The sequence below is a fragment of the Dysidea avara genome, chromosome 5, assembly GCF_963678975.1.
Source record: "Dysidea avara chromosome 5, odDysAvar1.4, whole genome shotgun sequence".
Taxonomy (NCBI): Eukaryota; Metazoa; Porifera; class Demospongiae; order Dictyoceratida; family Dysideidae; genus Dysidea; species Dysidea avara.
The window spans coordinates 4,768,908-4,888,815 of NC_089276.1; the positions used below are offsets into that span (position 1 = coordinate 4,768,908).

The following is a 119,908-nucleotide window of genomic DNA, read 5'->3' on the forward strand; positions in this document are numbered from 1 at the left end:
GTATTAGTTAACTAAAACTATAACTAAAAGCAAATCCGTGTTATAACTAAAGCTAAATCTATAACTAAAAAACAGCAGAATAATTTACTAAAACTAAATCTAAAAAAAAGAATTAAGAAAGATAACTAAAACTATAACTAAAACCAAAAGGTATGATTAAGCACAACTAAAACTACAACTAATTTATAAAACTAAAAGATTTTCATGTTTTTAACTATAGCTAAAACTAAAACAACAAAGGCAATATAACCATAACTAAATCAATAACTAAAATGAATTAAGAAGGATTACTATAACTGAAACTAAAACTAAAATTATTGAAGAAACTAGCTATGATTATAACTATAACTAAAACTAAATCTCTTTACTAAAACAACACTATGTTGCTCAGACCACTGCACATATAAGTTCACGTATGTTCTACAGGTGGAACAAAACACAGAATGAAATTGTGCTGCTATATGTAACATCCAAACATCAATATATGCTATAGTTTGTAACTTGATGGTGGTTTAGTTAGCTAGAACTAAAACTAAAAGTACTTTTAGTAAGACAAATATATATTAGTTAACTAAAACTATAACTAAAAGCAAATCCGTGTTATAACTAAAACTAAATCTATAACTAAAATACAACAGAATATTTTACCAAAACTAAATCTAAAACTAAAAGAATTGGAAAAGATTACTAAAACTATAACTAAAACTAAAATAACACAGAGAATATAACCATAACTAAATCAATAACTAAAATAAACTAAAATTATTGACGAAACTGACTATGACTATAACTAAAACTAAAAGTCCTTACTAAAACAACACTAATAGTCACAACAATCTTATTTATAAGCTGGGTTTTTATCCATCTTGACAGAAGAAGTGCCATATGCAGGATTGGGAGTCATGTTAACATCTTTTGATCCTGTTGTAGTATCAATAAAGTCATAGGTTGGTTCTTTAGACTCATCAAGTTGACTAAGCTTTATAGAGGTAGGTGAGCGGGTATTTTCATAATCGTTATGTTTTGAACCCTGTTGCTCCAACCTGTATACATGCCATATACAATGTAATAATGTATGCATGTGTATTCACAACCCTATACACTCTCCCTTATCAAAACTGCAGATGTTATGCACCATACAGATTTTTGAATACAGGCTTGCACATGCACTCCTTGGGTGCTTAGCTGTCAACTCCAGGTATAAATATTGTTTCTTCTGCTCCAACCCCAACAAGATTTACTCCCTTGCTTTGAATAAATGCCAATGCCTGTCCTACTTGGGCCACCTTGTGGATACGCATCTTGCCCTTTTTCTCAACTGGTGGCAGCTTGTCCCCTGAAATAATTTCGAACAGTTATTTCCCTACCCACAATTTTGCATTTAAAATCTGAAAGTTGCAATGTTTATGACAAACTGCTTGGAATCATTTTATTGTGTAGTTATTCAGATCATTGCACAGAATTGGTCAAATAGAATAATATCCTAGTTGCAATGTAGGATGTCTGTTTAATTATTGTATTATAATTAACTTATCAAAGATAGCTACAGTAATTTAGCATTTAATATACCTTGCTTTTTTTCTTTGGATACACAATATCACATTAACTGTTAAGGAAATCACAAATCCAATCAGCGATATTACCAGTGGTGCACCCATAGCAGCTGCTATTCCAGTACAGCTCTCATCACAAGACCCAGCATGAGTTGAGGTTGAATTTGCTGTGATGAAACATAATTTAAATTGTGAAAGATAGCTAACTAGTGGTCTACTGAGCAAATGATCTACATATAATATCTTTACACAGGAAAATGGATATTAATCTAATAATTTGTTCTGTGATCATAAACAGATAAAAGACAGCAGATTAATAGTTAACAAGAGCTTGAATTAAGGATTTACGGGAATATACTTTGTATACCTTGTTAATTTTTTTTCCAGATATGGTGTACTTTGTTAGCTGCTTGGCAAGTTGGTCCCAGATTGACTTACTCTAATAGGACTGCAGTCATATACATACATTTATAGAGCAGTTAAGTAAAGTGCTTACTATTATAGAATAGTATAATATTTTCAAGATAGTCTGTTGTCATAGTCTGTTGTCATATTGTCTACTAACCTCTAGCATCCAAGAGCTAGAAGTAAGACTGTTATTCATGGCCAAAACACTGACTTTGGGCATAGGGAATATTTATATATATATATCTTTGCTTTGGGCTTGTAAGGTACTGAGACAAATACCATACATATGTACTTTATATTGCAAACTGGTGACTTAAAACTATGATGGTTAAAATTACAATCCTGCCTGAAGTGTTAGCTAACTTACCCCCCCATCCCACACCCCCTCCAGTCTTCATAATGAGAAATTAGTATATATGCCTTCATGCTATTTTACAATTCGAGCACTGGAATAGTAAGTAGCACTAAATATAGTTAGTAGGTAGCACATTAGTTAGTAATAGCAGTATTAAAAACTAATCACTCAATGTCATGTAGTGTGAAGATGACAAAGTACATCAAAGCAATGTATTAATCTGAGATATACGCAAACTAAACCGTGCATTTACTTACAGTTAAATAAAGTTAACATTCCAGAACCAGTGTATGTGACATACACAACGACTTTTCCCTTTGATGTAAGGTGTAAAAACAATATGTGTGCATGTGTGTGTGTGTATGTGTGTGCGCATGTGAGCTTTGTAGTATAAAAAATAATCCTTAAACAACTCTATAAGATACACATCATAGAGTGGTACACTTACCCAATGTAACACTATCATTAACCATTACTAGTGGACTAGTGTTGATCACTACCTCACATTGGTAAACATCCTGATCAAACGAATACAGACACAATTGTGGAATGATATAATTGACTGTGAAGACCAGTGAGCTGCCCATCATAGTTGGTGATATATTGTTTGTCCTCATCAGCACCTCACAATCCCTACTCCATATGATATCCACTCTACTGGTGATACCTCTCACAGTAGTTGCACTACATGTTAGTGTTAATGATTGACCAACCGTTTGAGGAGAGGGAACAGGAATACTCAAAGTTGGAAGAGGTACTGTAAAGGAATAAATCCTATTCATTACAACACATACACAAGGAAGGGTGTAGCTACTGAAGGTAGAATTAAATGGCCAAATATAAGCAATAATGTGCACTTTCATGGTACCTTGCATATCAACTTTAAAAATTCCTAGGCCACTTAGCTTCAAAATTCATTCATTACTAACTTCATTTGACATTTCAAACAATATTATCTACATGTCTTGCATAAGTGTCCTACAGACCTTCACCATTTGTGCTGTAAAACATTAATAAATAAAAATAAAAGCATGTTGTGCATAATTAATCTAACATTTGGTGCATAATGAATTCACTGGTGAACTTGATTTAATTCAGAGTAATATTAATAATGTTGATTGGCCTTTGTATCGTATATAAGATGCTTTGCAGCAATAAAAGCATTGTCATACATTTTAATGTATAGAATATGTCATATGACAAACCAGATGAAATTGTGTATATAGCTAAGTATGTCCATGTCCAAGAGTGTTTTCTATTCATATTATTACTATTTGTGCTAAAGTTGAGTAAAATTCCTGAGGTACGTACAACTCTATAATAATACTATTTTGTCCTTGGCCATGCATGCATACACTTGAAAATAATTCATACATCTGTAATAGAATCTAAACAGCTGAAAACAAGCTCCATACCGAAAGCTTGCAATATACTCATAACATAATATGATCATGAATTAATACAAAACAGCCTGTGCAACTGTGGAAAAGGGGTTTGATTTTAAATATGGCAAACAATTGAAAACCATTACAGCCCTTGCAATGGCAACTTTTGTTTCACATTTCCTTACCTGTAAGAGTCTCAATTACAACTGATTCTGCTCTTCTGGTTCCAGTTGATGACATCACAATACATGTGTATGTACCCTCATCTCCTTCCATCAGGTAGGCAAAATTTAGGGTACTAATTGAACCAGTACCACTGATGGTCACTCTACTACCACTTGTAATAGTGTCTCCTCTAGGTCCCATCCAACTGATCATTACTGATCCAGACTCAACATCATGATCACTAACTGTACACTGAACCATTAGAGGACTACCAACCATGGTTCCTTGTATGGGACCAGGTGGTGATATGCTGAATGGTGGTACTGTTACAGAAGAAACACAAAAGTGCAATTCCATACATGTTGAATCATTGTTGATTATACATTGCTACTCTATAGAGGCTTTGTATTGGTACCAAACATAGGTCAGACTAATTATTACAGATAATTGCACTTGATGGAACAAATGCCTATATTTAATGAAGTATGATGAGATAATCTGCCATAAAATTTGTCATAAAATTGTATTGTCAAACATTGCTGTGGTACAGCTAAATGTGTAGGAAAATTTTACAAAATTAAAACTGAGTATATAGTAAAGAATGATTATTGCAGCAATATAAAATTTTAAACATTTGGTTACCAGCAACAACCACATAATTTTTATGCAATAAAAATATATGTTTGATTTTAGCAAATTAAATAATTAGCAGTATAGAGACAAAAACTTCTTAGAACGTAGACTTCAACAGTTGAACCTTAACTTTGACTGCCAAAAAATGCTGTAATAGAGATCATATAATATATAGACACTATCTCATGTTGATTTTAATCTTCCAATTATCCAAACATTAGATGGTGTCAGCATTTGAGCAATGCTATACACCAAGTACATTATGTATGTGAATGTCTATCAAACACTATGATAATTTTTATTGCAGCTACTTTTCCAAATAAATAGCATAGTTAGGTATTGTGGATCCCCTTACCAGTGTTTACAGCTACTGTACTTTCAAATGACATAATAGTGGTATAAGTTACGCTAGAATTATTAGCCATGTACACTTGCCGCCTACTTAGCATAACCATGCATCCCTATGTTCTCTATTCATTAATCTTAATAGGCCTATTATAAGCCGTAAACATACCCTGTGGAGAGTAACAAAATAATGATAATGAAAACTGTATGGGGTAGTACTGTTTGGTAGGACCTCCCCCTCAATGTAGGGTGCGCCTGCCAAAATGCTTCATTATAAACCACCATAGAAGTATCATATGCCTTTTTTATGAAAGAGCCTTAGTCTAACTAACATCAAAATAATATGGTGTTAAAACTAGAAAACCATTACAGGAAAACAAATATAGAACCTATAAAAAATCCATCAAAACCTGATGTTTGGTCTGTCTGCCTGCATCACTTGCCTGCATCAGATTCACTACCTGCTTGCCTGCATCACTGCCTGATTGATCACATTTGCAAGGCTAGAGACTAAATTTTGCATTGTACAGCCACAATTTTAAAGCCATAATACATATCTTATATCTGGGACATGTGTCTTTTGGGGTTTCAGTTAGTGTCTACCCTCTTTACCATGTCTTTTCTTTTATCTTCAATTATGCTGCTTGTCATCTTTTCTTAGGCACTAAGTTTTTGTACCGACACTTTCCTTGAGATGTGTATTAATATGCCATAAAATTATCTGAAGCACTTAAGCTACTGAAAAAGGTTATTACACAACAGTTCATAGCACCTGTAGCTATGTGATAGGACTGCATGACAACCACACACATCAATACTTAGCTGCATTTATAGTTGAACACAATGACCACACCATAACTCCATTAATAACAATGGAGGCATTATGAACACACTCCTGGCTACCATGCTCCATTATTGTTCTGGCTGCACTTAAACTGATTAGCATAGTAAATACAAGGCATACTGAGATCACACTCATTGAAATATTATGTAGGCCATCGGCTCATTCGAGATACTCTAATAAAGCACTCACCAAATACAACAGCCATCTACCATATTCTAATAGAACAGTCGCAAGTATGTATAACAAAAACTAAAATATATCAATTCAGTAGTAATGAAATAAAGATCTAAGTAAAAAATGTAGAGATATGAATGATGGTATTATATGATATAGCTCGATGAAAATGCAGAAATTTCTTTTGAGCATTAATCACAAGTACACAGGAATTTTCAACTAGAGTAGGGACCATAGCACATCGATAGAAAGTACTGAAACAAGCTGGAGTAGTGCACGATATTAAATCACAGTAAAACAATAAGAAGTGTTATATCCCTACTTGCATTTCCATTATGGTATCTTGAGCACAGTAGAGATATAACACTTCTTATTGTCTTATGTAATATCATGGACTACTCCAACTTGTTTCAGTACTTTCATCGATGTGCTATGGTCCCTACTCTAGTTGAAAACTCCAAATTTTTCTATGCAATTGTTTGTTAACTTTTTTTTGTAAATAATTATTATGACTGGTGAACCCACGCATACAGCATCTGAAATGGCACTGTGTGCCCCAGCTATATCAATTATCATCTGAAAAGTGAAGTATCCATTACACTTCATTGTCAGTTATGTTCAACCCATTACACAGCATTTCGGATCAAGAACTGTTCGATAAACACCTTTGCAATCCATGCATGCCGAAAGAAAGAAATGGTGCTGTGCGCTGCAGTTATTTAAATTATTGTCTGAAAAGTGAAGTATCCATTATGCTTCATTGTTGGCTATGTTCAATCCGTTACACAGCGGCATCAATCAAGAACTATTGGAAAAGCAACTCTGCAATCAAAATAGCCACTTTGAAAAATACGGACGATTTCCATTATGAAGGGAAGCCATCACGTGCTACTACCAAATTGACACTTTTCACTGTCAGCAAAGATGAATGGGACACAAAGGAGGACACTGGTGAGTCTATGAAGAATGCATTGTATGTACTGCAGTATGCCAAAAGCCAAAAGGCACCTGTCGGGCTGAAATGACATCAAACAGTGAAAAATGAAGCCCATAGCCTTAGCTGTTATTGAGTTACGTTTGTCTGAAGTTACTTACTTTGTCAGTTACTCAGTTAGTAGAAAATTCTGTTAAATATTTTTTAAATTCCGTAGCATCTTGTTGAAAGTGTTTCGGGTCAATCTGAAGGCTTGTATACCTAACTAATACTGCCTCATCATCATCAGGGAAAATTGAGACTGGTTTTTGAGTGATGTTATTTTGTGGGCCATGCCTATTCCTTTGTAGTCCCTACTATCTCTGACTTCAATGCTTTTTCACTTAGATTCCTACTTTATTATTACTTAGTGATTGTAGTTAGTTTATTGCATCAGTCAGATACTAGTGCCAAAGTTGACTAATACAAACAAACAAAAGATTTTTCTCACATAATATTTGTCTATGTTTAAAAATGGATTGGTGAGGGCATGCTGAATCCTCTATATCAAGTTGTGTGCATGGTGTAACAGAATTACATACCAACATTAACAATGATGGTCCCACTATCACTTCCAATAGGATTAGTCACAGTACATGTGTATGTTCCACTGTCACTTGTAGTAACATTATTAATGGGGTAATCAACTTGGAACACTGCCTCACTATTAGTATGAGTCACTGTAGTAACACTAGGAGATGGTGTTATTGGAGTACCATCCTTCCTCCATGTGAATGTGTCTGGGGGAGAATCTCGTGAGGTACAGGACAATGTGAGGGGAGAACCAATATCAACTGTTACAGTATATGATGATGGAGGGTCTATCATTGGAGCAGCTGTGTAGAGAGATGAAAGATGGTTAACAATGAGGTGATGGGGTACATATCAAGTGACTCACTTCTTCCACTAAGGTACACACCCACCCTCATGGTCTGTTCCATCATTGAACTGTTCATCATGATACATGAGTAAACACCTTCTTCAGTAATAGTGAATGTTCCACACTGAAATAAGTCAATTCCTCCCGGAAATAAAATATCATTTGTTGCACGTACTTGAAATACAGAATGACCACAGTTGGCATCAACAGGTAATTGAGCTCCGTTAAGGTACCATCCACCCAGTTCAGTACTGCTGTCAGCACCAGAAGGTCCAAGTCCAGTAGCACAACGAAAAAATGTATTACGGTCATGACTATTAATTGTAAATGGTTGAGTAACAAATGAGTAGTCTGTTATTTGATCGCTAGCAATTAACATAAAAGGACTAAATATTGCAGTACCTAAAATGGACACAAGACATGCCACTATTATACAATGATGAACTATATAAATACTTACGTATATATGTATCTATACTTCAATGGTAAAAACATACACCAAGCTTAGCATTATTTAACCATAGATACTATACTAATAACACAGGATTGGAAGCTCCGTTTGCAGACTCAATATAATGTGATAAGCACTCCTTGTAGTTTCGTGGGTTTACCTTTCAGTTGTGAAGGGCTACAAAAGTGGTTATTTTGATATTAACTTTGCTAAGGGTAGTGAAGAACCAAGGTAAGTGTATAAGGCAGTGGCTAAAATATAAGTTTTTTACAACTAGCCTAAACCTGAGACCAGGGGGGTGGTAGTAGTACATATAATATGAACAAAAAATTTTTATGCTTGAATTACATATTTTGTATTTTGTATTCTATATTGTCACGATTGTTGTATAGCAAAAAAATGTCAGTAAATGTAACGATCAAGGGATTTCAGGGAAGTGTGGGAGCATATTTACCTAGTTGAAACATAATTGTGGCAAGATTAAATCTGGAAACAATTTGAGATAAGTGACTGAGACCTGGAACTAGGAAATAGCAACAAACTTACAGAGACATACATACAAGCCAATTCTTTAGATCAAACTATTGACAATTATTTTTATAAGTATCAATAGTGGACTGTGAAAATGACCATAACTATAAGTTGCAATTCTAGTGGACTACAAGTGGAAACTTTTTGGAAATGGCAATCTCAAGACTGGATCTTGAGGTACTTTTAGTGTAAACATGCACAACACATGTATGTAATTTTTGACTTTATTCTTTACTGTGGTGCAGCTTATGACTTTTACAACTAGCCAAAAGTCATTTACAACTAGCTTTTTGGTCACAACTAGACCCCGTTTTAGCCCCTGGTATAAGATGATATATGAGCAATCCAATTCAGCTCAAATTGTCTTGTCACACAGTGTAAATTGGGCAACACCATGGAACGGTATTTTGTAAGCTTTGCCAAGTCTTTGAAGATACACAGTAAAAACTAATGGAATTGAATTAAAGTAGAGACAATTCCAAATGGCTTGTGCCACACATTGGTACGGTTCATGATGCTTATTCCAGAAGATTTTTAGTGCTAACCAAATGAGAAGTCACATAGTTTGTGTACCTATTTCGAATATTTCTAAGCATCTTCCAGAATATTGCTGAAATTATGACAAAGCTAAGTGATTTGAGTGTTGGTTCACACCACCCGTCTGAATAACCACCTACCCAAATAAATCCTGTAAACTAGCAAATTAAATCAGCACACTTTTTGCCTCTGCTACAATTTGTGGCTTAGTGTAATCGTTACAGTTCTTTGTTTTATACGGACAAACTTACAGCACATGGAACAAGTGCCAAATCTCGTCCTGTGATAATAGAGCATAGCAACTGAGATAGCAATGTAACTAATGACATGACGCAACCATCAAATTAATTACTTCCGGTACAATGAGGAGTGCTAGCGTGTGAAATGGAGCTTCTAATCTCGTGTTGTTAGTATCTAATCAAAAACAGCCAAGCTGTAAAAAAAGGTGCGGCCCCCAAAAAGGCCATGGTGAAAAAAGATGTGAAATCCAAGGTGGCGGCCAAGAAATGGCTGTGATGGTAGGTTAATGGTTACATTTTAATAACAACAATTCAGGTGAATTTGGTGCCAAGACCAAGCGGCACAAAATTCACCTGAATTGTTGTTATTAAAATGTAACTATTAACCTACCATCACAGCCATTTCTTGGCCGCCACCTTGGATTTCACATCTTTTCACCATGGCCTTTTTGGGGGCCGCACCTTTTTTACAGCTTGGCTGTTTTTGATTAGATATCACTTCTTTTTGTATTTGTATACTGCTAAGCCGGCCTATGGCTGGCTTTGGGGCTTTTTTAACCCATGTGTTTTTTTCTTTACTACAGGAAAAAGAAAAGAACTTAAAGAAGAATTGTAGTACTTTAATTATTTTTGATTTTATTAGTAATTATACAAATTATATACATATATTTATTACATGCCCATTATGCCCCACAGGATATTTTTTTTGCAGCTGATCTCTCTACTGGGTGACTTGAAATGTAGCTGAACTATATACAGGATGGTTTCTTTGTAGCTGAACTCACTACAAGGTAACCTCTTCTAGCTGGTCTCTCTACAGGGTATTTTGTTTCTAGCTGAACTCTCTACAGGTGATTTGTTTGCAGCTAAACTCTCTACATGGTGGTGTCTTTGTAGCCGAACTCTCTACATGATGGTTTCTTTGTAGCTGAACTCTCTATAAGGTGACTTCGTCTAGCTGAACTCTCTACAGGGTGATTTTTTTGTAGCTGAACTCTCTGCAGGGTGATTTGTTTGCAACTGAGCTGTCTACATGATGGTTTCTTTGTAGCTGAACTCTCTACAAGGTGACTTCGTCCAGCTGATCTCTCTACGGGGTGATTTGTTTCTAGCTGAACTCTCTACAGGTGATTTGTTTGCAGCTAAACTCTCTACATGGTGGTTTCTTTGTAGCTGAACTCCCTACATGATGGTTTCTTTGTAGCTGAACTCTCTACAAGGTAACTTCTTCTCTACAGGGTGATTTGTTGTAGTTGAATTCTCTACAAGGTGGTTTGTATGAGGCTGAACTCTCTACATGGCGGTTTCTTTGTAGCTGAACTCTCTACAGAGTGATTTGTTTGCAGCTGAACTCTCTACATGATGGTTTCTTTGTAACTGAACACTCTACAAGGTGACTTCTTCTAGCTGACCTTTCTACAGGGTGAATTGTTGTAGCTGAACTATCTACAAGGTAACTTCTTCTAGCTGATCTCTATACAGGGTGATTTGTTTGTAGTTGAATTCTGTACAGGTGGTTTCTTTGTAGCTGAACTCTCTACATGATGGTTTCTTTGTGGCTGAACTCTTTACAAGGTGACTTCTTCTAGCTTAACTCTCTACGGGGTAATTTCTTTGTAGCTGAACTCTCTATATGATGGTTTTTTTGTAACTGAACTCTCTACAAGGTAACTTCTTCTAGCTGATCTTTCTACTGGGTGATTTGTTTGCAGCTGAACTCTCTACATGTTGGTTTCTTTGTTGCTGAACTCTCTACAAGGTGAATTCTTCTACCTGATCTCTCTACAGGGTAATTTGTTTGTAACTGAACTCTGTACAAGTGCGTTTTTGTGGGTGATCTCACTGCAGGTTGATTTGTTTGTAGCTGAACTCACTAAAAGGTGATTTTGCTTGTAGCTGAATTCCTTGCATTGTATCTAGTTTCTAGCTGATCTCTCTATAGGGTGATTTGTTTGTAGCTGATCTCTCTACAAGTTGAATTGTGTGTAGCTGATCTCTCTGCAGGTTGATTAATTTGCAGCCGATCTCTCTACAAGGTAATTTGTTTGTAGCTGAACTGTCTATAAAGTGATTTATTTGTAGCTGATCTCTCTGCAGGTTGATTTGTTTTAGCTGAACTCTCTACAGGGTGATTTACTTGTAACTGAACTCCTTACATTGTGTGTAGTTTCTAGCTGATCTCTCTACAGGGTGATTTGTTTGTAGCTGATCTCTCTACAAGTTGATTTGTGTGTAGCTGATCTTTCTACAGGTTGATTTGTTTGTAGCCGATCTCTCTACAGGGTAATTTGTTTGTAGCTGAACTCTGTACAAGGTGCTTTTTTGTAGGTGATCTCACTGCAGGTTGATTTGTTTTAGCTGAACTCACTAAAGAGTGATTTGCTTGTAGCTGAACTCCTTACATTGTGTCTAGTTTCTAGCTGATCTCTCTACAGGGTGATTTGTTTGTAGCTGAACTCTCTATAAGGTGATTTGTTTGCAGCTGAACTCTCTACATGGTGGTTTCTTTGTTGCTAAACTCTCTGCAGGGTGTTTTGCTTGTAGCTGAACTCTCTACAAGGTGATTTTTTTCTAGCTTATCTCTCTACAGGTTGATTTGTGTGTAACTGATCTCTCTACAAGCTGATTTGTTTGTAGCTGAATTCTCTGCAAAGTGTTTTGTTTGTAGCTGACCTCTCTTCAGGATGATTTGTTTCTAGCTGATCTCTCTACAGGGTGATTTTTTTGTAGCTGACCTCTCTTCAGGGTGATTTGTTTCTAGCTGATTGCTCTGCAGGTTGATTTGCTTGTAGATGAACTCTCTACAGGGTAACTTGCTTGTAGCTGAACTCCTTACTTTGTGTCTAGTTTGTAGCTCATCTCTCCACAGGGTGATTTGTTTGTAGCTGAACTCCTTACATTGTGTGTAGTTTCTAACTGATCTCTCTACAGGGTGATTTGTTTGTAGTTGATCTCTATACAAGTTGATTTGTGTGTAGCTGATCTCTCTGCAGGGTGATTTGTTTGTAGCCGATCTCTCTACAAGGTAATTTGTTTGTAGCTGAACTATCTATAAGGTGATTTGTATGTAGCTAATCTCTCTGCAGATTGATTTGTTTTAGCTGAACTCTGATTTGTTTTTAGCTTATCTCTGTACAGGTTGATTTGTGTGTAACTGATCTCTCTACAAGCTGATTTGTTTGTAGCTGATCACTCTGCAGGTTGATTTGTTTCTAGATGATCTCTCTACAGGTTGATTTGTTTGTTGCTGATCGCTCTAAAGGTTGATTTGTTTGTAGCAGAACTCTCTGCAAAATGTTTTGTTTGTAGTTGATCTCTCTACAAGGTGATTTTTTGTAGCTGACCTCTCTTCAGGGTGATTTGTTTCTAGCTGATATCTCTACAGGGTGATTTTTTGTAGCTGACCTCTCTTCAGGGTGATTTGTTTCTAGCTGATCGCTCTACACGGTGATTTGCTTGTAGCTGAACTCCTTACATTGTGTGTAGTTTCTAGCTGATCTCTCTACAGGGTGATTTGTTTGTAGCTGATCTCTCTACAAGTTGAATTGTGTGTAGCTGATCTCTCTGCAGGTTGATTTGTTTGTAGCCGATCTCTCTACAAGGTAATTTGTTTGTAGTTGAACTGTCTAAAAGGTGATTTGTTTGTAGCTGATCTCTCTGCAGGTTGATTTGTTTTAGCTGAACTCTCTACAGGGTGATTTGTTTGTAGCCGATCTCTCTACAGGGTAATTTGTTTGTAGCTGAACTCTCTACAAGTTGATTTGTGTGTAGCTGATCTCTCTGCAGGTTGATTTGTTTGTAGCCGATCTCTCTACAGGGCAATTTGTTTGTAGCTGATCTCTCTACAGAGTGATTTTTTTGTAGCTGACCTCTCTTCAGGGTGATTTGTTTCTAGCTGATCTCTCTACAGGGTGATTTTTTGTAGCTGACCTCTCTTCAGGGTGATTTGTTTCTAGCTGATTGCTCTACAGGTTGATTTGTCTGTAGATGAACTCTCTACAGGCTAATTTGCTTGTAGCTTAACTCCTTACTTTGTGCCTAGTTTGTAGCTGATCTCTATACAAGTTGATATGTGTGTAGCTGTTCTCTCTTCAGGGTGATTTGTTTGTAGCCGATCTCTCTACAAGGTAATTTGTTTGTAGCTGAACTATCTATAAGGTGATTTGTACATAGCTGATCTCTCTGCAGATTGATTTGTTTTAGCTGAACTCTCTACAGGGTGATTTGTTTCTAGCTTATCTCTCTACAGGTTGATTTGTTTGTTGCTGATCGCTCTAAAGGTTGATTTGTTTGTAGCTGAACTCTCTGCAAAGTGTTTTGTTTGTAGTTGATTTCTCTACAAGGTGATTTTTTGTAGCTGACCTCTCTTCAGGGTGATTTGTTTCTAGCTGATATCTCTACAGGGTGATTTTTTGTAGCTGACCTCTCTTCAGGGTAATTTGTTTCTAGCTGATCGCTCTACAGGGTGATTTGCTTGTAGCTAAACTCCTTACATTGTGTCTAGTTTCTAGCTGATTTCTCTACAGGGTGATTTGTTTGTAGCTGATCTCTCTACAAGTTGAATTGTGTGTAGCTGATCTCTCTGCAGGTTGATTTGTTTGTAGCCGATCTCTCTACAAGGTAATTTGTTTGTAGCTGAACTGTCTATAAGGTGATTTGTTTGTAGCTGATCTCTCTGCAGGTTGATTTGTTTTAGCTGAACTCTCTACAGGGTGATTTGTTTGTAGCTGAACTCCTTACATTGTGTGTAGTTTCTAGCTGATCTCCCTACAGGGTGATTTGTTTGTAGCTGATCTCTCTGCAAGTTGATTTGTGTGTAGCTGATCTCTCTGCAGGTTGATTTGTTTGTAGCCGATCTCTCTACAGGTAATCTGTTTGTAGCTGAACTCTCTAGAAGGTGATTTGTTTGTAGCTGATCTCTCTGCAGGTTTATTTGTTTTAGCTGAACTCTCTACAGCGTGATTGCTTGTAGCCGAACTCCTTACATTGTGTCTAGTTTCTAGCTGATGTCTCTACAGGGTGATTTTTTGTAGCTGAACTCTCTACAGGGTGATTTGTTTCTAGCTTATCTCTCTACAGGTAGATTTGTGTTGATTTGTTCATTGCTGATCGCTCTAAAGGTTGATTTGTTGCAGCTGAACACCCTGCAAAGTGTTTTGTTTGTAGCTGATCACTCTAAAGGGTAATTTGTTTGTAGCTGAACTCTCTCCACAGTGACTTGTGTGTAGCTGAATTCTGTGTAACCGAATTCTCTAGAGAGTGACTTAAATGTAGTTGAATTCTCTACACAGTGCATGACTTGTTTATAGCTGAACTTTCTTCAGTGTGACTTGTAATGTTCTGAATCTCTATAGTGATATATTTGCTTAACTCTCCACATGGTGACTGTCTTCTTGCTGAACTGTCTATAAGATTAACTGTTTGCAGCTGAACTCCCTACAGAATAACTTGTGATGTAATAAAATTCTATAATGGAATAAATAAACTAGCCGAATGCTCTATTAGGGTGACTGTTCTATTAGAGTATCTCGATCTCGCATTTGCTACACGGAGTTGGCTTTCGAATCATAACTCAGTGATTTGTAATCCGATTCTTCTGTACTACTGCAAGGACTTTCTATGAAGATTATTCCAGCTATACACCGATTTTCAGCTCATTGCTCTAAGCGGTTTGCCTAGTAGGCGTGAAAACTAATACTTTTTTATTCATAAAAATCGATCGCGTAATTGTGACACAGGTTGGATTTTGTGTCATATCTCCGTGGTCTTTATCTCGATTCCTTTCAAACCACCAAAAGGCACTCCTACGATGGTTACTCCATCTACATAGCAATTTTCAACTCATTCCATGAAGCGGTTTACCCTGTAGGCGTGACAACAAATCGATCTTGTTTTACGCGAATAATCGGTCATAACTCCTGAACCATTCATCGGATTTGTACCAAATTTGATGCTAGGATTCGCCGTTGGACTCCCTTTCTGTGTGCCAAATTTCAAGGTGATCGGAGTACGTGTTTGCTTGTTATAGCAATTTTTGCAAGTGTGCGAAAAGACGAAGAAGAAAAAAAAACGAAGAAAAAAAAACGAAACTTTGGCAACTCGTATCTCGGAAATGGCTGGAGCGATTTCCTTCAAATTTGGAATGTAGACTCCCTTGGCTGGCGGGCAACTGTGTAGCAAATTTGGTTCCAATCAGATAAGTGATCACTGAGATACAAAGGTGTGAAAATGACGTTTTCTTTCTTCCTGTCAATATACTCACGGGTGTGGCGCGCCGGCTTCTTGGGCCGCACGACACACTACCGTGTGTCTTGATAGTATCTATGATTTAACAAGCTTAATTAGATACTATACATGTATACCTGATATACGAAGTGTCAATGATCCACTGGTATAGTCAACACCACCAATGGTTACAGTACAAGTGATGGTACCAGCATCCTCTGCAAGTAGATTATTACCAGCTACATTTTGTGTTGTCTGACCATTAGGAAAACATGTTGGAGTATTATGAGCATTGTTAGTAAAACATCCTCCAGTGTTCCACTGATATCTGGTTACTGTAAATGTTGACCCATCACTTGATGTCACCATACATGTCAGAGTGACACTACTCAATATGGGATAGTCAAATGTGTTAGTAGATCCACTAACTGGTGTACCAGCTGGATTACTGACTATGGTGACTACAGGAACTATTGCAATGCAAACCATTCAATACAGTGGGAATATGAAAATAATACAACATGGAGACATGCCTACACTGTACTTGTTAATAAGACCACCTCATTATAAAGGCCATGTCAAGTAGGACTCAAATATACTACTTCCCATTCACTTTCAAGGTGGGGCTCTTTGGGCTGTGGCTATGTATGTATGATACAATACAAAGTATACAGAAAAGTTGTATATACCAGTTATATCAAAGGTAAATGTAGAGGGGGAACACCTCCCACTGCAATCCCCTCTCAAGCTTAATTAGGTAACTACAAAAGTAAACAATTGCTAACTCTAATAGTACAGTCTTGCTACTCAGAAAGATCTTTAAAGACACTGATGTACACAACACTATGCCCATTGAGTGTGGTGTGTGGGCAGATTAAAGGCTGCTGCCAATGTTACAAATCAGTTGTAACCTGATATACAAATGGTCATTAGGCACTTGCTTTAAGATGCACAGTCTGGCTACATATTAGTTCAAAGGTATCAAAGTATTGCCATATATGATAGCTAAACCGTGCAACCACAGGTAGTCATAATACAAAGCAAATAGGTTTACCAATACTTTAGCTATTATATTGCTGTATTACTCAGCAATGAATATCCGCAATACTTACATTCTGAATGGGAAAGTAGCTAAATCAACAATTTGGCATTGAAGCATTATGCACTTCTTGATGTGCTAACCACCAAGACAGTAATGTTAACCTTAGCTTGTTCTCACGTTCTGTAATCACTACAACATATCTAATAACCATATAATTTATATACATCCTTGAAAAGTGTATAGTTGTAGTGATAGAGCTAATTAGCAAATAACAACAGAGCTTGGTGTTTGGTGAATTGGCAATTTGTCACCAAACTGCCAAATTTAAAATTTGTCAGTATTATTTCCATACCTTGTGTCCAAGCTTTTGATAGCATTTGTTGAGGTAGGTTTCAACAAACTAAGTGTGGCTCTGTGGATACACCTTACCGGTAAATTAGCATGGGTCAATGCATGCAAATGGGTGTGGCTCGTGACAGAAGCTGCCTGCTGTAAAACTAGACTATAACTTGTACTTGATTAGTGAGCAGGGCTCCACGTAAGCTTTGCAAAAGACATAGATTCGTGCACAGCCATTGATAAATGGATGAGGCTCTATGTATGTATGCCTACAGACAGAAACGCATGATCCTGATAAGTCGGCATGACCCACAAAAGAAACTAGGTTGCGGCAGGACCTATAAAGCTGGTCAGACCGGGACATGAAAGTGAACTAGCCAGACTGATGCATGCAGTGACCGAATCCATATGATAAACATTTCAGCACAATTGAGCAAAAATCTGATACAATCTCAGTAAAGAGAACACTTTATTAAGGTTATGAAAATACTTTAGTTCTACTTGACATGATCACTACAACAACAAGGCGATCTCTTTAAACAGGTGGTCACTCAGTGAGGTGTCCTTGTGAAAGCTTTGATTGTTACACTTTCATTTCATTTTGGATTCTCATCAAATCACCTGATTATAGCACAAAGTCACAGTAGTAGTTCATACTAGTAAAAGACCCAGGCTGTGAAAAGTGTGTGACCTTCAAAACAGCCAGGGGAGTCAATAACATCAAAAGTTGTTGCTAAAAAAGGCTGCATGGGTTTAAATCCATGTAATTTTTTGTCAAAATATTCTTGTGTACATGCTTTTTGTTCTGAGTGACCATTCTACTAGACTATCATACAGTACAGTAGTAGGAATTAAGGGCAGTGGATCAAGCCAATGAATGGAGGGGGAAAAAGTGCCTTCAGTGTGGCCAAAAATGCTTCTGATAAGATTTAATAGGATTTTCTACTGACTTACTAACTGCCTGCCTACCTGATTCCTTCAGACAAGCATAACCCATTAACGGCTAAGGCTACAGATTTGATTTTTCACTGCTAGACATTGCTTCAGCTGACAGGTGCCTTTTGGCATACCACACAATGTCTCACTATTCAGTTGTCCTCCTTTGTGTCCCATTTCTTCTTGTTGACAGTGCAAGGGGTTGATTCGCAGTAGCTAGTACATGATCATCTCTATACATTTGCATCCTCCGTATTTTTTTGTAGTGACTGGATTGATTGCAGAGGCACTACTCATAATGCCCTCCGTTTGTATAACAGACTGAACATAGCTGAAAACGAAGTGTAATGGCCATTTCACCTTTTCAGTATTTGATAGTTGGGTGTGCATTTGGTGCCATTCTTTCTTTTGATGTAGTATGCATGGGTTCACCAACCATAATTATGTTACAAAAAAAGTAAACGAACAAGCAAAAGGAAAATCAGGAAGTTTAGGGATCACAGCCATACAAGGTGGTGAAACAAGGAAGGTCACCTACACCTGCAGATATGCTAGTGGGCACTGATTCAGTCATGGATATAGACTGAAATAGGGATTAAATATATATCCACTGGTATGCTGCACCTTCTTTGATCCCTAATCAAATGTAAAATTCCTAATTTGCAAAATTTAGTTGCAATGTTTAGCTGTTCTGCAGATTGATTATTAACTTTGTGTTTTGTAAGCAGGTTATCGGTCATCTTGCATGGATGGCAAAATCAAACATGAAATTTTAGAAATTGCAACCTCAGCAAAAGATTTAATGCTCTTTCTACCCTCTATATTAAATTAATATCTTTATAAAACATGCGGGATTTAAAACAGTTTTCTCAAAAAGTGCAAGAAGAAAAGAAAAAGGGTCATGTGGTCATACAGGAAAAAATTGAAGGTTATGCCCAGGTAGGAGCAAGCTACAGATGTGTGAAATAGTTTTAATACACACTTGCTGCACCAACTTTCCTTGGCTACACAACACACAGTATTTGGCGACTTAATCTCTCAACTATTAAAATAGATACAAGTACCATATTTACTTGATTAAATGCTGCACCTTCAATACAGTAGCCACATTTGAGTGGCATCATGATCAATTTTGAAAATAAAATCTTCAACATTGTTTTCAAGTATCCAGCAGTGGTCAAATTCAAATAGTCGCCACATCAATTTTATGAACTAAGGTAATAAATTCCACGGTATTTAACCAAGTAAATACAGGTCACTAGTTATACAAGTAAACTGGATGCCATGCAGTTTAAAAACTACTAACCTATGCTTTTGACTAATAAAATAGTCTCGCATCATCTCCCCCTACTGGTGAAGCTTTGTACAAAATGTTGAGTGTTATCATGTTATTGTGTACTATCTAAATGTTGTGTAAATGCCAAGATCCTAAATTCGTGCAGCAGTTTGTAATACCATGATCTTTTGCAGCAGATATAACCACTGGAAGTAATATAACATGAACCATAAATCCTATGAATAAATTCATTACATAGTCAATATGAAAGGGAGCAATCTGATTGAAGTAACATTCCACAAACATCAAACTTTATGTACAAAATTTTACCAGACTTGTTGTCAAGGACAAGTAGCATAAGAACATTTCAGCTAGTTCATTGTCTACTATAAGAACTGCAAGTTCTAGATGTCACAGTGACTGGATACCTCTTGCCCATATAACATTTCCTATCGATTGAATGTTATTATGGTGGGTAGTTATTGGTAGTAAACTTGAGTGAAAAGATTCATAGAGCAATCTAAATTCTTTATTATATTAATGCTATTGGATTTATTCTACAGTAACTGAGCATTTGTGTACCTCATCATGATCAGCTGTTAGATTTATGGGTATGCCTGTTTATACCAATAATGTCAATCTAGTTACTATTTAGTTACTATTTACAACACCAATTACAATTCATATAGACTATAAACCACTTACCAACAACATTAACAATGATGGTCTCACTATCACTTCCAATAGGATTAGTCACAGTACATGTGTATGTTCCATTATCACTTGTAGTAACATTATTAATGGTAACATTAATTTGGAACACTGCCTCACTATCAGTGTGGTTCACTGCAGTAATACTAGGAGATAGTGTTACTGGCATGCCATCTTTTGTCAGTGTGAATGTGTCTGGGGGAGAACCTCGTGAGGTACAGGACAATGTGAGTGAAGACTCAATAATAACCCTTACAGGTGACAATGGAGGGTCTATCATTGGAGCAGCTGTGTAGAGAGATGAAAGATGGTTAACAATGAGGTGATGGGGTACATATCAAGTGACTCACTTCTTCCACTAAGGTACACACCCACCCTCATGGTCTGTTCCATCATTGAACTGTTCATCATGATACATGAGTAAACACCTTCTTCAGTAATAGTGAATGTTCCACACTGAAATAAGTCAATTCCTCCCGGAAATATATTATCATTTGTTGCACGTACTTGAAATACAGAATGACCACAGTTGGCATCAACAGGTAGTTGAGCTCCGTTAAGGTACCATCCACCCAGTTCAGTACTGCTGTCAGCACCAGAAGGTCCAAGTCCAGTAGCACAACGAAAAAATGTATTACGGTCATGACTATTAATTGTAAATGGTTGAGTAACAAATGTGTAGTCTGTTATTTGATCGCTAGCAATTAACATAAAAGGACTAAATATTGCAGTACCTAAAATGGACACAAGACATGCCACTATTATACAACGATGAACTATATCAAGATTCACGGTAGTGAGTCGCGCGGCCAAGAAACTACAAAGCGCACGCCCAATTAAAAGACGCGCGGCCACTACTGTGAGTTATTTACGTGTAGGGCCGGTTTCGCAATATTAGTCCTAAATTACGCAACATCTCTCAATAGATTTGTATTGCGTTACGTGATAAAAAATCTTTAGAAGTCGTTATAGTTTTCTTGCGACCTCGCTAAAATAAAAAAGTAACCATCGCAAAATAAAAAATAGGCGTATTTCACTTTATTTCTCTACCTTATGTTACAACTACTGTCACGTTATACCAGTCAACATAGTCGTGTTTGTATAGTCCATCTAGCACTGACATTATCCAATCCTGGTTTGCCTATACGCGTATTTTCTTCAATCAATCTCTAATCCCTACAATAACTTTTAAAGACACGACGTGGACACAAACTCTAATGCCTGATAAACAAGTTGTGACAGCGTGCTGAACCGTAAGTTCCCTAGGGATGGCGTTTTAAGCAGAAATCTTTTAAATTCCATTTAGTACCACACCCCATGCGAGCGTTTATAAATCGCCAGTTGTCTTATGGTTTTAAGAACAAAATCACTAGCGAAGGTGCTTTAAGCATACTCTTCAATTCTCTATTTACATGTAATTTTTAATAGATTAACCACAAAGGCCGGTAAGGTGAATACAAAAGGTAACAAGCCTTTAGGGGTTACCACCTCTATGTAGTATGTACCATGTAGCTTGTGTTGTGGCTTTCATTAAGTATTATGCACACACAAATGGTGCAACAAAATTTTGTAATGGATTGCTTGAATGTGGTTGGTGGTGTTGTGGCTCGAATGTGGTTCGTGGTTTGCCAGTGACCATGTATGAGTTGGGGTTGGTCCACACAACTTACACAATATTCAAATTTCATGATGGCCATGATAATTTCTTGCCATATGGTAAACATACAACAATGTGTAACAACGTTAATTAACATCACATCAAGACTTGACTAAAAATAGTTCCAACAATAGTGATGATTTCTTGTATGTCAGCATGACGATACTGAGACCTGTAAAAGAATAAGCAGGCACTGAAGTTAACCTTAAATTAAACACTCATGCAACTGACCTGGAACATCGGTCGCAACACCAAAAACACTTGTTTCGATATCTGATGACACAATCTAGCAGGCACTGAATTAAAAGAGAATGTACAAAAAATCAATATGCCGGGCTGTGTCAATAATAGCATGGATAATCAAAATGAACAAAAATTATATCCCAGGCTAAGTGAATGAATAACATAACTGTTGGGTAAGCATGTTAAACCAGAACATTAGGACATTAGTCAAACCAGAACATTAGGACATTAGTCAAACAAAAGTACGCTATCACAACTTGGTCATAATACAATGTTTGTACCACTGGACTTCACACTGGTTGCCCAAAAATTGTGCCATTCTGGGACAACAGTATAATATTATGAAACAAATAGTTACTACAACACAGAAGGCTTACTGTTGCACTGTCTACACTGATATACCATAATTTAAAAACATAACAGGTGGGCATTAAATACAATACACTTAATATCTGGGTACTAGGAAAAAATCACTAACATCACAACATGTAAACTGACCTGGAAATTAACACCCTTGATGCCACTACAGTCTACACTGGATACTTGTTCGAACCCATCAACACTATGCCTGATACATCTGAGTAGATTGACCTGCAAATTCACATCACTAGTATACAGTGATAATTGATAACTGCAAAAACAACAATTGCAATAATACAATTCTTCTGCACGTCAACTGACCTGAAATTCATGACACTCAATACCGAGACCTGTAAAAGAATAAGCAGGCACTGAAGTCAACCTTAAATTAAACACACATGCAAACTGACCTGGAACATCGGTCGCAACACCAAAGACATCTGTTTCGATATCTGACAAAACAATCCAGCAGGCACTGAATTAAAAAAGAGAATGTGCAAAAAATCAATATGCCGGGCTGTACCAATAAAGGATGAATAATCAAAATGAACTAAAAATATATATCCCATATGCAGGTTAAGTGAGTAACATAACTGTTGGGTAAGCATGTAAACCAGAACATTTGGTCATTAATCAAACAAAAGTACGCTATCACAAACTGGTCACTGATAATTGATAACTACAAAAAGAACAATTGCAATAATACAATTCCTCTGAATGTCAACTGACCTGAAATTCATGACACCTGTATCTTTGTTCCTGCATGGTCTCAACTTACATATGTACTATGATCACATTCAACTGCTAGTGGATAAACCAGTATGACCAGATGGCCTGCAAAAACCAACAAGCAGGTGTTCAATACAATACACATACCTAAAGCCTGGAATATGAAAAATATTATATAAGCATTATTCCACACTGATATAGTAATAGATTATAGGATGTTGTGGAACTTGCCTAAACGTGTAAACTTGAACATGAGGACAACCGCATAATCTGGACACTTGGAATTGTCCAATACCTGATGAACCGCAAGTAGGTACTAATGACATTCACTTCAACATTTTATCCCAGCTGGGTGAATCTCTTGTAACTGAGTAAAAAGGTGTTTATTTTCCACCTGCAACCAAAGTTCTACATTTCTGTGGTTGGGTGTACATAAACTGACCTGGAAAATCAGTATGCCATAGGGGTATGGAAATGGTTCCTTTCCTTCTGATGTGACATTACTTACAGCTGACTGGTAAATGATCATCGATGTCCCCATGGACCCCAACAATGAGTATACCAACAACTTCACAAGTTGGAATGAATTTCCTTTCAACATCTGGTGGACAGGTCCAAAAACCCTATCGCACAAACACGGTGAATCAGTGTGTGGTGATGTGACACGTTGCACAAACTTCACTCCTCGTTTTGTTAGCATTCAAGACCGGCATATATCATAGAGTCCCTCAGTATTCTTGACTCTTACTTTTTCAAGCGTTGCTCAAGCGATGTAGTTTCTCACGAGGGGCTCGAGTTTCTCAGTAAAGTCGAGCCGATTAAAGTACGCCTCACCATCCAGTTACATTCTTAAACCATTCAATTTAAAACCACGTATCATGAGTGTCCGCTTAAGGTAATTAGGGACTTTCCACGAGATTTCCCCTAAATAGATCACGTGTTAGTTGTCAATCTGGTGGATTCTGGTGGTATACATGGTTCAACAATGCGGTAAGTGTAGTATAAGCTGTCAATGAATAATTGTTTGTACACTACTAAACTAAGTGTGATAAGCATGCTTGAGGAAGGGTCTGGGGGACGAGACTAATGTTTTGACAGCAGTTGATGGACAGCAGTTGATGATGGCCAGGCAAAGAACTGCGAGAAGAACTACTATGATAGTATGATAGTAGGGAAAAATTCCCACCCCTATAGCTCTGCCTAGGGGCATTAACTAGCATTATCTACAGCTACTGTATTATGTTGCTGTCTACAGCTACTGTATTATGTTGCTGATATGTACATTCAGGCCAAGAATAAAGGTGAAAGTGGTAGTAAGGCTCAATCCTATTATTCTGCTGAACAGGCAAGGGAGTCTGGGACTCTGGGGACATGTTCCCTCAGGAAAGTATAAGTACTACAACTTTTTTGTTTTAAGATTGGAGCAGCAGAGAAAAGAATGAAGGACTCAATCATCAAGACTCGGGGAGATGGAATAGTATTGCCATGGACAATGCCAGCACTAACCCCTCAAGGATGTCACAGTGCAGTATCGTGATGATAACAATTACAAATGTATTTATAGCTGTGTAGCAACTGTGAACTAATTAGGCACTTGCAAGTTTAATTAGGTGTCTGAAGCATTTAACATGCACAGATATGAGATATATTTATCATGTGCAGGCAGTAAAGATAAATTTACTCTAATAGAACAGTCATACTACACCGTAAATTCATACTTCCGAATTTACGGTGTTATGAAACAATCATTATTATGTATGGATTTTACTGACTCTCCAAGATAATATTCTGCATTAATGTTAATTGCTCATTTCCAAAAAAATTACCTTTTAAACCAAATATAGAGTCTATCACTGACAAAAATGAGTGATATCCACCCCAAAAACACCTTCGCTGTAAAAAAGGCGCGCCCAAGAAACTACAAGTACCTGGAACCCAATGTAAAAAACAAAAAGAAAAATCAGCTTAGCTGAAGTGAAAAGTAACTGGTAACTTAAAGAGCTGATATCTGAAGCAGCCAAGAATACAATTACTAAAGTTTAATCCATGCAAGAACACCTTGGCTATAAAACAGGTGTATACATGAAAGTAACTGGCAACTGAAATGGCTGATATCTGAAGCGGCCAAGAATGAATGGTCATATACAACTAATTCAAAAATTTAACACTGAACTTTATAATTCAGCTGTGTTCTATATTCACTCTTGCTGCATCGTAAAGTAATTTCTTTTAACTCTAATTGGCTGGTAATTTGGCCGCCTTTTTTTACTCTATTATACTGACTATTAAAAAAGGCGGCCAAATTACCAGCCAATTAGAGTTAAAAGAAATTACTTTACGATGCAGCAAGAGTGAATATAGAACACAGCTGAATTATAAAGGTTCAGTGTTAAATTTTTGAATTAGTTGTATATGACCATTTATTCTTGGCCGCTTCAGATATCAGCCATTTCAGTTCCCAGTTACTTTCATGTATACACCTGTTTTATAGCCAAGGTGTTCTTGCATGGATTAAACTTTAGTAATTGTATTCTTGGCTGCTTCAGATATCAGCTCTTTAAGTTACCAGTTACTTTTCACTTCAGCTAAGCTGATTTTTCTTTTTGTTTTTTACATTGGGTTCCAGGTACTTGTAGTTTCTTGGGCGCGCCTTTTTTACAGCGAAGGTGTTTTTGGGGTGGATAAATACTTACGTATATACGTATCTATATTTCAATGTAAAAACATACACCAAGCTTAGCATTATTTAACCATAGATACTATACTAATAACACAGGATTGGAAGCTCCATTTGCAGACTCAATATAATGTGATAAGCACTCCTTGTAGTTTCGTGGGTTTACCTTTCAGTTGTGAAGGGCTACAAAAGTGGTTATTTTGATATTAACTTTGCTAAGGGTAGTGAAGAACCAAGGTAAGTGTATAAGGCAGTGGCTAAAATATAAGTTTTTTACAACTAGCCTAAACCTGAGACCAGGGGGGTGGTAGTAGTACATATAATATGAACAAAAAATTTTATGCTTGAATTACATATTTTGTATTTTGTATTCTACATTGTCACGATTGTTGTATAGCAAAAAAAATGTCAGTAAAGGTAACGATCAAGAGATTTCAGGGAAGTGTGGGAGCATATTTACCTAGTTGAAACATAATTGTGGCAAGATTAAATCTGGAAACAATTTGAGATAAGTGACTGAGACCTGGAACTAGGAAATAGCAACAAACTTACAGAGACATACATACAAGCCAATTCTTTAGATCAAACTATTGACAATTATTTTTATAAGTATCAATAGTGGACTGTGAAAATGACCATAACTATAAGTTGCAATTCTAGTGGACTACAAGTGGAAAATTTTTGGAAATGGCAATCTCAAGACTGGATCTTGAGGTACTTTTAGTGTAAACATGCACAACACATGTATGTAATTTTTGACTTTATTCTTTACTGTGGTGCAGCTTATGACTTTTACAACTAGCCAAAAGTCATTTATAACTAGCTTTTTGGTCACAACTAGACCCCGTTTTAGCCCCTGGTATAAGATGATATATGAGCAATCCAATTCAGCTCAAATTGTCTTGTCGCACAGTGTAAATTGGGCAACACCATGGAACGGTATTTTGTAAGCTTTGCCAAGTCTTTGAAGATACACAGTAAAAACTAGACAATTCCAAATGGCTTGTGCCACACATTGGTACGGTTCATGATGCTTATTCCAGAAGATTTTTAGTGCTAACCAAATGAGAAGTCACATAGTTTGTGTACCTATTTCGAATATTTCTAAGCATCTTCCAGAATATTGCTGAAATTATGACAAAGCTAAGTGATTTGAGTGTTGGCTCACACCACCCGTCTGAATAATCACCTACCCAAATAAATCCTGTAAACTAGCAAATTAAATCAGCACACTTTTTGCCTCTGCTACAATTTGTGGCTTAGTGTAATCGTTACAGTTCTTTGTTTCATACGGACAAACTTACAGCACATGGAACAAGTGCCAAATCCTGTCCTGTGATAATAGAGCATAGCAATTGAGATAGCAATGTAACTAATGACATGACGCAACCATCAAATTAATTACTTCCGGTACAATGAGGAGTGCTAGTGTGTGAAATGGAGCTTAGAAGTAACTGACTTATTGCAACATATTCGATTGTTGTATCTTAATCTCTCTGTGATAGCTTTGATCTGCTGGACCCACCACCTCTGGGACAACCCACCTGAATATCTAAATAAGTTCTATCAATGTAATATGTAAAGTATGGACTGCTGTTCTTATATACACAAATGCAATCAATCTGACTGTAATGACAAGCCTGATATTTTCTGATATGTACACTTGTATAACCATATGATCATCCATATCACAATTGTTACATGTAACTGTTAGATGCACATTATTAGTGTACCTGATATACGAAGTGTCAATGGTCCACTGGTATAGTCAACACCACCAATGGTTACAGTACAAGTGATGGTACCAGCATCCTCTGCAAGTAGATTATTACCAGTTACACTTTGTGTTGTCTGACCAGTAGGAAAACATGTTAGAGTATTATGAGCATAGTTAGTAAAACATCCTCCAGTGTTCCACTGGTAGTTGGTCACTGGAAATATTGTTGGTCCACCATCACTTGGTGTCACCACACATGTCAGAGTGACATTACTCAATATGGGATAGTCAAATGTGTTAGTAGATCCACTAACTGGTGTACCAGCTGGATTACTGACTATGGTGACTGTGTACAGTTGACCATCAACACCTGGATAAAATAACATGAAAATCCATCTGCATAATAACTTGCAGTTTTTGAGCATTATATAGCCAGCGTGTATATTAATTAAAATAAAGCATGTGGAACTATAGAACATAAAATGGAGTGAATAAATAAATTTTTAAAAAAGCAAAAAAACATGTGAGGTTACTGAAAGGAGTTGATGTTTCACCATAAATACAGTATATTGATAAAAATGCGAAATTCTAAGTTTGGACTGCAGTGCTACCTGAGAAGAAACAAGCCAACTATTCCTCACAGCATAAGAATGTTCACTCAGTCTGTATTGCAAGTTTGAAATTAACCCAAGATTGTTTGTGGTGGCGATAACACTGCTGAGACTATCACTGGAGTGACTGAAAATAGACACTAGTGAGGTAGCTTAGCAAAGTTTACGGGGTGGATAAAAGCACCATTTTTGGTACAAAAGTTGCTTATCAAATTTAAAAGGGGGTGCCCACCAAACCTAATTATGCATGGGCTGAAAACAAAATGGTCAACAAGTAGCCCCAGTATAGTACATTGGTGGTATATCATACATTTAGTGAAATACACTTACGTAGTTTTCCTATTGTAATTGAATTATATTCAATATGTATATACAGACTTGTCAATTGAATTAATGAATGATACTGTGAGATAACTTTTGCATGAGTGTAGTCTTCTTAGTGGCAGTTACTACCAACGTTTAAGATGCACGTTCACAACCGTGCTTCGGTTCCTGCATCAGCAGTCATTTGGACTAGTTAATAATACACACATTTTGGCTGAAGCTGCAGCTCATGCACGCCATGCAGTTTCACCATAAAGAAGACCCCACATGCAAAAGTTAATTTACAGTATCACAACATTATTGATTCATTTCACAAGTTTGTACATACTGAATGCCAAATATAGGAAAACTACGTAAGTGCATTCCATTCCATATTCAAGTGTATGATATACTGGGGCCATTTTGTTTTCAGCCCACACATAATTAGGTTTTATACATCTTTCCCAGTACCTTTTAAAGTTTCCACCAATCTGAAAGATTTTAGCATTGTCTTTCATGACAGGCAATGCAAGGGTAGGTTGTTCAGCAAATGAGCTGCGTCTGCTGAACAACCTACCCTTGCGGGGCAAACAGGTCAAATGACTTTTCTAACAATTTTTACTTGCTATTCTAACATTTTTTTTGCAGCATTAATTGTGTTATGTCAGTGGCAGCTACTGATAAGCAGTTACTGTAAATGATGTTCTCTGGTTTAGTACAAATGATAACCATATACTTATTAGCAGCATTTTGGGTATTGATCTCACTTTTAATCTTGGAGATATTTGTAACTCCAACAGTATACGTATGAGCACAAAATGGTAATACTGGAAAGTATCCTAATTTTATCAGACCAAGTTTGATTCACCGAGATAGAAAATTATACCATTATTTTGAAGCTGCATCCATCCATGCAAAGTTTGATAGCAATAGGAACAGATGCACTGTAAAATTGGAAGTATGAATGCCATACAAAATTTTCACAGGGGTCATACAAATCGCCATTTTGTATGATCTTCATACTTCTGAATTTACGGTGTGGAAAGGAAGCATTATCATCAGGATTTATCCAAGGAGCTCTCATTTGCAGTACAACCTTCATAAGCAAGACAACATTGCATAAAAGCTAGTGAGCTGAAGGGTGACAAAAATACAGCTAACCAGAAATTAGCTGATGTATTCAGAAGTACAGTAAATGGCACTCATTTTGAAGGTCTAGTGATTCAACTGATTGTATAGATTTCATGGAAAAGGTTTTAATCGTTGAAGGTCAAGTAGGAGTCATTATGCCCAGGTTTTATGAAATGATTGTTGAGCATGAAGCTTGTGTTATGTGCACTTCAATGATAGCGTCCGTCTGTAGTCATGTTGGTCTTGGTAGTCTACTCAGATCTTTTATGACTAATAGCAACAAAACTCTCAATAACCTCCTAAAATGGAAAGCTGATTTTTAAAATAAAGTGAATTGCCACAATTTATTAAAACATGCTGTTCAAGAGCAGCAAACTGAGTTTGAAAAGGCCTTACTTGGCCAAGGAGAATATGAATTGGTCACTGAATTAAGCATCTAAAAGTCCCACATTGCAGATAGTTACAAATAAATGCATAACTGAGGGTTTATGGAAAATATGAAACAAGTTTAATCATTTCATTTTGCCAAATAATTAAATTTTTTACAGCTAATTAAACATTCCACCCATGCTAATGGAGCACCCGATGGCTAGTGATCTTATATTGCTAGTCCAGAGTGCTCCCAAGAACTTATTCAGCTCTTTGTTAAACCAGGTGCATGCCCACAGCCAGCCACTTACATTGCTAACACACCAGGAAGAGCTGTATCTACAAGTACCGTAGCAAATGCTGCAGCGTCACCATGCAGCAAGCCAGAGAGTGTGGGATGGGGTAACTTTGGAAATGAAATTACAGTGAATTTTAAATAATACAGCAGATTTGGATGCCATTCTGGTATCTGGAGTCATACTTGACCGTCACCTTTGATTTCATAACTTTTTTCACCTAGGCTTTCTTAGACCGCATCACAGCTTGGCTGTTTTTTTTTTTTTTTGTGTAGATATATATAGATGCAACATAGTTTTGATCACAGTACAAGTACATTTATGAAGTGCGAAAAGACAGGTTGCTACAAGGAACAATAAAGCTCTACACGCTAGTAACCATTGGCTTCCAGAGTTACTGCCACACAAACCTCATTTATTTAGAAGTTTCATGTAATAATATTATTGTATCATGGAAGGAGGGCATCAGATAGAGCAACAGGATTGAAGTTTCCTGAGTAAGGAAATGACAGTATCAGTGATACACTGCCTGGGCATTGAGCTTGGCACCTTGTAAATACCAGGCCACTATTCACATTCGCTAGATTTTTGTGTGAGAATCCAAACTTATTCCCTATACATAGATACGGTGTATGCATATTTACTGCTGGTATATTATCAATGCAAAAAACAGCTAAGCTGTGAAAAGGATGTTACCTTTAAAGGTGATTAAGTTGTGAAATTAAAAGTGGCAACCAAGAATGATGTTAGTGTTTATAAATACAGTAGCACATTTATCGGTATTACTGGCCAATTGGCTGCCACCTTTGAATTTAAAACTTTATTCACCCAAGGTTTGGAGGTTGAATTTTTTTATGGCTAGGCTATTTGTAAGCTTTTTTGCATTATAAATAACTCAAAAATTGGCTTTGGGGTTTGTTTTCACTCAATATCTTCTTATCTACAGATACAGTGATGTTTGTGAAAGATAGAAGTTAGCTAAGTAATCTGAGAATGACAATTAATTGTAGAGAAGATTGGATAAGGTACTGCTGACTTCAATCACTCTTACTGACATGTTTAGATCAGGTGTAACGATATCAGTAAGAATATCATGACTGTATATGCTTGTGCCTCATCCTTGTCATTCACCAAGCATAATGTTAGTATGAGACAGCATAGCCAACTCACAATGAATTTTATCTATACACTGCTTAAATACTGCAGTATTATTGTCAATGATCCAATCTAACTGTAATGAGCAAATAATAATAATAACAGTTCCCTAAAGCACGATTCTAGCATACACAAATAGCAAGATATACGTTTGCTACAGTTGTACATCAAGTGTGTCGCATGGCCAAAGAAAGTCAGTGTGTTTAGGCATGTGACAGACAAGTGCACATTTTACGGGAACCAAGAAAACACAATAGTATTTTTATGCATTTGTACCACAGTAACATCTAAATAGAAATAGCCTTTTTTTTCTGTGAAATATTCCTCTGGGTGCATGTGGGACATCTCTTCCATACCAAATTTGAACTGAATTGGTCCAGCTGTCTTTAAGATATGCTCTTTTAAAGTTTGTCTTTTTTTTTCTTCATATTTTTTTCTCATCTTCTGTTAACTTTTCTTTTTGCACCTCTTACAAAATTACCGAAACTCACACATACTGTATTGGATTCTTTTCAAATTTGGAGGGTATAAAGAACTTATTATAGCACATTTATCTTTCAATTGGTGTACAGATTGGCAAAAGTGGTGAAAAGTTACAAGCAACTTTCAAAAAATACAAGTGCAATTTTTTGTTATATCTGCAGGGTAAATCTACTAACAGAAACAAGCTAAAAATTATATGCAAATAGGCTGATCATTGTAGCATGGACCTTTGTGATTTGAAACTTCTTAGGGTATTAGATAAAGAGATATAAAGCCAAAACCAAACATGTGAAACAGGCATGATCAAGATACTCTAATAGTACGGTCACAAAGAAATAAAAACAAAAAAAATTGAAAAATAGTTTAGGGTTCAAACCAGGGATCTCCACACCTATATGCCTAAACCCTTTCTTTACCACTCTACCACTGCTGTCAGTTGCTTGATTTCTATCTTATAAATGGAAGTTGTAGTTTGCTACACCAGAATGTAATTTCATAGATCTAAAGATAGTTCCATCAATCATCAAGTTGCAAGTTGCTACTATTAAGTAATTAATCATCTGGCAGCTAATCATCAGGACTATTGAATTAAACCAAAATTAACAAACTATTAGGTGTATTGTCTCCTTGCAATGGGCTGCTCTGCACTTTGCACCCTTAAGTATAGGCAGTATCATACGGTACAGTAGAACTGTATATTAGGGATCATGAAGGTTTGGGTTTTTCTGGTCAAAAATATCACCCAAAAAACAGCTTTACAATACCATCCTGGTGGCTTACAGTATTGGTTAGGTATAACCAAGCCCAAAAGTGCCTTCTAAATGCTTCCAATAGATTGGTACAAAAACTTATTCAATGGAATTTTCTACTCTCTAACTGCCTGCCTATACCTTCAGCCAAGCGTAACTCAGTAACGGCTAAGGCTAGGGACTTGATTTTTCACTGTTTGTGCCTTTTGGGCAAACAACAGTATGTACAATGCATGTGGTATGGACTTACCTTTGTCCGTCTTTGTGTCCCATTTCTTTTTGCTGACAGCCCAAGGTGTCGATTTGTGGTAGCATGATGGCTTCCTTACATTTGTAAATGAGAATCGTCAATGTGACTTAATTGATTGCAGAGGTACTTCTCTACTGTTCCTTGTTTGTAATGCTGAGAAACAGGCTGAACATAGCTGAAAGCAAAGCATAATGGCCACTTCACTTTGAAGTCAATACTTAATAGTTGCGGTGTGCATTCAAACAAAACATTACCTCTGGTACCATTCTTTCTTTTGGTGTGGCATGCACGGGTTCATCAGTCATAATAGCTAATGTTACAAAATGTAACAAACAAGTATAAGGAAAAAATTAAGAATTTTAAGTTTGATTAGGGGTCATAGAAAAAAGTAGGGAAAAATGGAGGTCACTTACAGCTGCAGATATACTAGTGGACATTTAATCCCTATGGGTATAGACTAAAGTGGGAATAAATGTCCATGCACTAGTACGTATATCAAGACACACGGTAGTGTGTCGTGCGGCCCAAGAAACCGGCGCGCCACACCGTGAGTATATTGACAGGAAGAAAGAAAACGTCATTTTCACACCTTTGTATCTCGGTGATCCCTTATCCGATTGGAACCACATTTGCTACAGAGTTGCCCGCCAGCCAGGGGAGTCTACTTTCCAAATTTGAAGGAAATCGCTCCAGCTATTTCCGAGATACGAGCTGCCAAAGTTTTGATTTTTTTCTTCGTTTTTTTTTTCTTCTTCGTGTTTTCGTACACTTGCAAAAATTGCTATAAAACGCAAACGCGTACTCTGATCACCTTGAAATTTGGCACACAGAAAGGGAGTCCAAAGGCGAATCCTAGTGTCAACTGTGGTGCAAATCCGATGAATGGTTCAGGAGTTATGACCGATTATTCGCGTAAAACAAGATTGATTTGTTGTCACGCCTACAGGGTAAACCGCTTCATGGAATGAGTTGAAAATTGCTATGTAGATGGAGTAACCATCGTAGGAGTGCCTTTTGGTGGTTTGAAAGAAATCGAGATAAAGACCATGGAGATATGACACAAAACCTAACCTGTGTCACAATTACGTGATCGGTTTTTAGTAATAAAAAAGTGTTAGTTTTTACGCCTACTAGGCAAACCGCTTAGAGCAATGAGCTGAAAATCGGTGTATAGCTGGAATAATCTTCATAGAAAGTCCTTGCAGTAGTACAAAAGAATTGGATTACAAACCACTGAGTTATGATTCGAAAGCCAAATCCGTGTAGCAAATGCTAGATCGAGATACTCTAATAGAACAGTCACCCTAATAGAGCATTCGGCTAATATATTTACTCCATTATAGAATTCTATTACATTACAACTGCAAGTTATTCTGTAGGGAGTTCAGCTGCAAACAGTTAATCTTATAGACAGTTCAGCAAGAAGCAAGTCACCCTGTGGAGAGTTAAGCTACAAATATATCACTGTTAGTAGGGTCAAAAATTGTGGTTTCGTGACCAACCTCTGGCTAACAAAGTTTGATGGTTTAATATTGTACTTTAGGGTATTTTAAACAAAATGGGCTCCCACGCCGCTTTTTAAAGTCCGGGGAAAGTTCGGTAGAACCAAAAGTCCAAAATGGCTACTAACTGACATGCGCAAAAATAAAAATAATGATAAAAATTCAAATAAAGGTTCTTTTAAAACTAATTTGGGGTCAAGCAATCCATTTCTGATGTTATTTTTGTGATTGGATGTTCTGTTAATGTAAATTTTAAGAATTTTGCTCAATAATATGTAATATAAACAGTGTGTTAAGTCTAATTCAAGGTTCATCCAATGACTCCAACTCATTTGATGATTCAGGTTCAGTATCAAAATCAGATTCAGATTCAGATGCAGCTTCAGATTCAGCTCTGAATTGGCAAAGTCATAGCCATCCTGTCACACTGATGGGACTGGAAGTGAAATTGGAAGGGCAGGTTTGTGTGGCGCACTGGCCATTCACCAATTCCCAAACATGACCTATAGGAGAGGGATGTCTTCTCAGGTCAGGGTGGCACTGAACATAGGCTAAAAAGTTGGCACATTTGATATGCTGCTCAAGATTGTCGTCATCAGGAAGCAAACGCACCGAAGATTTTTTCTTTAGGCTTTTCCATTTGGTTGCACAGGCTAGATTCAGAGAGGAATTTTGTGTGTCTCCATAGATGTAGCGGATAACAAAGGACTTAAGGTCATTCAAGACATTATCACTCAGCAGAAGGCCTTCTCTACACTTTGAGATGAGGCTACCGGCCTCAGTACTTTTTGACAATTTCTCATAGAGGGATATCTTGCTGTGCCCAGAAAAACAGCTGTTGGCATCACAGCCAGACAAGACACAAAAAGGTATAAGAGATTTGGCAAAATATTCAGTACACATGCCTCTGCAGAAAAAAAATTGCTTCTTAGAGGTATTATAATACCTGGAATGTCATGTGAAATGGCTGCAGCCTGAATGTACACATCTGTGTCTTCTGCATCGATTACTATGAGATTGCTATAACCAGGTGATATCAATCTTAGAGCTGCATAAACAGATAGCATAATTGTGTCAGTCCCACCCTGGCTAAAACTCAGGCTTTCTTTGGTGTCACCAGTTGACAGACTCACTCAGTCCTCACCCACTGAGTAGACTAGTTCCTGACTGATAGACTTAGACAGTTCTGAGAGCTGATGAGTTTTGATTAGAGCCTGGAGGCATTTCTTGTTGCCAGCAGTGCAGAAAATTGTCTTGAATTGCAGACCATGGGAAATAGATCAGCTGGCTTCATATATACATTGGGTATGGGACCTTGACCCTGAATGCGCAATTCACGCTTATCTTTGATCAGTGGACTCAGCATAGTCATGGGGATCATTGATGCAGATGATGGTGGTAATACTGACATGCTGTGCCAGGATCACAGACCCTATTTTGTTGGTGTAGTCACCCCAAGTGTGTGGAGGCCCATCACTCTTGACACATAGGTGATGCTAGGCACTACATCTTGTCCACTAATGCTGTGTAAGAGTTGACATCAAGAGGCAGTAATGCTAACTTCTGCAGAAGTTTGCTCTTTTGAGTCTTTCTGAAAGTACCATTGGAATTGGACAGTGTTAGGTATTCTTCAGATATACGATGTTTCATGAGCTCAGGTAGAAACAGTAGACCATTGACATCAACACGGATGCTAGTATCCTGCTATCCATTTCTCCTTGTTTTATTTTTAGTGTGTTTTCAGAGACTTTTCTTGATGGAATCCCTGCAAAGGTGGGATGTGAATTACGTTTTATGCTATCATGGATGGATTTTTCTTTAGAATAGATGCGCTCATCCATGAAAATTTTTATCGGCTGGGTCTCCCCATCTTGCTTGGCCTTCTTGAAGTCTGAAATGAGCTCAGGTGTAGCTGGAATAGCTAATTGTGAGGTTCTTAGAGCAGGCAATGCTGGATCAAATGGAAAGCAATATTAAAGCATGATGTTAGATCTTGTACAGCTTGCCCATCTCTGTGCATACGTGCTGGAGTATATTCCTCATGCTTTTGAGAGAGTTACTTTCTATTCACCTGAGCAGCTTGAATTCAACCAATGTTGTTGACAATTTTTTGGCATCAGCCATTAATTGCTTCTCATTGCAAAGAATTGACAGTCAGCTAGTTTTAGTCAGCTAACTCTGTCAAGGGGGCCGTGTACTGTCAAGAGGGATACTATTGACTGTGGAGCTGAAAGAACAAGGCTTAATCACTGTAAACAGCTAGCTAATTGTTTGTTCCGGTAGCTACCAAACTTAAATTTCTAGGTTATAGGAACATCCAATCACAAAAATAACATCAGAAATGGATTCTTTGACCCCAAATTAGTCTAAAAGGAACCTTTATTTGAATTTTTATTATTATTTTATTTTTGCGCATGTCAGCTAGTAGCCATTTTAGACTTTTGGCTCTACTGAACTTTCCCCGGACTTTAAAAAGCGGCGTGGGAGCTCATTTTGTTTAAAATACCCTAAAGTACAATATTAAACCATCAAACTTTGTTAGCCAGAGGTTGGTCACGAAACCACAGTTTTTGACCCTACTATGTAGAGATTCAGAACATTACAAGTCACACTGAAGAGAGTTCAGCTATAAACAAGTCATGCATCCTGTAGAGAATTCAGCTACAATTAAGTCACTCTCTAGAGAATTCAGCTACACACAAGTCACTGTGGAGAGAGTTCAGCTACAAACAAAGTACCCTGTAGAGAGATCAGCTACAAACAAAACATTTTGCAGAGAGTTCAGCTACAAACAAATCAACCTTTAGAGCAATCAGCAACAAACAAATCAACTTGTAGAGAGATCAACTACAAACAAATCAGCTTGTAGAGAGATCAGTTACACACAAATCAACCTGTAGAGAGATAAGCTAGAAACAAATCACCCTGTAGAGAGTTCAGCTACAAAAAATCACCCTGTAGAGACATCAGCTAGAAACTAGACACAATGTAAGGAGTTCAGCTACAAGCATCACCCTGTAGAGAGTTCAGCTAAAACAAATCAACCTGCACAGAGGTCAGCAACAAGCAAATCACCTTATAGACAGTTCAGCTACAAACAAATTACCTTGTAGAGAGATCGGCTACAAACAAATCAACCTGCAGAGAGATCAGCTACAAGGAAATCACCCTGTAGAGAGATCAGCTACACACAAATCACCCTGTAGAGAGTTCAGCTACTAACAAATCAACCTGTAGAGCGATCAGTTAGAAACAAATCACCCTGAAGAGAGGTCAGCTACAAAAAATCACCTTGTAGAGAGATCAACTACAAACAAAACATTTTGCAGAGAGTTCAGCTACAAACATTACAAATCAACCTTTAGAGCGATCAGCAACAAACAAATCAACTTGTAGAGAGATCAGCTAGAAACAAATCAACCTGCAGAGAGATCAGCTACAAATAAATCACCTTATAGATAGTTCAGCTACAAACAAATCACCCTGTAGAGAGATCAGCTACAAATAAATCAACCTGCAGAGAGATCAGCTACACACAAATCAAGTTGTAGAGAGATCAGCTACAAACAAATCACCCTGTAGAGAGATCAGCTACAAACTAGACACAGTGTAAGGAGTTCAGCTACAAGCAAATCACCTTTTAGTGAGTTCAGCTAGACACAAATCAACCTGCAGTGAGATCACCTACAAAAAAGCACCTTGTACAGAGCTCAGTTACAAACAAATTACCCTGTAGAGAGATCAAGTAGAAGAATTCACCTTGTAGAGAGTTCAGCAACAAAGAAACCACCATGTAGAGAGTTCAGCTGCAAACAAATTACCCTGTAGAAAATTCAGTTACAAACAAATTGCCCAGTAGAAAGATCAGCTAGAAGAAGTTACCTTGTAGAGAGTTTAGCTACAAACAAACCATTTTGTAATGAGTTCAGCTGCAAACAAATCACCTGTACAGAATTCAGCTACAAACAAATCACCCTGTAGAGAGATCAGCTAGAAGAAGTTATGTTGTAGACAGTTCAGCCACAAACAATTCACCCTGTACAGAGATCAGTTAGAAGCAGTTTCCTTGTAGAGAGTTTAGCTGCAAACAAATCACCCTGTAGAAAATTCAGTTACAAACAAATCGCCCAATAGAAAGATCAGCTAGAAGAAGTTACCTTGTAGAGAGTTCAGCTACAAAGAAACCATTTTGTAATGAGTTCAGCTGCAAACAAATCACCTGTACAGAATTCAGCTACAAACAAATCACCCTGTAGAGAGATCAGCTAGAAGAAGTTATGTTGTAGACAGTTCAGCTACAAACAATTCACCCTGTACAGAGATCAGTTTGAAGCAGTTTCATTGTAGAGAGTTCAATTACAAACAAATCACCCTGTAGAAAGATCAGCTAGATTAATTCACCTTGTAGAAATTTCAACTACAAAGAAACCACCATGTAGAGAGTTCAGCTGCAAACAAGTCACCCTGTAGAAAATTCAGCTACAAACATATCATCCAGTAGAAAGATCAGCTAGAAGAAGTTACCTTGTAGAGAGTTCAGCTACAAAGAACTATTCTGTAAAGAGCTCAGCTGCAAACAAATCACTTGTACAGAATTCAGCTACAAACAAATCACCCTGTAGAGAGATCAGCTAAAAGAAGTTACCTTGTAGACAGTTCAGCTACAAACAATTCACTCTGTACAGAGATCAGTTAGAAGAAGTTTCCTTGTAGAAAGTTCAGCTACAAATAAATCACCCTGTAGAAAGACCAGCTAAAAGAATTCACCTTGTAGAGATTTCAGCTACAAGAAACCACCATGTAGAGAGTTCAGCTGCAAACAAGTCACCTGTACAGAATTCAGCTACAAACAAATCACCCTGTAAAGAGATCAGCTAGAAGAATAGTTACCAGTTACCTTGTAGATAGTTCAGCTGCAAACAATTCACCCTGTAGAGAGATCAGCTAGAAGAAGTCACCTTGTAGATAGTTCAGTTACAAACAAATCACCCTGTAGAGAGATCAACTAGAAGAAGTCACCTTGTAGAGTGTTAAGTTACAAAGAAACCACCATGCAGAGAGTTCTGTAATAAATATATGTATTATATATAACTTGTACATTTACTGATAAATTCAGAAATGCGACCGAATTTTGGAAAATCACCCATATGGTCGCATTTGACAACTAAAATATTTAATGTTGAAATTGCAAACTTTATAGTGCAAATCTACTTCTTAATGGTTGACACCCATTCTCAATACCTTAAATTACAAGAGCTTTCTTGAAATATTTTTAAAACTGTGCCCTACTCTTATTAGCAACCCACTAAACATGAAAATTCTAATTATTTCATGCGCGCCCATAAGGGTGATTTTCCAAATTTCAGTCACAAATATTTAAAGTGTTTAACATCTGTTTCATCTTTTCTTCTTCCTGTGGTAAAGAAAAAACGATAGGTTAAAAAGCCCCAAAGCCGGCCATAGGCCGGCATTGGGTTATACAAATACAAAAAGAAGTGAAATCTAATCCAAGCTGTACAAAAAGTGTGCGGCCCTCAAAAAGGCTATGGTGAAAAAAGATGTGAAATCCAAAGTGGCGGCCAAGAAATGGCTGTGATGGTAGGTTAATGGCAAAAGTTTTAATTATGACAATTCAGGTGAATTTGGTGCCGCTTGGTCAATTGGCAGCACAAAATTCACCTGAATTGTCGTTATTAAAATTTTAGCCATTAACCTACCATCACAGCCATTTCTTGGCCGCCACCTTGGATTTCACATTTTATTCACCATAGCCTTTTTGAGGGTCACACACTTTATTTTACAGTTGGCTGTTTTGGAGTAGATATATCAAGACACACTGTAGTGTGTCGTGCGGCCCAAGAAGCCGGCGCGTAACACCCGTGAGTATATTTACAGGAAGAAAGAAAATGCAATTTTCGCACCTCCGTAGCTCTGTGTTTCCTTGATGAAACAAGACGATTTTTGCTGTGGACATGCCCTCCAACTGCAGCACTCCACATTCCAAATTTGAGCGAAATCGCTTCAAGCGTTCCCGAGATATGCGACTTCACAAATTGGCTCAGTTTCTTCGTTTTTTCTTCTTATTTTTCTTTTTCTTGTCGCACACTTACAAAAACTGCTATAAAACTCGAACGCCATATCCGACTGCCTTGAAAGTTGGCACACAGAAGGGGATATAAAGGCGCATCTCGGTACCAACTTTGGCTGGAATACGATAAACAGGCAAAGAGTTATGAGCGATTATTCACGAAAAATAACACCAATATGTTGTTACGCCTACAGGGTAAACCGCGTATGGGAAGAAGCTCAAAATCGGTGGGTGAATAGGTTAACTATTGAACCTCAAACCTTTTGTGGTTTGAAAGAAATCGAGCTAAAAAACAGGAAGATACAACGAAAAAACCAACAGTGTGTAACAATTACGCAATCGAGATTAGCTAATAAAAAAAAACGACTGCTTGCCACGCCTACCAGATAAACCGCTTGGGGTAATGCTTTGAAAATCGTTGTACAGATGGAGTAATCATCTTATAAAGGCTCATCGATGGTGTAGAAGAATCAGACTTAAAGCCACGGAGTTATAACACGAAATCCAACTTGGTGCAGCAAGTGCGAGATCGAGATATTCTAATAGAGCAGTCATCCTAATAGAGCAGTCACCCGAAGAGAATTCAAGAGATCAGCTAGAAACAAGAAACCTGTATAGAGATCAGCTACACACAAGTCACCCTGTAGAGAGATCAGCTAGAAGAAGATACCTTGTAGGGAGTTCATGCAACTATGGAGAGGGATAGTTCAGCTAGAAAAAATCACCTTGTATAGTTCAGCTACAAAGAAACCACCATGTAGAGAGTTCAGCTACAAACAAATCGCCCTGTGGAGAGATCAATAGAAGAAGTTACCTTGCAGAGAGTTCAGCTACAAAGAAACCATCATGTAGAGAGTTCAGCTACAAACAAATCTCCCTGTAGAGTGATTAGCTAGAAGAAGTTACCTTGTAGAGAGTTCAGCTACAAAGAAACCATCATGTAGAGAGTTCAGCTACAAACAAATCTCCCTGTAGAGAGATCAGCTAGAAGAAGTTACCTTGTAGAGAGTTCAGCTTCAAACAAATCACCCTGTAGAAAGATCAGCTAGAAGGGGTCACCTTGTAGAGAGTTCAGTTACAAAGAAACCACCATGTAGAGAGCTCAGCTACAAACTAGTGACTTTGTAGAGACATCAGCTAGAAGAAGTTACCTTGTAGAGAGTTCAGCTACAAAGAAACCATTCTTTAAAGAGCTCAGCTGCAAACAAATCACCTGTACAGAATTCAGCTACAAATAAATCACCATGTAGAGAGATCAGCTAGAAGAAGTTATCTTGTAGATAGTTCATCTACAAGCAAATCACCCTGTAGAGAGATCAGCTAGAAGTTTACTTGTAGAGAGTTCAGCTACAAAGAAACCATCATTTAGAGAGTTCAGCTTCAAACAAATCACCTGTAGAGAGTTCAGCTACAAACAAATCTCCCTGTAGAGAGATCAGCTAGAAGAAGTTACCTTGTAGAGAGTTCAGCTACACTCCCTGTAGAGAGATCAGCTAGAAGAAGTTACCTTGTAGAGAGTTCAGCTACAAACAAATCACCCTGTAGAAAGATCAGCTAGAAGAAGTCACCTTGTAGAAAGTTCAGTTACAAAGAAACCACCATGTAGAGAGTTCAGCTACAAACTAGTCACCTTGTAGAGACATCAGCTAGAAGAAGTTACCTTGTAGAGAGTTCAGCTACAAAGAAACCATCTTGTAGAGAATTCAGCTGCAAAGAAATCACCCTGTATAAAATTCTGCCACAAACAAATTGCCCTGTAGAAAGATCAGTTAGAAGAAGTTACCTTTTAGAGAGTTCAGCTACAAAGAAACCATTTTGTAAAGAGCTCAGCTGCAAACAAATCACCTGTACAGAATTCAGCTACAAACAAATCACCCTGTAGAGAGGTCAGCTAGAAGAAATTACCTTGTACATAGTTCAGCTACAAAGAAATCACCAAGTAGAGAGTTCAGCTGCAAAGAAATCACCCTGTATAAAATTCTGTCACAAACAAATTGCCCTGTAGAAAGATCAGTTAGAAGAAGTTACCTTTTAGAGAGTTCAGCTACAAAGAAACCATTCTGTAAAGAGCTCAGCTGCAAACAAATCACCTGTACAGAATTCAGCTACAAACAAATCACCCTGTAGAGAGATCAGCTAGAAGAAGTTACCTTGTAGATCGTTCAGCTACAAACAAATCACCCTGTAGAGAGATCAGCTAGAAGAAGTTACCTTGTAGAGAGTTCAGCTACAAAGAAACCACCATGTAGAGAGTTCAGCTGCAAAGAAATCACCTTGTATAAAATTCTGCCACGAACAAATTGCCCTGTAGAAAGATCAGTTAGAAGAAGTTACCTTGTAGATAGTTCAGCTACAAACAGATCTCCCTGTAGAGAGATCAGCTAGAAGAAATTACCTTGTAGAGAGTTCAGCTACAAAGAAACCACCATGTAGAGAGTTCAGCTGCAAAGAAATCACCCTGTAGAAAATGCAGCCACAAACAAATTGCCCTGTAGAAAGATCAGTTAGAAGAAGTTACCTTTTAGAGAGTTCAGCTACAAAGAAACTACCCTGTAGAGAGATCAGCTAGAAGAAGTCACCTTGTAGAGAGTTCAGCTACAAAGAAACCATCATGTAGAGAGTTCAGCTACAAACAAATCTCCCTGTAGAGAGATTAGCTAGAAGAAGTCACCTTGTAGAGAGTTCAGCTACAAAGAAACCATCATTTAGAGAGTTCAGCTTCAAACAAATCACCTGTAGAGAGTTCAGCTACAAACAAATCTCCCTGTAGAGAGATCAGCTAGAAGAAGTTACCTTGTAGAGAGTGAAGCTACAAACAAATCACCCTATTGAAAGATCAGCTAGAAGAAGTCACCTTGTAGAAAGTTCAGTTACAAAAAGAAACCACCATGTAGAGAGTTTAGCTACAAACTAGTGACCTTGTAGAGACATCAGCTAGAAAAGTTACCTTGTAGAGAGTTCAGCTACAAAGAAACCATTCTGTAAAGAGCTCAGCTGCAAACAAATCACCTGTACAGAATTCATGCTACAAACAAATCACCCTGTAGAGAGATCAGCTAGAAGAAATTACCTTGTAAATAGTTCAGCTACAAACAAATCACCCTGTAAAAAGATCAGTTAGAAGAAGTTACTTTGTAGAGAGTTCAGCTACAAAGAAACCATAAAGAGCTCAGCTGCAAACAAATCACCTGTACAGAATTCAGCTACAAACAAATCACCCTGTAGAGAGATCAGCTAGAAGAAGTTACCTTATAGATAGTTCAGCTACAAACAAATCTCCCTGTAGAGAGATCAGCTAGAAGAAATTACCTTGTAGAGAGTTCAGCTACAAAGAAACCATCATGTAGAGAGTTCAGCTGCAAAGAAATCACCACTGCCCAATTTTCAAGGCAATAGCTCTTTCCAATCTGAAGTTATCAATTGTCAAAGTTGGCAAATTGGATGTGTGGAAGGCCCCTTTTCGCAAATCCGGTCACATATGTATTATATGTGACCGGATTTACGAAAAAGGGTCTTCCACACACATCCAATTCTATGAACTTGAATGACCAAACCTTTGTGCTCAAATAAGATACTAACCTGAAATTTTGTTTATGTATTAACCTATGTTGTTACTCATCGCTGCCCAAATTTCAAGGCAATACTATATTCCTATCTGACATTTATGAACTGCCAAAGTTCGTAAATTGGATGTGTGTGGAAGACCCCTTTTCGCAAATCCGGTCACATATATATAATTTGTACATTTACTGATAAAATATTTAAAGTACATCTACTTCATCTTTTTTTCTTCCTGTAGTAAAGAAAAAAAACAGGTTAAAAAAGTCCCAAAGCAAAGCTGGCCATAGGCCGGCTTTGGGGTATACAAATACAAAAAGAAATGAAATCTAACCCAAAACAGTCAAGCTGTAAAAAAAGTGTGCGGCCCTCAGAAAGGCTATGGTGAAAAAAGATGTGAAATCCAAGGTGGCGGCCAAGAAATGGCTGTGATGGTAGGTTAATGGTAAAAATTTTAATAACGACAATTCAGGTGAATTTTTGTGCCGCTTCACAAAATTTACCTGAATTGTCATTATTAAAATTTTTACCATTAACCTACCATCACAGCCATTTCTTGGCCGCCACCTTGAATTTCACATCTTTTTTCGCCATAGCCTTTCTGAGGGCCGCACACTTTTTTTACAGCTTGGCTGTTTTGGATTAGATATATATATCCCTTGTTTCCCTACTTTTCAATGATCCCTAACCAAACTTAAAATTCAGTATGCAGTGGTCAGCAACAGATTCTATGTATCAAGACACATGGTAGTGTGTCGTGCGGCCCAAGAAGCCGGCGCGTAACACCCGTGAGTATATTGACAGGAAGAAAGAAAATGCAATTTTCGCACCTCCGTAGCTCTGTGCTTCCTTGATGAAACAAGACGATTTTTGCTGTGGACATGCCCTCCAACTGCAGCACTCCACATTCCAAATTTGAGCGAAATCGCTTCAAGCGTTCTCGAGATATGCGACTTCACAAATTGGCTCAGTTTCTTCATTTTTTTCTTCTTTTTCTTTTTCTTGTCGCACACTTACAAAAACTGCTATAAAACGCGAATGCCAAATCCGATTGCCTTGAAATTTGGCACACAGAAGGGGGTATAAAGGCGCATCTCTGTACCAACTTTGGCAGGAATACGATAAACAGGCAAAGCGTTATGAGCGATTATTCACGAAAAATAACACCAATATGTTGTCACGCCTACAGGGTAAACCGCGTACGGAAAGAAGCTGAAAATCGGTGGGTGAATAGGTTAACTATTGAACCTCAAACCTTTTGTGGTTTGAAAGAAATCGAGCTAAAAAACAGGAAGATACAACGAAAAAACCAACAGTGTGTAACAATTATGCAATCGAGATTAGCTAATAAAAAAACGACTGCTTGCCACGCCTACCAGATAAACCGCTTGGGGTAATGCTTTGAAAATCGTTGTACAGATGGAGTAAATCATCTTAGAAAGGCTCATCCATGGTGTAGAAGAATCAAACTTAAAGCCACGGAGTTATAACACGAAATCCAACTTGGTGCAGCAAGTGCGAGATCGAGATACTCTAATAGAGCAGTTATCCTAATAGAGCAGTCACCCTGAAAAGAATTCAAGAGATCAGCTAGAAACAAGAGACCTGTATAGAGATCAGCTACACACAAGTCACCCTGTAGAGAGATCAGCTAGAAGAAGTTACCTTGTAGGGAGTTGGTGGGGACTATTCTACGGAATGGAACGGAACGGAACGGAACGGAACGGAATGATGGACTAAACCACGGAACGGAACGCTTTCTCAAACTGAAGCTTGCAACTTACCATTGCTGAAACTTCCCTTATAAGTTAGCAGTGGCATGGTTAAACATAAGATAAAAAGAATTAACGGATCGATTGTGGGTTTTTGTTGGTTGTCATTAGTAACGAAGTATTATTGTGGGATGAGCTGTATCAGTGATGTTCATCCATACGGAAGGGAACTTTATGTGAGCTGTTTTTCTTATTTAGACTTTACAAAACAGTCTGGGCCGGTCTTTCAAGTCATAAGTCAGTGTATAAATAAAGCAAGCAGGAAGATACTGGTAACAGGAAAGAGCCAGCTGAATTAAAACTTGAAGAATTTTGTGCAGTGTGTGAGGAGCAAATATTTTGGCAGACCGCAAGGAGGGTATATTCTGCAAACATCACTGAAGTGTATGCATGGAGTTATTTATATAATAACAGCTGGTGCAGTGGACTAATGCCGTATTCAATAGTGAGCTGATTTTATCTGTTGCACAATTCAAGGATGTGTCTGACTGCTAGCCTTGAATCAGGCTAAATGTCAAAACTCCAAGATCAGCCAAATCTCTATTATAAGCCGCATGTGAAACCATGCCCGTAGCCACCAGGCAAACGTGATTTGGACCAGGATGTGTGTGTAATTTCAATGTATCTAGTCAGACCTGAAATGGAACACTTACATTAATTACATACCACCTAAGAATCCTAGGATTTCTTAAGTGTAACATTTCACATGCTTCACTTCAAACAAAACAGGTTAAATTTGTTCGTCTATTTTCAAGTGATTCCCAGTCCAGCTGGTCCATGAAATTACAATGGGATCACATGTATTTGTTACAGTGCGGGCTGTCCTGTGTTGGATCTACTCTAGAGTTGAGATTTCAAGGTAGACTCACTGCCAATTTACTGACACTAGTACTGTTGTAGCATGTTTAAGTGGAGGACAAATGAAATAGTAATGCTAGATTATTTATGTGTACAAATTTTTCATAATGAAATTGATATCCCATTTTGATTTTTACTTCCACTTTGCAACATATTCAAGAGCAAGAAGCTACCACACTTAATCTCCAACCACTGTCATTAATTAACCAAGATCTCACTAGTCTGTAATTCACCTTACTGTAGTGATTTTATTGATCCATCTGTATGCTTTCTTCATTTCCTTTGAAGTTGTACCAAGAGTTCATAATAAGGTGGGGAGTGTCTAACTTGAATGCATTCACCAAACACCCTGCTTAAAGTAACACCTCGGCCTTATTTCAGAACAAAGGCTTTACCTTCTTCAGCAACTCTAATCAACAGTTTTCTATCCCCCAGTAAAGGTGTTGATTTGATGAAAGGTGAACTTTACACAGGGTGTTTGTACAGGCCATACTGAGAGTTAGACACTCTCCACCATACAAATCAGTATTACGAACTCTTGGTTGTACAGTATAGGTAAACAAAGATAAGTTTCTCTCCCATCTTATTCTAGGATTTCTATTGACAAGGAAAATTCAATTATTTGTATACAGGCTCAAAATTGAGAAAATATAAAGAAAGTGAATTAATATTATACAGTCAGTTTGCTTTTGGATATTTAATGTCTCCAACCACAACAAAAATTCGATGAATCCATGCATCTCATCACTGGTCGTCTGAACATTCTGAAAGTGATACCTCACTCAATCAACCATATATTCTGTTTATTAGACTGAATAAAGTCATGATTACCTAATCAATCACTTAATTAATGTTTTATAATTATCCTATTCCATTTACCTAGAGGTTCCACTGATAAAATGCAATTTCAGCAATGATAGCAGCTAGCCAAGCTGCAAGTTGATTCAGAAAGCACTCCATTCTGTAAAATAGACCCCATCCAGAATTCAACTCAGTACTCAGGCTGAGATATCTGACAATAGTCCACTACTCTGTTAATGAATCATTGATGTTCACACAATATAGCCTCCTTGAGGTATCTGAATGTTTGCTCCTCACACACTGCACAAAATTCCTTTAGATTCTACTTAGACTGAGTTGATTCAGCTTGTCACCATACTTGTTTCCTTTGTAGTGTAGCTATACACATACTGATTTATGCCGATTAGAAATGCTGGGCCTCAGACTGTACATTCTAAAGCCAAGTAAGTAAAAATAACTCACATACTAGTAAAAAAAGTCATACATTAAGTTCCCTACTTGATATATCCGAAGATGAAATCACTGAGTCAGCTATTCCCACAATTAGTACTTCGTTACTAATGACAACCAACAAGAACCCACAATCGATCCTTAAATTCGTTTTATCTTTCTTGGGGTACGTTTGATTACCTGCTGGAAGTGCCACTGATAACTTGTACAGCAATGGTAAGCTGCAAGCTTCAATCTGAGAAAGCATTCCGTTCCGCAGTTTAGTCCATCATTCCGTTCTGTTCCGTTCCGTTCCGTAGAATAGTCCCCACCTAGGGAGTTCATGCAACTATGGAAATGGATAGTTCAGCTAGAAGAAATCACCTCGTAGAGTTCAGCTACAAAGAAACCACCATGTAGAGAGTTCAGCTACAAACAAATCGCCCTGTGGAGAGATCAATAGAAGAAGTTACCTTGTAGAGAGTTCAGCTACAAAGAAACCATCATGTAGAGAGTTCAGCTACAAACAAATCTCCCTGTAGAGAGATTAGCTAGAAGAAGTCACCTTGTAGAGAGTTCAGCTACAAAGAAACCATCATTTAGAGAGTTCAGCTTCAAACAAATCACCTGTAGAGAGTTCAGCTACAAACAAATCTCCCTGTAGAGAGATCAGCTAGAAGAAGTTACCTTGTAGAGAGTGAAGCTACAAACAAATCACCCTGTAGAAAGATCAGCTAGAAGAAGTCACCTTGTAGAAAGTTCAGTTACAAAGAAACCACCATGTAGAGAGTTCAGCTACAAACTAGTGACCTTGTAGAGACATCAGCTAGAAAAGTTACCTTGTAGAGAGTTCAGCTACAAAGAAACCATTCTGTAAAGAGCTCAGCTGCAAACAAATCACCTGCACAGAATTCAGCTACAAACAAATCACCCTGTAGAGAGGTCAGCTAGAAGAAATTACCTTGTAGATAGTTCAGCTACAAAGAAACCACCATGTAGAGAGTTCAGCTGCAAAGAAATCACCCTGTAGAAAATTCAGCCACAAACAAATTGCCCTGTAGAAAGATCAGTTAGAAGAAGTTGCCGTGTAGAGAGTTCAGCTAGAAGAAGTTACCCTGTAGATCATTCAGCGACAAATAATTCACCCTGTAGAGAGAGCATCTAGAAGAAGTCACCTTGTAGAGTGTTCAGTTACAAAGAAACCACCATGGAGATTTCTGTAATCAATATATGTATTATATATATAATTTGTACATTTACTGATAAAATATTTAAAGTACATCTACTTCATCTTTTCTTCTTCCTTTGGTAAAAAAAAAGATAGGTTAAAAAAGTCCCAAAGCTGGCCATAGGCCGGCTTTGGGGTATACAAATACAAAAAGAAATGAAATCTAATCCAAAACAGCCAAGCTGTAAAAAAAGTGTGCGGCCCTCAAAAACGCTATGGTGAAAAAAGATGTGAAATCCAAGGTGGCGGCCAAGAAATGGCTGTGATGGTAGGTTAATGGTAAAAATTTTAATAATGACAATTCAGGTGAATTTTGTGCCAAGACCAAGCGGCACAAAAATTCACCTGAATTGTCGTTATTAAAACTTTTACCTTTAACCTACCATCACAGCCATGTCTTGGCCGCCACCTTGGATTTCACATCTTTTTTCACCATAGCCTTTTTGAGGGCCGCACACTTTTTTTACAGCATGGCTGTTTTGGATTAGGTATAATTACTTATGGTAGCACACACTGATAAATGTCAAACAGGCAGCGGTAGGCAACAAAATTGGTTCTCTGGCATAAGCTTAAACTATGATAGAGTTTCCAAATGAACATGCAAATTTGATAAATCACGTAGTACTGTACATTAGGGATCATGGAGGATTGCGCTTTTTCACAAATATACTGACCAAGAAATCAGCCTTATAATACCTTCATGGTGCCTTGGCACGTAGTATATGTTAGGTGTGAACAGTGTCTTCAGTGTGACCTATAATGCTTCCAAAGGTTTGCTACAATTTTAAAACCAGGTGTGCACCCACAGCCGGCCAAAGGCCGGCTGTGGGCGCGTGCATGCCTGGTTTACTGAAATTGTTTTCATAAAAGTGTGTGTGTTTGTGTGTGTGTGTGTGTGTTTGTGTGTGTGTATGTGTGTTTGTGTTTGTGTTTGTGTGTGTGTGTGTGTGTTTGTGTGTGTGTGTGTGTGTGTGTGTGTGTGTGTGTGTGTGTGTGTGTGTGTGTGTGTGTGTGTGTGTGTGTGTGTGTGTGTGTGTGTGTGTGTACCTATCTACCTATGTTTGTCCGTATGCACCCAAGTGAGCAAAATCGTTAAATAATGGCAAAAGCAGATTTTACATAAGAAGTAAAAGCGAAATAAAGTCTGTATTAAACTTCTGCACAGGTAAACTTTGCTCTGAGGTGGTTTCATTTCAGTGGTCTGAAATATGGGTGTGGCAACTCTCCACAGACTTTGTGAATTTCCTTCCCTTCGGCAGGCATTTAACAACTGAAAACAATGGTGTAGGCCTCATAGATTACTATATAGGAATAGTTTATCCCTTTGAGTTGAAGGGGCATATCCCTTACATGTGCGAACAAAAATAAAGAGCAGCCTTGAGGCTTTGTTGAGAGAATTTGTGGGAAAAACATGACAGTAAAACAGTTTAGAAGATACTTTTGTGCGTAATAATATTATGTTGGTAAAGGAAGTTTGTTTAACAAGTGTTTCCTCAACAGTGCATAGCAACGTCATTAAAAGAATTAGGAAAATTTCATGAATTACGAAATATGAGAATTACACACTAATAATAATGTATTATTGCACAACCAAAAATCCTATTGGCTATAGCAATAAAAATAGTAATACATAGTTGGTTAATTCCAGATGAGTTAGCTAGCTGCATGGCGCCTGGTTTTTAGAAGTAGCACAACATCATCAACTTCTTTACAAAGGCTTTGGAATTTTTAACTGACTGACTTACTAATACAAGCACAGCTAAGGCTACATAATAGGAAATTTTATTCTCTCTTAGGCGTTGCTTAGCCTGACAGGTGCTTTTTGGAATATTGCAGTTTGTACAATGCATGCATCATGGACTTACCTTTGTGTCCATTTTTTGCTGACAGTACAAGGCATTAATTTTCATGCAGAGGTGCTTCTTGCATTGTTTTTCATTAAATTTTGTTGCCATGTAACAAACTGAACATAGCTGAAAATGAGGCATGTAATAGCCACTTCACGTTTATGCACTTGACAGTTGGGTGTGCATTCAGATGCAAATTAATTTGTGACCCAGTCTGAGAAAACCGGTCTTATTGCCCATGTCAGCAGATTTGATTTTTCACCCAGGACACAAAGTTACATGAATAAACTATCTATTTCCACAATAAAAATCAGCTAGACTTGAGTGGTCTGGTTTTACTGGCTGCTTTTTCCAAGACCAGTGGCGATCTGTATGTGTGGTGTGGGGCCTTAATGGAGCTCTGGTCAGCCTGGGGATGACTGCATGTGGCTGTACAGCTCTGTGGTGTTGAACAAGTACCTCTGCTGTGAATTTCCTTTCATTTTAGCCAACTTTGAGACTTCAATAGCTCAAAACTTGGCCTAATTCATCCCTACGCCTTCCTTTTCAATTTATGAACACCATCTTGCCCGTCTTCCAGGGCCCCCGCTCCCCACCCATTGTGCAGCTCGCCTGATACAGTCAACCTCGGTTTAAAAACTATCTAAAATGGTGGGAAACTTAGTTGTTGGCTACTTGCACAGTGGATGCTGCGGAAGGTAAGGAATTAGTGTAAAACATTTGAAAATTTGGTGCACATTGCTTCAACCATTGGCGAGCTACAACACACTAAACACTTAAAACCGGCGTTTCTCAATGCTTTTAAATAGGAGATAAGCCCGGTTTTCCCAGAGTGGGTCACATTTTATGATATCTTTAGCACCATTCTTTCTTTTGATGCAGTATGCGTGGGTTCACCAGCCAAAACTATGTTACAACAAAAGTAAACAAACAAGTATAAATTAAAAATTTTAAGTTCAAGATTAAGGATCATATAGAAATAAAAAGTAGTGAAGCATAGGAGGTCACCATACGTACATATGTATGCATGTAAACTATTGGAGATTAGTAATTAAATTATACACTAGTATATCTGTTGATGTAGGTGACTGAGTTATGAGGCTTTAAAAATATCCCATACATTTAATATAAACAATTCAGGTGCACAAACATGTTTGCAACATGTAAACATGCTTGTTCCAGTACAAAACCATTGGAAGTGAACATATGTTCACCTCTTTGATAATATATTTGGCAAGGGCTCAGGTGAACATGAACTGACTGCTTGAATGTTGAAAATAGCTAGCTAAGTTACAATAGTTGTGCATCACCTTGCCGCATGCATTTTGAGGTCAACGGAAACAATGAATCTGATTGGAGTGTCCCATTGCACCTATCTATCATTTGTAGTGAGGGTTCGACACATACTAAATAGCGTACGAGATTTCGTACGAGTGATATGATTTCTGATTTCAAAGGACGATTTCAAGTGATTTCTGATTTCTAAGTGATTTCTGCTTTCTTCGTGATTTCAGGCATGAAATTGATTTCATAGTTGATTTCTGTGATTTCACGACTGTTTTCTGCAGAATCAGTCACGTGAGTGTTGATATCCGCATGTAGCTTGGTGTGTAAAGAAGCTGGGGAAGGTACCAGGAAGGAGATTTTAGGATCAGTAAGGGCATTGATAGAGTTGGAGTTCTTGGAGTGGTCAGCCCTCGTGCCAATGGTAAGCGTCAAGATGTTGTGTCTCGCATTGTACATGCATTATAGCCGGGGGGTATGACACCTCTACAAATCACATCTGCCATTCAGCCACTAAATCACAAATCAACAAATCTCAAGTGATTAGCCCACGCAAATAATTAACGCTGCTTGAAAGCTAGTCTCGAAAATACATTTATACACAATACAAGCTCACAGTGATACAATATTAGTTCTTAATCATGAACTAATGTCCTTCAGAAACCAGTAATAACTTTACAAATCACACTACAACAATCACGCGTGACGTTTCAAATCACAAATCCAATTTCAAATTACAAATCAAGTTTCAAACCACAAAATGATTTCCAATCATGTACAGATTTGCGAAGGTGTCGCACTCCTCGATTGTAGCTAATGGCAATTCAGAGAATTTGGTAAGAGAGTGGAGAGGAATACATTGGGAAAGTAAATTTCAACAAGAGACAAATGAAAAAGGGTTGACCTTTACAATAGTTTTTATCACCAGTAAATGTGTTAATTTCTTGATTAGTCACTATCCTATTAAAACCTGCATACAAAGAAAGCTACAGAAATTATGTGTAGCAGGGAGTCGGAAATGTGACACCAACTTGATTGAAAGCAGACTAGACCAGCAGGATCCATGTGTAGCTTGCAGTCTTGGCAAATGCCTATGGACCCACACAGCTTGGGACCCTGGATCTTTTCTGCATTGAAACAGTACTTAAACATTGTGACTCCCCGTGGCTGATTATTATGTAGCTACCATCCCACTGGGGACTCACAAAGAAGGTTACTAAAAGCCTATGAACAGAGAAATGTCAGAAACTTGACCTTAACTCTGTTGAATGCATAATCTCCATGAGCAAAGAGATAGTCATTTTTGCACTGTCTGTTGAAACATGATGGGGATCTAGATTCATTTAATCAAATGATGAGGCTCTATTTTACAGTGAATCAAGCTAATCAAGATATCTATTAAAATAGTAGCACTTTTGAGAATATATATTTTAAATATAATCAGGACTCTAGTAAAGGGAAAATAAATGATGAAAGTTTCTTGATTGTAGTCCTACCTGATGGTATGAAAATGACTAGCCCTTGAAGAGAGACTTGATTATGTATTGTACAGCCACTCTCTTTCTGACAGTGTATGTTAAATCTAGACTGTGCCACTACACTAGTAGCTAACTTACCCATGAAAGTACTCTATAAAGTTACCCATGGTTTCTCTACTAATGTAAATTCCTATGAATCAATTGTGTATTCATATGATCTATGAGTTTTATTAATTTTATTTTCACTGATATGCCATGGAAGTACCATTGGTAAGATTTATGGGGGCATTTTTACTTCATTTCATTGTCAATTCATAATGATCCCTATGAAACAAACCTATAAATGCTTCATAGGGTACAATCACGGTAAATTCATGGCAAAATAAATCACTAGCCGTAGACCATAATACAGCAACTATTTGTTGTGGCAAAACATGCATGCAGAAGATATACAGTGATTAACTTATTATCTAATTATCATTCCATGGCTTTATAAGTTCGCTGGAAGTTGTGTGATATGGTACCTTATTGTGAGCCATACATTCACTCAATGCAAAATTGTTTGATGACATGTTGACAGTTTCTTCTTAAGTAATGCCTTAATGACTAACTACATTTTTAATTTCCATCTATTAATACAGTTCTTTGTTTGAAGTAAAGAGCTATGGATGATAATTCAATTGAACTTAACACTGAAGAGCTGGTAGTGGTATTGAAAGAAGAAGCTCATCTTGCATTGAAGAAGGAGTTGCCCGATTATGTTGTTGATAGTTTTATGACTACTGGATATGACACATTGCAAGTAATTTCCAGAATGGATACTAGAAACCCTGGAAATGCCTTGGAGGAAGTTGAACAATACATTTCAACAGAATTCATTGAAGACCCTTGCTTTCAACGTGGTGTTACACACTGTGGCACTTTCAAGTTTTTACCTGGCTACTGACAAAGAATTATTGATTTTGTGGACAAAATTAGAAAGAGCGTAGATCAAGAGGAAAAGGCTAAGCAGTTAAGCCTCAAACAGTCGGTTAGTAATGAATCTTCTTTTAAACTGAAGAAGACTAAGCTCAGTACAAATTTGATGGATAGCAGTACAAAACCTGATGATCTAACTCAGGCCAAAGCGGTGGCAGTGGTACGACAGCAGATTTACAAGTGGCAAAAAAATGAAAAAATCCTCATCATTCAATAATAAAGGATTTAAATGAAAAGAAAGATTTTGAGGTCAAATCTGAGGCTTTGGAAGGTAGTACTAGTTCCGGTCATCAATTCCGTGTGTATATTTACTACAAGCTATGTCAAAAAATCATACGCTTGGATTTAAAGATGGAAGTTCAATTTTATCCAATTACAGTCGACATGTATTGAAAAAAGCAAATCAATGTCCAGAGATAGTAAATTACATAACTTTTTTCCACCAAAGGTGATCACTAAAGCTAATTCTACACAAATAAAAGTGACCAGTAGTAGTCCTTTATCCAGTATTTCACAGGCTATGATGTTTTCCCCACAGAATTCAAAAGTTCACTAACAAAATCACTTGAATCATACATTTCTAATCATTCTAGGCAACCTTCAAATCTTTTACCAGACACTAGTCCTCCAACATTGATAGAAACACTTGAAGACGGCACTATTCCAGAATCTGCAACATCCACAGAAGCCACCCAAAAGCAGTCCATAAATGATGAATCTAATGTCCGGGTGTTTCCAGATATACCCTCCTGTTCACAAATGAATAATGAGGCAGGAGGGGGAATATCAGTTGATTGTCAAAGAATCATTAAACAGAATAAACCCCATATTGATTGGGGTAGAGATACTCGAAAAAAGCTTTCATTATTGAAAGCAGGAAGTGACCCAGCTCAAAACAAAATTACAGATTTTTGTGATATTGTACAGAATGTAAAATCCGATAGAATGCAATCCAGGTGTGATGCAAGAATATCCATCTACAGAAAAGTTTAGTGTAGTATTTCAAAGGTTGATTGCCAATGCAGAAAGGAACTTGAACAAACAACCACAGCAAAATAAAACATGACATTATACTTAAAAAATTTGCAACATCACTGTTTATTTACTGTGGGTCAAGAGCATATAACTTTATGCACAGCAATATGCCACAAGCACTACCTAGTCTGTGGACAGTTCAAAGGTTTGTAGCTAAGGATTACCAACCAATTTATGAGGGAGTTTTCCAATTTGATGAGTTAGTAAGTCATTTGAATGCTTTTAGATGTCCCAAGATTGTAAACATTGGTGAAGATGCTACTCGAGTTATCAAAAAGTGCAGCATGACGTGGAGTCTGATAAACTTGTTGGTTTTGTTTTACCCTGTACTGAAAATGGTTTGCCTCAAAGTGATAGTTTCATTGCTACGGACTTTAAGTCTATGCAAGATTTCTTTAGCAGTGCAAGTGTAGCGAATTATGCATTTGTGTATATGGTGCAGCCTCGTGGGGACAAAGCTTCAGTATTTTGTTTGTCCTGTACTGGAACAGATAATACATTTAGTGCTGAACTTGTGCTAAAACGCTGGAATTACATTTACAGTGAGCTTAACAAATGAGGCATTCACCTTCTTGGCACTGGAGCAGATGGAGATTCAAGAGAATTGAAGGCAATGCAAGTGTCAACTCAATTGCTATCATCATCCCCAGGACCTCTGTCCACATTATCTCCACCTAGTAACAAGATTGACATACCATCAAACTGGAGGTTTTGGTTTGTTATGAAAAGGCCAACATTTATAGCATTCATACAGGACCTATTTCATGTAGCTGTTAAGCTTAAATCTAGATTGTTAAGGCCATCAATTGTTTTGTCATTTGGTAAGTATGCTGCTGGCAATCACCATTTGAGAATAGTCCATAACACTTTTGCAAAGTATCAGCATGGTTTGAGAGAAAGAGATATTAGCCACAAAGACAAACAAAATTATGAAGCTGTCATACGAATGACTAGTGATTCTGTTATGGAAATATTGATGAGTATGCCAACTGTTGTGTATCTGAAACTGATGAAGTCAATTACCGAAACTTTCTTAGACAAGAGCCTCGATTGTTTGGTAAGAATTGAGAAAGCATGGCATTCCATATTCATATTATGATACTGGTGCCAGTGGGTGATATTGTGCCCTGAATATAATCTCGCTGATCATTTCATTACTTGCAATACTTACACATGTGTGGAACTCAATGCTCACTCACTTATTGCTGCAAGGAGCATGACTAGCGTCTTTTCCACAGTCATTAACTTTGGGATGCTGGGACTGTTACAGAGACTGCACTGCTTACAAGTCCAAGGAATTCTTGAATCAGAGGCTGAGGAAACTAAAATCAGATATTCACAAACACACAAGAAAGAAGTTTTTTCATATAGTGCTGATAATAACATTGATTCCATCACGCTTGAAGATATTTCGAAAACAGTTGAAAAGGCTTGTAAAGAGGCAAAGAAGATTAACGATGAAATATGAATGTTGGAACTATTGAAAGCTCATAACAAGTGAGGCAATCCACCAGTACATTTTTTGAAGGAGGACGAATTAGTAAAAGAGGAAGATGATGGTCATGAAGATGAAGTTTCTGAATTAGCTGTACCAGAGGAAGAGTCATCTGCTGAAGGTTCAAAAGAAGTAGTGTCTGGAATTCTCAAACTTTTGCAAGCCAAACTCGTTGATAGCAATGCAGCTGATCATTTGAATGCATTGCATTCTGCATCATTTTAACAAAATGGAAAACAGTGGATTGCCAATGTATGAGATACAGTTTGAGTCATCTGCTAAACAAGCATCCAAAGTAAACACTCTCGTTTTGTGGAAATGTGTAATGGTGATAAGAGTGTATATATTCATAAGACTATATATTCATAAGACTACAGCAGTGTGGCTACATCAAGAAACAGAGCGTGTTTCTTCTGACCGTCTGATTTGTGTGAGAAGCAAACAGCCATTCTCTACAGATTCAAAAACAGCTAAGACACAACTCCCTTCTGTCATGCATCCGTAGTGAGGTCATCCATTACCGTTGGTGACATGTGTGTTTTCAGAACAACCAACAACGGATGGAAGATTGGATGAGTGTTACAGTTTTCACACTATCTGGAAAAAAGGTTGGTGCCAAACAATACAGTGGCTTAACTGCTGATGTTTCAAACACAAATTGGTATACTGTGTGGTTGGGAACTGCCGTAAATGATGAAGTACCCCGTAAGTTCATAATATCTCATGAAACTACTCCACATACACATACTTCCATGGAATTGTATTTGTGCACTCTGCCTAATACAGAATGCTTTGGGAATTTGAGTAATCCTCCTAGATCAAAATGAATACCATAAGCCAAATAAATACAGACAATATCAAACTAATGACATCAGAAGAGTTCTCTCTTAATTCAAGCACCCTTTTAACCATCCAAAATAATTTCCGGGATGAAGTAAAGGGATACATGTACTAACAGTAGAAACAATCCAATACCCGTTAATGATGACAACAGATTGGAGGCTGAAGCACAACTCCAGTGGACAATATGTGGTAGAATTATATTGACCAGCAAAGACAAGCAGTTGATACTCAATGGAAGTAAACTAAAGGATAACCACATTAACGTATTTCACAACATAGCAAAGGTGCAATTTCCTCTCATTGGAGGGTTTCACAACAGTTTGTTACTCAATAAAACATTATTGAACTTGGAAGATTATGAGCAATCTTTGCACATGCTGTTCATTCCTGATAGATCACACTGGGCAGTGTTACAAGTGGTGAAATGTGATGTTTACCTATATGACTCAATGTTTACATCACCTAGTGAGGATATTCAAAGAATTATTGCACAACTAATGCAGTCAAAAGACAAATATTTTAACATCACTGTATAGTTATGAATGTACAAAGGCAGACAAATTCTGTGGACTGTGGTCTGTATGCTACAGCTATGCTTGCCAGTTTGCCGTTAGGGCAAGATCCAACAATGATAGTGTATAATCAAGAAGCGCTACGCCTACATTTAACGAAAGTCCTAGAAGAAGAAAAAAAGATAACTTTGTTTCCAACAAGAAAGCGTGCCATAAGGGTTGCTCGTGTTGAGAAATGTAATGTTTATTGTATATGTAGACTACCAGATAGTGGTGGTGAGGATATGATCTGCTGTGATAATTGTGATGAATGGTTTCATTCTACATGTTTAAACATTAATGTTTCTTTAGTTGATGATAAGTGGTATTGTAATGATTGTGAAACAAAAACTAGAAAATGCTGATTTTAGATTTTTTTGGAATTGTGTCATTCACATGCACCTGTATCAAGAGTTCATACCATATTACCGTGTGTAAATATTTAGCATGCATCTGTAAAATATTATCTGAATTTAATGACAACATGTACAATTTGAGCAGTACAAGTAGATGCATACTTAATTATATGAGTATGTCACAAGTAATCTGGTAATAAGCAGCTATCAATCTGTTTGATATTCATCATTATATAACTTACAGCTGGGTGGGCTGCTTCTCCAGTTGACACCAGGTCTCCATTTAACAGCTGGGTAGAATGGAGCAACACGCACACACACACATTGTACACATGAACAATGAGGTGAGGTTAAATGAAGTAGCCAGCTCATGATCAGATCTAGAGCTAGCTATGAATTTCTCTGACTTTCTCAAAGTAACTTAATCACATTGAAGTTGTGTGAAAGCTAAGGGAAATATATTGTAACTACACTTCCAACATAGCTAATAGTAGCCAACACGTTTCTGTCAGAACCTTCAGTGCTAGTCACTGTAAAGTGTTAATAATAGTATGCATGAAGACCACCCATGTATGGGCTGATCACAACATAGATTAGATAGTGACAACCGGGCATGATAAGGTGGCAGCACGCCGGCATGGTATAGTGGCTGAGATAGTAACTCATGTAGTCAGGATGCATGCAGCAGGTGCAGTAGCTAGCTCTGCACACAAAGACTGAATTGCGAGCTGAATTGGACTCTGAAACACTCGCTCATGAGTTAGAGATCACCTAGCTCATAGTGTCACAACAAAATTAGCAAGCTATCAGTATAGCTAGTATCAAACTGCATTAGTACATCAGCTAAAACGACAGAAAGTAGTTTGGATGCCTATTGTGATGGCTACTGTAGCAAAACCATGCTTGAGTAACTCTGAACTTTATTTTCATGAAGATTTCACATTAGATTTCAGTGACATGTCGAGATTTCACCATGATTTCAAGACAATTGTGTGATTTCAGTGATTTCTGATTTCATTTGGTCATTTCTGATTTCGTTCAGTGATTTCTGATTTCATGCTGTGATTTCAGTTGATTTCAGCCATGGGTATATGTGATTTCAGCATGTGTCGGACCCCTCAATTTGTAGCCCCCAGTACGGGATAAGTAGGGGCATTATAGGAGACTGTAGGGACAAATTTCCCTGTGTAGTGGGGCTTTTTACTTCAACCTTTGAATTGATTAATGAGTACAGGCTCTTGTGCAGGCCACAGCCCACACATGCTGGTATGCATGAGGTGAATTGCTAGTAAATTGCAGTGGGGAATAATAGGGGATCGGTACGGGATTAGACAACTGGCTATGCCCCAATAAAGGGGTGGCTTTTGCAATGCTGGCCTTAGCATACTTGAGGCCCTAAATTTGGAGGCCCCTCCTTAATTGGCAAATATGCATGGATATTCTAGCTAAGTAGATGGTATAATATCTTAAGATGCAATTGGCTCTATGTAACACAAAGATTCATAGTCAGGCTAAAATTTTGAGGCCCTTTTAATTGGAGCTTGGAGGCCCCTGCTCACTGCAGTGGCCTAATGGTAAGGCCAACTCTATGCTTTAGCTCTTGCAGAATGTCAAATCCCCACAAATCCCCACCTATAAATTCCCAAACACTCGGCCCGTACTGGGGGGATAGGGGCTTAACATTGATAGGTGCATAGCTTATCACTTTGCCAGTTGATCCGGCAATACTCCCCATATGCACACCACTGTGGACAGTGTTGGGACATTTACCTTTTAAAAGTAACTAGTTACATATTACTTGCAACAGGACTATTTACACATGTAAGTACTCCCAGAATCGAAACTATAATGTAGAGGATCATTTCGGGGCTGGACTTCTCTATGGTTTTATTTAGTTAGAGGGAGTGGTCACCTTACATAATGTTAATTATACAGTATGCCATTTTTGTAGGTACGCCATTTTTGTAGGCAAAAACATGAAGCTTGACTGGACACGAGTGAATGAGTGTTCACAGTGCTGTCCAGTTGTTGTGTAACGCAGCAAGAACGTAAACAACATGGAATTACTCCCTATAAAAGACCCCAACATTCACCCTTAGCTAGATAGACTCAAGGATCTATTGCTGGAAAGAGTGGCCCGCAGGCGAAATTGCCAGTTCGTATCTGGCCCCACCAATTACTGACATCTGTGACTCAGCAACATCTTTTGGCTGCTATAGAGCTCGGAAGAAAGATCGATATAGCTGTTTACAACATGACTTTCACCTTTCTAGCTTAGGCCATACCTGTTTGAAAAATTGTTGCTTGGATTTTTTAAGGAAAAGTTAGGGTCGGTAGGTCAAAAAAAAAAGGAAAAAAATGATCATATTTTAAAAAACCATTCCAAACGTATCATTCCATTGTTGACAACTAATTGTACGAGGGTACACAACAGCTCCTTTCTTCGCTATAACAGATAACCATGCATTAGCCACCATTTCGGCTACAAGTCTGCCAACATCACGTGATTGTTAATCACGTTAGTTTTTATTTTGATCTTTTATAAAAGAGGGTCGGTCGGGCCCGAGCAACAACTTTTCAAATAGGTATGGCCTTATCTATTAATGATCTCACAAGGGAGTGGCACTTCAATATATTCAGCTGTACTCTGATCTTCACCCTCGGTCAAAATGAAAGCCAAAAGTCAAGCTAGAAGTTTGTAGTCGGTCAAAGGACAAGCACAGCTTAAAAGGTGTACCACTATCAACACTTTCAGATTAGCCGGGGGGTAGCCAGCGCCCATGCAAAAACCCAACACGGTGTACGAGAGTGCAATATTTAAGTAGTTCAAAACGTATTTCTGTATTATTTTAATAAATATTTCTATGTATTTATAATTGGATTTCTCAGATAGTGTACAAGAATCCCAAGACGTTAGCTACCCCTCGAGATTAGCAATTTAGGCCAAGCAAAGTTGATTGTTAGTTTCCTGTTTCCGCTCGCATGGTTTAATAGAAATGCCACAAAATTTTCATTATATGGCTATTTCCACTGCATGGATTTCAAATATTCACATTAATTTCATTATTGTAATAGTGGGTTTATTTTAATGTTTTCTTCAAGGTTTTAGCTTATTTTAGTGTTTTCTTCAAGGTTTTAGCCATAATGAATAATGAATAATGACCGCCCGCCCGCGTGAAAATCTTGAAACGGAAACTAGGGAAACTAACAATCAATTTTGCCTGGCCTTATAAAATGTAGCTAAAGTTTGTCAAGTGTGGTTTTTAGTGAAAGTCATAAGTCAAAGTTTATTTTTCGAGTTTGACCACTTTGACTGAGGATGAAGACCAGAGTATATATTGGAGTGCCACCACCTTGATCTCATTTTCATTGAGATTGGTTAGACCAATTTATGCTGGACACTGCATGAATGCCCAATTCACTTAGGGGGTGCACTCCAATGTATCCTGTACTCTGATCTTCGTCGTCGGTCAAAGCGAAATTCAAGCTAGAAATTTGCAGTCAGTCAAAGGAGAAGCACAGCTTGAAAGGTGCATACCACTCAGCTATCAATACTTTCAGATTAGCAATATAAACATAAATTTACTAAAATTTGGTCAAGATCAGAGTCAAGTGCAATTTTTAGTCAAAGCTTATTTTTCAAGTTTGGCCACTTTGACTGAGGATGAAGGTTGGAGTACAGTATATAGCTATTGGAGTACCACCCCTTGCAATTCAAGTGGCTGATGCTTTTGAAGTGACAATAAGACTATAAGATCCCTGTTTGAGCAGGCTGCTCATATTGCTGTCTCCTACTCATACAGGATTTTTAATCGTAGAACCTGGGACCTATTGGTGCCTATTGAGCTGAACTTTTCTACATGCTATCATAGTATTTTTGTATTGTAAATTAGCAGTGTAAGTCAGTCTTGCCAGCCCTTCTGTACTGTCCACCCTGTGGGTATCAGTGCATGGTACCCTGTACTTTGTGTTAACAAAATAAGACGTCTCTCCTTGGGAGCCAATTGCAACTCAAGCCAAACTCAGTGATTCACTAGATTCTGTAGCCCGAGGGAATCAGCTAGATTCTCTCCACACAGCAATCGATTCCGGATAATCTGTTTGAGATTAAATTATTATTAGCTAATATATTGCTAAAAATGGTCAGATGAGCCGAGCTTGTTTAGAGTGCAGTGATAGACGGATCTACTGTATAGGATATAGTTATCAATTCCAGGTTACTCATTCAGTCAAGGAGAATTACAGTATTTTACTCTAGAACACTCTTTTATCAGCAGAGAATGTTAAGAACTATCATGTTCTCTTCACCATAATTATAAGAATTGAAGAGAAAAAGAAGGTTAACTGCATCAGATTCACGAAGTATATACGAGCAGACAAACTCAGCGACTATTTGCCAGACATCAGTCATATACAATGAGTTATGACAATGTATAGCTAGCTATATCTATCTATCAATAAGTTGTCATCGCACATTAATATTAAATTCAAGACTGATGATGCACACTCACCTTGGTTGCTTGGTTTCAACCCAGTAGTTTGTCCAGTGTAGATAAATTACTATAAAATAAATGTCTATTTGCAGCCAAAGCTTATATAATGTGAGACACAATTCCTGACCATGCTGAAGTGTATACTTCTGCATGCATATATATATATATATATATATGTACCACTTTCACACCTCAGTTCAAAGGAAAGCCAGTGCATATATATCACATATCGCACTGACTCAAAATGTTAACGAGATATATACACACTGCTACCAGTACATATATCTTGTTAAGGCAGTGCATATATCTCGTTACATCCCAGTGCGTGGGAGTATCAAAGCGCCGCGCTGGGTTATAACTACCATACAGCTAGACAGAGCGGCACTGCTACTGTACGATATATTAGTTATCACCCAGCTAGTGATAACTAACTTATCACCCTGTTGCGGAGCCACTCAGTCTCTTTCGTGACATCATAATAACCACAAATGGCATTGTTTACCAATGGAACAAAGAGCCAAATAAGGAAATATTGATACAAAACAGGGGCGAATCTAGGATTTATAAAAGGGGGGGGCTAACTCAAGGTACTAATCTCTTGGGTAGAGGTGTGTGAAGCACACTTCCCAGCATGCTTCGCATGCTGGAACTAGGGGGGTCTGGGGGCATGCCCCCCCCAGGAAAAATTTGAAAAATAGATGCTAAAACACTGCAATTTGGAGACATTTCCACATAAAATTTATAATATTTTCTGCCTGTAGATATTTTATATACTGCCTTTAGATTATAGGTATGGCTCTCTGAAGCATTTTGCTAATGGAAAAGTTTGGGTAGGTACAGACAATCAAGTACATGATGCACCCTCTCACAATTGCACAACACTGAATAGGTGCATGTTAGAATAATAATGTTAAAAGTGGAAAATTTTGAAATTTGAACAATACAAGATTGAATCTGAGAGCATTTTCAATGGAAATTGTGAATCTGAATTAAGTATTGCCATATATATTAACTACACAAGTAGATGAATGAAGCCCTTTAAACAGACCAATTCACTTCATTGTATGTATAGGTGCAGGAAGATTTGGAAAATTCCACAAAAGAACCAACTACATGCTTCCAGTGAATGTTCTATTAGAGTAGTTAGCTGACTGCTCTATTAGAGTATCTCGATCTTGTACACCTCAAATGCTGATCCGGGTCCTTGCTGCATAAACTTTAGCATAAATCCACTGATAATACCTTGGAAAGATGTTTATAAGGTGAGTTTATGAGCATTTGTATTATTAGTGATCATATAATTATGCTAAGACAGAATTTCATTATAATACTCAGCATATTGATCAAGTAAAGCCTAAATATGAAGGGGGGCTTCAGCCCTCAAAGCCCTCCCTCCTGGATCCGCCCCTGCAAAACACACCAATACAGCACTTAAAACTAGCTAAATCTTACAATAAAACTGTTAATCCTTTACACAACACTACAAGTTACCAATACGCCGGATAGTTTAACAAATGTCAAGAATAGTCCGTGACGATTTTCGCTCCAGCAATCACTCCCAACGGCCACTATGGTTAAGAACTAACTTCCTCTAACTTCATCGTTCTATCTCGGACTATGGTAGCCACTTGTTGGTCTTTATTTTCTCTTGCACACCACGCGACACCACCATACCAACTTCTGACGAAGGCGAATCGTACCTGGAACCGCTGCTTCATAACACTGCCCTTCATTACAGTTTGTAGACAGTATGTAAGGTCTCTCTTGCAGCTACGAAGTAGAATCTCCACACAATTCGGACGAAATCTTGAGCACAGTGACAGGAACTCAAACCGGAACTTAATTTACTATCCGTAAACTTCTGCGCACTCCCGCGCACTGGGATATAAAATAGTCATATCCTGTATACTCGGATGATATCATTGTTATTACACTCGTCCTCGGCTCCGCCTTGGACTCGTGTAATAACAATGATATCACCCTCGTACCCGGATATAACTATAACTTACACACTGCCTTAATGAGATATACGCACTGACACCAGTTCGTATATCTTGTTAACTTGAGACATTGCATACCTAATAGGTATGCACACTATATCCAGAAATCATCAGATTTGTTTGATGTTTTACTGTTATCCTCTTCTCTTATATAGGGAATCAAGCAAGCTGTAATTGTGGGATTGAATTCTGCCAAACAATCTGTGATTGTGAGATTCAATTTTAATACATTAACAGTAGTTTGTCTTTTACTTTTGTAAATGTAGCAATTAAAGTAGCTAACATTATTAACACTAGTCTCTTAAAATTGCTATATTAGCAATAATAAAATCAAACTACTGTTTGATGTATTAAAATTGAACCCCACAATCACAGTTTGTTTGGCAAAATTCAGTCCCACAATCACAGCTTACTTGGTTCCCTATATAAGAGAAGGGTATAGCAACTACAGACTTTGCCAATTAGGTGGGTCTACATGCTAAAGTAGAACATATTAGTTATACCATGGGCACTTGTGCTTTGCCTGCATACACGCACTCGCCCTTGGGCCTGCGGCCCTCAGGCTTGTGCATATATATCAGGCAAAGCACTCTTGCCCATGGTATAACTATTACATATATCACATAAATACTGCTTGCTTTGCAGACAGGCAATGCTGTAACCCGGAGTCTGCATGGTTACATACTGTCTGTGTAACAGATCATTTACTTATAAAAGAGGAGTCTGGAAAATATTCTTGTAGTTAAGGTATTAGCTATGCATACGTGGTTCAACTTTGTGTTGTGATCATTTTGCTCTGGCTCTAAAAATATAGTTAGTATAAAAAGTTAACATTATGTAATGAAATTCACACAAAATTAATGTGTTTTGCAATTTTTTGTAGTATGCAAGTGCAACTTGCATCCCATCAACATTTGACATTGAACTTCACTCATCTGACTCGGGATACATAACTTGATTAGTAAAACTCAATGATGTACTACTGCATAGCTAGTCATTAAGCAGTACCATCCTTCCAACACTTTGCATGATACTGGACTGTTTTCTCTAGATAGAATGTAGCTAGCTAATCTGGATTAATTTAGCCAGAATAAATAGTGTGATGGCACATCATGCCTGCCAGTGCAGAGGATGCCAAACAGATATGCCAGTATTTATTTAGCTACCTTGAAATTTAAAAAATCTAGCTGTCTAGAATAGAAATGAGTCTTGAAAGCTCACAACACCTCACCCAACACAGTCCCAAAGCTCTCTCAAGTTACAGCAAGTGGTTGAAACTGCACTGCTAAGACGTCTGATCTTGGGGTCTTTGGAGAAATCACAAAGTTAATTTCTTATTTCTTCATTGCATGTATACAACAGCACAACAACTGGAAGCAATCTGAATGCTCAAACGCATGGGTGTAAATACTTAAACTTTAAAATTAATTGCTGTAGTAATTATTTTCACTCATTGAGATACAAGTAATGTACATGTTTAGTGGAGCCCTTCTCCTGCGCAAGACCATGATAAAATGTTTTTGTAATAATGCAGTCATACATGTACTGTAGTATGGAGTGGCCGTGGGATTTGAAGCTTTGAAATGAAAGTAAAACACTTACATCATGTTTCCACATGTTGGCTCTATTTTGAAGTCCACCTGTCTAATCAGGACCATTTTTGGATCTGCTAGACAGGGTGGAGCTATAACATTAATGTCCAACTAAAGTATCAGGACACATGATAGCGTATGCTAGCTGATTGTTCAGAGGTTAAATATATAGCTAGATCAAATTGAATCAATTAGTTGCACCAAGCTTGCTCATGTGTATCTACAATCTACACAGCTACTGCCTTGCCCAGAAACCATGTCACAAGTACATACACTTGCACATATAGTTACAACAAAGGTTACAAAGCAAACAAGAACAATACGCATAGCTACAAAATCATTGAAGTGAATGACAACACTGCTTACTTTGAATGGCATCCACAATAAATCACAGATGATTTTGCATTGAAAAGATAAATAATATTATGTTTTCCAAAATTCCTGATTTTAAATATTTATAAGGCCGAAAAGAATAGTACGAATATTCATTATTCGTTTGTTAAGAAATATTTGTTATTCGTTTAATATTCATTAGTCAGACAATTACACATTTAACACTGTTTAAAGACAAACACTTGCATGTAAAGGACTTTTTATAGTAAGTTGTAGTAGTAATCAAAGTGATTTTGTCCTTTTTTACCACCTAGTTATATATACAGAAAATTATTAAACAATAATTTGTTCGTTAGCTATAACATTAATGTCCAACTAATAACTTGCAGCTTTCAAGCTGGTGTGTATATTATGTGAGGTTACAGAACATAAACTGGAGCAAATAAATAATAGAAAATGTAACACATGTGAGGTTATTGAAAGGAGTTGATGTTTCACCATACACTGCTGAGGAGTGACTGAAAATATGCACAGACTGTTTCTCAACATTTGTTTAAATCATTGCAATAGTATAGTGCCACTGTATAAAGAATTAATCATTTTATTGTAAGATTTAACAGGTGTAAGTGCTGTACTGGTCAGCGGTGGAGGAAGTAGTTGATATGAGGGGGGCTGGGCTGACCCAGACTTATTTCTATAGTTTGGTAAGGTGAGACCAAAAAAAAAAAAAAAGGTCACAACCAACTGACAAGAGCTTTCCACCTCACCAGCTACCATTTCTAGCTGATAAACAACATAAAAATCCTTACATAGCCCACTACACACTGACTACTTTATTAGAGTGACTGCTCTATTAGAGTATCTCAATCTTCATCACGGTTTTCAGCCCCACTCCAAGAAAGATAATTTCGGTGTGATATCATTCTGAGGGGGGGCTAAGCCCCCCCCCCTTTCCGCCGCCTATGGTACTGGTGTATTAGTAAACAATACCATTCATGGGTTGTTATGCAGACTTTGATTCTGCAAGGCCATAGAGAATAGACATCAAGAAGACAAAAGTTCTTGGCAGCAGGAAGACCCCTTGATTTAGTTATGTGTTAGTGTACAAATTACCCGTTTTGTCGTGTAACACTATTTTGTTAGCAAGGCATATTTTGCCATCTCATTTCAACTTTATATGGAAGTGTTACGCAGCATCAAATCAATTTATTGCATGGCCAAGGGGTCGGGTCAGCAATGGTATAACTCGCATACAAGATTTTAATCTTGAGATTTACAGGGATTTATAAAGATTTACAGAGATTTATAAATATTTTCAGATTTACCTCAAGATTTACTGATTTTTACAGATTTGTCAAGATTTACTCAAATTTATAAAGACTTACTCTACAGATTTATCAAGATTTTCAAGAGTTTTGTTGACAGTATGTTTATATAATAATAATAATGCTTTACAGAATAGTAATTCTGAGGGTCTACCAGTGATATCATCACATAATTTCATATGTAAGAAATAGTCTTGTAGAACCATTTGCGACCAGGATCCTTGCTGCAACTAGAATTAAATCAAGCAATCAAAAGGTAAATTTACACTAAATCAAGCAATCAAGAGGTTCTAAAATTGGGCGATCAAGCACCTTAGCCAGCCAATATGTTCATGATAGTTTACAAGACTTTGCTAAATCTAAATTGCCAAGCAATCAAGGCACCTTTTTGGATGAAAACAAGTGATCAATTTCACCAATCAAAAATCTTTATCCCAGTTGCAAATGGTTCTACAAGACTGTGGGTAATGACTAATAACCCTTGTATCATGAAAATTTATTCCACATGTTCTATTTATTAAAATTAATGAAGTCTGAAAAGTACTTTAACAATAACAATAAGCCACAAACTCTTTTGACAGTTACTACAATGCCACTTCTTTCTTTTCTTAACTGTACTGCTAATGCAGCTCAGATAATACCACTCTTTATATTTGTTCCACAATACCATCTTGGTTCCATCATCTCCCTTTCTACAGCAGCAAAATACATCTATCGTGATTGCATTAGGACAATTCTCTTCTGTATTATCACAGGAAACAGCTGGACAGCACCATTTTCTAAACACTTAGTAAGTGATTTCTCATAATCTTTTGCTTGTACACAAAAGTGCTGGGATTTTCACCATGAGCAAGTGCTGCACAGTATGCAGTAGCAAACACACCAGTCATTTTCTCTAGCTTGCTTGTTAGTATTAGCAAATCTTACTGTAATGTGCTTCTTTGGTGTTTTTATCGATTGTGCTAGAAGTGATTTTGTGTTTTGGTGCAATGTAAAGTCCAATATATAGTTATATCAGAACCTGGATCCATTGTAGATATCCTTATACAGTGGTTTCCATTTACATGCAATATTTGCACACTTTCAGGCATTAAAACATTTTCTTCGCACAATACAAAAGTGCACTCTTCAAGCCCTTTCAAATCTGGAAACTGCTTCTTTAGAATGAACTGAACAGCATGTGTGCCCCGTCCATTCGACATTATTTGCTTGTCTGTATTGTACAATGAAATCCCTTCAATACGTAGCCACAATTCAGAAAATTCGGTACCACCTGCATCATCATTACTCTATATGGAGCTCTACGTTAATGCTTCTCTCAAGGGTTAGTTCTATAAAGTTAACCAAAAGTTTAGCTATCGTTTCAAATATTACCTTGAGTTTGACTGGTCATGGTAGTTGGGATTGTGTCTGAGATGAGGTCTGAGATGCTCCTTGTGCAGCTCGTCCTTGTGATCCAATTCTGTCCCTTCATCACCTTGTTCATCATTCTTTAAATCTTTGTCTACTATTGGATCTCTCAGAAATACTTCGCGGATTTTTGCGATCTGTTATGCACCTATCAATGTAATCCCCGACTACCACTAATACGGGCTGAGGTGGGGGAAGGTGGGGATTTGCAAAACTGAAAATTACAATTCTCCGCCTACTGGGGAAATACTGGCGATGCAAACCCCACCAAGTCTCGACCAGCAAACCCCGGGAATACAGGGATTTGTACGGTCGTGTGGCATTGGTCTATTGATGAGTTAGTTCGAGTGGATTCTAGTACGAACGTAATAGAGGATATGCACTGCCGAATACATTCTAATGAACATGTGATTTTTTCATACGTCATGATGGTGAACGGAATGTGAATTGATTCATTACATGGACGGTAGATCAGTTACGAGGAATTCTTACTAAGTGACATATCCTTCTGCCTAAGAAGTAGTACATCCGGCGAGAAGAAGCTGGCCCGTGGCTTTAGTGGCGAGTTCCAGTTCGAACATTCATTCACTGCCCATACTTTCATATGAATTTTTCGTGACCTTGTGGTAATCGTTCACGACAACAGAAAGCCTGCTTGTAGCTTAAAAGGCGAGTTATACTTCGAGCCGCATTCACTACCCAGTACTTTTATATGGAATTTTCGTGAATCTTCGATAGTCGTTCACCATCAACTTTTTTTTGGAAGCGCCGCGCCGCTGATCATTTTTCGTTTGAATAATATAGCATGCATATCCTCTATAGCTAGCACCCGAGACACTCCTTCCTAAACTGAAAGCACACACCTTTGCTGTCTGAGTGAATTTCTTTAGTGAAGACAAATCCCCACTATGTCGGGGAAATATAGCGATCAATTCCCCCACCATCCCCGACCTTTCCGGCTTTCCCCACCCACAGCCCGTATTAGTGGTAGTCAGGCATTACATTGATAGGTACATTAAATCCAAGACTACATCAGCGCGGAAGTAGCTGCAAGCTCGGCTGAGTGTCTCAGTGTTACTCGTGGGATCACTCGAGGTGTCACTTTCATTGCAATTCTTGCTGTTTCTATCGAATTGTCCCTCGGATTGTCCACGCCTTCACCCCCAGATGATCGAGCAGGCTTGTTGAATTCATACATTCACTTGATGCCTCGCTTGATGCTACTACTCGCTACTACTTGTAAATCTTGACATAAATCTTTATTCTCCATTTCATAGACAACTGCAACTGAATACAAAGTGAAAGTGCAATTACAAAAGCGACTAAAACACGAGGTACAAATCTTCTACTGCTTCTATCAATCTTACACTTACAGTTGCAGCTAGCATGCGGTAACACCTTCGAAAATGTGCCGCGACTGTGACGCATTAATCATGTGCGATGCGTTTATGTAAATTTACTGAAGATTGCGGATAATTTTCATTCGAAGATTTAAGATTTACAAAGATTTTTACTTAAGATTTTTACTGCAGCGTACGAGATTTACTGCTGATTGCACGAATCTTTAAAAATTGCATGACGCATGTGTGCATGTATGCGCATGCACACAAGAATTAAAATGTTTTGTTTCACGGAACAATTTGCTTACGTTGGGAATCTTAGCCCTCGGAATCAGCAACCTGCTCCGTGAAAAGAAATGTTTTTAAATCTTGTGTGCGCACACACGCATGCATCAAGCAATTTTTAAAGATTTGTGCAATCAGCAGTACTGCGGTTTTCCAAGTCCTTAGCGTAACTCATTGGTTATCGACCACTACCTATTATTGACCAGGATACCACACCTATTATCGACCAGTCAGTATACGAATAAATACGCAATTATACGGGAAGGTTATCTAGAGACCAACTTTGAGACCTTTGTTGCTGTCTGGTCTGGCGTAATCCAATGCCTAAATGGAAGCGAACATCTACCGCTAAGAAAGGATGGAAGACAAGAAATAAAATATCGGAAGTACAGCATCTTGACGCTGTTAAACGCCGCAAACTGTGGGACCCTGAATCTATGACTAGAGCAATGAACGCGGTTATTTCAAAGGAGATGGGGGTGAATAAAGCTGCAGAACAATTTGACGTGCCACGAACTACACTAAAGGACAGAATTTCTGGACGAGTGAAGCATGGAGCGAAGCCTAGTCCACCATGGCTTCCTAACACCAGAGGAAGACCAAGAATTGGTTGATTTCCTAGTAGAGTGCTGCAAAATGGGGAATGGAAAAACAAAGAGGGAAGTAATAGACTGTGTGAAGAGGTTGATGGAGAAGAAAAGAGCAAAAGAGGGTTTGCAAATGATAAAATTTAATGGAGAAGGATGGTGGTATAAATTTATGAAAAGACATTCCGAATTGTCCCTACGAACCTCAGATCCACTATCACATTGCAGGTTCAATGCAGTAAGCCAGTCAGCACTAGACCACTATTTTGTATTGCTAAGGAATACCTTGGAGGTGAATGGCTTGATGGATAAACCCAGTTACATTTATAATATGGATGAGTCGGGCATGCCACTTGACCATAAGCAGCTGAAACGTGTTGCACTTAAAGGGATCAAAAAAGTTCATGGACCATCTTCGGGGAACAAGGCACAAATAACAATCTTAGCCTGTGCTAATTCTGTAGGCACTATGATACCACCAATGGTGATTTTTAAGGGGGAACGCTTGAACTATGAATGGACTAGAGGTGAGGTACCAGATACAAAATACGCAATGTCACCCCAAGGGTGGACAGACCACAAGCTGTTTTCTGAGTGGCTGAGTAAACAGTTCACAAAAAGTATTCCACCTTCTTGACCTGTGTTGTTACTTTTAGATGGCCATTCCTCCCATTTTACTTTGGAGGCTATAAAGTTTGCAGCTGAAAATGAAATTATTCTTTTTTGCTTGCCACCCCATACCACTCATGTCGTTCAGCCTCTTGATGTGAGCTTTTTTGGCCCTTTAAAAAAGCATTGGTCTAGAGTTTGTCATGAGTACATGGCCGACAACCTTGGTAAAGTGGTCACCAGATTTCAGGTCTCATCACTTTTCAACAAGGCTTGGTTTTTGTCTATACAACCACATACAATTGTATCCGGATTTCGAAAGGTGGGTGTTTATCCATTCAATTCCACTGCTATCAAGCCATATGATAATTCTTCAATATCTAATAAGATACCAGAAGCAACACCAGTAATGATGCCAGCAGTGACACAGCCCAATGAACGTTCAAGTGTTTCACAAGATGGGTTTAGTGAACACAATCTAGAAGAAAGTGGTCCGGGACTATCACCTGTTTCATATAGTGAGGAGCAAATTGAATTGTTTCAAAGAAGGTATGATAATGGCTACAACATTTATGACGATCAAATGTATGTGTCATGGCTACAGCAACAACATCCAGATGACCTTCCAGAGAATTTGTCATCGAGCACCACCATAGAGACACAGGTAAATGGGGAGCAAGTTGAACCACTGAACTGTAATACTAGTACCGAAGATGACAGTACTGTAGACAAGGAAAATGTAGTGCCATCACCAGAACAGCCTATGGACAGTACAGTAGACAAGGAAAATGCAGTGCCATCACCAGAACAGCCTACGTACAGTCTTTCAGCTAGTCTAGCAAATACCAGAGTGTTTGTGTCAGAGCTTCGGGAAATTTTGGGTGAAAGAAGAGTAGTATCGAAAGCATCCACCAAATCTAAATCAACTGCTAGAGTGCTCACAAGTGCTGAGTCTTTAGCACTTCTAATTGAAAAGGAAAAGAAGAAAAAGGAAGAAGAGGAACAGAAAGCAAAGAGAAAAGAGGAGCGAGATAGAAAACGACAAGAGAAAGAAAAAGAAAAGAAAAGTTGAATTGAGAAGAAAGAAGGATGAAGAGAGAGCAAAGCAAAGAGGACAGAAACACAAGAGGTCTGCAAACAAGACACAGAAGGCACCAGTGGTAGCTGAGCTATCTTCTGACTCAGAAGTAGAAGACGAAGATCAATATGGTGTACAAGACAAAGAAATTTCTAGCAATGAATGTGCCGTATGCTTTGGGTTATACCAGGATGATTTGTCAAGTGCTGGGAAGCTGATGAGGGAGTGGGTTGAGTGTACTAATGAACGGTGCAAGAAGTGGATGCACAGCCAGTGCTTACAAGTTAACAATGACTTGTATATATGTGGAATCTGTAAATATAAATTTAGCTAATTTGTGTGTGCATAACTCTTGAACTATAGGTTCAAATGGATTCATTTTTTAGGTGTAGACCCTTCTCGTAATAGTGGTTAGACTGTTTGCATAGTTGTATTGCTTCATGAAATTCATAGCGATCTATTACCAGTTTCTTGGAAAAAGTCGATAATAGGTAATTGGAATATACACGTAGCTAAGTCGATAATAGATAGAGACGGTCGATAATAGATGAACGTACGCCCTTAGCTATAATCACCACTGTATTTGCGTAGTTTTAATTGTGAGAATGATATTTAGCAGATGTATTAGGCGTTACTTTATCTAGTTGTGTTGAAATTTTCACTGTTCTACGACGTTGTATGGCTGATTTATGACGCGAGAAACGTTAACTGGTCGATAACCGGTGAGTTACGCTACAATGCAAAGGTCATGCGCTAATAATGTGTCAGTATGCGCAGTTCTTTAAATACACCCGTAATATTCTGTGGCTGTCGAGTTGTATGCGTACGCATGCTTGAAGTCCTGTGAGTCAGTAGTTGTCACTGAAAATCCACTGTTGAACAGCTGCGCACGTACATGCTTGTATATAGCGCCGGAATGACACTTTGCATTACAAGAACTTGGAAAACCGCAGTACGCTTGGTTGCGGACCCCTCGCGCATGGCTAATTAACAAATATAAAACTGTTTGTCGCTGCTAAACTCTACCGATAATACAAATTCGTCAAAAGGATAGTTTATTGCTTTCTAAAAGATAAAAAATTATTAAAACTTGAGCAAACTAGCTGAATCAGCAGTGAGGTACACATACAATGGTTATACTTACAAAGCGCAGTGGTCAGGAACAGCACGGCTATAATCACTACTCGAGACATCTTCCCCGTCGAAGTGACCTCCATTGTGTGCGATTCCAGCCGCTAAAACACGCCTACTTTGTCCACCTGCACGTGCAGAGGAGGGTGGACATGCGCACGTGAGCGCATACCTTTGTATGAAAAGCATAACCAAGCCTTCAACGAAGTTTAAATTAACCCCATTCGAAAGTGTGTTTCACGTTTAGTATATTTAGCCTGGCCGGTCGTAAATCGCTAATTTATAGAGGATCACGTGTGCTGTAAGTTTGTTGGTAGAATCGATGCGTTGCACTCTAGAGACACCTTATAAGCTTGTTTGTATTCGAGCCTGAAAAAGGTATTATGATATACAATAAGCCTCCTATATGGGGTGCCGTTTGTACCAAAATTGTGCAAAAATGCTTTATTTATAAACTATAACCATACTTTATAAATCAATGCGCTACTTTATAAATCACGGACATATACTTTATAAATCATATGCATGATTTATAACGTGCATTCATATGCATGATTTATAAACCATATACCTGATTTATAAATCATTGACATATTATAAACTATTTATATAAATTATACAACACTTATTTGTAAAGTATAAACACTGATTATTAATTTATATAACAATGTACTACTTTATAAATCATGTGTATAGTTTATAAATCATAGCTACACATGATTTATGAATCAATAACATACTTTATGAACCATGCATGCATGCATAATTTATAAATCATCATTATGATTTATAAATTGCACACGTCAGATTAATAAATCATAAGTATATTTTACAAACTACCATCACGAGTGACTTAGTTTGGTTATTGCTGTATTTTATAAATCATTGTCGTACTTTATAAACTTAACACACTTTACAAATCACATGTACAATTTACTTTTGTAAACTAGTACTATGATATATAAATCAATAGTGTAATTTAGTATGGGGTGCCGTTTGTACCAAAATTGTACAAAAATGCCTTATTTATAAACTATAACCATACTTTATAAATCAATGCACTACTTTATAAATCATGAACATATACTTTATAAATCATATGCATGATTTATAAACCATATACCTGATTTATAAACCATATACCTGATTTATAAATCATTGACATACTTTATAAACTATAACATTGATTTATATAAATTATACATGTGATTTGTAAACTATAACACTTATTTGTAAATTATAAACACTGATTTATAAATTATAATATTAATTTATATATCAATGTACTACTTTATAAATCATGTGTATAGTTTATAAATCATACACATGATTTATAAATCAATAACATACTTTATGAGCCATACATGCATAATTTATAAATCATCATTATGATTTATAAATTGTACATGTCAGATTAATAAATCATAAGTATATTTTACAAACCATCATCACGAGTGACTTAGTTTGGTTATTGTTGTATTTTATAAATCATTGTCCTACTTTATAAATTTAACACATACTTTACAAATCACATGTACAATTTACTTTTGTAAACTAATACATGATATATAAATCAATAGTGTAATTTAGTAGCCATATGTTGTTGTTTAGTATCGATAGTTAGAATTCATATCTATATTGCTTAGATGTGCATCAAATGGAAAGCATTTGTGGCATGTGATCCAGCACAGGATTTAGCACACTTAGTAGCTACAAGCTTTGGCAGCTGTTGTGAGCACTTGCACTAATGAGAGCAACCTGGCAAAGTGGAGTATCACCATTACCAATGTCCCTGTCATCGTCGTGGGTAACTCCCTGCCAGTAATTCCACTAATTATGCCACTCTTGCTGGCTACTCTTACATGATGTAGGATTTGGGCTCAAGCCGGTCAGTGACAACAGTGGCATAATTGGTGACAACAGTGGCATAGTTGGTGGAACCACTGGCAGGGGCATTGGTAATGGTAATATACTCCACTTTGCCGGGTTGCTCTCATTAGTGCAAGTGCTCACAACAGCTTCCAAAGCTTGTAGCTACTAAGTGTGCTGAATCCTGTGCTGGATCACATGCCACAAATGTCTTACATTTGATACAGATCTAAGCAATATTGATATGAATTCTAACTATCGATACTAAACAACAACATACACCTGTATGGCTACTAAATTACACTATTGATTTATATATCATAGTATTAGTTTACAAAAGTAAATTGTACATGTGATTTGTAAAGTATGTGTTAAATTTATAAAGTAGGAAAATGATTTATAAAATACAACAATAACCAAACTATGTCACTCGTGATGATGGTTTGTAAAATATACTTATGATTTATTAATCTGACATGTACAATTTATAAATCATAATGATGATTTATAAATTATGCATGTATGGTTCATAAAGTATGTTATTGATTTATAAATCATGTGTATGACTTATAAACTATACACATGATTTATAAACTATACACATGATTTATAAAGTAGTACATTGATATATAAATTAATATTATAATTTATAAATCAGTGTTTATACTTTACAAATAAGTGTTATAGTTTACAAATCACTTGTATAATTTATATAAATCAATGTTATAGTTTATAAAGTATGTCAATGATTTATAAATCAGGTATATGGTTTATAAATCATGCATATGATTTATAAAGTATATGTTCATGATTTATAAAGTAGTGCATTGATTTATAAAGTATGGTTATAGTTTATAAATAAGGCATTTTTGTACAATTTTGGCACAAACGGCACCCCATAATTTGGTAACCATACGTTGTTGTTTAGTATCGATAGTTAGAATTCATATCAATATTAGCTACTTAGATGTGCATCAAATAGAAAGCATTTGTGGCATGCAATCCAGCACAGGATTCAGCAAACTTAGTACAAGCTTTAACAGCTGTTGTAAGCACTTGCACTAATGAGAGCAACCTGGCAAAGTGGAGTATCACCATTACCAATGCCCCTGTCATTGTTGTGGGTAACTCCCCTGCCAGTAATTCCACTAATTATGCCACTCTTGCTAGCTGGCTACTCTTACACAGTGTAGGATTTGGGTTCAAGCCGGTCAGTGACAACAGTGGCATAATTGGTGACAACAGTGGCATAGTTGGTGGAACCACTGGCAGGGGCATTGGTAATGGTGATACTCCACTTTGCTGGGTTGCTCTCATTAGTGTAAGTACTCATAACAGCTGCCAAAGCTTGTACTAAGTTTGCTGAATCCTGTGCTGGATCACATGCCACAAATGCTCTCCATTTGATGTACATCTAAGTAATATTGATATGAATTCTAACTATCAATACTAAACAACAACGTAAGGCTACTAAATTACACTATTGATTTATATATCATAGTACTAGTTTACAAAAGTAAATTGTACATGTGATTTATAAAGTATGTGTTAAATTTATAAAGTACGACAATGATTTATAAAATACAACAATAACCAAACTAAGTCACTCGTGATGATGGTTTGTAAAATATACTTATGATTCATTAATAAATTATGGATGTATGGTTCATAAAGTATGTTATTGATTTATAAATCATGTGTGTGATTTATAAACTATACACATGATTTATAAAGTAGTACATTGATGTATAAATTAATATTATAATTTATAAACCAGTGTTTACTTTACAAATAAGTGTTATGGTTTACAAATCATATGTATAACTTATAAATCAATGTTATAGTTTATAAAGTAGCTATGTCAATGATTTATAAATCAGGTATATGATTTATAAATCAGGTATATGATTTATAAATCACGCATATGATTTATAAAGTATATGTCCATGATTTATAAAGTAGTGCATTCATTGATTTATAAAGTATGGTTATAGTTTATAAATAAGGCATTTTGCACAATTTTGGTACAAACGGCACCCCATACTCCTATGCTCACTCCCACGGAATTTAAAAAAAGGAAAGCGGACGCCGCTAGTATCCTCATGGAGAATCAAGCAGGAAATAGGACACCTTCGTACTTATTTTCTTCCGTTTGTCACAAGAAGCACAAGATAAATTAGTGTGGCTGTTGCTAAACAGGTTTTATCACTTCATTTTAGTCTTGGCATTACAAACATTCAATTAATGATAATAATTTTCAGTAGCGCTTATATCGTGTCCATCCTCTAGTCTCGTACCTAGCCGGGCTCGCACTGATGCGCAAACACCGTCTGGTGACAATGCTCGAGTTTCTTGGGCCCAGAAGTGCGATCCAACATAAATACTGTATTTTCCAAGATCTTGCTGTGTACAATGCACGCAGGGCAGTGCTGATTCGGTTTTGCACGTAGTTTTATTCAGTTTAGTACTGATTAATGAACAGTAGAAGACTAACACAAGTATTCAACAGTAAACGTTATCTCCTCTGGTTGTTGTTATCCTGTTCCTCCAATTCTTAGAAATGAGTCGTTGTTGATCTCTGATTCAGACAAGGCTCATCACTTCAATGAATAGCTATTTTAGTTCAGTGTTTACTGTTGAAGATGTTTAATCTCTTGATCAAGACACACGGTAGTGTGTCGTGCAGCCCAAGAAGCCGGCGCGCAACACCCGTAAGTATATTGACAGGAAGAAAGAAAACGCAATTTTCGCACCTCCGTAGCTCTGTACTGCCTTAATGAAACAAGACGATTTTTGCTGTGGACACTCCCTCCACCTTCAGCACTCCACATTCCAAATGTGAGCGAAATCGCTTCAAGCGTTCCCGAGATATGCGACTTCAACAATTGGCTTAGTTTCTTGGTTTTTTTTTCTTCTTATTTTTCTTCCTCTTTTCGCACACTTACAAAAACTGCTATAAAACGCGAACGCAATATCCGATTGCCTTGAAATTTGGCACACTGAAGGGAGGTATAAAGGCGCATCTCTGTACCAACGTTGGCTAGAATACGATAAACAGGAAAGGAGTTATGAGCGATTATTCACGAAAAATAACACCAATATGTTGTCACGCCTACAGGGTAAACCGCGTATGGGAAGAAGCTGAAAATCGGTGGGTGAATAGGTTAACTATTGAACCTCAAATCTGTTGTGGTTTGAAAGAAATCGAGCTAAAAACCAGGAAGATACAACGAAAAAACCAACAGTGTGTAACAATTACGCAATCGAAATTAGCTAATAAAAAAACTACTACTTGCCATGCCTACCAGATAAACCGCTTGGGGTAATGCTTTGAAAATCGCTGTATAGATGGAGTACTCATCTTAGAAAGGCTTTTCAATGGTGTAGAAGAATCAGACTTAAAGCCACGGAGTTATAACACGAAATCCAACTTGGTGCAGCAGGTGCGAGATCGAGATACTCTATATAGAGCAGTCACCCTGAAGAGAATTCAAAAGATTAGCTAGAAACAAGTAACCTGTATAGAGATCAGCTACAAACAAGTTACCATGTAGAGAGATCAGCTACAAACAATTCACCCTGTAGAGAGATCAGCTAGAAGAAATTACCTTGTGGGGAGTTCATGCAACTATAGAAAGAGATAGTTCAGCTAGAAGAAATCACCTTGTAGAGTTCAGCTACAAAGAAACTACCATGTAGAGAGTTCAGCTACAAACAAATCGCCCTGTAGAGCGATCAATAGAAGAAATTACCTTGTAGAGAGTTCAGCTACAAAGAAACCATCATGTAGAGAATTCAGCTGCAAACAAATCAGCTGTAGAGAGTTCAGCTACAAGCAAATCTCCCTGTAGAGAGATCAGCTAGAAGAAGTTTCCTTGTAGAGAGTTCAGCTACAAACAAATCACCCTGTAGAAAGATCAGCTAGAAGAAGTCACCTTGTAGAGAGTTCAGTTACAAAGAAATCATCATGTAGAGAGTTCAGCTACAAACTAGTGACCTTGTAATGACATCAGCTAAAAGAAGTTACCTTATGGAGAGCTCAGCTACAGAGAAACCATCATGTAGAGAGTTCAGCTGCAAACAAATCACCTGTAGAGAGTTCAGCTATAAACAAAACTCCCTGTAGAGAGATCAGCTAGAAGAAATTACCTTGTAGAGAGTTCAGCTACAAAGAAACCATCATGTGGAGAGTTCAGCTGCAAACAAATCACCTGTAGAGAGTTCAGCTACAAACAAAACTCCCTGTAGAGAGATCAGCTAGAAGAAATTACCTTGTAGAGAGTTCAGCTACAAAGAAACCACCATGTAGAGAGTTCAGCTGCAAAGAAATCACCTGTAGAGAGTTCAGCTACAAACAAAACTCCCTGTAGAGAGATCAGCTAGAAGAAATTACCTTGTAGAGAGTTCAGCTACAAAGAAACCATCATGTGGAGAGTTCAGCTGCAAACAAATCACCTGTAGAGAGTTCAGCTACAAACAAAACTCCCTGTAGAGAGATCAGCTAGAAGAAATTACCTTGTAGAGAGTTCAGCTACAAAGAAACCACCATGTAGAGAGTTCAGCTGCAAAGAAATCACCTGTAGAGAGTTCGGCTACAAACAAATCTCCCTGTAGAGAGATCAGCTAGAAGAAGTTTCGTTGTAGAGAGTTCAGCTACAAACAAATCACCCTCTAGAAAGATCAGCTAGCAGAAGTCCCCTTGTAGAGAGTTCAGTTACAAAGAAACCACCGTGCATGTAGAGAGTTCAGCTACAACCTAGTGACCTTGTAAAGACATCAGTTACCTTGTAGAGAGTTCAGCTACAAAGAAACCATCATGTAGAGAGTTCAGCTGCAAACAAATCACCTGTAGAGAGTTCAGCTACAAACAAATCTCCCTGTAGAGAGATCAGCTAGAAGAAATTACCTTGTAGAGAGTTCAGCTACAAAGAAACTACCATGTAGAGAGTTCAGCTGCAAAGAAATCACCCTGTAGAAAATTCAGCCACAAACAAATTGCCCTGTAGAAAGATCAGTTAGAAGAAGTTACCTTGTAGAGAGTTCAGCTACAAAGAAACCATCATGTAGAGAATTCAGCTGCAAACAAATCAGCTGTAGAGAGTTCAGCTACAAGCAAATCTCCCGGTAGAGAGATCAGCTAGAAGAAGTTTCCTTGTAGAGAGTTCAGCTACAAACAAATCACCCTGTAGAAAGATCAGCTAGAAGAAGTCACCTTGTAGAGAGTTCAGTTACAAAGAAATCATCATGTAGAGAGTTCAGCTACAAACTAGTGACCTTGTAAAGACATCAGCTAAAAGATATTTACCTTATGAAGAGCTCAGCTACAGAGAAACCATCATGTAGAGAGTTCAGCTGCAAACAAATCACCTGTAGAGAGTTCAGCTATAAACAAAACTCCCTGTAGAGAGATCAGCTAGAAGAAATTACCTTGTAGAGAGTTCAGCTACAAAGAAACCATCATGTGGAGAGTTCAGCTGCAAACAAATCACCTGTAGAGAGTTCAGCTACAAACAAAACTCCCTGTAGAGAGATCAGCTAGAAGAAATTACCTTGTAGAGAGTTCAGCTACAAAGAAACCACCATGTAGAGAGTTCAGCTGCAAAGAAATCACCTGTAGAAAGTTCGGCTACAAACAAATCTCCCTGTAGAGAGATCAGCTAGAAGAAGTTTCGTTGTAGAGAGTTCAGCTACAAACAAATCACCCTCTAGAAAGATCAGCTAGCAGAAGTCCCCTTGTAGAGAGTTCAGTTACAAAGAAACCACCGTGCATGTAGAGAGTTCAGCTACAACCTAGTGACCTTGTAAAGACATCAGTTACCTTGTAGAGAGTTCAGCTACAAAGAAACCATCATGTAGAGAGTTCAGCTGCAAACAAATCACCTGTAGAGAGTTCAGCTACAAACAAATCTCCCCGTAGAGAGATCAGCTAGAAGAAGTTTCCTTGTAGAGAGTTCAGCTATAAACAAATCACCCTGTAGAAAGATCAGCTAGAAGAAGTTACCTTGTGGAGAGTTCAACTACAAAGAAACCATCATGTAGAGAGTTCAACTGCAAACAAATTTCCCTGTAGAGAATTCAGCTACAGACAAATCACCTTGTAGAAAGATTAGCTAGAAGAAGTTACCTTGTAGAGAGTTCAGCTGCAAACAAATCACCCTGTAGAGAGTTCAGCTAGAAACAAGTCACCCTGTAGAGAGATCAGCTAGAAGAAGTTACCTTGTGGAGAGTTCAGCTACAAAGAAACCGTCATGTAGAGAGTTCAGCTGCAAAGAAATCACCTGTAGAGAGTTCAGCTATACAAACAAATCTCCCTGTAGAGAGATCAGCTAGAAGAAGTTACCTTGTGGAGAGTTCAGCTACAAAGAAACCATCATGTAGAGAGTTCAGCTGCAAACAAATCACCTGTAGAGAGTTCAGCTACAAACAAATCTCCCTGTAGAGAGATCAGCTAGAAGAAATTACCTTGTAGAGAGTTCAGCTACAAAGAAACTACCATGTAGAGAGTTCAGCTGCAAAGAAATCACCCTGTAGAAAATTCAGCCACAAACAAATTGCCCTGTAGAAAGATCAGTTAGAAGAAGTTACCTTGTAGAGAGTTCAGCTACAAAGAAACCATTCTGTAAAGAGCTCAGCTGCAAACAAATCACCTGCACAGAATTCAGCTACAAACAAATCACCCTGTAGAGAGATCAGCTAGAAGAAGTTACTTTGTAGATAGTTCAGCTACAAACAAATCACCCTGTAGAGAGATCAGTTAGAAGAAGTTACCTTGTAGATCGTTCAGCTACAAACAATTCACCATGTAGAGAGAGCAGCTAGAAGAAGTCACTTTGTAGAGTGTTCAACCACCATGGAGAGTTCTGTAATAAATAAATGTATTATTTAAATATAATTTGTACATTTACTGATAAAATCAGAAATATTTAAAGTACATCTGTTTCATCTTTTCTTCTTCCTGTGGTAAAGAAAAAAGACAGGTTAAAAAAGTCCCAAAGCCAGCCATAGGCCAACTTTGGGGTATACAAATGCAAAAAGAAATGAAATCTAATCCAAAACAGCCAAGCTGTAAAAAAACAGTGCGGCCCTCAAAAAGGCTATGGTGAAAAAAGATGTGAAATCCAAGGTGGCGGCCAAGAAATGGCTGTGATGGTAGGTTAATGGTAAAAATTTTAATACATGTAACGGCAGTTTAGGTGAATTTTGTGCCAAGACCAAGCAGCACAAAATTCACCTGAATTGTCGTTATTAAAATTTTTACCATCAACCTACCATCACAGCCATTTCTTGGCCGCCACCTTGGATTTCACTTTTTTTTTTCACCATAGCCTTTCTGAGAGCCGCACTGTTGGCTGTTTTGGATTAGATCTTCTTTACAAAGAATTAAATGTTTATGATTCCCCTGTGTTTTTGGACCATGTGAATACATCAACTGAGGAGGTATTCGAACTTCTTTCTTCTTTAAAAGTGAATAAAGCCTGTGGTCCTGATAAGATATGTGCTCGCTTGTTGAAAGAAGGAGCTGCTGAGTTGTCTCCCTCTTTGACTACACTTTTTAATAAATTGTTGCAGGATGCTGTTTTACCTTTGGATTGGGTGAGTGCTAAAGTGTGTCCTGTTTACAAGAAAGGTGACAAGCAGTGTGTTTCTAATTATTGCCCCATTAGCTTAACTTGTTTATTAGCTAAAGTTCTTGAGAGGATTGTTCATTCCAGATTATATAGTATGCTTGAACAAAGCAATATCTTGTGTGACAATCAATTTGGGTAGATCTACTACCTCTCTTTTATTAACTGCTGTTGATGATTGGGCTAAGATTTTTAACTCGCGCCATAGTGTTCATTGTTTGTTTTTGGATTTCACCAAAGCTTTTGATTCTGTACCCTATGAGAGACCCCTACTGAAATTATGGCTGTATGGGGTAGGTGGAACCTTATTGAACTGGTTCAGATGTTTATTGACTACTCGTAGACAGCATGTGGTTTTGAATGGTTCATTTTCTTCTTGGTTACCTGTGATTTCGGGGGTGCCTCAAGGAACTATTCTTGGTCCCCTGCTATTCATTACTGACTTGGCACAGTTTGTTAAATGTAAGTTCCAGCTTTTTGCTGATGATCTCACTTTGTACCATCAGATTATTTCAAATGCTGACTGTTTACATCTGCAAGAAAATCTATATGTTTTCCTCAAATGATGCCAGAGGTGGTTGATGCATCTGCAACTTCCAAAGTGTGAAGCTCTTTGTATCTCAAACAAGTGTTATCCTCCTACTTTCACATACTTCTGTGATGGTCAACCCCTTCAGTGGGGTAGTGTGGTGAAATATTTGGGAGTATACATTAATCAACATTTGACATGGACAGATCACTGTAAGTTTGTTTGCAGTAAGGCTACTAAAGTTTTGAACCTGCTATGTCGCTTGCTATATTGCTGTTCACAATCTGCTAAAAGCCATTCATATTGTGCTCTTGTTCTTCCGCTAATTCAATATGGCTTTCCTGTGTGGTTGCCTCATTACAATAAGGACCTCAAACTGCTTGAATCTATTCAGAATCGAGCTGCTCACTGGATTTGTGGCAGTCACTTTAACCCTTCTACATTTACATAATGGTCACCATCATCAGGATCCTGCCTTTCTCAAATTACTAGGCCTTCCATTTACACACGGCTCATCACCATATCATTGTTGACTTGATGCATCACCGAACTTCGATTACTTTTGATGATCACTTTAAATTTAATTGTAACAACACAAGATCTCATTCTAGGACACTTATGACTAAATCATCGGTGATTAATGCATATCGTTACTCTTTTTTTGTATATATAATTTTCTTGTGGAATAAATTACCAGCTTCTGTATGTAATGCAAATTCACGTAAGGTTTTTCATTCTGCTGTACTTAATCATTTTGCATGTATATAACTTCTTGTTTGTTTTTGCGTTCTGTAAATATTTTTGTAGTTTGTGTTGTCATTATTATTTGTTTGGGGGTGTTCTATAGGCTCTTTAGCCTTTTACTCTCCCATGTGAATTTTCACAATAAAGAAAAATCAAATGTTAACAGTACACTATTTAACTCTCTATCACTGTAACTTACAAACTCCCCGCTAAACTCTATTGCATGCCACAACACACACAGACACTTGGGTTGGCCTGGCTGTGCACCAAGCAAGAGTTTAATGACTGTTTGAAAATAATTATTTACAAAACACCATCATAGCTAACTATGAAACACCATAGATACTGGAAACAATATCCAACACATTAATAACTGCCATGTGGTCAGTGATTTGTAGACCTGTGTGATGCTACAGCAGGGTCTGTAACAATAAAGTATTGATTTTGCCTAAATTTTGGAGACAGCCGACCCCAAATCTGCCCCCAAGGGAAAAAAAACCTCCACTGAACAAAAACCACATGGGTAAAAAAGAACAGCTGGAGGAAAAAAACCATACATGATGCATGCAGCTGTAGCACCACATGTGCATCACTCTCGAACACAAACTGCAATAACAATAACCACAAACAAGATTAAGCACATGGATGAATACATATATAATAGTCCAGAGTCTAGTCCAACTGAGTAGGCTCATCATCTAGCCAATGTCTGTAAAGGAAAAAATTAAATTAAAAAGAAAAAAATTAACTGAAGTCAACACCTCATATCACATCCATTACACACTAACATCCCCTCAATAAAAATGAAGCAACAGTAGCTTGGTAAACGGCCTAGAATTGCCCTAGCAACCAATCATTCATTTAAATACCCCCAATTATCCCGCCACGCATGCACAATAACATACCGCGGAGAGCGTATTTTCTGTCTAATATTGCATAACTGACAAAATACCACTCCCCGCTAAACTCTATTGCATGCCACAACACACGCAGACACTTGGGTTGGCCTGGCCGTGCACCAAGCATCGGCACTTACTATGTATATAGACACACTCTAGAGGTACAAAGAGCGGGACTAAGGCTCAGATGCCTAATCTTTGTGTAACTTCTAAGAGAGAAGCAACTAAGTCTTTAACATAGCCATCCTTGGCGCTATCTGGGGACCAACAACCATGCCTCTTGAATAATATGTCTGGTATTCCAGCTTGAGCTGCAGCAGTAGCACCTCCTGACCTAAGACTGAAAATCTGACTTAGAGAACCCAAGAGATTCCAACCTGTCCAACAACAGCTCTCGTATACGAGTGTGTGACAATTGGCCAGATGGATGCAGCTGCTCACCCTCTTTTGCCAGCGGACAGAACAATATCAGGGGCGGATCTAGGATTTATAAAAGGGGGGGGCTAACTCAAGGTACTAATCTCTTGGGTAGAGATGTGTGAAGCATGCTGGAACTAGGGGGGTCTGGGGGCATGCCCCCCAGGAAAATGTTGAAAAATAGATGCTAAAATACTGCAATTTGGAGACATTTACACATAAAATTCACAATATTTTCTGCCTGTAGATATTTTATATACTGCCTTTAGATTGTAGGTATGGCTCTCTGAAGCATTTTGCTAATGGAAAAGTTTGGGTAGGTACAGACAACCAAGTACATGATGCATCCCTCTCACAATTGCACAACACTGAATAGGTGCATGTTAGAATAATAATGTTGAAAGTGGAAAATTTTGAAATTTGAACAATACAAGATTGAATCTGAGAGCATTTTCAATGGAAATTGTGTACCTGAATTAAGTATTGCCATACATATAAGCGCTTTAAACAGACCAATGCACTTCATTGTATGTATAGGTGCAGGCAGATTTGGAAAAATTCTATAACAGAACCAACTACATGTTTCCAGTGAATGTTCTATTAGAGTAGTTAGCTGACTGCTCTATTAGAGTATCTCGATCTTGTACACCTCTAAAGCTAATCCGGGTCCTTGCTGCATAAACGTTAGCATAAATCCACTGATAATACCTTGGAAAGATGTTTATAAGGTGGTTTTATGAGTATTTGTATTATTAGTGATTATATAATTATGCTAAGACAAAATTTCATTATAATACACAGCATATTGATCAAGTAAAGCCTAAATATGAAGGGGGGGCTTCAGCCCCCAAAGCCCCCCCTGGATCCGCCCCTGAATATTCCAGAGGAGTTTGACAAACCACCCATGTCCATATATTGCTTAAGCATTGCAACTGGGCAAGTAACTTTAGCACTGCAAGCCACATACACCCAGATATAGACACACTCTATATACCAACGGATTGCTGGAAGGTGACGGCAACCCTGCCATTTGATGAATCCAGGCAATAGCATATGTAGCTTCCTCCACAGCTGCTCGGGACTGCTTAGAATCTCCCATGTGTTGAAGATACACTGCCAGGTGAACTGGCTTTACTGGAAACATGTTGATATTGCTAAGGGACTGGGCCCATTTCCTCCAGCGGTACATGTATTCTTAGTTGTAGAAAGAGCCTTACTGTTGAGAACTGTAGTACACAAGCTCTTGGCCAAGCACTTAAGATGGGGATCTTCCATGCACAATAACTCTTGCCATACTGTCTGGCCTTGTACCACTGCAAAATACACGATTTTAGTGCAATAAATATTCAAAAAGCCCATCACAATAACAGGCAGACAACTGCTTAGCATGGAAGCATCTCAGCACACTGACCTACAGTGGCTGACACAACACAGACCAATAGAAGCATCTCAGCACACTGACTGACAGTGGCTGGCTCAACACACAACATAGACCAATGCTTGCCGCAGAAGCATCTCAGCACACTGACCGACAGTGGCTGGCACAATACAAACCAATGCTTAACACAGAAGCATCTCAGCACACTGGCTGACAGTGACTGGCTCAACACACAACAAGACCAATGCTTACCACAGAAGCATCTCAGCACACTGACCGACAGTGGCTGGCTCAACACACAAGACCAATGCTTGCCACAGAAGCATCTCAGCACACTGACCGACAGTGGCTGGCTCAACACACAATGCTTACCATAGAAGCATCTCAGCACACTGACTGGAACAACACAAACCAATGCTTAACACAAAGCATCTCAGCACACTGACTGACAGTGGCTGGAACAACACAAACCAATGCTTAACACAAAGCATCTCAGCACACTGACTGACAGTAGCTGGCACACAGCACTTTCCTTAAACATGTGTAAATATATCAACTGTTGGTGTAGCAGAAGGGTGCTCATTACGTTAATTCTATGTATACTACCTGCCTGGGATTGGCTTAATGAACAGAGCACATTCTCAATCATATGCAACTTGCATAAGAATATTTGTTTTTCAATGTTTATTAGCTATTATAATTCAATGAATATGACACATGGTTTTCAGAGGGTAACCAACAGGCATGTTAAAATCCAATAACAAGCCAAGAATACGAGTAGTCGGCCTTGAACCAGAAAAGAACCCCGAGGTACACCTACCAGGCAAAAACAAATGGTCAAACAGGGGCAGGCCACACCAATCCCTGACAAAAAAAAACAACAAGATGACTACCATCTGGACAAATTAGAGGCCAAATGGGGCTGATGGCCAATGAGGTAGTACAATGATACCTCTGCACTCACAGTTCTGAGCATGCCTTAGCAAACGTGGAATGAGGTAGACTAAGGGACATCACCAATTCATTTCACCAGTCCAATCACATGTGAAACAATCTACAGCCTCAGACCCTGGGTTACAGAAACGGCTATTAAACCTGGGTAGTTGAGTATTATAAAAGCTCGCAAAGCGATCAACCATACACGGGCCCCATCTACTGTTCAACCAGCAAAACACACTTGGGTGTAATTGCCAATCATCAAAGTCTTGTATGTGACTGATAAAATCAGCTCTCTGGTTCTCAGTACGAGGTATCCACTCAGGCTCAACAGACACACTATATTGTACACACAAGGAACATAACCTAGGGTTTCCTGTTGAAGGGCCGGGTTTTTACTAGTTTGTAAGTAGTGCATTGGTATAGTTACTTTTAATTTGTCTTGCATCAACTCGATGGTGTAAACGCAGTTTCTTGATAAGCGCCTAAGGAAACACCTTAAATATAATTATTTTTTACATGTGTCACAATGGTAGTTTGCTGCTGTTACTATTACATGTGGTAGAGTATTGATGTGATGTATGTACAAACTATATACAAAAATGGAATAAAAGTTTAACATAAAATTTGCGAAAACTCGTCTAGAAATTCCAGCACTGCTTGGTGACAATGTTGATATTGCTCCTGTAATAATAACAATACCATATTAGGTTTGTTGTTAGAGTAGAACCTGTCTTAGAGACCACTTATATAAAAGACCATTCATTAACTGTGAAGTAGAACCAAAAATATGAGCTATAAAATTTTTTTTTTTGGGGGGGGGTGGCTACTTGGCATGGCCACTACAATCAGGTAGTTGTTCAATTCCCAAATCGGGAGTAATCCACCTGTTTAGAAAGACCAAAAAATTTTGCCACGGGCTCAGACAGGTTCTACTGGGTCACCTCAATCTACCACATTGGAGACAAGGGCTGTCTGACAGATATGTGAGTTTTTAATTGCCTGAAAGATGTCAACAGCCTTCACACGTTCAAGTGTATAGTAGATAGCAATGAATGATCCAGTACGTCCACAACCATCACTATAGGCCAAACATACAATACAACTTAAAACTGTATACCATATTGTAGAGTGAATGACTATTGATACAAAAGCAATTCATGATCTTAATGTTTATAAGAGCAACACTTATTCAAGACGTCTTATTCACCTGCACATAACAGTGATGGCTTTGTTTCCTGTGTGTCGTTGTACCTCTAACAGTTCCTTCGTCACACCCAGTATAGCCTTGGTGTTGCTGGGTGTCTTCTCTGAGGGCCAGGCAGTGTAGTGGAGTAGTGTCACTTGTAGTGGGACTGCCTTCTACAAGATTATTACAATAATCAACTAATTTGACTGATAGGTATCACTCACCACAGCATCTCCAACGATGGAGAATTTGTAGCCGTTGTAGCTGTTCCGTTCATTCTTAGACTTCAGACTGACCTTCACCTTACCATACTCAGTCTCTTCATCCGGCCAGAACTGGTAGAAATTCTGTCCAACAATATACAATACATTACTTGTCTGACTTGTGTATGTTAATGTGACAAGTGAGCTATCATTACAATGTGTGTTGTGTCCTTTGTAACTTGTAGAGTAGACAAGTTATGACACAACACCACATGCTCAGTTAAAAAATAAAGAAAAGCATTATCAAACCTTTCTTCATATAGCAGTTAAAATGTGGGACTTTTGTTCAATTTTTTTCACAGTAGTCACTGATTGGGTGGTAAATCTGGTGATTGGTATCATACTCAAACCACTTTCCTGCTATTAAGTGTACAGCGTGAACACTGTAACTAAATACCAGTGTAGTAAGTTACATGTACCACTCCCTTCCTTCCTAGGTCATGTAACACATTGATGTGTTGTGTACCTCTTTGTCGTGTTCTGGGCTGGACAACAAAACGATGACAGCACTTTGTGACTCCCACATCATCCTCCAGAAGTCATTGGTGGTGTTCTCCATCGGACATTGTGTGGCTATGAATGCATTACATTGCTTGTAGCCCTGAATGATATCACAGGTACAAACCTTACATTTACAGTGTGTGTGTGTGCACACATAATAATTGTACATCATTTCTACTGTACAAGCAAAAACAAACTCTCACATCCACAAATGAGGCGTTGATGTAGTCTGAACCAGGTAGAAGAGTGGCTTTCATCTGCACCCGACTGATGTTGTCTGTGTGAACAACAAGTAATGTATATGCTTGTTGGTACCACTATACACTAACATGGGACACATGAGTTGTCACAGTTCTTAGAGACATTGTGTTGAGAGAGAGTATCAGAACAGTCTCCCTCAGTCCACTTCCGACTTACTTGTTGCAACAACTACAGTGAACAAACTACCTACACATTATTACATTAGACGTACAAGTATACATGCATCAAACTGTTCCTTGAAGCCAGTCACTCCCTTTCCAGCTACAACACTGTTCAGTCTGTTGACCCTAGTGGCCATGTCTTGTACGTTGAAGGCTGTCTCACCACATGTGATCAACTCCTCCAGTGCATCGTGAATGGACGTGTATTGTGTCTGTGGAGTAGTGAACACATCACACTTTATACATGCTATACACAAGCACACAGTGTATGTATGCACACACACAAAGCAAAGTGATTGGCTGTTGTGTACATAGCAACTCCTACTCATTGAAAGTTATGAAACAGTGTACTACTTAGGTGATAGGATTCGGTGTAAGACTACCACCCCGTAGGAGGCTGTACCATATCTCACAGGTGAAGGTGTAGGCATCTGAAGTCTCACCTGTTATGTGAGACATGACATGGACACTGGACAGGTGGCATTGCTTCCCCAGTTAATACCAGGTACCCAATTAAATAGCTGAGTGGATAGCAGCAATGTGAGTATTGTAAACAACAACAGCATCACTGAGCATTTAACCTGGTAACCAGGCCAGTACACCCATTTACACACACATAGTTGTAATAGTCTGAACCATGAAGACTCATTTCATACACATATTATGCACAAACTCATACACATTAACATCTTGTGTCACTGCCATACGCTGCAGCATAATATCCAGTGTAATGTATGTACCACTACAACCCACACCAGCACTAGAGAATAAATCACAAACACAATCATGTCTACACTGCCATTTGAGCATACTATATATATCGCAAACAATGAAGGATAAAAATTTGGTTGTGAAGTTGTGGAATTTCAAGGAAATCTGCCAAACTTAATTTAATTTCACCAGTGGCTTATGAATACAATATTTTTCAATCATGCATATGATCTATCAATCATGAGTTTTGTGTGTTCCAGAAACATTTAACACTACACACATCACTACACACACATTACTATTCAGCCACAATATAGAGGTTGTTTTTCTGATACAAATGAATACATACATGGATACATACAGTATATGTGACCCGCTGAGTGAAAACCAGCCATTTTTGCAAAATTCTATTTTGCTATAAAAAAATATTGAATTAAACCAGGTAAAAATACACATGTCACATAAATTCTTACACAAAGTTGTAATTGCTTTGGTATGCACTAAAACAAAACTCAAATCAATTAGACCTATACACCTCCAGATTCTCCTGTTCATTGGGAGTAAGAAAATCTTTCTTTCATGTTTGTACAGTGTATGGTACGTGAGTTATGGGTGCTTATTTACGATGTGGTAAAACTAAAGTTTTCCGCTGTCATTTGATTGCTGAAGTGGCCTTCTTCTTTGTCCACATGGAGAAATACACAGAAAACACTATACCTTGATCAATGTGCCAGTTCGTGGTGAACAGATTGAGGCAAACCCTGTTTTGTAGTTTGTGTCAGTAGCGAGTTATGTTTGATAACATAGCAACCTGTATTTGTGACCAGGTTTTACAAAACCGATCCAAATCGCACATCAGGCAACATCAAACTAACACCACCGGTGGATAGCTACACTATCATACTAGTAGTTTTGACACTCAGTACCACTCCGGGCTGGTTTCAACAGACGTCTTTTCTGGGGGGGAGGGGGGGGGGGGGGTGTGTAGAACTCGAATAGCAGTTTAGGCCTTGTGAATGACCTGGCTTGGCAAGAATCAGTGGTTTACTGGTGGACAGCCTGACAATGTTGGCCAGACGTTATTTTGCTACATATCAACCACTCAGGAGCCAGCACAGCCCTGTAATCTCGTTTCTGAACTCCAATCGTGGCCTGCCTCCATTATGAGGTCTAACCCTTGCCCACCCCTCCACCCCCCACCCTTCGTGAGCACTCGTGATACTACTTTGCTTGTCCAATAGCTCAGATTTTCTATCTTATTTGGCGGGAAACTCTATAAGCAGCTACAAGTACTGGAAGTGGTCTGAAAGGTAACAGATTGATGCACCTCTAGTGTAAATTTCATACGCGTGCTTGCTATCCTTGGAGAGTTATGCTGACTTGAATTCTTTAAAACCATTTATCTCGAAACTTGCAATGTGCGATTTGGATCGTTTTTCCAAAGTCCAGTCACATTTTATTTGCCGTATTGTTGCTGTATAAGTTTATTCCTGTTCCAACTGTCTAGCACTATAACTCCAAGACTACTCATCACAAAAGGCTGAAACTTTGGCTGTCCATTCCTTTGTTATTATAGATAACAGAGAAGCCATATAATGGAATTTGAGGAATGTGTAAAAACAGCCGGTTTTTGCTCAGCGGGTCACATATAACACTACCACATACAGAGAGTACACACTCAAGCTGTGCACAGCATCTCCTTTTTATAATCTTCTTTACTGTTGTCCTAAAAGTCTTATTTATGCCACGCAAGAAGGCCCCCAGGAGGATGGATAGGTATAGGGGGTTAGCAGTGAGGTGTGGTCCAGAGCAAACAGCAGCAAAGTAAATGTTGTAAGCAGTCTTGTTGTTGTTGGCTAGTTAGCACACACACATGCATGCACATGTACACATATGCACTTTACACTACACACACATACACAATTACACATGTACACACACACACACATCCACGTGTACACATGCACACATGCATGCAGGTATACATGAATACTACATGTACAGACACACGCGTGTGTGCAAACACACTACACTACATACACACATCAGACTAACCTACAATGCACCACCATAGGGAGACCATTTGATGAGTAATTCTTACGGACTTTCTTGTTGAAGATCAAAGTGGTAGCAAACTATGGCACACCATGATCAGGCCAACTGGTGAAGAAGAAATGCTTCACTTCTAAAGGAACTTCGGATGACTGCTGAGGCTACAATAGCACAATGACGTATGAGTATAAACCAAGTCAACGTGTCTGTGTGTATTACATTGTGTACATAGTTCTGCATGTTAGTGTACAATAGTACAGTTTGAAACTGGACATAATAAATCACTGGATAAATTAATGTCGACAAGAATTCTGCTACTCTAGTTTACTGTACATATTACACGGCTTAATCAACTACACACATTGTAAAGTGTTTATTCTTACGTACATCAGTGACTTCAAATACACGCATGTCAAAGTCAGCAAAGTATTGCAGGTAAGTCATTCTGATGTGTAGTGAAGGCTTTAGTACTTATGTCTCATTGACCTTCTCTGGCCAGTAGATGGCACATTTTGGTGTACCAGCCTCAACTGGTTTAGTGAGCATCACTATTGTCTGTAGTTTGTGGTCCCATATCATCTGCCAAAAGTCCTTAACTGTCTCAGGTAAGGGACCTGGATAACAATAGCATACATACATCATTATTGGGGGCAAAATTATAATACAGTATATTATGGCCTCAATATGAGGTACGTCTTGAGGGTCCATTTGACATGGCCTCTATAACAAGGCGGTTTTTAAAGAGGTAGAACTTTCAAACTAACAGCGTTCAATGAGCATGTACACCATCTAGAATTTACAGTGAATACCATTTCATTTTTGTTGTATGGTGTTCTTTATTTGGAGTTGAAACACTAGCACATTGTACTGGCCCATACTAATTTATATCACTATGACAACCATTCAATTAAATTCTCACCTTGAGCAGCAATGTAAGCATTAGGCTTCTGAAATCCCTACATGTGTGTGAAATAATATAACACACTTTTCTAATGACTTTCTGACAATATCTCATACTACACTTGACAGCAACACAGTAATACCAGTTATATTTCAGAAGGCTCAGTCTCACATATCAATGGTGTTTGACCTAGTTCCTATTATTACCAGCTGTTAGTAGTTACTAATACATGGGCATGCGTGCCACGTGCTACTCTACGCATGCGCATGAAAAACTCTTATAAATACCCACCACACCTCACACCTTCGACTTTTTTTCTTAGCTCACCGCTGTTGGTTGAACACGTGTTTCTTTGCGACTTGTTTCTTCTACTGATACCAGCTATGAGTTTGAATTTGCTGAGCGACGCTGCCCTACTTGGACGCACCCTGCAGGATCTCCAGGACCAGATGACCGCGATGTGAGGGGAGATCGCAGCCCTCAGGGGAGCCTCGCAATCGTCCTCTTCGGCAGCAACAGCAATCACCCCAGCTCATGATGGGAGCCAGCCTGGAACATTGGGGTATTTGTCGTCATCGCGAATATCTGGCACCTCCTGGGCGGAAGAAATGGACATCATCCAGCCACTGGACAACGATGATGCTCCTGACGCTGACGTTTCCTGCTCCGAAGGGGCACGTGTCGTTGAGGTTAGCGAAGCTACCCAAAAGCTGCTGAAGCGAAGCTTCGAATCAATGAAAAATTCCCAACGGCTCCAAACAAGAAACGACTTCTCGCTACCGAAGGTAGCAATTACGAAGACGCCTTTGTTGGATCAAGTGATGGCATCCCAGTGTTCCAAGTCGACGAAGTCGAACGACTGGAGCCTATCCCGCATCCAGGCGCTCATGCTGGACGCGGTGGCGCCTCTAACTGAGGTGATGGAGCTTTTTCACTCCGAGGCAGACGAAGTCTCCTCAGAGCAAATAGCCAAGGCAGTGGAAGCCGCCATTACTTTGCTGGGCAATGCCTCTTGCCAGATGTCAGCCCTGCGGCGGACTCGTGTGCTCCAGAAGTACAACCGGGACCTGGTGGAGTGGGCCCAGAACTGGGAGGAGAAGTTCAATGAAGAGGCTCCAGCATTGTTTGGGCAGAGCTTCCCCAAAGATGTGTCCGAGTATCTGGACCAGGTGGCTTCTCTGAAGAAAGCCAAAGCAACTGCCAACCCTTCCTCCTCATTGGGTTTTCGGAAGGCTTACTCATACCGACCAGCCAACGAACAGGGATACCGGCACGCCCAAAAGCACCGTCCAGCACCATACCCACAAGTCCGCCAGCCAGGGAGTCGCCCAAAGAAGCCACAGAAATGACAGTTACTGGCAATAAATGCACCTGTATGTACAGCAGATGCACATGTATGCCATGTTTTGACAAAGTCATTAACATCTGCAAACCCTACATTACTGAAAGCAATGGGGATGGGGTTTGTGGTTCCACCAAAGGCAAAGAAGCCTTTAATGGTGGCAGGGAGACTGGCTTCCTTTGTAGACACCTGGAAGGTGTTGACAAAGGACACTTGGGTATTGAATGCCATAGAAGGGTATCAAATACCCATTGTGGGGACTCCCACCCAACTTCAAATACCCCAAGAAGGGGTGTTCTCCCAAGAACACAAAGCTCTATTATTAGAGGAGATACAGGAACTCCTCCAAAAAGGAGCAATTATCCCACAATCCAGAAATGCAACCGGTTTTGTCTCCATCCTCTTCCTAGTACCGAAGAAGAACGGTCAGATGAGGCCAGTGATCAACCTGAAATGGTTGAATCACTGGGTGGAGACCCCCCACTTCAAGATGGAGGGAATTCCTACCCTTCGGGATCTCCTCCGCCAAGGAGACTGGATGGTGAAAGTGGATTTGAAGGATGTCTACTTCACCATCCCCATCCACCAGGATCACCAGAAATACCTGAGGTTCATGGTGGACGGGACCTGCTACCAGTTCACCTGCCTGCCATTCGGCCTGTCTTGCGCCCCATGGACTTTCACCAAGGTAATGAAACCATTAATGACTCTGCTGATGTCATGGGGTATCAGGATAATTATTTATATCGACGACATGTTGATACTGGCCAACTCCAGGAAGGAGGCCACACAACACCTGGAAGTACTTGTACTCCTCCTGGAATCCTGGGCTTCATCATCAATCAGGAGAAATCACTCCTATCCCCAGTCCAGGAAATAGAATTTCTGGGACTGATTGTGGACTCGCTGGGCACCCAGCTCAAGCTTCCTGGCGAGAAGCTGCGGCAAATTCGCAAGGAAGCAACCCACCTGCTGACCTGCCAAGTTGTATCTACTCATCAACTCTCCCAGTTCATAGGGAAGTTGAATGCAACCACACAAGCCATTCAAGTGGCACCTTTGTTCTACCGTGCTCTACAGGCCAACTTACAAGAAGCCCTGGCAGTGGGGAACCAGAACTACAATCAGATTCTGCCTCTTGGGACAGAAGCCCAAGAGGAATTGAGGTGGTGGCAGCATCACCTGACCCAATGGAATGGGAAAACTACCATTCGGAAATCAGTGCAGATAGTGATCCAGTCCGATGCTTCCCTCTAAGGATGGGGAGCAGTGTGCAACGGGGTGAGCACGGGAGGCTCATGGACCCCACAAGAACAACTACTCCACATCAACTGCCTAGAATTGTTGGCAGCAGACCTGGCCTTGAAATCATTTCTAAAGGATCAGCAGCGAGTGGCAGTTCTGCTACAGTTGGACAACTCCACAGCTGTGGCATACATCAACAACCTGGGGGGAACCATCTCCCCAGCACTCACAGCTCTGGCGAGAACACTGTGGTTGTGGGCCCTGGAGAGGGACATCACAATCACAGCCCAACACATCCCAGGTGTGTCCAACACTGTAGCAGACTGCGAGTCCAGGATGGAGAGGGACAGATCAGATTGGATGTTGGCTCCTCAAGTGTTCCACAAGATCAACGAAGCCCTGGGACCTCTAGAGATCGACTTATTCGCTTCACGGATGACTTACCAGCTGCCACGGTTTTTCAGCTGGAGGCCAGATCCCCAAGCAGCAGCAGTGGATGCCTTTCAACAGGACTGGAGTCAATTGAGAGGGTATGCCAACCCCCCATGGTGCTTGGTGGGACGAGTACTGAGCAAGGTGGAATCCCAACAGGCTCAGGTAATTCTGGTAGCCCCAGTGTGGAGAGCCCAGACATGGTATCCTGTCCTACTCAGGATGTTGAGAGATTACCCTCGCCTTCTCTCTCCTCAGGAGGCTCAAATGCAGAGGGGGGAACAACTGAGGCAGTTGGAGGTCACCCTACAACTAGCCGTCTGGCCTGTCTCCGGGCGAAGTTCCGAGACAGCTGCCTTTCTTCAGAGGCTTCAAACCTCATGTTGGCCTCCTGGAGGTCAAAGTCCTCACAAACATATGACTCCTTGTTTAACAAGTGGATACGCTGGTGTGGTGAACGTCATATAGATCCCGTTTCTGGCCCTATAGCAGATGTGGCTAATTTCCTGGCCCATTTGTTTGAGGAGGGCTACCAATCACGATCACTGAATTCCTTCAGATCGGCCATTTCATCAGTTCATGATCCAGTGGACGGGGTAGAGGTGGGTAAACACCCCACAATCAGCAGACTTTTGAAGGGAGCCTTTCACTCTAGGCCACCTCTCCCTAGGTACACCTCTACATGGAATGTACAGGTGGTATTACAGTACTTAGAGGGTTTGGGCCCTTCAAATACCTTATCCCTTAAGCAGTTGACATTTTAACTTACAATGTTAATGTGTCTTACCAGACCATCACGCTCCGCAGACTTAGCCTCACTTCAGCTGGACAGACGTCAGTATAAACCTGAAGGAGTTATTTTCTTACCCTCAGCACTGGCCAAGCAGTCATCACAGGGTAGAGAATTGCGGGAGTTTTTTTTTCCGTCTTTTCCTCACAATAATACTCTGTGTCCAGTGGAGACTCTTCATTGTTATGAACGAGCCACGGCTTCTCTACGGCCTGAGGATACTAGCAAATTGTTTGTGGCTATTGTTAAGCCTCATAAGCCTGTCGCTTCATGCACTATTGCTTGATGGTTACGGGAAACATTAAAGCTAGCAGGTATTGATGTATCAATTTTTGCAGGTCATTCAACTAGAGGAGCTTCCACATCAGCAGCCGCAGGAGCTGGTGTTACAACTGCTGATATTATGAAAGCTGCAGACTGGAGCACAGAGTCAGTTTTCAGGAGACATTATTATCGTCCATCCCATGATGCTTCCTTTGGTAGAGCAGTGTTATCTACATCATCTCCCGGTGAGACCTAACCTTACAGTATTCATGGTAGCTGTCTTATTTGGGATTGAGATGGGCTCGACTTCACCTTGTTGGAACTACAAACAACACCATTGATATGTGAGACTGAGCCTTCTGAAATATAATTTCCAAATGGCTCAGATCACGAAGTGATTGCATGCTATTTGGGATTATATGAAGAAGGCGAAGTCGAGCATATCGATGGTCCCACCCACCCTTCCCTGACCAAACCAAATTGGTTCGCTAATTCAAAGGTCGAAGGTGTGAGGTGTGGTGGGTATTTATAAGAGTTTTTCATGCGCATGCGTAGAATAGCACGTGGCACGCATGCCCATGTATTAGTAACTACTAACAGCTGGTAATAATAGGAACTAGGTCAAACACCATTGATATGCTCGACTTCGCCTTCTTCATATAATCCCAAATAGCATGCAATCACTTCGTGATCTGAGCCATTTGGAAATTAAAGTGAAGAACAAAGAAAAACATGTTATATATTATATTCTAAAATCAGCCTTTTATGAATGGTTGATATTTTGCATGCTCAGAAGGTTGCACAAAAACTTGCTCCATAACATACGCAAGTTTGTTTGTTCAAGCACACAAACTCACACACAAATATGCAGTCTATATATACAAGTACATATTTATGGTAATAAAACATATAATGAAAACCATCTTGCCTTATATTATAAAACCACCATGCTTTACTATTGCCTAATTTGGTAATATATGCACTCCACACCCTCACACGAAATGACCAGACCACACAAACACACAAAACCATATGCACAAAATCATAATAAACTGGTAGCATTGTGCCTCTCTGTAGGGTAGACTTTAGCATAGTTAGCATTGGGTATATAAGTTATTGTCAGTACTGAGTCTTTTGTGGTAAATGTTCTTACATGATCCAAACACTACTGCAAACATCTAATACACACACACACACACATACTTACATCAATATATGATGCGTAGATATAATCGGTGTCTTTGCCTTTACCAGAGATCTGTAGCGATTTCACCCTTGCATAGTCATCTGTAAATAGTCAATAATGCAACAAGTAATTTCATAACAGATGTGTTACATCTACATAACATAGCCTGGGGATTCAGAGAACAGTGTTAGTCACGCAGGAGATCATGTGATCTCAATACCATACCATATTAGGTAGTGATGAGGTCATGTGATGTCAGCCAGTATGATCAATAACATGTTGATTGTTGAGGTGTATGTGGTATGGACCAGTGAACATCCGTAGTACCACTTTAACATGTCACTTAAGGGTGTGCTAGGTTATGGGATGACCCGTCCTATCTGGACATAATCATTTGCATACTGTAGGGTATGTGTAATACTGGGATGTTTGTACTAATGTGTATAAGTGGGATATTGTGTACAGATATAGTATGTGTAGGCAGCAAAGCCAAGTAATTAAAGCACTTGCCTGGTAATCAATAGGTTCCAGCTAAGTTTGATGTCCAGTCTTCCCTGAGCAAGAAACATTGCTCCAGTCTACCTAGCTGTTAATTGGGGACCTGGTGTTAACTGGGGAAGCAGCCCACCCACCTGTGACATCAATGGATACCTGCTAAACCATCTGGCCAATGGACACTGAGTAACCAATTTTAATTAAGACCATCCCCTGAGGGCAGATAGGCCGTGGACAATAGTGGGGGCTGGAGTCTGCTGTCAAGTAGCTTCGTGTTGTGCTAAGTGTATTCATAGGGTATTCTCTCTTTATACAAAGCTAAAAACAGAAACCAGCACTACTGTCAAGACTGAGGAGTGATTGCCTAAATTATAATTATTGCAAGCAGGACTTGAACACTTGTAATGTGTGTTATTATTATATGATGTCATCATTATGTACACGTGATATAATGTATAAAAGTGTACACTCTGTTTAAATTATTACTAGTCTTATGTGAGCCAAAACGAAGCGAGTTATCCCTCCGAAACGATTGGTCCTTCTGTCTTCGTTACAGTTAGTGCTGTGACCAGGATTCTGGGCGATGTCCGGACCAATAAGTAAGATAATAGGATCCACTAAGGCCTGTCTACAGCAGTACATTGAGTCAGCGAACGGTTTGTTAGAGAATAAACCCAAGGAACAGGAACTGGACGAATACGAGAGTGAAGTAGAAGATTTTCTGAACAGGCTCACGACTAACGTTTCGTTGCTAGAAAAATGCAACAAAGACTGGTCGAATGTTCTTAAGGAAGCGAAAGGTGACGCGAAGGCTATTGAAGAGAAAGAGTATTCTCGAGCGACAGATGGCGAAACTGGAATTATTGAACTCATGTTTGCCGCCAATGAAGTGATATCCAGATTGAAAGCAAGAGTAACATTAATCTCAAGGAAGAGAGAACAAGCCAACTACCAGAAAATGCTCACCTCAACACAAACTAACCTTCAACCTATAATTGACCATGCAACTACATGGGAAGTACAAGCTGCGACCTTGACCTCTTCTTCATCAGGTGATACCTTTACAGTAAACAATCCACAATTATCAGTACATCTTCCGAAGTTGCATTTGCTGATATTTGATGGAAATTTGTTAAAGTGGCCAGAATTTTGGGATATTTTTCATTCATCCGTTCATAAGCAGAAGATACCAAATGTGTCAAAGTTCAGTTATCTCAAAGGAACTCTCCGAGGTGTTGCCTTTGTTGCAATTTCAGGCATCTCTGTAACTGATGAGAACTATGATGTAGCACTCAAACTTTTAAAGGAGAGATTTGGAAGTAAGAAATCAATAGTTGAAGTGCTTTATGCCAAATTACAGAATCTTCCAACCTCTTCGTGCAAGTTCAGTGACATTCAGTACACTCACAATAATATTGAGAGAATATTAAGACAGTTGGAGTCACAAGGTGAGACAGTTGACAATCAGAGGATGCTGGTTTACCAGATTTTGAGCAAGTTCCCTTTGGAAGTCATTTTAAAGTTGGAAAGCACAAAACAATGTGATGAAGAATGGACAATGGACATATTGAGAAAGTTATTGAGTCGATATGTGATTGTTCAAGAGAATGCTTATCGAAGAGTGGCTAATGCCAAAGGAAGGAATTATGATTATCGACCTGTAAGACATGAAGGAGGACAAAAGGAGAGTCAATCCTTGTCCAGAGGTGGTAAGCAGTTATTGAATCAAGCATCTGTTGACACTTTTACTACTAATGTACAGAGAAGAGGTAGAAGTCCTAGTTGTGTGTTCTGCAGAGGTGATCACTTTAATGATGAATGTGACAGAGCTAAAACACTTGCTGAATGTAAGCAAAAACTGATAACTCAGGGTCGTTGTTTTCTTTGTTTTAAGGTTGGATACACATTTACTGATTGTTCATCACATCAGAGATATGGTTGTTATTATTGTGGGAAAAAACAACACCATAATCGAGCTATATGCCCACAAAGATTTGGTGATGGTGAAGTGAGAAAGAATGTTGTTCCTGACCATGATGTTGGTAATGTAGTAACAGAGGGGAGTCAAGATAAGCCTACTGAAACTCTTAATGCAAGTGTAGGCACTGATCAAGCTTTAATTGCTTCTGGAGAAAAAGTCTTGTTACAGACAGCAGTTGTTCCTGTTCAGACAGCAGATGGATCAGCAACCATTATGGCAAAAGTTTTGTTAGATAGTGCAAGTCATCGTACCATCATAACTGACCAGCTGGCTAAGAAGTCGAAGTTAACTTGTGATCGTGAGGAGTTACTGACTATATCGACCTTTGCTGCAAGGACACCTCAGCAGGTAAACACCTTTGTTGTCCACTTTAATGTGATAACTAAAAACAATTCATGTTTACCACTTCATGCTATGTGATAAATAAGATTATAGGCCCAATACAAAGGGGCCCAATACAGCCATCAGATCTAGAGTTTTTGCTATCAATTTCTCCAGAGAAAATGGCTAACACTGTTCCCAAGGATGTAGAGCCAGTGAATGTTGACCTCTTAATAGGATCTGATTATTTTTGGACCATCTTGGGTACTGAGAAGTTGACACTTCCATCAGGATTGTTTTTGATATCCTCAAAGATAGGATATATTCTTACAGGAAAGTACAGTATCAGAAGTTGTCAACAACATGTTTCAAGTTGTCTTGTGATGACAGAGGTTAATAAGATGTTACCGGAAATGAGTATGGTTTCATGTTCTGATGATTCAGTTGCTTGTATTGAGGACTTTTGGAGATTGGAAACAATTGGAATCAGTGATCCATTGGACATAACTGATGATGATAAAGCTCTTGAAAGATTTAATTCCTCAATTTGTTTTGAGGATGGTAGGTATCAGATACGGTGGCCATGGAAATATGAGAACTTGGATATTTCTGAAAACTTGGATATTGCAGTTGGTAGACTTAGATCTTTGGCAAGACGTTTTCAGAAGGATAGAAATCTACTTGAGAAATATGACGAAGTTATTTCTAGTCAAGTTAAGCAAGGAATAGTGGAGAAGGTCACTACTGATACAAGGACAAGTCAACAATGCCATTATCTTCCTCATCATCCAGTGATGACACCAGCTAAGAGTACAACCAAACTGCGTATTGTATATGATGCTTCAGCCAAAGCAAGGAGGGGAGAGAAGAGTTTAAATGAGTGTCTTCACAGAGGCCCTGTGTTATTACCAGACTTGTGTGGTATCCTGCTTTGTTTTAGGATCCAGCCAATTGTCATGCTTGCTGACATCGAGAAAGCCTTTTTGCAGGTTGGTATCCAGGAGATGGACAGAGATGTAACAAGGTTCCTCTGGTTTAAGAACTTACAAAGCTTAGAAGTGGTTGAAGAAAATCTGGATGTTTACCGATTTTGTCGAGTTCCGTTTGGAATTATTTGTAGTCCCTTTTTGTTGGGAGGCACAATCAAGTATCATTTGAAGACGATTGGCACACCTGTTGCTTCACAGATTAGTGAGAACATCTATGTTGATAATGTCCTACTTGGAGCTGGTACTGTGAAAGAAGCTCACAGGATTTATTTCGAGTCAAAGAACATTTTTAGAAAGGCATCTATGAATATAAGGGAGTGGATCTCCAATTCATCTGAATTCCTTAGTTTGTTACCGGAGACTGAAGTTGTCAAAGGAAGTGTTGTTAAGACCTTTGGCATGCCATGGAATTACAAAGAAGATAACCTACAAGTTGGAGGAGTTAATTTTAGTAATTCGGATGTCATTCCTACAAAAAGGGAGGTATTGAAAGTAGTGGCTAAGGTTTTTGATCCATTGGGTCTTGTTACTCCGGTAACATTTTATGGAAAGGTGTTTCTTCAAGTACTGTGGATGGAGAGTGTGTCATGGGATGAGCCTTTGTCAGAAGAGTTATGTAAGAGATGGAATGAAATATTGACTGAATTGAGACTGCTGTCTACTCTTAAGATAAAGAGATGTGTTGCCAATGTGGACACTACTGAACGGTATAAGCTGCTTGTGTTTTGTGATGCATCAATGAAATCTTATGCAGCTGCAGTGTATCTTCGTGTGGAGAAACAGGGTTCTGTCAAGGTAAACCTTATCTTTTCAAAGATGAGATTGGTTTCAAAGGGTACCCATAAGATGAAAGGAAATATTACACTTCCTAGACTGGAGTTACTCGCTGTTAACATTGGAATACGAACAGCAAATTTTGTTGCTAGAGAGTTGAAATTGCCATCATTGAGACGGATTTTGTGGACAGATTCAACATGTGTTTTACATTGGTTAAAAACCAACAAGCCGTTGCCCACCTTTGTTGAGAATAGAGTGAAAGAAGTGTTAAAGGAATCTGATGTTATTTTTCGATATGTACCATCTGACCAGAACCCTGCTGATTTTCCTACTAGAGGTCTGAAGTTAAGGAAGCCAAATTATGGTGGAATGGGCCTACATGGCTTAAAGATGGAGAGAACATCTGGCCAGAATGGTGTATACCTCAACTGACACCCGAGATTTTACAAGAACTGGAATGTGGGGTTCCAAGAGCTTTGTATGAAATGACTTCAGTCATTAGTCATGATGTTGACAATGTAAACTCGATTTGTGGAATGGATGAATAGAAGTTTTCCTCCTTGAGAAGACTTTTGAGAGTTACTGTTTATTGTTTAAAGTTTATTAGGAGAAGAATCTGGCTTACTTTGACACAGTCGATTAGGGAATCAATTGAAAGGAGGTGTAAGTTACTGTACTTTGTGTTGAGTTCATTGTCTGATGGACAGTCAGTTTGGGCAAGTGATTTGCAGGTAGCAACATTGTTGTGGGTGTCTGTTGTTCAGAAGCGAAGGTTTGCTGATGTACTGACAGAAGCGAAGGTTTGCTGATGTACTGACTGCTATTGCGAAAGATAGAAAACACTGTTTGATACACCAGCTTGGTTTGAAGTTAGATGTCTATGGAGTGTTACGATGTTATGGACGATTTCTAAATGCTGAAACTACTGACAGTTTCAAATGTCCAAAGTTACTACCACGGCATGAAGTATTTACACGGTTACTGATTAAAGAAGTGCATGAACGCTTGATTCATGCTGGAGTTGCACATACTCTTTTACAAATCCGTGAGGAGTATTGGATACCTCAGGGTCGAGTAGCAGTAAGAAGTGTTTTATCATGTTGCATGATCTGTCGTAGACACGAAGGTGCCGCCACTGATGCCCCCTTGGCCCTGTGAGAGAGTGGCTAGATCTGATCCTTTTCAATTTACTGGACTTGATTACTTGGGGCCAGTGTATGTTAAGGAGGGAAGTCAGTTACATAAGGTTTGGGTGTGTTTATTCACATGCCTAACTGTTAGAGCTGTACATTTGGAGTGGGTATTGGGTTTGACGGCTGAGCAGTTTCTAAATTGTTTGAGAAGATTCATTTCACAATGAGGAAAGCCTGATTCAATTATTTCAGATAATGCTCCTCAATTCAAGCTTACAAATACAGTGATAAATCAACAGTGGAGGAGAGTTTTTACAGACAAGGACTTGTTAAGTTATGTTTCTAGTGAGGGTATCAGATGGAGCTTTACTACAGCTTTGGCCCGGCCTTTATGAACGGTTAGTTGGGATGGTTAAGCGATGTTTACGGAAAGCTTTGGGAAGAAAACATTTTACTTTGGATCAACTAGCTACCTTGCTGACAGAGATCGAGGCAGTACTTAATTCGAGGCCACTAACATATGTGTAAAGACTTTCAGTCGGGCTTTACGTTGACACTGTCACATTTTTGGTTACTAACAGGAAGCTGGGTCTTCCATCCACAGAAGATAGTTATCATACAGATGAGGATTATCAACCTAACAGAGATACTGCAACACAATTGTTTACGACTTGGAAGAAAGGCCAGAAGTATATGGATTTGTTTTGGAAGGTTTGGAGGGAGGAGTATTTACTGAGTCTCCAAGAAAATTTACCTATCTATCACAAAAATTCAAGACACTCAACATTAAGAGTTCCTAGAATAGATGACATAGTATTGGTGAAAGATGATAACATCCCTAGATGTAGTTGGAAACTAGGTAAAGTTCAGAAGTTGATAACTGGACGTGATGGTCAGATTAGATCAGCAGAGGTTCTTTTACCAAGTGGTGGTGTGATTGCTAGAGCTATATGTCATCTTTATCCACTGGAATTGCCTAGTAAACCAGATGAACAGGTAACTATGATGGACAATAGAAGATCTGAGGCTGATGTTACTGAAAATGATGATATCAATAACCAGGAACAATATTCTACTAAACATGATAAGAAAAGGAAGGCTCATTTGATCGCCCGACAACGAATACATAAATGTTTGAGGGATAACCCAACTTCTATTTTATTTGCTCTCCCGGAAGGATGTCAAGACTGAGGAGTGGTTGTCTAAATTATAATTATTGCAAGCAGGACTTGAACACTTGTAATGTGTGTCATTATTATATGATGTCATCATTATCTGCACGTGATATAATGTATAAAAGTGTACACTCTGTTTAAATTATTACCAGTCTTATGTGAGCCAAAACGAAGCAAGTTATCCCTCCGAAACGATTGATCCTTGGCGTCCTTCTGTCTTCGTTACAACTACCCAGTGAACCATTACTGGGATACTTGTGTACTACAAGTCAGTGCACTCCTGCTAGTAATCTGCAGAAGACTAGTGTGGGCATTCAAAGTCACCCACCATGCAAGACACAAACAGTCAGTGTTGTTAACACCAGAGGGAGGGGAAGGAAGGGTTGGGGAGGTAGTCCATCGGATGATCCTAAGCAGTGTAAGTAATGTGAGGGTTTGTTTTTTGCAATTGTACATGCCACACTTCTAGTTCTCACAACAGACCATATTTACATGGTTAACTGCCGTACCTTCGCACTTGAGTGGTGTCACGATCGATTTGGAAATAAGGGCTTCAACATCATTTTCAAACATTGAGTGGTCAAATTTGAATAGTTACAACTATTTTATGGACTAATGTAATAAACACCACAGCGTTTATATGGTATACACACAGCCACTTTGAAATCCAATATACCTTTTACTTGTGAAGTAAAATTAAGTGTCATAGAAAGGCACCTAATATGTTGTACTAAGTAAATTCTTGATGATAGTACAAAGGTTTGTCGGTTGGTAAGTTTGTATTTCATACTACAGCAGAAAAATGGGTCAATTCAGAGGGACAGTTTTTCACAAAAACATGGTGCTTTATCTTACAAGAATATATTCAAAGGTAAAACTTAAAAAGAAAAATTATAGTGTAGAGTATTGGGTGAAAGTCCACTGGGTAAGAACCATACATGACATGAGTTTTAAAAGTGATTGTTCAATTAGAGTATTAAATGTACAGCCTGTATATATGTGTGTTCTATTAGAGTATTAAATTGCATAATTGTTTAGCTTATGTATTTTCTATGGAGCCTTTCAACTTAGTACTTTAAGTTCAAGATACACAGTCATCCAATCGTATGTATATAGACCAGCAGTTTAGGTTGTGAACTAACTGACATCAATGTGGCTGCTGCTCTGCTACTGTGGCTAGTAGACTTCAACAGCAGCAACAGTCTGAATAAATACTGTACAAAGTAGGACAAAGCTGTAGGTATGGTCTAAACCAAACAAACAGAGAAGCACACCACATTGTACTGTATATCATGGACTCTTTGACAATGTCCTGGTTATAAAGAAACTTTAGGACCATTACCAGGTGTCCAGATTGCACACATGGGTGTAAAGTGTTCACATTAACAGGTAATACACTCACAAGGATTGATATTAAGGTATCTATTCTTAGCCACATTAGCTGACATCATGGCAGCTTCACAGGTGAACTTTGGTTGGTCACTGATGGTCTAGAGGGGGGGGGGGGGTACATGATGGATACAGTTCACTGGTATGAGATATTGTTAACTTACTCCATATTCTGTCTCAAAACTAAAGTCACAATCTTTGTGCATTCCTTGAACGTAAGCAGAAAACTTGCTCACTGCAATCGGCTCCATTCTCTGCTTCACTACATGGTAAAATGTTATATATGGAGATGCACACAAAGACTCCAAGAAGAGGATGTACACACACACACACACACACACGCAAACACTCACACAAACAAACACACACAGAGTCGCATGCACACTTATGCACACACATAGAGATACAGTACACACCACACACACAAACACACATACCACACACATAAACACAAACACTAATAATACAACTGATACTAACTATTGTCATCCAATGGTGTCATAGGTGTATCAGCAGGAGAGGCTGGTACTGTACTTCCATTCTTCTTTGATAACAATGAGTTCTTACTGGACAATGAGCTGTTGTCATTTCGTGCAGAACTATGGTGTCTTGATGCCACCTGAGCTTTATCACTCCTACGATGACTGGAGAAGTAGCAATACAGGTATGCAATTCTATCTATATGCAAAACTCAAGTTAGGCTATGGATCAGTAAGATGAAATCACAAAAATGCTATAACTTTAAAGGCATACCAGAAGAAAATATACTCATTCTTAAAATCTAGTTGTGCAAAATGCTACTTAGATTAGTCACTTGACTGCATGCATCATCAGATGTTGATTTTCCATCAAAAGAGGTGGCTGATCCAGGACCTGACAAGTAACACTGAGGATATTTCATACAAGAGGTAGGAGCAAGGGGTTGTGGCAATCATTTACATGCAGCTGAAACCTGAATGCAGTGACTGTTTTATTAGAGCATTTGACTGTTTTATCAGTGTACTGTGCTCATTTTATAAGCAAAAACCTCTGGTCGGGTGGAGAGAGTTCTTTGGTAGAGCCTTCTGTAAAGCTAGGCTTAGTTTTGGTTTTGTAGTGTCTAACATTCAAACTACACTAAATACTCTATTAGAACATACACAATTTCTGTTATGACAGTATTTCAAAGCTCCTAGAACTGGTCATGCATTTGTACAATATGTGGCTACTATTTAGCTTATGCATAAAAGGAATCTTCAGACACTAGGTTTTTTCAGTATTCATACACAACAGCTCATTCCCCTTATGGAGATATCAAGCCTTCCTAACAAATTACACTACAGTAGGGCCTTCAGTATCTGAACACACCTGTGTGCCAGCTGAATCACAAAAGTGTTCAGATAAGTGAATTTGTTCGGATAAATGAAGCCAATTGATTTATATACAGAGCTCTGTTGAACTATTCTAATAGAACATACACCTGTGACAAAAACCCTAATAGAACAATCACTGCTACTGTTCAGATAATTGAGGTCCTACTGTACATGCAATATCAAGGGTGGTGTCCTATCAATGTGTTTGTGTGCACACTAATTGAATATGGCTATATTAAAGGTAACATATGTAGAGGGATGGTACATGTGTAGCAATATGTTTCCATGTATGTTTTTAGAAAGCCTTTAAAACTGAATTGTATAAACATACGCGCATGCATATTAACCATAGTACACCTACTCTAGAAGCTAGTCTATTTCTATGAAAAGCTAGCACAGAAAACATCTGGTATCCTTTGATTATATTTTGTTGGCACTGCTAAAATTTTGATAGAGCAAATGAAAACAGCTGGTGCTTGTCAACACCACTTAATGGTTTGTCAACAAAATACCAGATGGTTTTTGACAAATATCTCCATCCCATATGCATGCCCCACACAAGAAGAAAATGCTTGGCTTGCAAGACTATTAAATTAATTATAAGAGAAGGGTGTTAAAAATTACACATCGTAATGTTGACAAATATTCTAATTGAACAGTCATTTTTGACATTCAGACAATTAATGCTTCAGTTAATTGTTCCCTAACCATCACATACAACTTCACACACACACACACACACACACACACACACACACACACACACACACACACACACACACACACACACACACACACACACACACAAACATCACCACAAGGTCACATACCTCAATGCTAATAGTATTAATACTAACAGTAATACTACTAGTATCAGTAGACCAGTTACTACTCCTCCAATGATGGGACCGGCTGAAGATGATGATGAGTCAGTGTTTATCACCACCACTATGACAATGAGAAGAGAACAACAGTAAATGACACTAAAACAGCACTTCACTAGAGAAATAGTACTGTACTTTTAGAGGAGGCACTGTATGTGTAGTTTGTGATATTTCATGTACACATCAATGTCAAATAACTCTACTGGATATAAGGCATTAAAAGTTCTCCCACAGATATACCGTATAACAGGAATGATTCGTGGAAGAAAACATTCGCGATTTTTGCGATTTTAGATGCATTCACGAATGTTTCTTGCAAAATTTTTCTTGTGAATGTTTTCTTGCAGTCCCCCTCAGTCCACTTTTGACTAACTTGTTGCATTAACTACAGTTAACAAATTTACGTACGCACTGTTACCAGTAGAGTACAAGTATACATGCATCAAACTGTTCCTTGAAGCCAGTCACTTCCTTTCCAGCTACAACACTGTTCAGTCTGTTGACCCTAGTGACTATTTGCTTCCCCAGTTAATACCAGGTATCCAATTAAATAGTTGAGTGGACAGCAGCAATGTGAGTATTGTAAACAACAGCATCACTGAGCATTTAACCTGGTAACCAGGCCAGTACACCCATGTACACACACATAGTTGTAATAGTCTGAACCATGAAGACTCATTTCATATGCATATTATGCACAAACTCATACATGTTAACATCTTGTGTCACTGTCATACACTGCAACATAGTCAGGGGCGTATGCAGAAATGTTGAAAAGAAGTTTCCATTACAGCTAAGTGACTGTTATATTAGAGTAGTTTATATTACCTGACTGCTCTATTAGAGTATCTTGATCTTTTCACCAAAATCATAATTCAGAACAATGCTATAGGTGTTGCTATCATGTTCAAACTATTATATTTAACATTTAAAATGTGTCCTGTTCCATGATAGATCCAGATTCTGGAAACCTGAAGTTTCAATTTCTTAATGTTTCAAGTGGTGTGTAAAATCCAAGGGGTTTCCTGAAACCTCTAGAAACCCCCCTCGGTACGCCCCTGATAGTATCCAGTGTAATGTATGTACCACTACAACCCATACCAGCACTAGAGAATAAATCACAAACACAAATCATGTCTACAATGCCATTTGAGCATACTATATATATGAAGGATAAAAATTTGGTGAAGTTGTGGAATTTCAAGGAAATTTGCCAAACTTTATATAAATTCACCAGTGGCTTGTGAATACAACATTTTTCAATCATGCATATAATCTATCAATCACGTGAGTCTTGTGTGTTCCAAGAAACATTTAACATCACACACATCATTTCATACACATTTCTATTCAGCCACAATATAGAGTTCTGTTACAAATGAATACATACGTACATACATATTACACTACCACACACACACACAGAGTACACACTCAAACTATACACAGCATCTCCATTTATAATCTTCTCTGTATTGTAGTCTTTTGCAAGAAGGTCCCCAGGAGGATGGATAGATAAGGGACAATAGCTAAACAGTAAGACATGGAGTAAACAGCAGTAAAGTAAATGTGTATGCATGCTGTAAGCCCTGTTGTTGTTGTGGCTTGCAATGCCAATACCATGGAACCCAGGGGTGCCACTATGAGGAAGTTAGTATGTGTACATGCACATACACACGCATGCGTGCACATTATACTACGCACAAATACACACACATACCCACACGAGCATACACCTACACATGCATACATGCACCCACGTGTACACATGCACATGCACTGCACTGCACTACACACACAAACACATCAGACTAACCTACAACGCACCACCACAGGGAGACCATTTGATGAATAATTCTCATGGACTTTCTTGATGAAGGAGATCAAAGCAGTAGCAAACTGTGGCATGCCATGATCAGGCTAACTGGTGAAGAAGAAATGCTCCACTTCTATAGGAACCTCGGATGACTGCTGAGGCTACAATAGAAAGGACACAATGATGTATGAGTGTAAACTAAATCAGTGTGTATGTATGTACAGTGTATGTACATTGTGCATGTTAGAGTACAATAGCACACTGGATATAATAAACCATTAGATAGATAAATTAATGTTGACACAAATTCTGCTACTGTACATAGTACAGGCTTAGACACAACACATCAACTACACACATTGTAAAGTGTTTATTCTTACATACATCAGTGACTTCATGCGTTAAAAGTTGAGGCATTAAAACTTGAAAAAGGAGGCAATATGTGCCCACATTCCTAGGCTCAATCACATATTCTTGCCTGTGTGTAGCTTTATTTGAACTTAACGTGTAAAAGAAATTATTGTACTCACTTCGACCATAAAGGCACAATTGAAGTTACATTTGACATGCACTATTCTTGAAGCAGGTGATCACTGTTGTTCCCAGCAAAAACAACAAAAACATAGACTTTGTTGCTACCACCAGCCTTACTCTCACGCTTGTGTCTCTCATTGCAAGGCCAGAGGAGATGGTCCGGTTGGTCAGGCCCGAGCCGGACCAATAATCTGGAGAACCATCTAGCTGACCAGCTCAAACTATATCACTCATGCAATCTGGACGATCACATCTGCATTGAACATTAGAAGACAAATTTCAAGGCTTTCTATCTTATACCAAGGACTACACAATTCAGTTTCACTAGAAATACCTACCTGTATTACAGCCACTACCACCACACCCTTCACTAGATTTCAACATTATTTTCACTTCAATATACCTACTGCTAGAACTAATCATTATCATAATAGTTACTTTCTAAAATCCTTTCGTGATTGGAACTTACTACCCATTTCTGCTATCGAAGCTGCTACTCTAGATAATTTTACTAATCAACTACGTAAGTTATTAATTGTATAACTATATTATCGTAACTTTTCTTTTTTTCTTTTTATTGTAATATATGCACTATAACTCACTGATTGATTATAACTAGCAATTATATGTATGTACTGTATGCTGTAACTTATTAATTATGAATAGTAATTGTAATCAACACATGCACTGTTTATTATTAGTAATTGTAACATACACATTGTAACATACATACTTTAACTTATTGATTGTAACGTGTTCTGTGATTTACATCCTAGGCAAACCAGCTGTGCTGCCTGCCTAGTAATTAATAATAAAGAATAAAGAATCTGCATGTACCTGTGTACATTCTATAGATGTTATTGAAAATGCACGACACAAGTAGTTACTTAGTCTCAGCCTAACTAAAGCACAAAACTACACGTATAGTACCTCGCAATTACCTTACAGTACAGCATAGCATTCGTATCGTTTTGTACAGAAGTGATTGTAGGTTCTACGTACAGTATCACGTGTGCTGACAGTTGGCATTTATCACGTGTAAGGCAGGTGCCTTCTTTGATTATTATTATTATCAATTTACCACAGACCGGGAAGGACAAGTACAAAAGGTGTAAGCCTGTACAAGGTACTGTCCAGAATACAAAAATAACTACAAAATACAACATTACAAAACAAAGACAACATTACACAACAAAATACCAATACACGAAAGCAATACAACATTAACAATAAATTACTTAGAAAATGCCACAGAAGTGTTTATATGCAGCATGGCGAAAGGCAGTACGGGTTGCAATTCCCAAGATATCAATAGGCACTTGATTCCAGACAAAACATACCCATACAAAGTAAGAATACCTCCTAGCATTAATTGTTGACAGGGGTGGTACAAGAGAAAGAGAATGACTACGTGTAGCCAACGTGTTGTAAGTACAGTACTTCAGAAAAGGAATGGAACCATTGTGACGAATGTCCTGAAGAGTACAAACTGATAAATAGTCACGCCTGGAACACAAGGGAGGTAAATGCAACTTTTGATAACAGGTTTCATGGGGAAGAGACCAAGAACATGTGGTTGGGTTCCAACGACTACCACAAGCCCACCGTGCAGCACGTCTCTGGACAGCCTCCAACAAATGATTCTAAACCAGCACACTTATATCACAATTCAATCTTCATAAAATAATCATTAGCATTCCTTGGCTTGTCTTTCTTGGCTTCTTTTACTGGGCAAAGGGCTGGTAGTGACAAATCAGGTGGCTCATTCCGCGGCAAGAAGCTGTACACCCATACATTACATGGAGGCCATCTGGATGAGATTTAGAGCAGAAATCACTCCTCTTCAACTACCCTCTTGTCCTGTTGAGATACTGAGCAAACCCACATTGTGCCATTTTCGAATACTGGTTGGTCTCGTGACTGTCCACCAGTATATTTACGTGATGATCCGTTCACTTCATAAAAACCAGTATACTGCATTTTTGTAGCTTTTTATTATAGCTTTGTGAATTCACTGTATAGCTACAGCTAACTGCCTAGTCGATTAATTATATCCTAGCTAAAGGCTGGGTGGCCATGCTGCATGGGTTCCCTCTGCAATTTGGGGGAAAAGTTGCATTGCTACCTAGTTTTACTTTAAAATGTAGCATCAATTTTAAATTTTTAAGGCATTTCCAAGCCTTTAAATTGCAAAAATTCTGCAGCTCCTGGGGTTGCACCCCCAGACCTCCCTTGAACTTCTAATTGCTATAACTAAATGAACCATACGACAAGTTTCATGCTGTGTCCCCTGTATGTCAGGTCTACAAGTAGCTATACATAGTATAGACAGGGCCGCCCAGAGAAATTAAGGGGCCCAGGGCAAAGAGTTAAAGTGGGGCCCTTGACCCAAGTTGTAAGGTGAAGACCAAAAAAAAAAAAAAAGGTCACAACCTGCTGGCAATGACAATAACTACCCATCACCAACCATATCTCCTTAACTTATCTATAAGCTTGCTACACTGCTCCTCTGAAGAATACTGTGACTGCTCTATTAGAGTATTTAGATCTGACTGCTCTATTAGAGTATATCGATCTTTTAAACAGGTATTCAGGGGCCCTTCATGGGGCCTCCTGGGGCCCCTTTCAGGCTGGGACCCGGGGAAAAATGCCCCAGTTGCCCCCCCCCCCTGTGGGCGGCCCTGAGTATAGAAAGTCTGAAGAACAACAGATAGGCTTGAGCATATTTATATAGCTAGCTAGCTAGCAGTGAAATATCACTAAAATTGCATATCTGAGTGTGGCCGGGGCATGCCCCCAGACCCCCCCTAGTCTCGCGTGGCCAGGCCGCTTTTTTCTCTTTGTCTTTGGGTAGGGAGAAAAAAGGGTCTGGAACAGTTCGAATCCCACACTCGTCTTGGTACTCCCCGGATAATTGGGGGGTGTTAACCAAAGAAACGTGATGCGTTTTCAACTAGTAGCCGCTTGCGTCAATCAATTTCAAGCGCGTATTTGTAAACCTATCAGCATCTAAAGCTGCCTTTGAGGCGATAATAGATGGAATCGTTGTTAGCTTTTTAGGTAAGTTAAGTCTTTGTTTATTGTTGTGCTATGGCATTCTTGTTATAATGGAGTTTAAGCGCATGGGTTGCATATTATGACGTAGCCTCGTGACGTGTAAAGACGATTGCGGGATTCGAACTGTTCACCAGACCTTTTTTCTCCCTACCCAATGACAAAGAGAAAAAAGCGGTCTGGCCACGCGAGACTACAGACTCCCCTAGAATGCTCGTGCTTTGCACTTTGCAGAGTGTGCAGCAACTCCTCTCATTGGCATGTTTATAGTAGCAATTTCAACATTATAGTCAATGGCCTGACCAACTCAATTCTCCCTCCTCCGGCCCTGCATTGCCAGCTGCAGACAGTAGCATACACATTGTAGGTATTTAATGTTGTGAAAGGTTTTTCTCTTACAAAATTCGAAGCGTTTCCGCCAAAGAAGCAAGGCTGTAGCTGTAGCCAGTTTTCCGCTATATGGTTGACTGAACGCATCAGTGAGGCAGGCAGTAGAAAATTTGCTAAAATATTTATTTTTTAAATTTCGTATCACCTCGTCGGAAATGTTTCGGGTCATTCTGAAGACACATTCATATCAGAACAATTCAATATATTTTAATGTCATTCAGCTATAGTATGAAAATGTACTGTTGGGTCGCCCACGCACAAGAAGTGGTTGACAGTGAAAAAACAGTCTATAAGTATCATGCAACTGTTTAAATATATACGTTCTTTGATATTGTATATACATTAGTTTGCCAGTGATAGTTATAAACGGCGAACAGAATGTAATGAATTACCCGCCCACGCACAATTTGCGCCTTCGTTAAAATGGCCTTGCTCAAAGACGATTAAATGTCTAGGACGTAGTTTTCTGTATAAATACTTTGGTTTGTTTATCATGCTGTAAGATTGAGCTGCTGTGTTATGCTATAATAATATTAATGCTCATATTATTATTTTAATGATGTTTCTCATATCAAACAATTAAGCGACTTTAAAAAAAATTTTTTTCGTTCACAAGATACACCCGTCTACACTGGAAGCAGGTTTTCAAGGCTCTGTCATGGAGCGTCAGATAACTTTTAAACCTTTCCCCGGTTCTAGCAGGAATGGCCAAGATGACATCTACTTTCACGTAAAACGCAACAGCTTAATACGGCCTTTTTCATGGTACAAAGTAGGGGGTTTAACATTACACATAAAACCATTGGCAATGAAAATATTGGCTCACCCCAACAATCCAGGCGCGAACTTTTTAACTAATTCCGGTGATACAAGGCTAGATCACTCCTTGCTTGAATACTTCAGCTAGTTATACCGTTCGTGACGAACGTTATACATGATACAAATAATTTTATAAAAATCACTATCTCAATCCAATAGTCGCATACCCCGGCTGAGCACTAATTAGTAGTGAAGCGCGCGTTGTATTGCGTGGGCGAGTTGCAATGGATAAGCATTCCTTTCGTGAATGTTTAATTCATCAACTTTTCAATAGTCAATAGCCATTGTACATGTAATCAAATAAATATTAATTAAAAAAAAAAATTGTCAATATAAAACTTTCAAGTTAGCTGTTTGCAGATCTCCAGAATGTAAACCTGTGGAAAAAACGGTCACATTTTAATTGGTGAATTAAAAAAAAATCTTTATCACGCACGCACGCACGCACGCGCACACACACACACACACACTCACACTACACTACACTACATATTCACATAAAAATAAAACACTACAAGGTATAGTAAGGGTTGTTTACATTAGTTAATTTTGTGGTCCACCACATATAGCAACAAGGGAAATGTGTATCTGTGATCAAGAATTTAATTTAGATTCTAATATCATAATTAGATGGTCAGACTACCTTTGTCAAATAGAGATGAACTGACTTTTGGTAAAAAGCGAGGGGTAGCCAATGCCTTGGGACTCTTGTACACTATGTGAGAAATCTAATCAGAAATACACAAATATTTTAGAAACCAAATCCTAAATCCAAAATCACGTAAAAGTAATGGAGAAAGTGAGTTTAACAAAGCAGACAATGATCGATCACGAATAGCTAAAACAAGATGTAGATCAACAACTGTACAGGTAGTTACTAGTTAGCAATCTCACTAAATGCTTTTAAAATACATAAAGATTGGGACTCTCGTACACACCATTTGGGTGATTTGCGTGGGCGTTGGCAACCCCTCCGGTACACCATTTCGGTGTTTTGCATGGGCGTTGACTACCCCTCAAAAAAACAAAAACAAAAAGACTATACAGAAGATGAGCCCTGCACAGCTACGTGGGTTTCTTTGTACAAAGCATACACTCACCTTATTTGCACAGTGCCCAATCGTGATCATGGACGCTTCCACCTCCCACCGTGCACTAAAGTAATAGAAACATCATTAAAATAATAATAACATAAGCATTAATATTATTATAGCATAACACAGCAGCTCAATATTACAGCATGATAAACAAACCAAAGTATTTATACAGAACACTAAAACTACGTCCTAGACATTTAATCGTCTTTGAGCAAGGCCATTTTAACGAAGGCGCAAATTGTGCGTGGGCGGGCAATTCATTACATTCTGTTCGCTGTTTATAACTATCACTGGCAAACTAATGTATATACAATATCAAAGAACGTATATATTTAAACAGTTGCATGATACTTATGCACCTATCAATGTTAAGCCCCACTACCCCCCTCCCGGGCTTACTAAGGGATTAGTGGGGGATTTTCGCCGATTTGATCAGAAATTTTGCCCCACTAGTGGGGCATTTGACCGTTCGAAATTTTAGGCATTTGCTTTAGCTTGCGAGCTATAAGAATTGAACTGTTTCCTAAAGTTTATTCCAGCGATACTACATGGAGATTTGACCACTAGTTGTTCCCCAGTGGGTGGAGAATTTGATTTTTCAAAAAGTCAAATCCCCACCATTTCCCCCACTACGCCCGGGAGGGGGGAGGTGGGGGATAACATTGATAGGTGCATTATAGACTGTTTTTTCACTGTCAACCACTTCTTGTGCGTGGGCGACCCACCACCCCTCCCCTCCGCACCCTCTCACCTACCCACCCCCTATATGATATACGTGCTATACAGGTGAGCATATAAAAGTTGCTAAAATTAACAGGTTTCTGTAGAATCAGTTTTTTAAAAATAATTCTAATTGAACAAACAGTACATTTTCATACTATAGCTGAATGACATTAAAATATATTGAATTGTTCTGATATGTATTACTTTAGTGCACGGTGGGAGGTGGAAGCATCCATGATGACGATTGGGCACTGTGCAAATAAGGT

The 119,908-nt window shown here is 38.5% G+C and overlaps 4 protein-coding genes across 6 annotated transcripts; all 4 read right to left on the reverse strand.

Annotated features, from left to right (window-relative positions):
* Positions 1–699: 699 nt before the first annotated feature.
* Positions 700–20,458, reverse strand: LOC136256806 (cell adhesion molecule DSCAML1-like). The gene is made up of 9 exons (XM_066049845.1): positions 20,353–20,458; positions 19,997–20,290; positions 15,836–16,168; positions 7,734–8,117; positions 7,378–7,671; positions 3,887–4,189; positions 2,765–3,073; positions 1,570–1,720; positions 700–1,043 (listed from the first exon to the last, which is right to left on the reverse strand). The coding sequence occupies exons 1-9, from the start codon at positions 20,411–20,413 to the stop codon at positions 839–841; spliced, it is 2,334 nt and encodes a 777-aa protein (XP_065905917.1). The 5' UTR covers positions 20,414–20,458; the 3' UTR covers positions 700–838.
* A 34-nt stretch (positions 20,459–20,492) lies between these two features.
* Positions 20,493–75,145, reverse strand: LOC136256552 (uncharacterized). The gene is made up of 4 exons (XM_066049530.1): positions 75,032–75,145; positions 27,402–27,755; positions 20,568–20,736; positions 20,493–20,508 (listed from the first exon to the last, which is right to left on the reverse strand). Exons 1-4 carry the CDS (start codon positions 75,102–75,104, stop codon positions 20,493–20,495), a joined length of 612 nt encoding a protein of 203 aa, XP_065905602.1. The 5' UTR covers positions 75,105–75,145.
* LOC136256497 (uncharacterized) lies at positions 21,679–24,030 on the reverse strand. Of its 3 annotated transcripts, none has more exons than XM_066049473.1 (9): positions 23,740–24,030; positions 23,434–23,614; positions 23,223–23,385; positions 22,992–23,096; positions 22,673–22,737; positions 22,584–22,612; positions 22,401–22,493; positions 21,891–21,955; positions 21,679–21,831 (listed from the first exon to the last, which is right to left on the reverse strand). In XM_066049473.1, exons 4-9 carry the CDS (start codon positions 23,000–23,002, stop codon positions 21,756–21,758), a joined length of 339 nt encoding a protein of 112 aa, XP_065905545.1. In that variant the 5' UTR covers positions 23,003–23,096; positions 23,223–23,385; positions 23,434–23,614; positions 23,740–24,030; the 3' UTR covers positions 21,679–21,755. The 3 variants fall into 3 exon arrangements, with proteins under 3 accessions (XP_065905545.1, XP_065905546.1, XP_065905543.1); XM_066049474.1 differs by having other exon boundaries at positions 22,401–22,533; positions 23,740–24,025; XM_066049471.1 differs by lacking the exons at positions 22,992–23,096; positions 23,223–23,385; positions 23,434–23,614; positions 23,740–24,030 and adding an exon at positions 22,786–22,898 and having other exon boundaries at positions 22,401–22,533.
* Positions 75,146–78,067: 2,922 nt separating the features above from the next.
* On the reverse strand, positions 78,068–117,959 carry LOC136256553 (receptor-type tyrosine-protein phosphatase alpha-like). Its single transcript, XM_066049531.1, has 20 exons — positions 117,830–117,959; positions 113,026–113,186; positions 112,644–112,738; positions 111,156–111,273; positions 109,454–109,617; positions 109,138–109,235; positions 108,987–109,074; positions 100,735–100,814; positions 95,473–95,509; positions 95,028–95,167; positions 94,648–94,714; positions 92,204–92,233; positions 91,853–92,124; positions 91,698–91,797; positions 91,572–91,645; positions 91,334–91,468; positions 90,829–90,951; positions 90,626–90,777; positions 90,370–90,496; positions 78,068–78,301 (listed from the first exon to the last, which is right to left on the reverse strand). The coding sequence occupies exons 2-20, from the start codon at positions 113,115–113,117 to the stop codon at positions 78,068–78,070; spliced, it is 2,226 nt and encodes a 741-aa protein (XP_065905603.1). The 5' UTR covers positions 113,118–113,186; positions 117,830–117,959.
* Positions 117,960–119,908: the final 1,949 nt, after the last annotated feature.

Excerpts from the sequence above, each read along its gene's own strand:
- LOC136256806 (XM_066049845.1), bottom strand. The coding sequence starts at position 20,413 with ATGATGAACAGTTCAATGATGGAACAGACCATGAGGGTGGGTGTGTAC. Across the intron at positions 8,118-15,835 it reads ATTGACACTTCGTATATCAG|GTACTGCAATATTTAGTCCT; the intron begins GTATACATGTAT and ends TGTCCATTTTAG. Across the intron at positions 7,672-7,733 it reads TGTGTACCTTAGTGGAAGAA|CTGCTCCAATGATAGACCCT; the intron begins GTGAGTCACTTG and ends CTCTCTACACAG.
- LOC136256497 (XM_066049471.1), bottom strand. The coding sequence starts at position 22,870 with ATGCTTACCCAACAGTTATGTTACTCACTTAACCTGCATATGGGATAT. Across the intron at positions 22,613-22,672 it reads TGTTGCGACCGATGTTCCAG|GTCTCGGTATTGAGTGTCAT; the intron begins GTCAGTTTGCAT and ends ATTCTTTTACAG. Across the intron at positions 21,956-22,400 it reads TCAAGGGTGTTAATTTCCAG|TGCCTGCTAGATTGTGTCAT; the intron begins GTCAGTTTACAT and ends CTTTTAATTCAG.
- LOC136256552 (XM_066049530.1), bottom strand. The coding sequence starts at position 75,104 with ATGGAGGTCACTTCGACGGGGAAGATGTCTCGAGTAGTGATTATAGCC. Across the intron at positions 27,756-75,031 it reads GTTCCTGACCACTGCGCTTT|GTGTTGATGGTCAACTGTAC; the intron begins GTAAGTATAACC and ends TATTTTATCCAG. Across the intron at positions 20,737-27,401 it reads ATTGACACTTCGTATATCAG|GTACTGCAATATTTAGTCCT; the intron begins GTACACTAATAA and ends TGTCCATTTTAG.
- LOC136256553 (XM_066049531.1), bottom strand. The coding sequence starts at position 113,117 with ATGCCACAGTTTGCTACTGCTTTGATCTCCTTCATCAAGAAAGTCCAT. Across the intron at positions 111,274-112,643 it reads AGATGCTGTGTATAGTTTGA|TGGTGGTGATAAACACTGAC; the intron begins GTGTGTACTCTG and ends TCATTGTCATAG. Across the intron at positions 109,236-109,453 it reads GACACCATTGGATGACAATA|TGAAGCAGAGAATGGAGCCG; the intron begins GTTAGTATCAGT and ends TTTACCATGTAG.